Source organism: Felis catus, chromosome D2 (assembly GCF_018350175.1).
Source record: "Felis catus isolate Fca126 chromosome D2, F.catus_Fca126_mat1.0, whole genome shotgun sequence".
In the NCBI taxonomy this organism is placed as follows: Eukaryota; Metazoa; Chordata; class Mammalia; order Carnivora; family Felidae; genus Felis; species Felis catus.
Genome location: NC_058378.1, coordinates 47,203,570 through 47,347,748, shown reverse-complemented (window position 1 = coordinate 47,347,748; position 144,179 = coordinate 47,203,570). Strand labels below are relative to the sequence as shown.

General features: G+C 41.6%; 1 protein-coding gene and 2 long non-coding RNA genes across 4 annotated transcripts in view; 2 read left to right on the top strand and 1 right to left on the bottom strand.

Annotated features, from left to right (window-relative positions):
* Positions 1-30,366: 30,366 nt before the first annotated feature.
* Positions 30,367-32,600, bottom strand: LOC109492569. The gene is made up of 2 exons (XR_002146484.2): positions 32,426-32,600; positions 30,367-30,717 (listed from the first exon to the last, which is right to left on the bottom strand). It is a non-coding gene; the product is annotated as an uncharacterized LOC109492569 (long non-coding RNA).
* Positions 32,601-38,926: 6,326 nt separating this feature from the next.
* ERCC6 (ERCC excision repair 6, chromatin remodeling factor) lies at positions 38,927-117,339 on the top strand. Of its 2 annotated transcripts, none has more exons than XM_011287260.4 (21): positions 38,927-39,064; positions 43,847-44,282; positions 46,123-46,243; positions 48,785-48,896; positions 52,933-53,650; positions 71,529-71,654; positions 77,374-77,532; positions 84,167-84,302; positions 93,377-93,547; positions 93,996-94,172; positions 98,793-98,909; positions 102,934-103,029; positions 105,503-105,718; positions 106,413-106,523; positions 106,930-107,049; positions 107,478-107,572; positions 109,259-109,404; positions 109,490-110,197; positions 111,947-112,151; positions 112,738-112,816; positions 114,187-117,339. In XM_011287260.4, exons 2-21 carry the CDS (start codon positions 43,861-43,863, stop codon positions 114,604-114,606), a joined length of 4,455 nt encoding a protein of 1,484 aa, XP_011285562.2. In that variant the 5' UTR covers positions 38,927-39,064; positions 43,847-43,860; the 3' UTR covers positions 114,607-117,339. The 2 variants fall into 2 exon arrangements, 1 of the variants encoding a protein (XP_011285562.2); XR_002146483.3 differs by having other exon boundaries at positions 112,478-112,816; positions 114,187-114,256.
* A 24,012-nt stretch (positions 117,340-141,351) lies between these two features.
* The window catches only part of LOC123380830, an 8,402-nt gene continuing 5,574 nt past the window's right edge, over positions 141,352-144,179 (top strand). The window contains exon 1 of the long non-coding RNA XR_006587096.1: positions 141,352-143,970. This is a non-coding gene — a long non-coding RNA (uncharacterized LOC123380830). The remainder of the gene's footprint in view (positions 143,971-144,179) is intronic.

The window sequence follows — 144,179 nt, the reverse complement described above, 5'->3', positions numbered from 1 at the left end:
GGCCCAAGGGCATTGGGAAGTTATCTCCTATCCCTGAGATGGCTATGGGATGAGATGATAGAGACCAGGGTGTCAGGATGACAGCCGGCAGCTTTGGTACCTGTTAGTCAATCTCTCCACCTACCCAGGCACCCCAGAGAGGAGGAGAAACCTTTCCACTTCAGGAGTTCCCAGCATGTGCTCTGCAGTGGCCAAACTGCCCTGTGTCTGAGACAGGAAAAGAGCCCCTTATGGAGACAGATCTGGCTCTGATTGACCTTGGGCAAGTCACAGCCTCTCTCTGGACTCCAGCTTTTGTCTCTGTTAAGTAAGGGGTGAGAGGAAAACCCCTCCTCCGCTGCATTTCCTGGGGAAATGGGTACTGGAGAAGGGCTTTTCAGGGTGACAGAATTATTTTAAATTTTATTTGAAGGCCTTGAGTCAGCACACACTCTTCAGCTTATCACAGTGTCCCTCCGACTGATTTTGCACATTTAGATCACCTACCTGCTTGTCCAGTCATTTGAGTTTGAAACCTGGGGATGAGAAAAACAACTTTTGTTTTTCTAAGTTGCTGCTCAGGCATTTTACAGTTTGATAGCCCTACTCATACCCAGAATCTGGACATTTAAACACTTAAAAAAGTTTTTCTTAATGTCTATTTATATTTGAGATGGAGGGTGGGGAGGGCAGGTGCAGAGGGAGACAGAGACAGAATCCGAAACAAGCTCCAGGCTCTGAGCTGTCAGCACAGAGCCTGATGCAGGGCTCGAACTCATGAGCCAGGAGATCATGACCTGAGCCGAAGTTGGACACTCAACTGGCTGAGCCACCCAGGCACCCCCAGAATCTGGACATTTAGATAAGGACTTGAGTTTAGGATTTCTGACCTAAGTTCTCACATGGCTTTTCCTGGGGCACCTTTAAAAATAACCACTTAAAAATAAGAACACAATGGGGCGCCTGGGTGGCGCAGTCGGTTAAGCGTCCGACTTCAGCCAGGTCACGATCTCGCGGTCCGTGAGTTCGAGCCCCGCGTCAGGCTCTGGGCTGATGGCTCAGAGCCTGGAGCCTGTTTCCGATTCTGTGTCTCCCTCTCTCTCTGCCCCTCCCCCGTTCATGCTCTGTCTCTCTCTGTCCCAAAAATAAAATAAAACGTTGAAAAAAAATTAAAAAAAAAATAAGAACACAAAATGTTAGTGACCTCTGCCTCAACCACTTTATAAGTAAAAAGTGCTTGCTACCCTACTGTCTATCTCCTGCTCACTGGTGACCTGGGACAGAGTCTGCCCTTCCCCCATTGCTCTTTGCAGCCTCCCCTATGCTTCTGGGATCTGTAAGTAATATCTGTGACTCTACTTCCTTTGTATGGGTGTATTGAAATTGCACCTTCAATTGAGGTGATCCCATGGGTTTCACTTTCCCAGAGTGAGAGCTCAGCTGCTGGGGAGGTGGGGGGTGGAGGGGGGGGGCTACCTGCTGCCCCTGTGTGGGTGGCTTACACTTCCTCATTCAGCAGATCATAATCTGCATGTTCTCAGTTGAGTATACCAGCTCCAGCTTCCCAAAGCAGACCTCTGGCCTCTTCTGACTCTCCCATTGTGAGGCTTTTAAAGGGTCAGAGGGTTGATGGGTGAGGGGCAGGGGAGGGGAAGAAGGGTGATGGACATTGAGGAGGGCACTTATTGGAATGAGCACTGAGTAGTTGTATGTAACCAATGAATCACAAGAATCTACCCCCCAAACCAGGAGCACACTGTATACACTGTATGTTAGCCAACTTGACAATAAATTATATTAAAAATAATAACTAACTAACTAAATAAATAAATAAATACAAATAAAGGGTCAGTCTTCCAGCCTGCAGAGCAATTGTTATTTATGCATATATTGTTTGCCCTGTCTGCTTTAATGGGGGGGGGGGACGGTTTAAAGCAGATGTTTTTCTGTCTATTGGATGAAGAATTTAGAACTTAGAGGAATCTTAGAGAAAGGAAACTTTTCCAGAGACTTCAAGGTGCAGACACCTCTCCCAGCCCACTGCCCCTCATAATTCATGACTCTTCTTGAGCATGGAACCAAGTTATCTCTGAGATCATGCCCAACTCTCCAGTCCTCCGTTCACCAATGGCAGGAAACAGACTCATTTATTGAGGACTCTGTGCCAAGGGTGTTATGTGTGCTGTGTTATTTAATTTCACTCAGTCCTGGGGCAGTGCAGGTGTTCTTTTCCCTGTCTTACTGATGAGGAAGCTGGGCAGAGAGAAATCATGTCACTTACCTAAGGTCCCAACAGTAGAGCCTGGATTTAAACCACCTGTCTTGTGATTTTCATGATGCCTTCCTATTTCCTGTGCTTCACTGTGCCTCTGCTGCTCCAACTGCAAGGCAGCCACACCTGGCAGTGTAGGGGAGAGGGACAGATCAAGATCCGTGGGAGGAGGAAGGCTTGGCTGGTCCCTAAAGAAGCTCCTGGGACACTAAACTCCCTCACCCTCAAACTTCCAGTTCAGAAGGCAATCCCCTACCCCTTTGATCAGCAGCCCCAGTAACTAGGGAGCAGGCATCTCTGGGAGTTGAGGACCCCCTGCCTCAGGGAAAGGCTAGAGCCCTAGCCTTGGCAGAACTTGGGAAGGATTCCCTTCCCTGGCTGGCAGGGAGCTGTCCAGGGTGCTGGTCCCTGCTCCGTCTCTGGCCAACCAGCCTTACACAAAGGCCCTGCTCCTCTGGGCTTCCTGTGTCTGTGGCTTGCTCTTCAATAGAACTCTTGGTAAATTCCTTTCCAGAGACTTCTCTATCTGACCATAACTTGCAGGCAAAAGAGAACTTCCCGTAAAATCCTGTTGGAGAAAATGGCAACATTTTCTTCTCTCCTTTCTCAATTAGATATAGGAACTGTTGCTACAGAGTACCTATCTGCTACTCAATGTAAGTCAAATGAGGAAAGGAAAAAAAATTATTTTTTAGACACATAGAAGTACTTATAACATTCTAGACACTGTTCTAAGCATTTTACAACATTAACTCATTTAATACTCTTATCAAGCTTCATATTGCCTTTTTACAGGCAAGGACACCAAGGGACAGTAATTTACCCACAGTTGGAGAGTTCATAGGTGGTGGAGACAGGATTCAAATGCAGGCTATCTAGCTCCAGCATCCAGCTCTCAACTGCCATGCTGTCCTGATCCAGGGTGGCTGAAGATTATGAGTCAACTTACTTGAAAGTATCTAGTTCAATGCCCGATACTTAGTAGGAGCTTAATTATTATTGTTTTGTGTAGATAGAGACAGCTTGGTGATTTCCTGACTTTTCTTCTCCTTTTATCCATTGGATACAGTTGTGGCCTCTGTCTGCTAGAACATAGTCCTTTCCTCAAGCTTGACCTAGTGTCCCAGTGTTGCTTGCTGTGGACTTGGGGAGTAGTGGTGTCCATGAGGAAGGTGTGGAAGGATAGCCTTCCTGCCCCTGTGCCTGGGTGAGGTATGGCGTGTGTATTCCAGAATGGATCTTGAGGGACTTGTAATGTGGGTGCTGCTTTGGAGGAAGGCATCAGCCCATCCTGGAATCTTTTATAGAAGGTCATGGGCCAAGTTAATTCCAAGGCCACTCCATTTATTGTTTCACTGAGACATCTGGACTCAGAGACTCAAAATGACCATGTTTCTGTAGAGAAGCAGGTTGATAGTGGTGGTGGCGGTGTGTGGGCGGGGCACCTGCTTCTGATTTATTATTTCTTTGTCTCCCTGGAACCACTTAAGTGCAGGCTTAGTTCCAATGAAGCTCAGAAGCCTCTTTGGATTCCAGTACTGGGGGAGGGGTGCCGTTTACCCTTATCTTACTACTCACCCTGTGTGCTTCCTCAGGAAGGCCTCAGGGCCTCAGAATCACTTAATTAATTTAGGCTTCCTCAGTCACATATTCTCAGATTCAAAGGAACAGAGCAGTCCCTGTCAGCCTTTCCTGGAAGCCTGTGAGTCTGGTGGCTAGAAGCCAGGAGGACTACGTGCCTGCCTGCCTGCCCTTGGCTAGTGTGTCCTCAGGACTCAGACCTGTCTTGTGCACTGCACATCTGGGTTCTAACTGGGGAATAAGGGGGCTGAAGTTCCTGTACTGTGAGCAGGACTTGGAACGCCTCTCTACAGCTCTCAGAGAAAAAGCTGCCCTTACCTGCTTTCCTTCTGGCTCCTGACACTTAGGAAGTGGAAGCAGGGCCTCAAAATCACTCCGTTTCTTCTCCTTCCCGTTTTCTCATCACAATCCAATGAGTCTCTCAGGCTCATTTTCCTCCTCCATTGAGGCCATCCCTCCCCAGACCCCTAATCTTCCCTTAAACCTAATCTTCCCCCAAACTGTGGAAGTCAGTCACCTCCTAGTTTGTCCCTTGCCTCCTGACCTGGCCAATTCACCTGTGCACGGATGCCAAACTTCTTTTCTGTAAAGTTTCAGGCAGGTTCCCATGTGATTATGGACCTTGCAGGGCCCCCTGCTGCTTAGGACTGGACTCCAGCTTCTTCTTCCAGCATTGTGGCTTTCCACAATGAGTCCCCAACCTTTCATGTCTTTCTTGTCTTCCCTGACAGTCCCCTGAAACTCCTGCCTCTGCACCTTTGAAACTGCAGTTCTCTTAGCCCATGCCCAGCTTTGCCTTTCTCTTTCTCCTTCTCTTTCTTTCTTTCTTTCTTTCTTTCTTTCTTTCTTTCTTTCTTTCTTTCTTTTCCTTCCTTCCTTCCTTCCTTCCTTCCTTCCTTCCTTCCTTCCTTCCTTCCTTCCTTTCTTTCTTGAAAGAGAGCAAGAGAGAGGGAGAGGGGCAGAAAGAGAGAGAGAACCTTAAGCAGGCTCCATGCTCAGTGCACAGCCCCTTGTGGGGCTTGATTGCGTGATGGTGAGATCATGACCTGAGCAGAAATCAAGAGTCTGACACTTAACTGACTGAGCCACCCAGGTGCCTCTAGCTTTCCTTGGTTGCAATAGATGCTTCCCTGATTCCTAATATATTGTGAACACCCTCTCCTTCCCCCCACCATGACTCCTACTGCATTTTTCTACTCCTCTTCAGGAATTTTATTCCACACAGTGCTGGACCTATTCCCTCTACTCTCTGCCAGCCTGAGAGCTTCTTGAAGGCATTATCTACCGAGTGTGTCTAAAAACAAGATTTGCTTGTCATGTATTCTGCAGAGCATCAGCCACAGCACTTTGCACAGAAGTGGATATGTCAGTGGTTTTTAAATCTTTCTCTACATTTATTAAAATGAAAATTAACCATGTAAGTATACGTGAACAGAAATTGCTCATAGAGATACTCATAGAAATTAGAACATTGTGAATATTTGTTTGTGGCCCCCAATCCTGGTCCTCTCTGCCCCCCTCTCAGAAGCTATTACCATTAACTGTTTTTATGTGTATTTTCCAAGATCTTTCTAAACCCTTTTCTAGACTTATCTATGAACACCTATAAAATGCAACATAAGCAGTCTTTATGTTTAAATATGTATATTTTGACATAAAGGTTGTTATAAATGTGTCATTCTGCAGTTCTCTCCTTTTCCACTCAAGAATATTTGTCCATAAAATTTAGTCCATAAAAACTAACTCAATTTTCTTAGCTGCTGCAGAGTATTTTTTGTTATGAACATACCCCAGTGTTTACAGCTATTTCCCTATGATAGACATTTCAGTTCTTTCTTTTTTTTTTAAGTTTATTTACTTTGTGATAGAGAGAGAGGAAGGGGCAGAGAGAGAGAGAGAGAGAGAGAGAGAGAGAGAGGCCCAAGCAGGCTCCACACTGTCAGCGCAGAGCCCAACATGGGCCTCGAACTCACAAACCATGAGATCATGACCTGAGCAGAAATCAAGAGCCAGACGCTTAACCAACTGAGCCACCCAGGCACCCCCATTTAGGTTATTTCTAATGTTTAGGCATGATGATGTTGCAATGGATTTCCTTGCGTTTGGGTGGAGGTGCTTCCTCAAGAGATACACAAACACTTTGGTCGATCCCAGAAGTCTATGCACATTCTAAATTTTGAAAGAAATTTCCGAATTGCCCTCCAAAGCATCTGCAAAAATGTATCCCCCACAAGTAGTACAGAAGAGTACACAATTCCCAACACCCTAGCACATTTGTTCTTTTTTGTCTTTTTCCCTTTTGTCAATCTAATGGGAGAAAAATGGTGTTCAATATTGTTTTAGTTAGAGGATTATTTTAACTGGCTGAGTACCTTTTCTTATGTTTATTGGCCATTTGTGTTTCCTTTTTTTGTAAATCGCCTCTTACTTTCCCCATTTTTCTATTAGGTTGTTTGTTCTTTTCTTCCTGAGTTATAGGAATGTTTGTTATGTAGAATATCATTATTAAATAGAATAACTTGATTAAATAAAATATATTTCCCTTGGGCATGTCTGTTGTGGCTGAAAACTTTTGTTACTTCTTCCCTACTAGAATTGATGGTTGATACTTATTGGGAAGGATAGTTTGGGGTGGATATGAAGTTGCAACATCAGTTAAACCATTCACAGCCTCCTCCTCATCAGTGGGAGAGAGTCCAAATTTTTTAGCTAGACCTAACAGAGCTCCTGTAATCCATCTACTTCCACGGTCACCATACAATACCCAGATCTGATTCCTGATTCCATCACTTTCCACCTATCTAACTTGGAGCTCATTTACTTAAATGCTCTGGATTTAGGTTCTGTCATTTAAAAAAGCATACAATTGTCCCTTCTCTGCAAGTTTCTAACTCTCTGACCTTGTCCAAGTTACTTAACCTCCCAAACCTTACTAATACATCTATAAAATGGGTGCATGGACAAGGCCGCACAGGGTTTAGAATGAGGTTCCTTGTGAAGTAAGGTGATGCTGCTGTGAGTTATTCCCCCTCCTATCTGTCTGGATGCCTCTTACATATCCATTGTGATCAAATCAAGCCTCTTTGTCCTACTTCCCAGATAAAACTGTTTCCTCTCTCCTTTGTGCCAAGACCATGTGTCTATCACTATATTTGTCACACTGTATTATGAGGGTGTGTTCACGTGTCTGTTTCCTCTACCAGAGGATAGGGTCTGAGGTGGGTGGGTTGCGCTCGGCGCCTGGGATACAACACCCCATAGATGACTGTGCAATGGAAGAATTAGCCTGTGTGCCACTTTTGGGAAAAAAAAATAGGGCTTCCTCATTTTGCCAAAATTTTGTTGAGCTTGGAATGGACAGAGGCACACTTAGGGGAAAGCTAAAGTGTACCTGAAAAATGCCCTAGATGTACCCTGGAGAGAGCCAGGAAATAGATTTTCCTTAAGGCACACTGACACTGCAGCCTAGCCTGAAAAGCTCCCCTGATTGACTAGTTGGGTAGGCAAAAAGATATTTAAGGGAAACTACATTTTACAGTCAGGGTTGGCATGACTGGGAAAATCAGGAAGAGAGATGAAGGCTGCCAGAGATCCCTTTTGGTTTTTAGAGGCTTGTCGTGATCAGAAAAGCAAGCACTGATCAGTCAGAGTCACTCCGATTTTTAGACTTGAAAAGTGTAAGTTTGGGGCAGGGAAATCTCAGAGCCCTGAACAGAAGGAGGGCAGACGACTACTCCAGAAGGATGTTCCTTGTGGACACGGGCTGTGTCAGTATATCCCCATCACCCAGCGCACTGTCTGCATTTAGAAAGGTTCAGTGAGAATGCAAGGGGGATACTTGTTTGGGAGTGAATTGTTCTGAATGGGTATGTAGCGATCGCCTACACTGAGAACTGTGGAAACCTTCTGTGCTTGTGTAGTGTGGCCACAGGTTCAAGGTCATTCATCTTGAAGCCTCTGAAGACAGAGTCCTTTTCTGAAGGCACCCAGGTGCAGACAGCGGAGATGCATGGAGGAGGCCCATTATGGTAAGACCGCTGGCCCTTCAGGGCCTGCCTACCGCTTGCCACCCTGAGTCTCCACGTCATTGCGGATGGATGGGTCTGAGTTTCAGACATGGGCCTGGAAGGGGCAGGGACACTACAAAGTCAACCCAGTCTCTCTGACTTGTGTCTGAGTGGCCAGAAGTTTGTTCTTTCCCAGGCTGCTTGCCAGGGCCTTTTCCAGGCGTGTCTGTGATGTAAGAGAGGTCAGCAAACAGCCCCAGTGCGAGCCCTGGCCCTGTACCAGACACTGCAAAAGGCTTTTACCATTATTAGCTTTCAATATCATAAAACTCCTATGAGCTAAGTCCTCTTCTGGGCCCCATTTTATAAGTTGGCAGTGTAGGGAGTTGACTAATGTGCCAAGGTCACCCGGCCGTCTGATTCATGTCCATGGGTTTATCCATTTGGCTATGTGGCTTCCATTCTCTGGAGACCTGTGGAATTTCTCTGTGGTCTTCAAAGCACTGCTCTCCCACAAATCCTGTGTGCAGGGTCATGACTACTATCCTCCTCTGGGTATTGGGGACCATCTAGCTCCAGGCACAGAGGCTATATCTGTTTCCTCCTTCCTGAGACAGGCTTACCTCTGTCCTTATTATTTCTTGCTAGGACTATTGCAGTAGCCTCTTGATAGATTCTCCCTGCCTCTGGTGTTACTTCCAGCTCCTGACCCCCTTAACTGCTCTCACAGTCAAGTTTTTAAAACATAAATCTTCCCCACAGTAGGCACTTAATAGATATTTGTTAAACTGGTCATCCTCTTGCTTTAAATTCCCATTGCCTATGGCCAAGTTCACAAGCTAACCATGGCTTTCAGAGCCCTAAGTGTATGTCCCCAGCTCCTCCTCACGCTGCTTCTACTAGCACTCCCTGCCACATGCACATGGTGGCCTGCCCAGGACACCTGCATCTTGCCATGCCCAGTCCCACTGTTGTCCATGTTCACTTTCCCGGCAGAATGGGTTACTAACCGTGGGGGATTCTGGCCCACGTACACATACCTTTACCCTTGCATTGGCAAGATGGATTGTAGGGCTTGATTGCATGTCTTCTCCCCACCTTGGCCTATATTCAATCCATCTAACATCTCCCAAGCCCACCATGGGGCCTCACAGGAAGAAAAGCATCTGGGAATAGTTTCTGCCACACACACATATAGATGTGTATACTGACCTACTACCCAAAGTGAGGCATACTCTTGTTTCTACTATAGTTATGTGAAGTGCTGGTCACAACCCACTAACTTGGTTTTATAACCAGCAAATGGTTGGCGACTCGTGGCTTGGAAAGCTTACGCTGGCTCACTTATTCCTCACAACAACCTTATTGTGCTGGTACTATTATTTTCTTCCATTTCATATTTGATGAAAGAGAGACACCTCACACAGCTAGGAAGCAAGAGCCAGGCTTAGAACCCAGGCAGGCAGCCCTAAGAACCCATGCTCTCAACTTGCACGAATGTAGCTTTGCTGATGGATCAGGGCTCCAGGGGCTGGGCAAACGTGGTGGATAGGAGGCCACGCAGAGCCCACTGCAGGAGTGAGTTCCAGCTCCCTACACACCCTTGGGAAGTGACCAACAGGAAAGTAAGAGCTAGAGCATCACCTCCCCTCTAGGGTTGAGCTATAGCTCCGGGGTGACTCTGTCCAGAGCATTGGTTCTGCACTTCCAGGAGTGAGAGGGAAGTTAGCTTGTGCCCGAGTGAGGAGCATCAGGATCCTCTCCTCCTCTGTGGTCCATGCTCAGGGAGTGAGCCTAGGGATCAGGTAGAGAGCATGGATGCCAGGGAGGGTTGATGATGGCTAATGCTTCATATACATGAGCATTAATGACCCCCTCAGGTCTGCCACCACCGTGTCCCCAGCAGCGGGCACCATGTCTGCACACGTGGAACAAATGAATAAAAAGTCACTCTTTCTGGAGGTGTTCGCAGGGAGGAAAGTGACCAGACTTCTGACCCCTTCTTGTTGAGGGACAAAGATGTTAAAACACACCTGAAGAGCCTCCGAGGCCTGCTCTGTGGCCCAGTGCCAAGATGAGGCCCCAGAAGGAGGTCTCTGTGAGAGAGCAAGTCTGGGCTGGGAAGTTGGGAATCCCATCCCTCAAACTCCCGGTGAGGTCGTGGCAGGTTCTGGAGCTAAAAGAAAACTATATTGCAATGGAAAGAACTGGTCCCACGAGGTGTGGGCAGGTGGCAAGGGACACCTCTGATTGACCCTAACTCTAACCATACTGGCCACATGAATCCAATTCCACAGTGAGGCCTGACTCAGGGTTGTGTGAGAGGGAGAGGGGATCCCCTGCCTAGTACTGGAGCTCCAGGTGGTGACGTGGGCAGGGACACAGGGACTTTGTAGGTGCAGATGTGGTCTCCTTCTCTCCACAGGTGTGTGGGGACTAGGCAGCCAGGAGTGGCAGCTGTGGGGAGGACAGTGAGGCACTCCGATTCAGTTGAAAACATGATCAACTCTGAGTGTCAGGAAGACTAACCAGAGCATTGTTTTCTTAGGCAGTAAGATGCTAGTTTCTTAATTTAGTTTTTAGTGAAAGGAATTTTTTAAATTGTATTTTATTTTTGAAACAAAGAATGAATGGGGGAGGGGCAGAGAGAGAGGGAGACGCGGAATGTGAAGCAGGCTCCAGGCTCTGAATTGTTAGCACAGAGCTCCATCCGGGACTCGAACCCACGAACCTTGAGATTAAACCTGAGCCAAAGTTGGATGCCCAACTGACTCAGCCACCCAGGCGCCCCTCAAACTAATTCTTGATGAGAAATGCACACATCCCTTATAAGGACTGTGCCCATGTCTTGTGTCCTGTGAGGCCTGAGCAGTGTTTTGTCATCAGCAGGCTGCATGCTAACAAAGAGCGGACAGTCTGTGGGTTTGTAAATGGACAAGAGACAGGAGGACAGATACCATTTCCTCACTTGAACTTCTCAGATGCCATCTAATAGCAGATTGAATGAATGTACCTCTTGTCTGACCCCAGGTATTGAGGAAACTCCAGCCTCCTTTGTGAGTTAGTCTGCAGGGTTGATGGGCTCAGAAAGCCTCTGTTCTTCCTCTAGTGGCCAAAAAGAGAATAGCAGGCCCAGGCGTTTCTGTGAATAGCCCTCCTCAGCCATCCCTAGTGAGCCCTGGGACTCAATGAGCACTCCCAAGGGGCTCAGGAAGGGTCCAGGCTATACCCCACATGGGAGACCACTAGATAAGATCCTCTATTTGTGGTGAGAGTGAGAGATGCCCAAGTTGTCCCCTCTGCCCCTGTCCAACAGGCCCAACTTCAGACCCTTGCAGGAGGGATGGAGAGATGCACCTGTTACAAGATCAGTTCCGGGCATTTTGGAAAGAGAGAGGAAGAGAATTCATTCCTGAGCGGGGGTGGAGCATGAGTGGGCTGTCCAAGGCCAGAGGTCAGGGGATAGAGGCACACCCTGAGCAGTGCTGTCCAGGTAGAAGATGGAGACCACATCCGGAGGAAGGTGCCTCAGGTGGGAGGTCATGTGTGGGAATGGGGAGGGGATGAGATGTTGGCATGCAAAGCCCTGGGACTAGAGGGGCTGTGTGCCAAACCTCTGGGAGTCAACTAGCTTTCTGTGGCGAGTTGAAAGGAACAATATAAGAATCCCTACACAGTATTTGTTGTTGTTTTTTTAAGGGTACAGTCCCAGATATGAAATGACTCCTCCAATCAGTAGGGCATTTTTACATCTCATAGCACATAAAGCCAGATGGCCTTCTACAAGTATGATGTCACATTCCGTTCCCATTAACCATGAGGTGACTCTTTTCCCCCCAACTGCACCCAGAGTTATTACCTTAAAAAACCAACAATCTGGGGCACCTAGATGGCCCAGTAAGTTGAGCGTTCAACTCTTGATTTCGGCTCAGGGCAAGATCTCAAGTTGTGGGATCAAGCCCTGCATTGGGCTCCGGGCTGAGTGTGGAGCCTGCTTGAGAGTCTCTTCCTCCCTCTCTCTGCTCCTCTCCCCTGCTTCCTTTCAATCTTTCTTTCTCTGTCAAAAATAAAAATAAATAAAATTAAAAAGAAACCCTAACAATCTAATAGGGGAATGATGTCATCTGTTTAATTATTGCCCTCTGATGATTAGACATCAGGACCATGTCCTTCCAGTGGCCTCCAGGCCCTATGGTCTAGATCCCAGCCTTACCTCTGCAGGTGCTCTGCATGGCTGTTCCACCCAACTTGGGTCCTTTTCATGTGCTCACCCCTCTGCTTGGAAAGTAATCTGTCTGCACATTTCATTTCCTCACCTTGTGATCTGCATTTGTTAACAAAGCCTTCCCAGACCACCTTGCTTAAAATTGCACCCAACACTTATTATCCCCCTTGGTTGCTTTTATTCTCTTCCAATGTGAATCCTCATACGCATAGTTTACAGATTTTGTTTACTGTCTGTCTCCCCTCCCCGGAATAGATGCCCCCGGAGGACACATGAAAAGGGGGAAAACTGACTCGTGTTTGGTTGCAATTTCCTGAGTGGGCATCAGAGTTACCAGGAGGGCTTGTTAGAATGCAGAGTACTAGGCCCCACCAGTTTCTGAGTGGGTTTGGGAATCTGTATTTTTAACAAATTCCCAGCTTTGTTTGCCCTTGCCTGAAATTATCTTAGACCGTTCCTGAACAGGCTGCTGGTTCTGAGACTGTACTTTGAGAACCACTGGCCAGTTTGATTCCATTACTGGTCTTTGCTGCCACCGCCTGGTGACTCTTGAGAATGGCACACTCTTTCTCTCACGTGCCAACTATGCATCCATTCACTAGCTCTTGGTTTTAATGTTTACTTCATTGAAAGTATCTTCACTGGGATGAATTATTTTCTTGAAAATTCCTTGGTGATTTTATTTATTTTTTACAAAAATTTTTAAATGTTTTTATTTATTTTTGAGAGAGAGAGAGAGAGAGAGAGAGAGCAAGCAGGGGAAGGGCAGAGAGAAAGGGACACAGAGAAACCGAAGCAGGTCCAGGCTCCAAGCTGTCAGCAGAGAGCCTGTCATGGGGCTCGAACCCATGAACTGTGAGATCATGACCTGAGCTGAATTTAGATGCTTAACTTACTGAGCCACCCAGGTGCCCCAAGATTTTATTTACCCACTGGGCTTTAATAATCCATATCAAATTTCACCAGTATAACTTCTACCTCTGTGAATTTTCTTTAGGGGAGGATTAATCCATTCTTTAATCAATTAAAATTTTTATCTATGTTGTTTTACCAGTTGTATTTTGTGTTGACTATTTTTCACAAATTTATCTCTCCCCCCCCACCCGCCAGAAATTTGGCCAAAATGTGGCTGAAGTTAGAGGTACTTGGGTGGCTCAGGCGGTTAATTAAGTGTCTGGATTCACCTCAGGTTATGATCTCACAGTTTGTGAGTTTGAGCCCCACGTCAGGCTCTGTGCTGACAGCTTGGAGCCTGGAGCCTGCTTCGGATTCTATGTCTCTCTCTCTCTCTCTCTCTCTCTCTCCCTCTCCCACTTGTGCACGCTCTCTCTCTGTCTCAAAAATAAATAGCTTTTAAAAATGTGGCAAAAGTTAAATGGGCAGGGTCAAAATGTTCTGCTTTGTCTGGGTAATTTGAGAATTATAAAATGACCTCTTTCTGAGATGACTCAGGAAATCTGAAATCATCACAGTTGGAAGACCTAGTTTTGAATTTAGGATCTGCTGTTTGCTGGTGTGATTTTGGGTGGGTTATTGATATTCCATTTCCTGAGGATTTAGTAAGATGAGATCTGTCAAGCCCTTGGCACATTGTAGGTGTTTTAGGATCTGCAAAGGCCTGGGCTGTGTCTGTCTCTGCCTGGGCTGGGCTATGTTCTGATGCTTTGTTCTCCCAGAAATGGAAACAGCGTATCACCTGGAGACCAAGTGTAGTCTGAAGTTGTCACTCTTGCGTGCCCAGACATACATAGTACCATGTAACATCCAGGCATTATCTCCAGGGACAGCTCAGATTCAGAGACAATCCACACACATGGCTCTGGTCTGCAGAACTGGTCGGGGGGGGGGGTTGCTTGGCAATGGGCTGGGGTGGAGGGACTCATTGGGTTTTCCTGTAGCCCTAGTCAAGCCCCTCTAAGCAGCTGTTTCAGCAAAAAGTGGGGATTGTTCTGACCAACATCACCTTCTCTGGGGCAGAATTGTAGGCCCACAGAGACAGCTATGAGACATCTCCTTAGTTCTATTAGGACCATAAAGAAACAAGCTCTTTCCCTAATTTATTTAAGACATATATCAAAAGAGTAAGCAAGCATGTTTTTAAAAATGGATTATGTATGTCTTTATTATATGTAACACATTCAAACTGGTCTTTAAACAAAACAAGCAGGGTTTTTAAAGAAAGGAGCTTTCAAACATCTACCTGAAACAGAAGATAGGTGTCCTCCTCCCCCAGACCAGATTCGTAGACCACTTTTCTTTCAGAAATCACAGAGGTCTTGGTAGGTGTGCTTTGATGAAGGACAAAGGACACTCTACTGTCCATCTATCCCCATGAGCGGGAGGATCACTTCCCAGCTGTGCTCAACCCCAACCAAGGCATTTTCCCAGGCCTCTCAGAGCAAGGACCATATTATTTTATTTAGGCTTGGGGAAATGCTGACACTAAATGCCCAACTATTTAGTGATTGAAATTTGACTTTTGCTTGCCTAATTTCTAATTCCCTAAGTTCTTCAACTTCTGTCAGTGGGTGCATCATTTTATGAAGATATTTCAGATTGAGAATGAGGAACAGGGTCCTGTGCTACATTAAACAAAGTTAAACTTGGATTTGGAAGTCTTACTCTTACTGTTGAGATGTATTTTACTGCAGAACTTCTTGGAAACCTTAATGAACTAATCTACTGTCTTCTTCTTCTTTTTTTTTTTTTTTTGAGAGAGAGAGAGCGAGAGCGAGTGCACCAGTGAGGGAGAAGGTCAGAGGGAGAGAGAGAGAGAGAGAGAGAGAGAGAGAGAGAGAGAGAGAGAGAATCTCAAGCAGACTCCACGCTTGACACAGAGTCTGCCATGGGGCTCGATCCCACAACCCTGGGATCATGACCTGAGCCAAAATCAAGAGTTGGATGCTCAACCAACTAAGCCATCCGAGTGCCCCTAATCTAGTGTTTTCTAAACTTATTTGATCGCTAAGCCTTTCTACTTTTCTTGAGGATCATTTTAAGGGATTAAATGTTGGATAAGTGTTGGTGTGTTAAAAAAAAATGACTTGGGGATGGTTGCTCTGGGACCCTTCTGTGTTCTGAGGTTTTCAGTTTGATCCATGACCATTCATAGATCATCCCCAGCTCACACCATGGGGCTCTAGGGAGGGTCTCACACTATGGGAGAAGGTCAGAGGTTGGGCTTCAAAGGACAGATGTGCTTGATGGTCCATGAGGAATGAGTCTTCCCAAATAAGGAGCAGGACTTTATTTGTCTTTGTCTGAAAGTATCTTTTACTTTCATAAACACACCATGAGCAGAGCACTGAGTTAGGTGCTGGGGGCGAGGGTGAACGTCAATAAAAGTGTGTGATGTGTATATCTCTTCACACAGTCCCACCATTTAGTGGGGTTGGTAAGACTAGCTCTTTGTTGAATTCTGTGTTTCATGGTACTATTTATGAACTGTCTTCCCCCATCCATTCTTGTCATGGCTCGCTGGTAGACTGTATTTCTCTGCCCACCCTGAGGTGAGGTTTGGCTGATGGAACTGTGATCAGAGGCTTTCATGTGCTTGCATGATGTAGTTGAGAATCTTGTGCTTCTGTCTTCTTCCTTGAGAAAACTGTGCCCCAGTGACATTTGTCCTAGTCTGGAGCCAACCCTACCCAATCCCAGATAAGTCACAGATGCCCACCACCTGGAGGGAGAAATAAATGTTTTATGCTATAAGTTGCTGAGCTGGGCTGTTGGTAAGCAGAATGGCTGTGATGGAAGGTGCTAACCCCTCCTCTCCGTGGGTCCTTGGAAGTGTGACGGGAAGCACTATTACTTATGAACCGAGAGCCCTTGGTCTCACTTTGAATCGACTGTGGTCCAGATCCTGGCCATGCCACTCAGAAGCTGTGGGATAGGTGCTCAGATGCGGAGAGAGCGAGTTGTTCTTTGAGTACCAAGGAAGGGGCAGCTACTGTGGTGTGAGAGAATCATGGATGGTTTCCCTGAGTTGAGACTTGGTCTGCACTCTTAAGTTTCTAGTTCTGTCTGTTATGCACTTCAAAATTTATTTTCTAACAAATTCTCCGGTGATGCAGAAGCTGCTGGTCTGGGGCCACTTTAAGAATGAATACCCTAGTTTCATAATTGAAGCTTGGTCCCTGTCCCATCTGGGTTGCAGTCTGTGGGAAGGTGAAAGAGCGATGCTTCCCCTGATTCCAAGGCCCCAGTCTCTCTCTCTCTCTCTCTCTCTCTCTCTCTCTCTCTCTCTCTCTTTGGCCATTATTCTCCACGCCCCTGTTGGGCTCTTAAGAGGATGGTTCTTCCCAAAAGGGGACTGCCCATGAACCTACACAATCCTCCAATGAGAGAACACATTGGCAATTACACATCTAGTATTCCGGGGTCACTTTTACTAGATGACCAGGCATTTTGTACCTTCTGTTAATTATCTCTCCTTTTTGGTTCAACATAGTCCAGCCATTGGTGGTAGTGGGTGCAAAACTAGGAAATATTGAAGATGACTACGTTCTTCTCTATGTGAACCTCATCTTTCAGGCTTCCTGTAAGTTCTTAGTTTGGAACAGGTAGGGCCTAAAGTAGAAGGCAGTTTTAAATTGGATGACTTCAGAGATGCCTGGGTGGCTCAGTCAGTTAAGAGTCTGCCTTTGGTTCAGGTCATGATCTCACGGTTTGTGGGTTTGAGCCCCACATCGGGCTCTCTGCTGTCAGCACAGAGCCCACTTCAGATCCTCTGTCTCCGTTTCTGTCTGCCTCTCTCTCCCCCTCTCTCAAAAATAGATAAATAAACTTAAAAAATAAATTAGATAACTTCAGAAATATGATTGTTGCACTGTAATGAAATGGACTACTGGGACTTATTTTATAGCCCAGAATGTTTTGGTAAATAGTTCCATGAGCACTTGAGAAGAATGAATACTTTGCTGTGGAACATTCTATACATGTCAACTAGGCCAAGTTGGTTGAAAATGTTCAAGTTTACTGTATCTTTGCTCATTTTCTGTCTGCTCGGCTTATCAATTATTGAAGGAGGAGTATTGAAATTACTGAGTAGGGCTCAGAGCCTGGAGCCTGTTTCCGATTCTGCGTCTCCCTCTCTCTCTGCCCCTCCCCCGTTCATGCTCTGTCTCTCTCTGTCCCAAAAATAAATAAACGTTGAAAAAAAAATTAAAAAAAAAAAAAGAAATTACTGAGTAGAATGTGGATTTATCTATTTCTCAATAAAGTTCTATTGGTTTTACTCCACATATTTTCACTTCTTTATATTTATGAAATGACCTTCTCCACCCCTGACATTATTTGCTCTGAAGTCTTCTTTGTTTGATATCGATACAGCCAACTGAAGCTTTCTTTCATCTAGTGTTATCTTGGCATATGTTTTTTCTCACCTTGATCTTTAATCTATTTCTGTCTTTATATTTAAAATGCATTTCTCTTAGCATGTAGTTTTGGTATTGCTTTTTACCCAGTCTGAGAATTTCTGTCTTCTAATTGGAAGTGTAAACCATGTACGTTTCATGTGATTTTTTTATGTGGTTAAGTTCAAGTGTATCATCTTATGATTTGTTTTCTAAGTATTCTATCTTTGTTCCATTTTAACCCTTTTCATGTTTTCTTTGGATTGAATGTTTTCTAACATTCAATTTTATCTTCTCTGTTGGCCTATTAGCTCTTTGTTTTGTGACATTAGTAGTTGCTCTAGGATTTATAATATACATTTTTAAATCATCAGTTCCTTCAAGCGATACTAAACTATTTCACATAGAGTGGTGGTTTTGAATGAGAGGCATTTTGTGCTCCAGAGAACAGTTGGCAATGTCTAGAAGGTAGAAGACAGGATGCTAAAAATCCTTCAATGCACAGGATGCTAAAAATCCTTCAATGCATGTGAGGAAAATCCTCACAATGAAAAATTCCCTGGTCCAAAATGTCAATATTGGTATGATTGAGAAATTCTGACAGATAGCATAAAGAACCTCATAACAGTGTATTTACTGTCTCCCCTAGTCTTTGTACTATTGTCATACACTTTACACATGTTATGATTATTATAATACTTTATCATTTTTGTTTAAACTATGTTATCTTTTAAATCAACTTAAATAAAAGCAAAAAAAAGCATTACACACATAGCCATATAGTTACCTTTTATGACATTATTTGTTTCTCTGTATAGATCCAGATTTCTATCTGGTATTATTTTACTTCTGTTTGAAGGATACCCTTTAACATTTCCTATATTGCAGGTCTACTCATGATACATTCTTTAAGCCTTCCTATGTCAGAAAAAAGCTTTATTTCACTTTTGTTTTTGAAAGATTCTTGTGTGGGGTATAAAAATCTAGATTGATGTTTTTTTCTATCAGTACTTTAAAGATGTTCTCCACCGTGCTCCTGTTTGCATCGTTTCCAAAGGTAAATCTTTGGGTTACCTTTATTGTTGTGTCTCTGTACATAACATGTTTTTGTTTTCCTCTGACTGCATTTGAGATTCTCTCTCTCTCTCTCTTTTTTTTTTTTTTTTTTTTTTTACTTTTTTGAATAATTTGATGATAATATGTCTTGGTGTAGTTTTCTTCATATTTCTTGTGCTTGGGTTTGTCAGGCTTCATGGATCTGTGGGTTCATTGTTTTCATAAAGTTTGGAAACTTATCAGCCATTATTTTTCAAATTTTTTCTGCTCCCCCACTCTTTCAGTGACTCCAGTAACACACAGATTAGGTTGCTTAAAGTTGTCCAATAACTCAGGGCACCTGGGTGGCTCAGTCAGTTAAGCATCTAAGTTCAGTTCAGGTCATGATCTTGCAGTTCCTAAGTTTGAGTCCCACGTTGGGCTCTGTGTTGACAGTGCAGAGCCTGGACCTTTCTTCTCATTCTGTGTCTCCCTCTCTTTCTGCCCCTCCCCTGCTTGCACTCTGTCTCTCTCTCTCTCTCTCAAAAATAAATAAACATTAAAAAAATTTTTTTTTAATTTTCCTATAAGTCAATGATGCTCTTTTCATTTTTAAAGTTCATTTTTCTTTGTTTTATTTTGGGTAGCTTTTATTGTTTATAAGTTCACTAATCTCTTTTCTTTATAATTTATATTCTGCCATTAATCCTACCCATCGTATTTTTCATTTTACACATTGCAGTTTTCCTCTCAGAAATTTAACTTGGGTCTCTTTATAACATCCTTATCCTCATTACGGATCATGTTTTCCTGCTTCTTTGAATGTCTGGTGATCTTTGAATGTCAGACATTATGAGTTTGCCTCCTTGGGTGCTGAATGTGTTTTATTATTATAAATCTTCCTGAGCTTTGTCCTGGGATGTAATATAATTTACTTGGAGACAGTTTGATTCTTTAAGTTTTGATTTATGATTTGTTTGGTGGATCTGGAGTAGTACCCAGTCTCAGGTTAACTATTTGGCATTATGAGACGAGACTATTATCAGTACTTCTATCGTGAATTATGAGGTTTTCCAGTCTGCCTGGTAGGAACAGGCGCTATTCCAGCCACTGTACAAGCATAGGCATTATTTCCTCCAATCTTTTTGGATGGCTTTTTCCTCAGACCTGGGTAATTTACTTACACAAACATGCTGGTCAACACTCTGCTAAATACTCAAAGGAGACTGTAAGTCTGTAAGTCTCTGTAGTTCTCATCCTTTTCTGGTACTCTGCCCTCTAAATTTTGGCTGCTGTTGTTGTCCCAGATTCTCAGCTCCCTGTTGTCAAGAGTCTTCTGGTTCTGTTTGGGTCCCTCCTCTTTGTATTAAAGGCTGGAAATGCCCTCAAGGTGGAAAACTGAGGCAAGTTTAGGGCTCATCTCGATTGTTTGCCACTTCTTAAGAATTTCTATATTTCATTGCCTGGTGTCCAACGTATTAAAATCCATTGTTTCTTGTTATTTTGACTGGATTTTTGGCTGTTCCATTTGAGAGGGTGAATATGGTCCTTATTACTCCCTCTCAAAATCTGGTTTTGTCATGTTCTGATTTTCTCATTATTTCTGACTTCTTAGCATCAAGTATAGGATCTGGAACTGAGAAAGTGATCAATAAATGCTCACTGGATGGACAGGTGGGTGGATGGATGTTGTGTTGTGTATAGGTTAGTGAATAATTGGTTGACTAAAAGCAGAACATGGTCCAATTGAGCTGCCAGGACCAGCACAGGGTGACAAAGCTGAGAACCAAAGACTGGGAAGAGGCTAGAGAACACTGGACAGTCAATAGAGTCCAGTGTAATGTCAGAGAAAAAGCCCACTCAGACCCAGTCAAAGAGCTGGCATGGACATGAAAACTAGCCAGGTAGCACTGTGGTATTTAACAAAGGAGCAAGGCAAAGGAGCAAGGCCATGAGAGTGTAAAGTCTGTGTGAAGTTCTGATGTGATGGGACTGTTCCACAGGCACCTCTGTGCTCCCTCTCAAGGTGATAGTCAGGTTAGCATCAGCAAGAGGTATAAACCAGCTACTAATTCTCATCTTTGGCCTTGGTTCTTTTATTTATTATATTTTATTTTTTAAGTTTTATTTATTTTTTTAGTAATCTCTACACCCAACATGGGGCTCGAACTTATGACCCTGAGATCAAGAGTCATAGGCTCTTCCAACTGAGCCAGCCAGGTGCCCATGGCCTTGGCTCTTTTAAACAGATTGTATACTGGGGCTAGCTTGGGGTCTATGAGAATGCAAAGGAATCTGCATTATTTAAAAAAATAACGACTTAGGGGCACCTGGGTGGCTCAGTCGGTTAAGCATCTGACTCCTGACTTTGGCTCATGTCATGATCTCACCGTTCATGGGATCAAGCCCTGCATTGGGCTCTGCACTGACAATGCTGAGACTGCTTCAGATTCTCTCTCTCCTCTCTCTCTGCCCCTCCCTTGCTCTCACTCTCTCTCTCTCAAAATAAACACATAAACTTAAAAAAATTGAATGAAAGGCTTTAAAAAATAGCAATTTATTTCTGTTTTCTTTTTTACTTAGTATAGGGAATGCGATGTAGGACCTTGTTTAGCCAGAAGGAGTTGTATCTGTAATGTCAAATTTTAAAAGCCGTCGTACTTTGGGAAGGAGAGAGAGAGGGAGAGAGGGGTAAAAGATTTAAGCAGAAACATCTTACACAGTATTTCACACAGAAATAGATTTTCAAAAGATTAATTTATCCCCCAACTTGACTCTCTTTTGTGAATTTCCTCCCCTCTCCTGTACACACACACACACACACACACACACACACACACACACACACAGACACTCACACCACACATGTGAGTCAAGTACTTAAAGCTCATGGGTGTTGTTGTGAACGACATGTGTTGTTAAAGCTCATGTGTTGTTGTTTTCTTGTGGTTTGTTCAAGACATGGAGGAACAATAGAGATGTTTGGAAATGACTGGGCTATTTTACCTGTTGAAATAATGGTTTCAAATTGCATGCTTTTTAACAAAATGTCCAAAAGTTACTGACGTCTCTGTCAACCCAACTACTTTATAGACAGCTTATTTTATCAATCAATGGGCAATCAGGACTAATGTTTGGTCTCAGTGTCTTAATGAGGCTTAGAATGATCCTTTACTCTTTCTTTGGCAAAATTTGTTTTCTGCATCCTTGGGGAAAATTCCGGTTTTCAGGCATGATCTTTGGATTTTTATGTATTTCTGTTTTTATTTTTTTACATTAAATATGATTTATTGTCAAACTGGTTTCCATACAACACCCAGTGCTCATCCCAACAGGCGCCCTCCTCAATGCCCTTCACCCACTTTCCCATCTCCCCCACCCCCCATCAACCCTCAGTTTGTTCTCAGTATTTAAGGATCTCTTATGGTTTCAGGCATAATGCTTATAAATTCATTCCTCTTTCCATTCTCCTCTCTCATTTAAACCTTCTGGGTCATTCCACTGAAAGTTTCTTGTTATCCAATGATCACTACAATTTCTCGTAGTCCTGAGGGAAACAGTACTGTGATTGTCCTTCCTTGCATAAAATCACTGGCAATTTGGGACAGAGTGGCCCACAAGGACACAACAGGAACCTCATGAGAGGCAGACAACATAGGGCCTTTTAATAGTAAAAGGTGGACATTTGGGGCATGGCCCATAGGGGCTTTTGCAGACACCGTTCAGTTCTTGAAGCAGTACTATGAAGTGGGTGCTATAAAAACAATGGACCAGTCCCTAATTCTTGAGACACTCTCTTTCCTGGCTTTTGTGACATTTTCTCCTTCTCATTTTTTCTCCTACCTCAGTTTCTCAGTCTCCTTCGCTCGTTTGTCATGCTTGACCTGTAAATGTTGGAGGCTCTAGAGCTTGAGCCATCTTTTTTTTTTCTTAAAATTTTTATGGTTTATTATTTTTGGGAGAGAGAGAGAGAGAGAGTGAGAGAGAGAGAGAGAGCACGAGCGAAAACAGGGGAGGGGCAGAGAGAGAGGAGACACAGAATCCGAAGTAGGCTCCAGGCTCTGAGCTGTCAATATAGAGCCTGATGCAGGTCTTGAACTCACGAGCTGTGAGATCGTGACCTGAGCTGAAGTTGGATTCTCAATGGATTGAGCCACCCAGGCAGGCACTCTGATCCATCTTTTCTATTTATATATTGCTTTAGCGCCCTTGTGTTGGATCTCATGGCTTCACTTTCCATCCACCACTTGAAGACTTCCAAATTTAAGTTTCTTTCTATTTCAGACCTCTTTTCTCACCTCCAGGGAATGAGAGATTGTATCTTTGTTACTTGCTGCTGTCTCCTCAGCGCCTAGAACACAGCAGGTGCACAGTAGGCATGGTAAATAGTCACTGAATGAATAAAAGATGAGGAAATCAAGGTTCCAAGATATTAACTCTTTTCCCAGGGCACACATCAGTGACTGAGTCAGGACATCAGGCCAGTCGTGTTGTCATATGGCCTCAAAGTCTGTGCCTTTTTATATATTCAATGACTGTCATGAGGAAGCATCCCAGAAACCCCTCCACTAGTTGCATGAATGGACAGAGAGTGTGCACATGCCCAGGAAAGTGGACCAGATCTGATGTCCTTGCTAAGGATTCTGGGATCGGCCACGGGAGGTGGGGTGGTGGTGTGTGCCCAGAACGCTGTGTGCTGCAGCTGAGTCTTTTGGAATAAGCCAGGCATCTAGCCACACACAGCATGGCTGGCAGTGTGTGCAGAGGACTGGAGAGGTCAAGGTACCGGTTCAGATGCCAGCGCTGGAGTGACCTGGTGTGGTCCCTGCAGGGAGGACACTGTTCCCACAGAACCTAGCTGTGCATAGCAGAGGGGCCTGGCTGTTCTTTCAGGAGGCTTTAACCACGGAGGGACTTTCTAGGACTGATGGGAGTGTGCGGTCCACCATCAGCATGGAATCCGTCAACAGAGAAAAGGTGGATTTCAGCTTTTCAAACCGGGAAGTACCTGGGGAGTGTATGGTCAAGAGGCCATGGTCTGGCTTGCCATGCAATCATGATTCCCTGAGGAGGAGGTTTGGTATCTTGATGGCTGAGGGTGGCAGGCGAACGATACCTGTGGCACAGACTACCTTCCAAAACAGCCTGCGATTTCCAGACAGCACATGGCCCTCAGCTTCTTCCTGATTGAGTCTGGGAATAATCAGACTGCAAAGGGAGAGATGTGAAGAGATTTTCGGGCTCAAGGGAAGCAAGGCTGTGTGTGAGCAGGTGTGGGTGCACAACAGAGAGGAAGGGCTAATTCTAGGTGGAGGCCGCCCACAGGATCTGATGACAAATGGGAGTGGAGAATCGGCAGCTCGGTTAGTTAGACACAAGGCCATGACAAACCCTTTTCTCTGGGGGCTGGAAACTTCTGAAGGTCCTGCCTCATGGAGATCCTGTCCTGGCCACCGCTCTGTGACCCTCCTCTCCCCAGTCTCCCAGAAGCTGATGCTGCATCCCAGGAAATCCCGGGGGGATGATGTGTTTGGATGGAAACACTGTCTCCCTGGGAGCTCTGTGTGAATAGAAGGAAAGGGATCCCTGAGGGTAAAAGGTGCATGAACCTCCACACCTTTGATTTTCTCCACCCCAGCACCCAATCCCAAGTCTCCATAGAAACAGACCTAGGCAGCCCCAATGCAGCCCTTTTTCTATTTCTTCTACTGTGCTAGGCCGAATATACCCGAGAGCTGCCCACCACCGTGCTCTTGGGGCAGCCCCCATTTTGCTTCTTCCGAGCATGCACGGATCTGACAAGCTACAACCTTGTATTTTTCAAGTTTTATGATGTCAAAGATGACTCATTAGGTCGATGCTAGCTTTACTGATTAATCTTACTTATGCACATGTCTTAGTTCTCCCTGAAGGTTTGCCGGGAGCATTTATTTCTGCTACACTAGGAACAAAATCACAGGCAGGTCTCTGGAGCATTGCATATTGCAGACTCCATCTCTTTGGCCCCCACATTAATTTCCTTCAAATGACACCAAGGGGCCAATATGTTGCACACACACCTTTGCTTTGACGAAATTTTTGCTTTCATTTCTAATCATTTGCGTTAAAAGCTCTGGTTTGGGTTTGTTTAGACCATTTGGGCAGGGAATTGATCTCCAAACCATTTCCAAATTGCTTCCACTTTGGAATCTTGCTGAGCCTGGCATTTTCTCCCCTGGACCAAAGGCCTCAATGTCTCTATCAGTCAGAAAAAAACAAAACAAAATAAAACAAAAAAAACACAAGACGCATACCACTCTGGCTGTAATTCCCAACTCCCATCCCCAGTAAGGATTTAAAAATTACAAATTAAAGCTGTGATCCCAAGGCATTAATTGTTTGAGAGGGTTTTGCATTCTTTTCTTGAATGTTATTTTGTTAAATTTGGGATTTGCCCTGGGACCTTTGCTAATTTCTGTACGTTTGTTCCCTGGATCCCTACCTGTATCAGTTCTGTACTGACTCAGGCGGGAACAGCCAGCTACAAATAAAACACCACATCTCTTGAGTGGGAAATGTGACACAGTGTAACTTTGTGTACCATATTACCACTGGACTTCACAATAGTTTGGTGTGATAGGAGGGAGATAACCCAGAGGTGGGGGGAAATGTGAAGAAAGAAAACAGCCAAACACGGGAGAGTCTCAGTGAGGATGAGAATGAAGGGGGAGAGGAATTTCCCTGAGGGTGGAGGGTTCAGAAATGGCTCCTCTGGTCTGGAGCTCTGGAAGCCACCACTCAGCACGTGCCAGGAGCCACAGGAGCCAAGGAGCTGGGAGACAAGCCTGTTCCCAGCCCACTCCTGGGGATTCCAGTTCTGGTGGCCTGAAGGGAGCCTGGGAATCGGCCTTTAACAACTACATCCACGATGCTGATGCAAGTGTGCCTCACGCTACATTTTGGGAACCACTCTTCCAAGCTAAAGGAGTGTGCTAGACCCAGGAGGCGGAAGGAAACCCTGGCAGACAGACCCCTTTGGGACCCCACATGCCAGCTTCACATCCATCCATCTCATGAACACTAAACAGAACCACATCTGAGGCATTATTAGGCAGGGAGGATGTGGAGGTACAATGGGTTCTTTTTGTCCCTGCCTTCAGGCTGAGTAAGAAAGTAACACATTTGCAGGCCTTATAACACAGTGTGATCCATGCCCACACTAATAAAGCATCATGCTGTATTTTTAAAGCATTATTTATGGGTCATGGAAACAACTATTAATCAAGAGAAAAAACAAGTGCCATGCTTATCTCCTCTGTTTCTTAAAATCCAGACTTCCAAATACTTGAAGTGTGAGTGGCAGATAGGGATATGGTTTGGAGTGTTTGGCAGGTCCCAACGGGTGAACTGAAATGCAAGCCCTTGGGATTTGGGGGCAAAGCCCTGCCATCCTCCACAGATAACTACTCTCTTCTTGAGAGAAAGCTCTTGGCCTGTTACTGGGTCTTAGCAGAGACTGAACACTTAACCATGGGCCACCAAGTTAGCATGTGATCTGAGCACCTAGTAAGAGCCAACCAATTTCCTTGTCTTTATGATCACTACTTCTTTTGAACTTCTCAGAAGCCTGAGACATTGCACCTGTCATATCCTTTTCCCACTGTCCCATTCCAGTGCAGGACTGGTGAAATTTAAAAATTGCACTGAGTGAGCATACTAGGGACTGTCTAATCCTCTTGACCCAGTTATGGGGTCCTCATTGTCCTAAGATCCCGTTTTCAAGTCTGCTTCCTTGAACAACTCCTGAACCTGTTTTAGGTCATGATCCCTGGGAACCAGACTCTCAGGCAGAGGAAGTTTATTGGAAAGTACTCTTGGTAACCCCGCAGTATGGAAGTGAGGGAAGCAGTCAGAGGGAGGCAGTTCAGCTGGAAATGCATTTGCAAGAAAGGCAGCACTAATCCCTTCAGAGTCCTGGAGGTGGGCTGGCCCTTTGCAGATGTTTTGAACTGTGGCATAGAGGCTGCTTTCTGTGCACCTGCATGAGTCAGTCATTAGACGTTGGATAAAGTAGCTCCTGTCAGCTCAGCGGACTATTTTTGTGGAAGGACTCACAGGCCCACCTGGCGGTTATTTCCCTAATCCCCAAATGCATATCTGGGAAGCATATATTCGATGGTTGATGAAATTCCCACAGTGGTTCCTTGGCCTATGGAGTACTAAGAGCTCTTGCAAAAGGGAAGGCCAACTAGGGGTTTCTGGAACCGCTTCCCTCCCACCTCCAGGCAGGACAGTAAATCAAAAACAGTGTTGTTCCCTGAGGGAAGAGGCAAAAGGTACCGTCCCAGGGCCTCAATCTGGAGGGCTATGCCAACCCCAAAGCTCCATGTAGAATAAGCCAAGGCCCATGTTGACACTGCACCATGGTCCAGTTTTTCCCTCTGCCCAGTCTGGTTTCCTTCATTCTCTGTAAGTCTCCAACGCACAATCTCTGCTTTAGCACCTATTTCCTGCAGGACCCAACTTAGGATACCGCCCATGACCTTTTACCGAGAAAAGCAGTTTGTATAATTGCACCCATTGTAAAATCCCGTTTATGTGAGGCAGTAGAGAGGTAACAGTTAAGACTCAGCTTCTGGAGTCCAGCTGCCTGAGTTCCAATCCAGACTTGCAGCCGAGTGACCACGGGAAAATTATGCAGTTTCTCTGGGTCTCAGTGAATGTGCTGTAAAGTGGGGATAAGAGCTATACTTCTCATCGGTACATATGAATACGTAAGTACTCCTAAGTGTGGTAAGGATTAAATGTTAACATGTGTAAAGCGTTTTGCATAGTACTGACCCATGGCAAGCCTACAACTAAAATTAATTGTATTATTGTGTCAGATTGTTTACTTTCATATTGCATAGATACCCGAAGGGTGTAAATGAAAGTTGACAATGGTTGTCTGTCAGGGTTGGGATTTCTGGGTTTTTCTTACTACTTTTTGGTGGTGACTTTTCTATAATAAAGGAAACATTTTATTTTATTTTATTAAGTTCATTTATTTTGAGAGACAGAGAAAGTAGGGGAGGGGCAGAGAGAGAGGGAGGAAGAGAGCATTCCAAGCAGGCTCCACATTATCAGCATGGAGCCCAACTCAGGCTGGCTCTTACAAACCTTGTGATCATGACCTGAGCAGTAACCAAGAGTCAAGCGCTCAATGCACTGAGCCACCCAGGCGTCCCTAAAAGGAAACACTTGCAAGAGAACTGACCCCTGCTTGTACCCTGTCAGTGTGGTATACATTGGCTGGTTCCCCCCGCCACCTCCACCACAACTTGGACCTTCCATCTTCCTGGCCTCTGGTTTCTGCCTCCGCCAGGTGTTGAACTCCCCACAGGCACTACTTTTCAAATCCTTCTTCAAATATCTTGCTCTGTTGTTGTCAGGAAAATAGTGCCTGTCTGCATTAATTTCCTATCGCTGCACAAAAAATTACTGGATTTCTAGCAGCTTAAACAGCATCAACTATCAGCCACTTCTGTAGGTCAGAAGTCTGGCACAGCACGACCAAGAGAGCATGACTGTGCAGAGCATCATGGGCTGAAAATCAAGGTGTCAGTGGGATGGAGTTCTTGTCTGGAGGTGCTGGGGCAAACAACCACTTCTATGCACATTCTTATTCTTGGCAGAATTCAGTTCCTTGTGGTTGTAGGACTACAGTCCTTGTTTCCATGCTGGAAGTCAGCTGGAGGTAGCTCCCAGTTCCTAAACACCACCTGCATTCCTCAACATGTGGACTTGTCCACATGTTGGATACAGTGGTGGCAGGTTGGGAATCTCTCCAACCAAAGAAAACACTGCTTTTAAAGGGTTCAGGTGATTATATCAGGCCCATAAAGAAAATCTATCATAATGTCAGCTGTGCTGTATAACATAACCTGCTCACATGGGTAAAATCCAGTATACTCACAGCCCCGGGGACTATGCAGGGCATATCCAGCAGTGTGTTGGGGGAATCATGGGGGTCATTTTGGAATCCTAGCCTGTCACATTGTCCTTGTGTCCAGGCTCAGTCTGGGACTCCTACCTCTATAACCCCAAACTTCTGGACATAATAATGAGTGGAAAAATAAGGAAAACCAAATAAAGAACATTCTTGGGCTTCTTCAAGAGCCATGGGAGCTGGATTGGGTGTAGGGCATGTGGGGAGAGCGCTGGGGAAAGAACCGAGCGTGGCAGCCAGCTGGATAGAGGGTTTAGAGTTGGCACTACTTGCCAGGTTGATGAGCTGCTCCAGGGCCTTGGAAATGACTTCAGGAAGTGTCCTCAAACTTGAATCAGCTCTGATGAGGTGGTGGGGACAGGGAACAGAAGGAGCAGTGGGAGAGACACTCTCCAAAATTCTCTCAACCATCTTCACACTCACATGTTGGCAAGAGGAGTGGTTCTCAAAATCTCAAACTCATCTGATATGAAACACCCATTTCTTTTTCTAATGTGTATTTATTTATTTTTGAGAGAGAGAGAGAGAGAGAGAGAGAGAGAGAGAGCGCTCGAGCAAGCATGAGTTGGGGAGGGGCAGAGACAGGAGGAGAGAAAGAATCCCAAGCAGGCTCTGCATGGTCAGCACAGACCGTTGGACTTGGGGGTCCAACCTATGAACTGTGAGATCATGCCCTGAGCTGAAATGATGAGTCAGACACTTAGCCAACTGAGCCACCTAGGCACCCCCAACGCACCCATTTCTGTAACAAATATTTCTTCACACCCCCTACACACAGTGTTTAAAAAATTGGTATAATGCCCAAGCTGGGTAAAATACAAGGGAAGTAATTCGTAATAAGTTAATATTCATTTCAACATGGAAATACCCCGGCAGGCCTACACTTGGACACAAACAAATAGTAACATGCTTATACCTGTGTGTGGAATCGCCTTAAAAGTGACAGGCTGCAGGAGAACTCATGTAGGTGTTATACTTGAAATATAGAAATTAAGAGGGCTGTTGCCACTGGGGATGTGACTTTTAAAATGCTGCCAAGCAAAGACCTAGCTTACCTCACTCACATGGTGGTAGCATGTCCTCAGTAAAATTGTGCAAAAAAGGACTTTATGTTTACATGGAGCTCAGGTAGAAGCCCAGATAATTATAAATAGCTTTTTTTTTTTTAACCTACACAAATCTTTGGGAGTGTATTCGAAAGTCAAGTGGGATGGGGCGCCTGCGTGGCTCAGTCAGCTAACCATCTGGCTTCAGCTCAGGTCATGATCTCACTATTTGTGAGTTCGAGCCCCATGTCACACTCTGTGCTGACAGCTCAGAGCCTATAGCCTGCTTTGGATTGTGTGTGTGTGTGTGTGTGTGTGTGTGTGTGTGTGTCTGCCCTCCCCCCACTCACACTCTGTCCTCTCTGTCTCTGAAAAATAAATGTGAGAAAAAATTAAAAAAAAAAAGAAACTCAAGTGGGATGTAGGACAATTCTCCCTTTTATGTCCCACATGCTGAGAATGTCAGAATTCCAGATCCCTGCCCCTGAAATGCCTGTTGTGCCCCCTGCTCCCCTCCACAAGGACCAGGACATTAAGGAGTGCCCTGTGAAAGCATGTGCCAAGGACACACAGAGAATGCGCATCCTGTGTGTTACTCTGTTCTTTCTTTCTTTCTTTCTTTCTTTCTTTCTTTCTTTCTTTCTTTCTTTCTTTCTTTTTTTTTTTTGAAAGGCCAGAAAACTGGAGCAGTTTCTGCAGAATTAATTAATAAGACACACTAAAATGGGGTTTCCACCAACTTGCAAATTGCACCTTGGGTGGAGGAGCTCTCTGTGGCCTCGTTTCTGCTGGCCCTACACTTCTGCTAAAACATCTCACTCGCTGTGTGACACTTTCATTATTTACTGCTCCGAGGCTCAGAGAGCAACGCGGCCAGGCTGGTCTCCGCTCACTCATTCATTAGTTTTAATTAAACCCTCTAATTTTATTTATGCTGCCACAAACTGATTAACAATTTGCCAGCCAAGAGCAGGAAGTCTTAAAAAGCATCTTGAGGAATCTGTGGGTCTCTAAACACAGGCCTCACAGAAATGAGGTGGGTTGCGGGTAGGGGCTCTGCCAGGCGGGAGGAAGCGTGTTTTTGAAGCTTCACCACTTCCGACGACCTGAGAACAGCTGTTGGCTCTGAGATCTGTGGTCCCCAAGGGGCTGCTGCATTGAGAGTCAGCGACCATGTCTCTTTATCTGTAGCACCTGACGGTCCTTGTGGCTCAGAGAGAGGGGACAAAGCTGGGAGTGGCATCTGTGTCCCTGGAGGGAAAGGGTCAAAGTTGCAGGAGCAGCTGAGATGGAGATCTTGGGAAACGGATGGTGACCTGGCCAATTACAAAGCTATCTTGGGGGGGGGGGGGCGCGGGCGGCGCTGTGCTGAAGTTGAGGACAAAGAATAAGGAGAATTTCCTGCAGATTGAAGTTGGGCGTCAGGAGAGCTTTATGAAAGGGCTGAATTGAGCTAAATCATGGAAGACTCGTAGGATATCCATCACCACAGAGGAGAAGGACATGAGCAAAGACTCAGACATTTATTCCTCTGCTTTCCAAGGGCCAGGCACATGGCTAGCACCACATATTAGGGAGAGAAAAATGAGTGACAGAAGGTAATAGGCTGAATTGTGCAGTTTTAACTTAGCAAGGTACAAATGTGATTTTTGCTTCCCCTCTGATCACCATTACTATCAACTTTGCATTTTCAGGTTCTTTTGCTGTTCCTGAAAGTGGAGAGAAAGAGAAGGTGGTCTCTTGCCAGACAGTATTACCCAGGTCACATCTGGCCAGTATTCTAATGTGGCGTTAAAACCGTTGCGTCCTTTCGGGTAAATATGCAGGTTATTTGGGTGTTAGGATTCTCTGCCCAGGTCTTCAGAAGCAGCGGGCTGCTGGCAGAGGAAAGCACGTGGCATCCCTCCCTCCCGGCGTCCCCTCCCGGCCCCAGGTGTCTGCGCCCACCAGGCATGGCACAGGCATGTGCCTGTGCACGGAAGGGCCCCCCTTAAGGACCACCTGCTCTCAGTGGGGGAGGAGTGGTTCTCTTATTGTTTGCTCATGCCTGCATCCCCTTAGAATGTCAGCGATCTGCGCAGCCTTTGGAGTCCCCGTGGGTATGCTTGCTCTATAGGTAACAGTGCAGTGACCTGCGGGCTGCCTGTGCCTTTGTGTAAATGACAGGTCCTCTCTGCTATGGTGAGCCCTAAGAAGCACAAAATTGTGCAAACATTACCATTACCACTAATTTCAGAACATTTTCATCACTCCCAGAAGAAACCTGTACTCTAGCAATCACTCTCCAACTCCCCTTTCCCCCAGGCCTTGGCAACTACTAATTAAAATGGTTTTGGGGGCACCTCGGTGGCTCAGCTGGTTAAGCATCCGACTTTGGGTCATGATCCCATGATTCATAAGTTCGAGCCCCACATCAGGCTCTACACTGTCAGCGTGGAGCCTACTTCAGATTCTCTCTCTCTCTCTCTCTCTCTCTCTCTCTCTTTCTCTCTCTCTCTCTCTCTCTCTCTCCCTCTGTCCCCTTCCCCCCTCTCAAAAATCAATAACCATGTAAAAAAATAGTGGTTTTGATTTGCCTTTCTGAAAGGACTAATGATGTTGGGCATCTTTTCATGTGCTTCTTGGCCATTTATACATACATTTTTTGAGAAATGTGGATTCAGATGCTTTGCCCGTTTTTAATTATTTTGTTGTTGTTGTGTTGGAAGAGTTCTTTATATATTCTGGATTCTAGTGCTTTATCAGATATGATGTGCACATATTTTCTCCTATTCTGTGGGTTGTCTTTTTATTTTCTAGACAGTGAGTGTTCTTTGATGCACACAAGTTTTACATTTTGATGAAGGGCAATTGATCTAGTTTTTCTTTTGTCGCAGTGTTTTTGGTGTCATATCTAAGAATCCATTACCAAATCTAAGGTCTAAGCTTTCTTCTAAGAATTTATAATTTTTGCTCTTACCTTTAGGCCTTTACTCCATTTGAGTCAACTTCTGTCCATGGGGTGAGGTAGATTCCAATGTCATTCTTTTGCATGCCAGTATCCAGTTTCTCAGAACCATTTGTTGAAGAGACTATTCTTTCCCTATTGAATGGTCTGGGCACATGTATTGAAAATCAATTGACAGCAGATATGTGGGTTTACTTCTGGATTCCTGATTCTATTCCATTAATCTATATGGCTGTCCTTATGCCAAAATAATACTTTTAAAATGTAAGTTTATAATGTCACTTCTTTACTTAAAACCCTTCAATGGATTTGATTTGAATAAAATCGAAATTCTACTCTTTAAATTTGCTAGGTTTGTGCCTGTCTTAGCCTCTTTGCACTAATGCTTCCTGTGAAGAATCCTCTTCTACCTAATACTCAGGTAGTGATGTTTGTTTTGTCATTCAGATTGCAGCCAAAATGTCTCCTATTCGGAAACTATACCCACTAAAGAGGTATTCCAGTCACTCTCTCACACATAATCCTATTTTATTTTCCTTAATAGCATTTAGTACTTTGTATTTTTATCTGCTGAATAAATTTATTGGTTTTTTTTTCCCTCTCTGGTAGAATGGAAGTCTCAGGAGAGCACGGCCCTTGTCTGCCTTGTTCACCTCTGTGTCCCCCACAATAACAGAACACCTGGCTCAGAGAAGCCGCTCGATAAGACGCATCTCTTAGAAATGACATTACTCTAACCCATTAGTTGGTGCTCTGCTTTCCCTAGTGGCCATTTGTTGAATAGCTCTCTCTGCGAGCTGGCTGCTCAAAGGGGGCTTCACACATAACGAATAAACAAGTGCACTGCCCCACAGTATTCAGCATACTAAGATCACGTGATTCTTCTTTCTTCCGACAGATTTTATCTGGAATTAGATATCCTGTAGACACGTCCACATCCTCAGGTTATTCTTACTATTGCCAAATTCTTCTTTGCGTTATACTCTCAATTAGTTTCCACTCTTAGGAAGACTAGGTCAGCAATAACTTTTATTCTCATGTGTTCAGAGTCGTCATGATTCCCGTCAGAATCTCCTTAACGTTCAACTGCAGGCCTTAGTTACAATGCTGGTTACTGCTGATAAAATTACACGGAGCTAGGGGAGTCCGCTAAAATCAGGGCACGCTGAAATTAACCTGTACCTTTTCCTAAAGTTTGAGCAGAGCGTTGTTCATACATATCTGTTCTTTTCTTCTTCTTTCCTATTTATTTTTCATTAATTTTATCATTTTTGTTTTTAATATTTAATTGAAGTATTGTTGATATATTAGTTTCACACATACCACATAGTGATTCGACAATTATATACATTATGAAATGCTCACTACTTTAAGTGTAATTACCATCTGTCACTATACAAAGTTATTACAACATTGTTGATGGCATTCTCTATGTTGTACTTTGCATCCGTGTGACTTATTTTATTTTATTTTTTTAACTGTTTATTTTTGAGAGAGAGCGAGCCAGCAGAGAGAGAGGGCCCAAACCCACAAACCGTGAAATCATGACCAGAGCTGAAGTTGGACACTTAACCAACTGAGCCACCCAGGTGCCCCCTGTGTGACTTATTTTTTAACTGGAAGTTTGTACTTAAAATTTTTTTTAAATATTTATTTTGAGAAAGAGACAGAGCACAAGTGGGGAAAGAGCAGACAGAGGGGGAGACGCAGAATTTGAAGCAGGCTCCAGGCTCTGAGCTGTCAGCTCCCTCCCTTCTAGCGACCACCAGTTTGTTCTCTGTATTTACGAATCTATTTCTGGTTTTTCACTTGTTTGTTTTGCTTGTCTTGTTTTTTAGGTTCCACATACAAGTGAAGTAATATGGTACTTGCCTTTCTCTATTTAACTTATTTCATTTAGTGTAACACCCTCCAGGTCCATCCGTGTTGTTGCAAATGACAAGATTTCTTATTCTTTTCTTTTATAGATCAGCTCTGGAGAGTAAGGTGCTTGCTGAAGACTACTGAAATGGCCCTAAAAGGTTAGGAAAAAAGCAGTGCCCAAAATTAATCAGGGAGGGATTTGAGAAAAAGGGCAAAGATGAAGTTGGACAGAACATATGGAACAGTGAGACTAAGAGAGATAATGACACAGAATGCCATGGTGGTGGTGTGACCAAAAAAGCAGGGAAACTGTTCCTCATCTCCACTCTGTACTCCCCCACCATATATACACATGCACATAAACACACATATATACATATATATTTCAATGGAATCATATAACCATTGCTCATTGTTATATATTATTCACCTTTAAAATTATTTGCTCATTTATTCAACATATATTTAACATTATTTTTTGTAGTGTTTGGTAACATAATTCTAAATAATATGCTTTTACTGCTATTTTTAGATTTATCAATTTTGCACAGTGTTCAATGCACTTCCAGTATATTTCTATTGTTGTTTTTATTAGTTTTTCCATGTTTATGGGGGATGGGGAACAACACTGGGGCATTGACGCTACCCTGAAGTTTTGAAAAATGGGAGTCAACTTAGTCCTTCTGCTTTGTAAGCATAGGGAGAGAGTTTCTTACACTGAACACTAGATAGAAAGTAAAGGCACAATGAAAATTCTGGTCATAGTTAAATGAGTTAATATTTGTAAACCATTCAGGACAATCTGGCCCATAGTCAGGGCTGTAAAAGTGCTTGTAACATAAAATGTGTTAAAATCCAAAGTAGTAAGTGCTACAGTAGAAATATTGAAAATACCGGTTCAGGGTGTGGAGCTGCTACAAAGGCCTATTTCTGTTTAGAGGGTCAGGGGAAGCTTCGGAGAAAAGAAACTTTGGGCTGAGTTTGGAATGGGTGAGAGAATTCCAGGAAGAGAGACCCATGTGCAAAGTCACATTGACCTGAAAATAACAAGTTAGGGTAGGCTGGGAAAAAATAAACTGTCTTCCTCCTACCAAAGCCCCTGGTTCACAGATTTTGGCTATTTCTGTAGTGTAAATACTCCTACATGGCCAAGTTGGAGTTTCCAGTGTGAGGCCACTGATTCACACGTTGAGGCCCTAACCTCTAATGCTACTGTATTTAGAAGATAGAGCCTTTAGAAGGTACTTAAGGTAAATAAAGTCTTAAGAGTGGGGTGGGTTCTAATCTGATGGAGCTGGTGCCCTTATAAGAAGAGACACCAGAACTCTGTCCACCATGTGGGGACAGTGAGAAGGTAGCTGTCTGCAAGCCCAGAAGAGAGTCCTCACCAGACTTGAATTCCACTTCCCAGCCTCTAGAATGGTGTGAAAATCAGTATCTGTTGTGTAAGCCCCCTGGTGCATGGTATTTTGTTATGGCAGCCTGAGCAGACTAGGACAGTTGGGAAGAGGTGCACACAAACGGCTGTCTAGCCAGTCCAGCTGACTGCAGCACATCACAATTAGAGTAGTAAATACTTCCTTAAATCTTGAGCATAGGCATCCAGAGAGAAAAGGACAGAAAAATTAGATTGGGCAGGATAATGAAATGGCTTGGACAACATGTTAAACAGCTTGGGTTTTATCCTGTGGGGGTGAATCTGAGGCAGGGGAGAGACGTGATCAGAAGTGTCTGAAATCCCTCTGGTATTGGCATGCAAGTGTATGGGTAGGGAACAAGACTGGAGGTAGGAAACCGGTAGCAGCAGTCAAGATTGAACAGAGGGGATGGAGAAGATGGGATAGGTGTGTAATCTAAGGCGGAGGCAAAAGCAATGGAACTTGGGGACTGAGTGGATATAGGGGGAGAGGAGAGAGGTTTTGGTTGACAAAACCATTCAAGCACCTAAGCTCATAAATGAGTATTATAAGTAAGTTACTTATAATAAAACCCTTACTTCTTGTATTCTTCTGCCTAGCCCATTCAAGCTGCTAACAAATTACCACAGAATGGGTGGCTTATAAACAACAGAAATTTATTTCTCACAGTTCTGGAGGCTGGGAAGTCTGAGATCAAGGTGCTGACAGATTCAGCATCTGGTGAGAGCTGATTTCCTGGTTCACGGACATTCTTTTTTTTTTTTTTTTTTTTAATGTGTCCTTGCATGGCAGAGGGGGTGAAGGATCCCTCTGGGGCCTCTTTTATAAGGGTGCTAAATTCCATTCATAAGGGCATGAGTGAAAAGAGCAATCCTGAGTATTCAGGTGGGCACAGGAGTCACCAAAATCTGAGTTGTTGCTGCTAATGTGACCTTATTACTACTCTCAGGCCACAGAGGTCAGGAGAAACTTGGCTTAGAGAAAGCGCATAGATCCTTTCATTAACTAAACACAAATTCATCTAAAAAGCTTTACTGAATTAATAGTAGCTCTGTCTCATTACACCTTCTCCAAATTAAAGGGATACTAAAGGGATAATTACAGTTGTGTGGAGTATGACGCATATTTCAGTTTGATGCTCCAAACCTTCTCTCTGTCTCTCTCTCCCCTGCCCTGGGCTCTAAGAAGCTGATCTATACAGAATGGCATCAACAGGCTCTGTTGCCCTCTGGCTTTGACCAATGGGAGGCAGCAGCAAATGAAATAATGGAAGAGTAGTGAGTTTAGCCTATTTATTTCCCTTGTTCCCCCCCCACCGAGTGACCACGGGTTGGTGCATTTCTCTCGTCAACTGGTTTTTCTCCATTTAACCATTCTCTTCTGAACCTATGTCTTCCCATTACGCTTTTCATGCCTAGCGATGATGTATTCACTTGTTAGTTCTGCCAAAAAATAGTACCACAGACTGGGGGACTTAAACAAGAGAAATTCATTTTCTCACAGTCTGGAGGCTGAAAGTCCAAGATCGAGGGTTGGCAGGGTTGGTCTCCTCTGAGGCCTTTCTTCTTGACTTGTAGATGGCTGTCATTTCCCTGTGTCTTCACATGGTCTTTCCTCTGTGCATGTCCATGCCCCAATCTCCTCTTCCTATAAGGACACCAGTTACATTGGATTAGAGCCTACCCTAATAACCTCATTTTAGCTTAATAAAAGTTTTTTAGGGTCTTTAGAGAAACTTTCTCCTAATACAGTCACATTTGAGCTACTGGGGCTAGGATTTCAGTGGAATTTGGATGGATGCAGTCCAGCTCATAACATATAGGAATAGCTCCTGAGGTCTTGCTGGCCCCAGGGTACTGTGCAATGTTGAGTTGTTTTCCTAACCCTGTCCACACCTTTGTAAAACTTATTAATTCTCAACTATCCAGTTTGAGTGTACCATCTGCTTCCTGTCCAAATTCTGATTGATACCTATGGGCTCAGCAAAATAATGCCCATTGAAAAGAGGATCTCATTCTCAAAATGGTTGGGAACCACTATACATCTGGGAGAAACAGCTTTCATACTCAAGCATTAAAACTAGTATCTTACGAATGCCTTTCTATTCTCAATTATTGTATTCAGGAGATCACTAGAATTCTTTATTCCTTTTTTTAAAAACTGAGGTACATTTTCATATGGGACGACTTGAAGTATATGTAAATTAACCTTGCTAACGGGAGAGATATGGGGGTATTACTGAGCATTACCAAGTAGCTTCCTAGCCCCCTTTTTCTATAGCCCGACTTCAGGCTTCAAAACGAAGACCGCACTTCCCTACCCAGGACCCAAAGATCCTTCCCTAAAACAAAACAACAAAACAAAACACACACACACAAAAAACCACACAAAGATTCTTATTCCCAGAGGACTTTCTGGCTTTGGTACCCTCTCCCAGCACTGGGATCCCTGGGCTGAGATGCTGCCTTGTTTGGTACCGTTACCACTGCGGCCGGGCTACATCCTGGGCTATTCCTTAGGTAAAGATCAGTTTCCTCCCTTCCTTCTGAACCTAGGTGTGGACATTTTGTTTCTTCAAATGCTCCAAACAAAACTTCTCATTTTGGCTCAAAATTATTTTTACCGCTTTGATATCAGGACAGATTATTAAACGATTGACTCATTAATGCAATGAAGACATTCATGTAAGCCTACTGTACACCGTCCCAGCCCAAGTATGTGTGTGGGAGGTGGAGGGGCAACAGAGATATACAAGCCCTCTCCCTATTTTTGGCGTGCTAACAGCCGTGCCAGATGACTAACAGGGATCACAATGTCTACCGCGGGTGGCTATTGAAAAGTAACACTCAAGCCAGCTCCCTTCCCAAGCTTACTTTCTTTGGACTTCACGGTTAATTGCAAGCATTTACATTCTTGTGGCACACGTGTACCTTTCTCTTTCTCTCTATGGAAACATGTCTTGTGTTTCTTTTTTTTTTTTTTTTTTTTTTAATTTTTTTTTTTTCAACGTTTTATTTAGTCTTGTGTTTCTTATAATCGCCTTCCTAGAGCGGTATTTTTTTTGACCACGAGTGAAGCCCGGGCCCAAACCACACAGCCGACCGTTTGCCCAGACAACACTCAAGAACAACTCCAAGTAAAAAGTGAAGGCTATACCGCACCCTCAAATCACGTGACCTCGCCCGCTGCTCCAGGGAGCCTGGCGCATGCACAGTAGGCCCCACCCGCGCACGCTCGTCGGGTCACGCTTGGGGGCGGTGCTTACGGCGGACTGAAGACGCATGCGCAGCAGTTGGCCCCTGTCTAGTTTCCACGGCTGGTGGCGGTGGCGGCGTCTACGTTTCCGTACGGGTGGCCGCGCGGCCCTGGGGTGAGTGTTCGGATGGCCGGGCTAAATGACGGGCAGGGGATGTTTGGGCCCCGCTCGGACTCCCAGGCACTCACGGCCTCGCCTCGGCCATCTGGCCGCCTTGAAGGATCCCATCCGCGGGGGCGGCCGGGAGCTGGCCCTTGGGCCTGACGCGCGCCTTCCGTGCCGGCGCACCTGCGGCCGGAACTGACGAAGTAGCGCGCGCCCACCTGGGGCGGCGGGAGGTAGCAACCTTGGGGCCGCAGGCTAGCCGGCCAGCCACGGAACATCACTTCTGAGCTTTGTGTGGGCTCCGGCGCGTAGGGTCAGCGCGGCCCTGTTTGGAGTTTGTTACTTGAAAGAGAGGATCGGGGTAAATTCAAGTCAGGCGCTTTGGGCATTGACATAGTCAAGTGGGAGTATGTGGAGGAGGATTGAGCCGTCCACATATAAATACTGTTACATTGGTTTCCCACGTAGCATCCATCGTCATAGCTGTCATCCTTTTCCAAGCTGCCGTCACTTTTCACCCGTGTGTCTCCCATCATCTCCTTGTACTGTTTCTTCTAATCCATTATCCATACAGTAGCCCAGGTGGTCTCTTACAAACGTGAAATAGGTCATAACCATCACCCTGTTTAAAACCCTTAAAAATCATTCCATTGCTCTTGGAATAAAGTCCAAGTTAATGTTTTCCCAGGTCCTTTGTGACCCAGCCAACTCCTCCATCTTCGCTTATGCCCCACTGCATCCCCAGTTAGGCATGGTTACAATAAAATATGCATACCACAATTCAGCTCTTCCCACAGAAGCCCCAGTGCTCAAAGGGGAGGATAATGAAGATACCGTTATTCCAAGATGATTAAGGGTTGCAGAGTGTTAGAAGATATTCTGTAAGATTTACACCATGAATGGAGTCCTTATCAGCAACTTTAACTCAGTTACTCATGTAGGATAAAGTAAAAAAGTTTCACTGTGTTCCACCTTTCTTTCATTTTCCCAAATGCCCCAGCTCATCAGCCTTAGAAATTACACATTTCTTTGCAAGATGTTCACTCCACTTTTGGCCTGATTAATCCTGTTCATCCTTCAGAGACTGGCCCGAGTATCACTTTATCAGCCTCCCTTCTCACACCTACCTCTGCCCTGTCAATTAGGTTCCTCTGTTATTTTGTCCTGAAAAATCCTGTTTGTTTATAACAGTTACTATAACTACATTTGTGTATATAATTTATATATGAGCATAGATTTTGTATGTGCAAATATGTATACGTGTGTATAATTCTTAAAATGTATGTTTTCCCCAAGAGACTCTAAAGTCTATGGGGACAGAAACTAGTTAACCTAGTATGTTGCCTGGCATAATTGAAATTGTTGAATGGATGATTTATTTCACTTCTGAAACCCTTTATCTTCTGATGAGAACCTCCTGGGTTCAGCTCTCATTCCCAGCTTGCCCTTTGGTCCAGTCATTCTTCAAGTGGCTTCTTGATGTCTCCCTCTCTCCTTCCCTGTCTTCCTATTCCAGTCCCTTCCAGCTTACCCCCCCCCCCTCAGCTTGGACCCCAAGTTCAGTTACTTGAACTAGTCTCCTCCTCAGCATCTGTATCCATGCCCTTTTGTCCTCTACTACTTCTGCTCAGAAAACCCCCAACAGTGACATTTCCCCTGGGACTGTTACGTTAATTACTGAAGGAGAAAATTGTACAGCCTTGGGGATTGTTTTGGGGGGCCCTCCACACCCATCACCAGTGTTTGTTCCCCATCAGCTTTTCTCTTCTATAGGACATTTATTCCAGATTTTTATTCTTCTCCAGCCTCCATCCCAACTTTGTCCTTTGGCTCAGGAGATGCCCAAACTTCCTGCCTTGCAGGATATTTTCTCTGTGGTCCACCTCAGCTTTCCTCTTCTGCACTTACGGATTTAGATACATTAAGATCATTCTTCTGCCAGAGTTGGAGAAAGATGTTTCTTCTGTTTACGTTTATACTTGGTCTTTCCCTGCTACTGTCTCCTGTACAACCTTCTCTGTAGGTTATCTCCCTATACAGCTCCTTGCCCCTATTGCATTCTATAGTTTTTCTTGACTTAATTTCCCTCCCCCAACCCATTATTACTTTGTCATTCCAGCTGTCTCCCTTCCACAGCCAGGTTCCTTAGGGGGGGTAGGTTACCCACTTGTGGCCTCCATTTCTTGATCTACTCACCTAACTCACTGCAGTCTGGTTTTCGTCCCTATTGCTCCACTGAAACTTATTTTACTCAGATAATTAGTGACCTAATTTCCAAATCCCTTCTGGCTTCCTTACATGAACTTGCCATATCGTTTCCCATTTTTAACCATCCCTTCTTTTCTATTATTAGAAGTTTTTTCCAAACATCGTAATTTTAATTTTGTTTTTGTACTACAGTATTATTAAGATTTGTGATTGAATTAATGTCTTTTTTTTTAAACTAAAAAAGGAATGTTTGTATATGTACAAATAAGAACAGTGACAACGGAATTATTAATTCCAGCCAGTATGAAGGCCCTGGGCCAGGATCCTGCCCTCTGTGTTGAAAATGCAGGCTAGCTAATGATAGAGCACCAAGTTGATCCTTTGTTCTGAAAATAATCAGAAGGCATAAAAAAGGAAGAACTTTTTACTCTGCTGTTCACTTTTAACCTTTGCCGTGTTAGCGTCTTACCCTCTGAAAGGATTTCTGGTACCTGTCATAGTCTTAGGATTCTTTGGGCTGTTTGCTCCGCTGATACACCCACATCTCCTTCAGACCTTTCTCTTGAGCCAAGATTTGCATTTCTGACTGCGTGCTGGACATGTTACCTGTGGCTTATAAGCTCTCTACCAGCCCCTCCTTCTGCTTCTCATCTGCTTTCTTTCTGAGATTCTCATTTTTATGACTGAATTCACCAGTGACTCAGTTGTCACATTGGACTTGTTATTTTAGACTCTTCTCTGAACCTTACTTCCATTCAGCACATATGGAGTATGTTCTGTGTATCAAACTTTGGGCCAGGTGTTCAAATTTTAGCTTGTATATGTTTGGTTTTTTGTTTGTTTGTTTGTTTTTGTTTTTGTTTTTAGTTCCAGACCCAATGGATTGTCCCTTCCTCTGTATCCAGGTGGCCTGTTGTTGGTGGCTCTTCTGCAGACCTGCCCATGTTGTTGACATGTTTCTCCTCCCCTAGAAAGTGAGCTACTCTGGAGGGGATGGTGCTAAGTTCCTGGCATCTTTGTATCCGAGTGTTTGGCCACTGGAATGGTTTTATTTAATGAGAAATCAGTGGGGCTTACTGGGAGATCTTCTGGTCATTTCATATGAATAAAATTTCAGTGGTGAAAGATACCTTCCTTTATTCACAGTTAAATAAAAAGCAAGGCTGTTGGTTATTGGATTGTTTTTTGATGTATTTATTAGATAGTTACGCAATCAACATGGTGAATACATTTTCATTCAAGGAGTTCCTGAGTATGTGGAGTAAAATATAACAGCTTCTTTTATTCCTCCCTATTCCTTCTGCTTCCCCTTCCCCAATAGTTTAATATGTATCTCCAGATCACTTTGGATGCATTCCATACACACACATACAGATATACATTTTTTAACCAACATAAATGTGTTCGTCCTAGGGGAATTTTTTTTCACTTTACAAGACTTTTATATCCTTGTCACTGAAAATACTTAACGCTTATAATAAATTATTGACATGCTATAATAAACATCCTTATATACATGTGAGTACTTCTCTGGAATAAATACCTGGTCATGTGCATTTTAAATCTTGATAGATACCGTTAAATTGCTTTCCAGAAGAGCTTTAGTATATCCCTACCAGCATTGTGTGAGGGTGGATCTTCCTCGTCTGTACTGGATTATTATCAGGCCCAAACTGTTTTTGCCAACCTGATTTGCAGCAAATTGTATTGCACATTGAAATGGGGTTATTTTTGAGAGTATTTAATCTTTCTCAGATTCAGATTTGAGTGGTGCTCTTATGTCTTGTTTGTAGTTTGTGTTTATTAGAGTAAATGTTTAGCCTAAAAATTTCCAGTGTCAGAGTCATAGAGAAGCTTGTTCCTTACTTCACTAAATTTGCATATCACAGTTAATCATGCCACTGTATTGGGAATCTTTTGGGCCATAATGCAGTGAAAATGCTAACTTGGAAAGCAGCAGTCAATGACTTCAGTTGATTTGGAGAAGACACTCAGGGCGTCAGTCAAGATTTTGGTTGCCAGCTTTATTGGCTGGTTCTCCAAATGTGTTTTGTTGCTGCTACTGCATTTTTTCCTGCTGGTTTGTCGCCGTTGTCGTCGTCGTCGTCTTCTTCTTCTTCTTTTTTGGTTAATTTTTTCTTATTTATTATCAAACCTCAAGAATATGTATAGCTTGTACCCTTTTAAGAAAAGTAGTATTTGGAAACTTGAATATATCTGATTGGAGGATTATTATTTGCTCTTTTGAGAAATCAGGCTTCTTTAATTATGAATTTTTTTTTAAATTTTCCTTTTAAATGTTTATTTTTGAGAGAGAGACAGAGTGTGAGCAGGGGAGGGGCAGATAGAGAGAGACACAGAATCCGCAGCAGGCTTCAGGCTCTGAGCTGTTAGCACAGATCGCGACATGGGACTAGAACCACAAACCGTGAGATCATGAGCTGAGCCGAAGTCAGACACTCAACCAACTGAGCCACCCAGGCGCCCCCTTTAATTATAAGATTTTTAAGAAACTATATAAATATCAACTCTTTATAACCAAAAAGCTTATTACATACCTTTTTTTTTTTTTTTTCCTTTTAGATAGTCTGTAGAGGATGCAAAATGCAGGAATCCCCCACTCAAGCCAAGCTCAGGAGCAAGACTGTTTACAAAGTCAGTGTGTCAGTGATAAACAAGAAATGACAATAAAACGAGAAAATGACGGCAATGCAGAGGTGGAGGAAAGCCTCCCCTCTTGTTCCTCTGCCAGCGGACCATCCACTTCTGCCGAGGGCTGTTCATCAGAAGTTCTGAGGAGAGGGCCAGCCCTGCTGCACATCGACAGACATCAGATACAGACGGTGGAGCTGAGTGCGCAGGCTCTTGAACTGCAGGGGTTGGGTGTGGATGTGTATGACCAGGACGTGCTGGAACAGGGTGTGCTTCGGCAGGTGGACAGCGCCATTCATGAGGCCAGCCGTGCGGCCCAACTTGCTGATGCAGAGAAAGAGTATCGCTCAGTCCTGGATGACCTCACGTGAGTGTGGACCATCTTCTCTGATTGCAGAATTTGTGTTTACGTGTGACAGAGAAATTCAGATGATAGCTGTAGTATTCCAGAAATTTAGGAAATTGATAGAACCTCTAATTTGAAAGATGAGGTCAATTAGGGCAGTCTTTGGCCTTGTGTGTGAACCCTAGCCCTTTCCCTCAGGAGCAGCACTGAACATGGTAGTTAGGGTCCCAGTCCAGCCAACAATAGCCTGTGTATGCATAACGTCCTAGAGAGGAGTACTGTTCTGAGTGCCCCAAAACTCACAAGCATGTGCACAAAATGGTTCTCAGGAGAAGTGTACCTAAAGGTGTGATGTGTCCTACTCAAGACACCAGGAACACACCCACCTCCCCCTCGCATTTTTCTCTTGTCCTATAGTTTCTTTCCAGTTTCCTGTGTCTAAACCAAGTGACAGTCTTTTGGTAATTTTTCAGATTTGTATTTCTAGAAATAATGAGAAACAACTCCTTGTTTTTCCTTTCTTCTGTCCTACTTGTGACTCTGTAGGAAAGATGATGTCCTGTGGAGACTTCATTTGTGTTTTAGAGGAGAAACAGGCCCTGGACCTGGGCTAAAAGGTGGGGCAGGTGGAAGATTGAACTTCCTCCCCATTGCCAGTTTGCCCTGTCATGACCAGTTTTCTAGGCTGTGTCAGGCAAGCAGGAAGGAGGAGAGGAATGGGTGGAGGGATGGTGCAGTTTTGGATGTGGGTGGCTGGGGAGGGGAGAGGTGGGACTGTTGGCTGCCCTCAGTGGGGGAGGCTGAGGTACAGATGCTGTGGGAACTTAAAGGACATGTTTTCTGCCAGCAGCTTCTTGGTGTGTTCTTTTGGCCTCTTGAGTAGCAGGCATTCTGGATTACTTGTACTCTGACCTCCAGGTGTGAGGAGCTCGACTCCTTATAATGAACACACCTTTACATTTGACCTACTGCTTGCATAGGTGACGGCGGAGTGCTGCAGAATTACAACACAGGTTAACAGAGCGATGGTGACACGTGGTTAGACTGCCAGTAACTTGCATTGATAACATCTTTTATCCTGAAATCCACAAAGGTTACAAACAGCAAATTACCTAAGTGTCAAGATTGAATTTGTGTTTTGAAAATTGGGAGTTTACCATTCTGTGGTGTGTGTTTTAGGAGCAGCGTAACATAGGTTGATTTTTTCCCCCTTCACACTGTGAAATGTAATGCTACAGCAAGTAAGTCTTCCAATATTGTGAAAGAAAAATAATTGTCACAGATACCTGACTTGTATAAGAAAATGTATAAGCATTTCTAGTTCTTTCCCAAACTTTGGGTGACTTCCATAATGGGACTTTAAAAACCCATGTATGGCTTGTTGATAATGGGAGAGGGTGTGTGTGTTTGGGGCAAGAAGTATATGGGAGTCTCTGTACCTTCCTTTCAGTTTTGCTGTGAACCTAAAAGTGTTCTAAAAAAAATAAAATCTTAAAAAAAAACAACCAAACCATGTATACGCATTTTTTTGTCTAAAAGGGTAATTTACTGCACACTGTTTTAGCACAGTCTCTTGAATAGAGTAGACCCTTAAAATGCTTGTAGAATGAATGAAACAGCTTACAGATGGGAATGTGCTGGTTTAAATCAGCCAGATCAAAGAAAACGCTTAGCAGTTATCTTACCTTCTAACAGCCCTTCAAATTCAATATGTGGCCAAAAAGAATATGGATTCTGGTTTAGTTTCTTTTATCTTTTAGTTAATAAGTAAAAGGACATTGTTTTAGCATTTCTGTCATCTTACACTACTAAAAAAAAATGTTACCAGAGTGGAAAATAGACACTGTATCTTATTTTTCAGGTCATGTAGGACATCCCTAAGGCAAATCAATAAAATTATTGAACAACTTAGCCCTCAAGCTGCCACCAACAGAGACGTCAACAGGAAACTAGATTCTGTAAAACGACAGAAGTATAATAAGGTGAATCCAAATAACACATTTAAGTATTGCATTTTTGAAAAAGTAATCATTTCTGTTCATTTAATATTTAGGAAGTATTCGAAAAGTAGTTAAAATATGGGAAGCATGTGTCTATAATAAATTTTGAATTCCTTTTGTATGTTTAATTTTTCAGCTGTTTCCCTTTAATATCTCCTGTTAAAGAATATTTTTTAGGGGTACCTAGGTGGCTTAAGCTGATTAAGTGTCCGACTCATGGCTTGCGGGATTGAGCCCCGTGTTGGGCTCTGCACTGAGAGCTTGGAGCTTGCTTGGGATTCTCTCTCTGCCCCTCCTGCATGATCTCTCTTTTTTTTTCTCTCTCAAAATAAATAAACATTAAAAAAATATTTTTAAAAATACACATTCACACATGTTTGAGAAAGTGTTCCCTTATTGGCGTTGCGTGCTGCCTTATTTATGTTTAGGATTATGGTCTTCCTTGCTTTGCCACTTTCTTTTACCCAGCTTAGGCTCCTGTTTGGCATGCTGGCCTCTCATCCAGTCTCCTTGTGTGGTGTGAATTTCCTTTTTTTCTTCTGCTTAGCTCCTGCTTGTACTGATTGTGTATGCTGTGTTTCCTGTTGGTATAGCCATACCTCTCTCACACTCATGCTCACTGTTCTGAGAGGCCAGCATTAGGTATTGCAGTCATCACCCAGCCACACTGATGGGTCTGCATTGAGGGTTGTACAACTTCAGGCAAGGGAAGATCTGAAATTATGACATTGTTTTTATGAGGTTTGAAACAGCTTTTAGTATTTACTTGTGTTTTATGAAAATATATTGGAGTAGATAGGAATGACTAGTGTTGATCATTTGATCCAAAATGTCATCCAAAATGACTAGCAGATATTTTTGTGCTTGCAGTTGACCCACTGCAGTGAGTGAAGTTCTTACATATCTTATTTAAGCTCCACTAGTGGACGCATATAGACTCGGTTCCTCCTGCTTTCTGCTCACCAGTCCATTATCTTCACCACCCCATCTTCTCTCACCAGAATAGCAGCCCAAAGGTCAGAGCTCACAGTGGTTTCAGGTAGCCAGGGTCTCCGCTTTGGGGACATCTGGCCTCTTGTTGGAATATGCAAATTAATGTGCAGAGACCTCTAATCTTGGGCTTCTGGTGAGCTGAGGTTTCAAGGAGTAGTGAGGACCAGATGTTGGGCCATTTTAGGTACTAGTGTAACTCAATTGTATATTCCTATCTTTCTAAAGTAGTCCTTTGATGGTTAGACTATTCAGAGAGAAAGGCTGTTTGTTTTGTTTTGTTTTTTGAGAATGGCTATCTTTTGTGCGTGTGTGTGTGTGTGTGTTTAGAGAGAGAGAGAGCTGGGGAGATGGGCAGAGGGAGAGAGAGAGAGAGGGAGAATCTTAAGCAGGCTCCACGCTCACATGGAGCCCAACGCAAGGCTCTGTCCCATGACCCTGGGATCATGACCTGAGCCAAAATCAAGAGTTGGACACTCAATTGACTGGGCAAGCCAGGTACCCTGAGAAATGAGATTTTCTCATTTTTAAATGAGATTTAACCTAAAATCTGTTTAAATGAGATTAAATGAGGGAAAGACTAAAAGAAAATGAAATGCAGTTTAGTATAACGTGGCATTTATATCTAGTGTTTCTCCTTGTCCTATACTCATATTTGGTGTTTAAACATTGACCTTGAGAAGAACCAGGTACCTTAGGCCTAATTAATTGGAGAGGCCCTAAGAATGGCTGCATAGCTGAGCTCTGGTGGTGTAGAGGGAGAAAAGACAAAGAGGTGTCATGGGTGGGAGGGTAAAAGGGTATATCAAAATGTGTATTCCTTTTTTTTTTTAAATGTTTATTTTGAGAGAGAGAGTACGTGCATGAGCGGGGGGGGGGGGGGGGGGCAGAGAGAGAGAATCCCAAGCAGTCTCTGAGCTGTCCGTGCAGAGACTGACATGGGGCTTGATCCCATGAACCGCAAGATCATGACTCAGGCCAAAATCAAAAGTCAGAGGCTCAACTGACTGAGCCACCCAGGCGTCCCTATATTCCTTTTAAAATCTTGTGATTGGGTAGAATACTATAAAGGACAATCATAAATATGGTAGATTATCAAAGGGGGCTGACTGTTTCAAGTGTTTGAATGTTTGTGTTTATGTTTCTTATTCCAGAGAATATTATTGACCTCATAGCCCGTTGGTTGGTAAGGTCAGAAACAAAAGCTTAATAATTTGCCCTGTGTGTAATGGGGGAAAACCGAGTAGAGCAGCTCCACCTCCCAAGTCAGTGGAGAGCCAGTGCATGTGAACATAGACAGCTGTGCTGCCCAGCCAAGAGAGGGGGTACAGACAGGGATGCCTGCCTGATGGAAATGCTTGGAGGCCTGCTTCCTGCTAGAAAAGTGGCAGTAGCTCAAATGAGGTTCTATCTAATAATAGTAACATATGGAATTCCTGTTTTATTTTGCTCTTGATTAAGGTTTTTACATTTATCTTTGGTATTTAGCAATAAATCATTTCTGTTTTCTGTATTCAATATTTACCATTTAAGGAACAACAGTTAAAGAAGATCACGGCAAAACAAAAACGTCTCCAGGCCATCCTTGGAGGAGCAGAGGTACAAGTTGAAATAGATCATGCTGGTCTGGAGGAAGAGGATACAGGTGAGGAACAGTGTCTCCTTGTTCTTGAATTGGTGCCTGATGCCTGAAGTTGGTGGAGGGTATCTCCTCAGTCATGGCCAGGGTTCCCCAAAAATGTGTTTCTTTGCCTTAGTGTTGAAACAGAATTAGGAAAATTTTATTCTCTACTTCTGCAGAACCAAATCTGTTTTAAGTCATGTGGGGTTTTTAAAGAATGAAAGTAAATGTTTAACTGCATCTACTAGAGGCTGCTGGTGCACATAATTTATTATGTTTAATAAATTAGGGAACTTAGCCTTCTTGTGTAGTTAATTTTGTAAAGACAGCTAACATCTCGATCAAATTACATTTTTAAGCCCAACATCATCAGTCAACATTCATAGAATTGCTTTTACATATCTTTTTGGGACATGTTTGGCAGGCTTTCCAAGCATCACTTCTCGTTAATGAAAAGGCATCTTCATTCAGGTTATACTATGGCTGTAATTTTGTTTTAATTACTGCGTAGGATGAATGTCTTTTGGAAAACCTTTTGGGAAAATGCGTAAGCTCTGAAATGAAATATCTTTGTGGTCTGTGTGTATGTGTGGGTGTGTGTTTAGAAATTGTTGGTAGTGGCTCAGTCATTTAATACTTGAAATATAGATTGAAGCTTCTTAGCATTTAAGCTTTCCAAGTAAATGTCTTCTACCAGCTCCAGAAACTTATTCAATAAGACAGGGGAATTTTTATGAAGAGTTAGGGCAGTAGAAAAAAATACGAGACTGGGACACCTGGATGGCTCAGTTGGTTAAGTGTCCTGACTCTTGGTTCCAGCCTAAGTCATGATCTCATGGTTCATGAGATCAAGCCCTGTGTTGGGCTCTGAGTTGACAGTGTGGAGCCTGCTTGGGATTCTCTCTTTCCCTCTCTGCCCCTCTTGTGCTAGTGTGCACGTGCTCTCTCTCTCTCTCAACAAATAAATAAACATTGAAAAAAAAAATTAGAGACATGGACTTTTAAAAGTTCAGTCTCTGAATTCGTTGGGCTTGTAACCAAGGCTTTCTCCTGCTGAGGTTCCGTGTTCTCGTTGTTCCTGTCCGGCTGCCTAAAACCTGCCACTGCATTGTACCTTCTCTTGCTTCTTTGGTAAAACTGCCCAGGATTAATAGACTTCCCCAATTCCAAAAGCCCCTTTTCGTTCTTGTTCCGCCTGGCCTGTCTGTAGCAGCTGATACTTCTGTGCCTTCCAGGATCCCAGTCTCTACTGGTTTTCCTTTTGGCCCTCTGACCATTTCCATAGTGGTTTTTTTGTTTGTTTTGTTTTTGTTTTAGAGAGAGGGTGTGGGGTGGGAAGTATAGGGTGAGGGTGGGGGCATTAACAAGCTAATTCTAAAATTGATATAAAAATGTATTGGGCCAAGAAAAGTCGATTTAAAAAAAAAATTTTTTTTGATGTTTATTTTTGAGAGACAGAGCATGAGCGGGGAAGGGGCAGAGAGAGAGAGGGAGACACAGAATCTGAAACAGGCTCCAGGCTCTGAGCTGTCAGCACAGAGCTTGATGTAGGGCTCGAACTCATGAACTGAACCACGAGATCATGACCTGAGCTGAAGTCGGACACTCAACCAACTGAGCCACCCAGGCACCCTTCCCCCCGTTCTTTTTTTAAAGGTTATTTATTTATTTGGAGAGAGCGCGTGAACCTGGGAGAGACAGAGAGAGAGGGAAGAAAGAATCCCATGTAGGGTCTGCACCGTCAGCACAGAGCCCAATGTGGGGGCTCTATCTTACGAACTGAGAGATCATGACCTGAGCTGAAATCAGGAGTCAGATGCTCAACTGACTAAGCTACACAGGCATCCTGAGAAGAGTGTGTCTTGAAGAGGAACAGAATATCAAGGCCCGTGATTAAGGTGCAGTAAGTAAGACAGTGGGTATTTGCACAAGGAAAGACAAATAGATCAGTGGGACAGAATATAGGGTCCAGCAGACAAACCCACCCATGTGTGATTAGTTGGTTTATGATGCATGTGGCAGTACAGTGCTATGGGGAAGTGTCGTCTTTTCGGTAAGTGGTTCACATGAAGGTAAAATGAGTCTTGGCCTGCTACTCTATGTAGAAAGATCAATTCTGAAAGGATTATAAAAATATAAATGTGAGTGGTAACACAAAGTTTTTAGAGTATAGCGTAGGAAAGTATTTTCATGATTTTGGGGCAAAGACTTAACGAGACACAAAAATGCTTTTTGTAAAGAAAAAGATTTGATAAGTGACCTATATCGCAACTAAACTGTGCATCAAAAGATAGCATTAAGAGAGGGAAAAGACAAGCTGCAGAGTGGGAGAAGATATTTGCAATACATGTATAATTGAAGGACACAAATCCAGAGTGTATTAAAGGACTCTTAGGAAAGGGCTAAAGACTTGAACATTGTCTTCAAAAGAAGCTATTCAGAAGGTCAGTAAACCTATGAAGAGGTGCCCTAGTTCATCAGTTAGTAGAGAGACACAAATTACAACCACAAAGTGGTACCATTACACAACTACCAGAATAGCTAAAATGGTAAGAATTGAAACTCTCAAACACTGTTGGTAGAACTTAAAATTAATAGGACCACTTTGGAAAACCATTTGGCAGTGTCTGCTAGAGCTTAACATACCCAAAGAATTATGTATAAATGTATTTCTGAAGGAGGTGTACTGGAATATTCATAGCAACATAATTCATAGTAGCTAAAACCTGGAAACCACCCAAATGTCCATTAACAGTGGAATGGAAAAATTATAGTATACTTGTATAATATAATACTAACAGCCATGAGAATTAACAAACTGCAACGATATTCAGCAATAAGGATGACTCTCACAAGCATGTTTATAGCAAAAAAGCCAGATGTAAGAGTACAAACATTTCCATTTACATAAAGTTCAAAGCTAGGTACAGCTTGTTTGTAGCGTTAATGGTATGGTCAGTTATTATTTTAGGGGGGGTGGAGGCTGGAGGGTGCCATGAAGGCTGGTGCATCTGGGGGTAGTAGTGATTTCTGTTTCTTGATCTGGCTGTCGGTGTATGGGTATGTTTTTTTTCTGAAAATTCACTAAGCTGTACATTTAGTATTTGTGCCCTTTCTGATGTGTATTGTTCTTCACTGCAAGTTTAGTGAACACTGGTTACAAGAAATGTAGATTTTTAGAATATGGATTCTTCCTGTTCAGCCTTACTTACGTTTATATTTTGGCTGTGGGTGAAATAATTTTGCCAGAGATTAAGTTCAGCTAACGAAAGAGGGATGATATCTGGGTGACTTTATATTGCTAGGCAGAACTTCCAATTTTTATTTCTCTTTTCTGTTAGTTAACTTTGCACATTTAACACAGTGCTGTCCAGTAGACCTGTTTGCAATGCTGGAAATGCTGTCTGTGTTGTCCATTATGGTAGCCATTAGCCACATATGGCTCATTGAGCACTTGAAATACGGCAAGTGCATCTGAGGAACTGAATTTTCAACTTAAAAAGCCACATGGTGACTATTATATTGGGCAGTGCAGAGTGAATGTTTATGTTTTACCTATGTAGGTGCATGCTGATTCTTTATGTTTTCTGTTTTACTATCTCTTGAATTTAAGTCCATGTGAATGTTGGTATTTGAAGTGACATGGAAACTTCGGAGATTGCTTCCTTGGGGGCTACTCTTTAATTGATGAGGAAACACAGAGAAATGTGTATGTTGTATATGAGTAGCTCTGTCTTTAGATACACAGAGAGTGTATTTATAATGCATTATTTTAGAAAAAGTTATTGAGAAACCACCTTTTTTTTTAAAATATGAAATTTATTGTCAGATTGGTTTCCATACAACACCTTTTTGAATAGGAGTGTATTGAACATGGTATGATGAATGTTATAATAAATTTTATTCTGTTCTTTTATGTACAATATGCTTTAGTATATCCACGGTATGTTTTTTAAATGTGAGTTGTTTGTAGGTGCTGTTTATTGAATAAGTGAGTCCTTGTGTCGTACTCTTGGAAAGGTTCACACTAGTGCCCAGTGCATTGTCGTCCCTCTTTCAGAACCGGGGCCATCCTGTCTCGGCAGCATGCTCATGCCTGTCCAGGAGGCTGCTTGGGAAGAGCTCATCCGCACTGGCCAGATGACACCTTTTGGAACCCAGATCCCTCAGAAACAGGAGAAAAAGCCTAGAAAACTAATGCTCGATGAAGCATCAGGCTTTGAAAAGTATTTGGCAGATCAAGCAAAATTGTCTTTTGAAAGGAAGAAGCAAGCTTGTAATAAAAGAGCAGCTAGGAAAACTGCGGCCTCGGGCACCTCTGAGCTGAGCGCAACACTCAGTGAAAACAAACCAAGTGAGCGAAGCAAAGTTCTCTCGAAAGCAGATAAGCGCTTGAGAAAGCACATCAAGAAGCTGCAGAAAAGGGCTCTTCATTTCCAAGGGAAAGTGGGCTTGCCGAAAGGAAAGAAGCCTTTGGAGTCTGACGTGAGGCCGAAGGCAGAGGGCACCTCTGAGAGCGAAGAGTCCGAATACTTCCCCACGGAGGAGGAGCAGGAGGAGGCAGAGGGGGCTGAGCTGACCGGAGAAGGCCCTGACTCCGTGCTGAAACCTGTGCTCAAGCACCGGAAGCGGCAGAAAAAAGTCACGGTGCAGGAGATGGGGGATGACTTTTTTCCAAGTTCTGGGGAAGAAGCAGAAGCCACCTGTGGAGGAGGAGGTCGGAAAGTAGTGAGATGCCGAGATGATGGAGATGAAGATTATTATAAGCAGCGGCTAAGGTCAGTCTGCAGAGATTGTAAAGAGATTGTACTGCTTGCTTTGTCTTAGGCAGCAGGTTTATTAAATAAGGATTCTAGATTCAGTTTAATGTATTAGACCCCCGTTTATCCAAAGGTTGGACTTCCTGCATCCTTAGCCTCCTAAAGCAGCAGAACCCCCAAGTCCCCAGAGGAGCTGATACGGAATGCTTCTAATTTCTGTATCTTCGTTCAGATTTGGGACGAGTCTCAGAAGAAAAGCTTGGGGGAGGGCCAGGGCAAGATGCATGCAGAGGACTAAAGTGTGAGATGTATGCCTTTATACTCAGAGAGGTCACCTGTAACAAGGGTCAGGAGAAGACTGGCTTGTATAGTGGTGGTTTTTGTTTTCTTTTGAAGCAGGGAAATGATTGTGGAGGACTTTGCCCCAAAAAGAAGCTGAAATTTAAGCTTTGGTGTATGAAACAATAAGCTTGTTTTCTTAAATCCCTCCTTCCTTGTCTTGAGAAAGTAGTCACCTACAGAATTATAAACCCGTCATGCTGCCAGAAGTGTATTTCATGCTCACTGCATACCCTTCCTTTTCACGGTCATTTTTATGCTGGAGATTGACTTTGGCTTTTTTCCATGGCTCTCTCTGTATAAGATGCAAATGAGATAAAAGGGAAGGTGAATGTGTTCATTCAGGAAGTCAGCTGCCATATATTTTTTCTGAGCCCCGGAAAATGGTCTGTATGCTGCAGATACCAGTGTGTCCCACTGAGCACGACCCTGCCATGCCTCAGGTCTCCCACATGAGCTTACTAAGCACGAACAAGGTCCAAGGGAAAGGGGATCTGTTTGAAAGGTAAATAAAACAGCTAAATAAGATAAAAAGATCCCCTTATTTATTCATTTATTTATTTATTTATTTATTAAAAATTTTTTTTAATGTTTATTTTTGAGAGAGAAAGACAGATCCAGAGTGGGGAGGGGCAGAGAGAGAGGAAGACACAGAATCTAAAGCAGGATCCAGGCTCTGAGCTGTCAGCACAGAGCCTGATGCGGGGCTTGAGCTGTGAGATCATGACCTGACCAGAAGTTGGACACTCAACCAACTGAGCCACCCAGGCGCCCCAGCAGATTACTTTTTAAGTGTTTGCTCCTGGGATGGCTTTTTCCCAGTCTTCCACAGTTTTTTCTTCTTTTCTATGTAGGGAGGTCTAGTTTATTGTTTCTTGTAGCTTTCCACGGGCCTTTATGAATGCAGATTGTCCTGATATTTTTTCTTCTGTTACTTAGAACTGATGACCCACATCCAGATTGTCTCATACACTCCCTAACCCTTTTATCTATCTATCTATCTATCTATCTATCTATCTATCTATCTATCTATCTATCTATTTATCTTAAAAAATTTTTTGTAATGTTTATCTTTGACAGAGAGAGACAGCATGAGTGGGGGAGGGGCAGAGAATCTGTAGCAGGCTCCAGGCTCCGAGCTGTCAGCACAGAGCCTGATGTGGGGCTTGAACTTGTGGACAGTGAGATCATGACCTGAACCAAAGTCGGACGCTCAACCGACTGAGCGACCCAGGTGCCCCATTTATTTATTTTAAAGTTTGTTTTTATTTATTTTGAGAGAGTGTGCAGGGGCAGGGAGAGAGAGGCAGAGAGGGTGAGAGGGAAAGAGAGGGGAGGATCCCAAGCAGGCCCCATGTCATCAGCACAGAGCCAGGACTTGGGGCTCGAACTCCTGAACCATGAGATCATGTCCTGAGCCAAAACCAAGAGAAGGATGCTTAAACTGAGCCACACACGTGCCCCTGCCTAACCTTTTAAAAACAGAGGTGGCATAGTTTTTTTCACACAGTTTGAGGAACTGTGACCTAAATCCAGTTCTTAGAGCTGTTACACTTACTGTGGTAGACCTTAAGTAGCATCCTTGAAGAGTGGCTTACATTTGTTACTTCTCATTGCAACTTTAACTTTACTTTGCACATTTAATATCTGTAGAGGTATTTGAAGGATATCACTGGATGCTCTTGAATGCTGAGTGGTGTCAGTCTCTTTCTAACTACTGTAGAGAATTAATAAAAGTGTTAATCTCAACATATTGATTGTAAATGAAGCAATATTTTCTTCCCATTCAATATTAAATTAATTTTTAAATGTGTTAGTATCTTGATGAGAAGCAGTTTATTTTGATTGAATTTTAAATACGGGTTTAGTTTAAATTCATTGCAATGCGTTTTTCTTAATAATGTTAAGATTGTAGAACAATTATTTCCAAAGCCATTCCAAAGCCAGTTTTTTGCTAAAGTTACAGTAAAATCTCAGATGAATTTCAGAAATATCAATAACTCTAATTGCCACCAAAATACTATAGCTCTTAAAATTTTATGGCCACAGTTATTACGGCTGTTAAACTGCAGATACCACATTGAAATGTTTGTTTTGCGTCTCCTTTGATACTCTTTGGATTGGGGGATGTTAAAAGAAAATGCTTTGGACTGAGAAGCGTTATTAAGAACATTTTAGAACTGCCAGTTGCTTTTTATATTTTGTTACTTCTTGTTGCTGATCTTTGTAGACAAATTGAAATTGTAATGGTATTCCCTTGAGTGAAAAAAAAAAAAAAGACTTTAGGCTTCTGTATCTTAGCAGTGGTTTGAGGATGGATAATCAGAGTAAAGCCCCATAGAGTTTGCAACACAGAAAATGAGTTTTTCTTAATGGTTAGAGTTTAGAAATGTGTACCTAAGCTAGGTGCCCTTTTTGAACTTGTCCTGGTTATAACCCTGTTAATTATAATGGTCATTTAAACTTAGAAGTGAAAGTGGGTCACTCCTAGACATCTCATCCCTTTTCTTCTCTGAGCTGGAGGGAGCATCTGTCTGAGGTCTTCCCTTAGCTCTAGTTCAGTCCCAACCTGGTAACTTTGTGTTTAGGTGTTGCTAAGTGCGAGTTTCCTATCAAGACTTTTCTACAACGTAACCTTTTCTGGAACAGGATAATAACTGTTAGGATCCTTCTTTTCTCTGACTTCACCCCAAGACCTCAGATCAGTCTTGGAAGTGTTACCATTTTTTAAACTGCTCATGTGTCTGTCTCACATTTGTATCCTGCTTCTGTCTCTGCACTAAGTTGCATTTTGAGGCTGCCTCCTCAGTGGTGTTCCCTGATTTTCATACTTCTGGATATACCAGGAAGGATGAGCCAGTTCTTTGAAGTAAATATTCCGTCGGTTCCTACTCATGTCATTGGTATGCAGATCCTAGAAAACATCGTGATTTTTTCATTTTAATTTTGTAGCAGCAGAGTTTCTATTAGGCTGTTGCTCTTAGTTGTGAGGTTTAGCTTTTCTTAAAATACATCGCTGTTGTAGAAAGCTAGGGCCTGGGAGCTCCAGGAGCCAAATAAAGACTTAATAGGATTGACACACATGCAGTGTTTGAGTGATAGGTGTCTCTGGTGAACACTTAGGTGTTACTTACCCAGTCTGTACAGCCGGAATGGGTCAAGGGTGGCCTAGAAGACCAGACATTTCATATGTGCACCTTTCCCCTTGAGGTGTTCAAAGATCAGCAGCCCTCGTTACCTCGGTGTTTCTGATTGATTTCCAGATGAGATACGAGGCAGCTCTCATTGTGTCATCTTTGCTCTCACTGCATGAATGTGTGTGTGTGTGCTCTAGGACTGGTGCTAGGGTTTCCGGAGAGGAATTTGTCTTTTAGGGGACATGGGCACAGTTGGGCCCTAAGCAGTGTGAAGGGAATAATGAATTCAGACAGGTATTTGGGGAAGACTTTGTGGAGGAGATTCATCCCAGCGCAAGGCCTGGTCTGTTGAGTAGTTCAGATATGTTGAAAAAGACCCTAGGGTGCAGGTTATTGAAAAGGAAAATACATGCTTGCTTTGCTTTGGAGACACATTATTTCTCATTTGGATTGCCTTGGATAGTGGTGTGGTGGCTGTGGTCTGCAGAGATGTCTGGTTTCTAAGCAGTCACTGTAGGAAGGTAGGGCACAAGCCCTCACCTTACCAGACAGCTCCCATTTTAGGCAGTGGCAGTCTGTTCAGGGGGGGAGACTGAGGCCCTGTTTGGATTCTCTAGGAAAGAGTGCTACAGTCCGTTAGTGATGTCTACCATGGACACGGGGGCCTCAGAGGGAAGCGGCAGCATTCATGCCAGTTATATGCCAACCTGAGAGATAGCACAGACAACAAATGTCACCAACTCTGGCTTCCTTCTCCAGCTGCAGTGAGCACTGCTTGGGTCAGACTTGGGTTGTAGGTCAGGTTGTATCCTAAGTGAGAGGATGTCCTTCCAAGTAAGTTTTGTTTCCTGTTGACACAACTAGGGTTAGCATCTATAATTTGACTTAAACCCACACCCTGAAGCTCTTCTTTTCTATTTCTGTGTGCCAGACAGTATATAATAGTAACAGGCTTTATTTTCTTGGCAGTGAGCATTGACTGAAGCAGAGGTTCCCAGCCTACAGGCTGACTTTGCAGAATCACCTGGGTGCCCTGCCATTGGAGGTGTTGATTCAAGAAATCTAGCATGGGGCTTCAGGTCGTAATTTTTAAAAAGCTTCTCCAGGTCGTTCTGATGCACTGTCAACTTTGGGAATTACTTAATGTGTATAAGTAGGTTTTATATACTTTTCCTTTTTGAGGTGGTAGCTTTTGGCAGATTCAGTTTTTATACGTTACTTTAAAAAAATATATAATTTGTTGTCAAACTGGCTTACATACAACACCCAGTGCTCATCCCAACAGGTGCCCTCCTCAATGCCCATCACCCATTTTCCCCTCTCCCCCACCCCTCTATCCACCCTCAGTTTGTTCTCTGTATTTAAGAGTCTCTTGTGGTTTGCCTCCCTCCCTCTCTGTTTGTAACTATTTTTTTCCCCTTCCCTTCCCTCATGGACTTCTGTTAAGTTTCTCAAGATCCACATATGAGTGAAAACATATGATATCTGTCCTCTGACTGACTTATTTCACTTAGCGTAATACCTTCCAGTGCCATCCACGTTGCTGCAAATGGCCAGATTTCATTCTTTCTCATTGCCAAGTAGTATTCCATTGTATACGTAAACCACATCTTCTTTATCCATTCATCAGTTGATGGACATTTAGGCTTTTTCCATGATTTGGCTATTGTCGAAAGTGCTGAGGTGTATATGTTACTTTAAAATCCTCTTTTATGTACCCTGCACAAGTGGGTTGTGTTTATATAGGAAAGGGCTTGGAGAGGAACTTTGAGGTCAGTTCATTCAGCTAAGTGCTGTGTAAAATAGATCATCTGCTTCTTATCAGAACATATGCTTCAGAATCACCTGGAAAGCATCTTCAGGACTCAGCTTGCAGTGTCTGAGGCAGCAGGTCAGGGGCGGAAGGAGCTGAGTGCTGCGCTCGAACTTTGGGCTCCCACTAATTCTGAGGCGAGGTTGGTGGCGTTCCTCAGTATTACAGGCCCTTACTATGTTCCCGTTTAGGAAACCCTTGATGCACTTGGAAAGAATTGTTGGTTAAAGACATTGGGGTTTGAAAATGTGATGCTTTTTTCTCTACTCTAGCCCAATGTCAGCTTGGTATTACCACTGCAATAAATCTCCTCCCTACCCCGCCCCCTTTCCACCTCCACCTCAGTAAGTGAAACAAGGTAACAGACTTTTCAGTAGGCGGTCCCTGAGTCTCCTCATATATCATCCAGTGGTACTCTGGGCTAAGCTGCTGAGATCACAGCCTGAAACTGATTTGAGCTGCTACCTGCAAATGGTTTGAAGGCTTTCCACACCCCCCACCTTGAACTTTGGATGATTCCTTGTTTTTTTAAATAATGAAATTATGACAGTATTAAGATGGAAAAAAAAAAAAACACCTACTTACACCTCTTTTTTATGTCATTTGTCTACATTTCATTCTAGGCTTTGATCTTATGTATACGTACCTTTCATTTATTACAGTTATAGTAGGCTATTCAAACACTTGATCATGCCTTGTTCAAATTGATCGACTTGCCAATATGATCTGTTAAGAGGTAGAGCTGGGATTTGAAGCCAGGAGAGGGTTTTGTAAATGTCATTTTCCTTGCATTTGTGAATTGGTGGAACGTGTAATATCTAGATGTGACCACAGGGTGGCACTAAGAATCAGCACTTAGCTGCTTCCCCCTTCCTGTAATGGAAACCAAACCAAAAACTTAAACCAGTTGGATGGGGACTTGGGGTGATTGTAGGGAGTCTAGAAGACTTGACAGGTATGGTGTGGATGGGGATAGAATTTGCCTCACGGTCTTGTGTAACCTGCATCTGTAGTCATGCCTGTTGATGTAACTTTTTTTTTTAATGTTTATTTTGTTTTTGAGAGAGAGAGAGAGACAGAGACAGTGCAAGTGGGGGAGGGGCAGAGAGAGAGGGAGACAGAATCCGAAGTAGGCCCCAGGCTCTGAGCTGTCAACACAGAGCCCAACACGGGGCTTGAACTCGTGAACCGTGAGATCATGAACTGAGCTGAAGTCGGGCGCTTAAACAACTGAACCACCCAGGCACCCCTGTAACTGGCTTTTAATAAATACAAATATTTATTTAAATAAATATATTTATTTAAATCTTTAAACCTTAAAGATTTTTCTTTTCTGCCCCATTTTTTTTACCTTGTTTTGTATGACTAACTTTGAGTTAGAAAAGGCTAATGACTCCATATATTATGTAAATCTTACAGATTACCTTCTAACACTGCAAGGCTTAATCATCTGGGTAAACAGTATCTCTGTTGTCCTTCCCCTTAAGCACTGGAGCTACTGGGGCCAGAGGCGATTTGGATCCTGGTTTGGAGGGTTTGGCTGTATCCTTGCATAGTTCTAGAGGAGAAAGGCTGTCAGCATTTTCAGGTGCTTAGAGGGGTCAAGCCAAGTAGGATAAATGTTGGAGAAGTCTCTTGGATTTGGAAATTTGGAGGCCTTGATGGCTTGAGCAAGGGTGGCATGTGGGGGTTGGAAGAAAGGTTCTATGAGAACAACTATAGGTAGCATCACCTAACGCTTACTACTTAGGCAGTGCTTTGTGTCAGATAGGTTCTTTGGTTTAATCCTCACAAACCCTAGGAGATAGGAACCTGAGCCCAGAAAGCTGATATAATTTGTCCAAGACAGCAGTAAATGGAGAAGGCTGGAGAAGAGAAAGGGATCCGAGGAGGATTGGGTCAGGTGGGAGTGATCTATCAGCTTGGTTCGTGTGATGGACTGGGAGGAGTGTTGCCTCAGCAACAGGTTTCTGCCTTCACTTGATGGGGACCAGTTCCACACTATTTGCGGGTCCCATTCCATGCCTGAAATGCTGCTGAAGGCTGTGCCTCCTAGAACCCTCTCCTAGCTGCTCTGTCTCCATTTTATTATCCCTACAGAGCCTCTGTGTCTTGTTTTGCCTAGAGCTGGCTCCCTTTGCACTGGGATTTTCTCATTTATTCTTCAATTGGATCTTTGTTTGCACTGGATGATGATTTAGCACTTTCAGGAAGGTCACATGTAGGAAAGGCCAAATTACATTGTAGAGCTTATAACTTTTTGTAAAAAGCATTTGATCTCCAAATCATTTGATGTCTAAGATCTGAATTTTTAAGTTTAATCTAGATTTATTCAAGAAACCTAAACATAATGATTTGAAGATTGTTCTTACTACCATCAGTTTCTAGGAGTTAATGTCTCAAGAAATAATCCTGTGTTCTTCCCCCCCCCCCCCCCCCCCCAGGATTCTATATTTTAGACAGAAGGAAAAGTTACTCCCTTAAAGAGTTTTCTTAGAATCTTGGCTTCTTTGAAATGACAAAGCTAAGACACAAATGAAGACTAATTCTGCTTCGTGCTCTGCACACACCTCTCATTCCCAGTTTTAGTGCATAATTGTCTGCATCAGTCTTAATTTACTCGGTGAGATCTGGACTCCTAACTGAGGGTATTTCATCTGCTCAGATGTGCCAATTAAGTCCACCCAGATAGACCATAAAAAGGCAGATAAGAAAAGTAAAACACTGAGTATCTCAATTTAGCAAATTAGACTAATCTGTAAGGGATTCTTAGCTGTCTGAAATAGAAAACCTATTGCACTACAGAAATGCAAACTATATTAAATACCCAGCTTGGTGCCTTGAATATATTTTTAAAAATCAAATTGTACTCATTGTGCTTCTGTTGTAGATTTCTTTCATGGATATTGCAGTAAGTGCAGAATGAGCCAGAGATTGAAATTTCACCCTGTATTGAGAATGATTTAACAATATGGTGTGTGACTTTTCCCTCACAGTGCAGGTCTGAAGTGCTCCAGGCTTGGTGGCTCTTGCAGTGTAAAAATGAAGGCAGAGCAGTTAGGTCCCTTGTGAATTTCAAGCAGCTCAATATATGACTTCCTTGGAGTTTTGGAGCAGGCATGTTCATTTTCTTCCTATACGGTCTGAAGCTACTAATGTTTGACAGTTCCTATTGATAGGTATATTTTGCCTTTTTTGGGGGTTGGTATAGGCAGTTCATTGGTTTGTCTGTTTATTAAATATGTTTTATGTGTTTGCTGAGTCTAGATTATTTGTAGTCAAAAGAATTGCTAAGCTGATTTTACTGTTGAAAAAGTTGGCAACTGTGCAGTGAAGAGGGAGTTTTGACTCACTTTGTGCAATATTGAGGTAGGGAAGGACATCTTTTGAGACATCTGTGAATTGAACTTTTAGAACTTGGTTTGCTCTTGTACAGTTGTTTTCATTGTGTAGCCAGTAAAGAAGCGATTATTGACTCTTTGGCTTGCACTATGAGAAAAGAGGTGGTTTTAGGGAGTTTGGGAAATACGTTTGAGAGACAAGATTATGTAACAAGAGTAGACTCTAGAGGTTGATTATCTGAGTTTGAATCTTCATGTTGGTGATCTTGGCCAGGCTACTTAATCTGTCCCTATTTTTCTTTAACTGTGAAAAAGATGAAATATAGTATCTGCCTCACAGGGTTTGCAAGGAGTAAATAAATTAATACAGGTAAATTGCTTAAAACAGTGCCCGGCACACGGTGAGCATCAGTAACTATTAGTTGTTGTCATTCCTTAGTATTTGTTTTCTGACTCTGAGTTTAAAAAATATATACATAATATGGATGTTTGTATGTGCAGTTTGAAAACACAACTGGTCCAGAGCTAGCCGTTGTTACTCAAGGAGGTGATATGTGACATAGGGGTTAGAAATCACAGGCCATGGAGTCCAGTGCCAGAGTCTCACCTAGTAACCATGAGATTCTGTACATCTTTTCATCTGTAAAATGAGGGTCATAGCAGTACTTTGTTCACAGATGGTATGAGGATTACAAAGGATAATATGTCTAAGATATTAGGCTTATGTCAGGCAGTCAATAAATATTAGCTGCTCTTATTTGCATGCCCACCAGGTAAAACATTTACTACAAAGATTTCATCAAGTTGGTAAGAGGTCTGTGAGAATCATGAAGAGCCTATAAATAATGGTATCTATGAAAAGGTGTCTAAAGTAAAAGGCAGTTTAACAATTGGTATTAGTATGCATAGCCAGATCATTAGCTATTATATACTTAGCTTTGTTGATATTAGGCTTCTTTTCCCTTTTATACATTTTTTATTAATATGATAAGGTACACTTAGTGATAAAAAAGTCGTACAAATATAAACACATTGTCAGTAGTTGTTTTGGGAGAAATAAAAAAATATTTCTCCTTTGAATGCACTAGGGGGCACTAGACCTCTGCCCAGGGGGCATTCTTCAAACTTCACAGCCTGCTCCTTGCTTCTGAGTGTGGATAGGTGAGGATTACACTTTGCTTCCTCACAGGTTTCTCTGTTCTAAGGTCCGTGTTCCAGATCATTCTTTTGTGCCTTGTAAGGCTTGATTTCCACACTCCTTGCTGTGCTAGATATGCAGGACATTGTTCCCTAAGTGGACTGTGATAATCTTAATCTTTGCTGATGGTATGGGTGGAATAGCGTGATGGCCTTCTAGACTAAGGAGCTACACCTAATTCCTGCCTGCCCAAGATTACAGTAGGTGCTTTAACAGTTATTTTGTATTCATATATAACCTGCAATTAACAAAAATTTCCCAGTTTTACTTTTTTTGTGTGTAATCTACCAATAATTAATTGCAAGATAGCATCTGATATGCATGTAGTATATAAAAAAAGTAGTTTCCCAAGGGTGTAGTACATATGTTACCATTTAGTGCTGTGTGAAACTTTTATTTGATTCATTTTGTGGCAGAGGAGACAAATGCAGTGGTGTTAAATGATGCTTCTAAAGTTCACACCTCTCCTTGCCAGTTAGAGACCTGAAATGCAGCTCTCTGCCCACATCCGGTTTTCACTTCTCAGTGGGTATCTTAAATCTGTGTTTTTTACTGGGTTCTCCGTTAGGGGCTGCCACCGAAGTCTGAGGAACTGTAGGAGTTAGAAAACCTCCCCAGTGAATAACATACTTCATTTTATTTGGTTGCAGCTGTGATTATTACATATGTAGATTAAAGAAAAAGATGGTGGGACCATCAAAAACATTACTTCCTTTCTAGTATTGTCATTGTAGTTTAGGGCTAGTTAAATTTTTTGTTTTCCTCTCTCAGAAGATGAATTCTTTCATTAAAAAGTTGAATCTTTTGCCCACCCTTTTCCACCTGGTCCTAGGGAAGCTTGGATGCAAACTTGGGGCTTCTGATTCTTCCCAAGATCTGGTGTGCAGAAACCAGTGTTGTTACAAAGTGAATCCACTGGAAAACCCAAAACACAATTCAGGACTTGAAAATAACTTACAAAATTTTTATTAATAAAGGAGTTTCCTTTCCTTTCTTGTCCTTTTTTTTTTTTTCCCTCCTTATACAATCAAGAATTTCTCTGACTTTGTCCTTGTCATGCCTCATTCTTTGTAGTGGACCTTACTCATGTTTACCCAGTGGATGTATCTAGGAGTAGTTCTTTAACATCATACATGTAGAAAGAGCAGGAATGCAGCAGGAGGTAGGCTGTAAATGAGATAGAACAGGACACTTCCTAGAGTGCTTGGGTGGCTCCATTAGTTAAGTGTCTGACTTTGGCTCAGGTCATGACCCCACATCGGGCTCTGTGCTGCCAGCTTCGGATTCTGTGTCTCCCTCTCTCTCTGCCCCTCCCCTGCTTTCTCTCTCTCTCTCTCTGTCTCTCTCTCTTTCTCTCTCTCTCTCCCTCTTCCCCCCCCCCAAATAAACATTAAAAAAATTTAAAAGGAACAGGACTTTTTTTTTTTTTTTCTGAGAGAGAGAAAGAGGGCACAAAGTGAGTAAGGGGCAGAGAGAGGGAGGAAAAGAGAATCCCATGAAGGGCAGAGAGAGCAGCAGGGCTCACCCGAAGCAGAGTTCGTGTTTACCCAAAGCGGGGCTTGAGCTCACCTGATGCAGGACTTGAACTCATGAATTGTGAGATCATGACCTGAGCCAAAGTCAGATGCTTAACCGACAGAGCCACCCAGGCACCCAGAATAGGACAATTCTTAAACTCATTCTTGAATGACCCATTTTGACCATTTTCAGGCCATGCTTCTGTCTGTGATGTCTTCCTTATTTCCAGCCCAATTCTGAACCTCATTCATTCATTCATTCATTCATTCATTCATTCATTCAGCATTTACTGAGTATTTGTGTTTAGGTGAGCATTACACTGGTCTCTAGGAGTATGACTAAAACAGTCTGTGGCCTCAGGTGTCTCCCAGTCTAATGGGGAAGATTAGATACGATTTTCAAGTGGTGCTGAAACACCAGGTGTGTCCAAGGTGCTATGGGGTTGAGAAGGCACCTGGAGGGCAGGACACCTAACTCTGATCGAAGAAGGCGTCTCTGGAGGCACGGCTTGGGCAGAGGTCTCAATGGTCCATGTGGGGTGGGGATATATGTGTTTGGGGGGAGCCTGGGGACAGTACAGGAATGCAGATAGCACAGATATGAGGAAACTGCAAGGTATGGCATAATGGCAGTTAGCTGTGTTTTTCCACTTATATATTTTAAACATTCTTGGTGTTCAGGAAATTCTTTGAAAATAAATAACCTTAAATGGTGGCAACTAGCTCTCAGGTGTATTCTTAGGGTTCTGTTGACAAGGTGCCCTAGCAACTGGAGGAAGTGTTGTTCCTGGTGTAGTTCAACTGGTTAGCTGTGCCTTGTTGCCAGGAGCCTGGCCCTGGGTCCGAATTGCTTCTGACAGATCATTATTGTGGTATCAGCCCCAGGCCCCACAGCCTGGGCCAGGTTCTCATTCTTGCATGAATGTAGCAAAGCCAGGGAGCATTTTCTCTGCCTGCATCTGATTGGAATTGTAAGTTTATGTTTATTACTGGGTTCTTTTCTAAGTGGCTGCCAGTGGAGTCGCTAGCAGGCTGACTGTGGCAGTCCCGCAAAGAGTTGGAAACCCTGCCAGGGAACACCAGGCCCACTTGCTTTTATGTGGCTGCAGCTGTGACTATTACATGTGCGGAATGTTTTTAAATGCGAGGATAAAAAACATGGAAAAGTTATTTCTTTTCCGAAAATGTAAATATTGGACTATTTACTGCCCCCTTCCACCTTTAAAATCCATTATCTGCCTTACTTATTGAAACACAGAATTTAGACGTTTTGGGACCATATCTGATTTTTAAGATTTTAAATCACTGGAGCCCAGATCTTAATCTTGACCCATCCCCAACCAATTTAAGTCATTCTGTATCAATTTTTTTGTTACTGTCATATAAAAGGCAGCCATACTTCATGACAGTTTACTGTTTACAAATCTGTTACAGAATTTTTAAATTGAAGTATTCCAGCAGGTATCTTCTGATGGGTAAGTGTGTTTACTCATGTTGAGCATGGTACTCATAATTTCTGAGCATCCATTTGATTAATAAACATGGTTTTTGTTCACACATACTTGTTGAATTCTGTTAATAAACACTGGTGGTGCATTACCTTATCACAGATGGATTATATTGGGTTATATATTGCCTCCACTTCCTCCTCTGTACGTGAACATAGTAACAGCTCTGAGGATTGTGTTTGTGTGAGGATTTCAGTAAGCAGATATGATTACATGTAATAGTGTAGTTATTTGTTAAGCACTTACATTCTAGGCTCATGCTAAGTGCTTTACATGTGACACCTCATTTAATCCTCCCTAAATCTAGGGAAGTAGATGCCATTGTTCTCCCCGTCTCCTACTTGAGGAAACTTAGGTGCTGAAGAAGTGAAGTTACTTGCTGAGGGTTAAAGAACTAATAAATAGCAGTCAGGATTTGATTCTAGACCATCCGGGTGCAGACTTCTGTGTTTTGGCCTGTGGTTATTCTGTGTGTTAAACCCAGTTTATTCATAGCACAGAGATCCCTTTACACCTGCTGGCCAGACAGGTCGCCCGGCCTGCCAGGTTGCAGGACAGGCAGGTTGAGAGCAACTTTAAGACTCTTGATAGCATCTAGGATGGGAAAGGCATCAGGTGAATGTGATACTCCTCCACCACCCCCCTCCCCCCCCCCCCCCCCCCCCCGCCCCCAGTCTGCCATGTGGTCCTTCTTGTCCATCAGCACTAGGTGCTGCACTGTTTCAGTGGGCACTGGTTAGATGGTCAGAGGTCTGTTCTGGCTCCAAGCCCCATGAGGAATTACTGCTTTGTATAACAGAAGGATCGCTTAGATTGAGCCGCATATGCATGTGGTTTTATAACTCTGGTATTTTCTGTCTTTAATATGTGTGGATGACTCTGCTGGGGCGATTTGTCTTCACAATGGTACAAATACTTGTAGGCAATAATGATTTTTCCCTACCATCTTTAGTCATCCTTTAGCCAAACTGAATAAATGTTTGGCTCTTCTCATCTTTATGAAGCGGAAGGTACTGGAATGCAATAATTTCTGTGGTGGCTAATGTGGTTTCCTAGGTGCTGTGTGCTGTGGAGACATGATGCCTGTACATTTTAGGAGGGAGGAGAAGGAGGAAGCTGAACCCTGTTGACACAGAGTGATGCAGTGGGAAGCTTAACAGCCCCAAAGATTTACTGGCTGAGTTGAAGGAAATAGCTGTTATCTATCAGTGGAGTTAAATATGTGATACTCTTGTATGTAAAATATTCAATGACCTTATGCCAAACTTGTGAAACCAGTATCTTCTGGTGTTTTTTTTTTTCTTCCTGTAAAATTATCTTTGTGTAATTGCAAAGTAGAGTATTTTTAAGTGGATATAATTTTTGTGATTCTTATGAGTTATCTTTGTGTAATTGCAAAATGGAGTACTTTTAAGTGAGTATGGTAATTTCTGTGATTCTTATCAGTTTTGTATTATTCATAAATTTACTAAATAGAAGTATCTTTTGTTTTGCAGATGTTTGTTTTTGAGTTCTGATGGTAAGGAATTTGGATACTGAGGAATAGCTCATGTGAAATTGCTTGCTTGCTAAATTTCACATAGTAGGTAGCAAGAATCCAAATATATACACAGGGAAATGTATGTACATTATTTTGATTTCTTTTTTTTTTTTAAGTTTATTTCTTTATTTTGAGAGAGGGAGAGGGTGTGCATGTGCACTTGCGCAAGTCGGGGAGGAGCAGAGAGAGAGCGAGAGAGAGAGAGAAGGAGAGCGGGAATCCCAAGCAGGTTCCACACTGTCAACACAGAGCCTGATGCTGAGCTCGAACTCAAACTGTGAGATCATGACCCAACCTGAAACCAAGAGTTGGATGCTCAACTGACTGAGCCACCCAGGCACCACCCCTCATTTTGGTTTCTAAGTTCCAATAGTGGGTATACTGATCTACCAGGGTTTTTTATTTAGACTTGGCACTATTGACATTTGAGACCAGGTCACATTTTGTTATGGAGGACTGTCTTGTACATTGCAGAATGTTTAGTAGCGCACCTGGCCTCTACCTGCCAGATGCTAGTAGTATATCTCACTCCTCACAGCGGTTGTAATGACCAGATATGTCTCTAGACATTGTCAAATTAACTTGGGGTGGGGGGGGAGGATGGCCAGATTGCCCCTGGTTGAGATCCAGTGCTGTATACCATTGCACTTAACTAAATTTGTAGATAATCGGAAACTCAGAAGAAGATCAAAGCCGATTATAGCCACTAAGGCATACTTCATTTCGTCAGTTGCATGGAGATAATTTTGAAGGAAGAAAAAAAGAGAGGAAAAGATTGCCTTTAGAAGTTAGAGCACAAAAAGGTCATTACAATTTTTGTATAAAAAGACTATCTTACATTAAACTTCATGGCTATATGACTGTTATTAGGCTCGGCTATAAGCTGCCTCTTAAATTTGCTGTTCTTTTCTGGAAATTACCAACAGTGCTTATTTGTTGGTACTCGTAGTGCCCTGAAGGAGTTTCAGATCATCAGCTAGTTCTTCCTTATTGATCACAGTTAAACCTCAGGTAGCCCCTTTGTTACTTGAAGAGTTAACATCCTCAACAAAGCAAGAATTTATCAGAGGATGTACTTGAAGGTCCTCCAGCAGCTACCTGGATGGGATTGCCTGTCACTCATGTATTTGGCCTCCTGTGCTAATTAATACGGAACACAACATTGATTTAAGTGGACAGGGGCGCCTGGGTGGCGCAGTCGGTTAAGCGTCCGACTTCAGCCAGGTCACGATCTCGCGGTCTGCGAGTTCGAGCCCCGCGTCAGGCTCTGGGCTGATGGCTCAGAGCCTGGAGCCTGTTTCCGATTCTGTGTCTCCCTCTCTCTCTGCCCCTCCCCCGTTCATACTCTGTCTCTCTCTGTCCCAAAAACAAATAAACGTTGAAAAAACAAAAAATTTAAGTGGACAGTATGTGTGATATTATTTCCACTTTCTCATTTACATTTCCTCACGTATTCTCTTAGCATTCTTCCATAATCGATGGCGGATAAATGTCTTCTTATATATGTTACTGTTCTCATTCCCTTCCTGTGAGCTTTTGACTTTGAAGGCATTTATCTATATTGCTTTATCCTATTCCCACCATTTTGTGAAATTCACATTGCGAGCTGCATGCATGCTGAGCAAGGTCATCCATTTATTTTGAGAGTGAGTAGAGTGTGAGGCTTTTGACGTTTGTATGTATATTTTTTAATTCATGACACCAATATTCATCATAGTTATTTGGATACAGAATTAGTCTGGTGAAATGGCTGCACTTTCTCAATAGTCTTGATGTTAAGACTTTCAGATCTTTAGGGGCGCCTGGGTGGCTCAGTTGGTTGAGCATCCAACTCTTTTTTTTTTTTTTTTTTTTTTAATTTTTCTAATGTTTATTTTTGAGAGAGGGACAAACACAGAACCTGAAGCAGGCTCCAGACTCTGAGCTGTCAGCACAGAGCCCCATGTGGAACTTGAACCCATGAGACGTGAGATAATGACCTGAACCGAAGTCAGCTGCTCAACCTACTGAGCCACCCAGGCTCCCCTAAGCATCCAACTCTTGATTTCAGCTTAGGTTGTGATCTCATGAAGCATGAGATCGAGCTGAGCGTTGGGCTCTGCGCTGACAGTGTGGAGCCTGCTTGGATTTTCTCTCTGCCCCTGCCCTGTGTGTGCGTGTGTTCTCTCTCTCTCCCTCTCTCAAAATAAACACTTAAAAAAAAGACTTTCAGATCTTTTGACATTTTTTCGTTACACATACATGGCATCACCCTTCTGAAATATAAATACTCATCTTATTTTTTTAACTTTATTTTTTATTTTTTAGAATTTACATCCAAATTAGTTAACACCTAGTGAAACAATGATTTCAGGAGTAGATTCCTTAATGCCCCTTACCCATTTAGCCCATCCCCCTACCCACAACCCCTCCAGCAACCCTCAGTTTGTTCTCCATATTTATGAGTCTCTTCTATTTGTTCCTCTCCCTGGTTTTATATTATTTTTGTTTCCCTTCCCTTATGTTTATCTGTTTTGTCTCTTAAAGTCCTCATATGAGTGAAGTCATATGATATTTGTCTTTCTCTGACTGGCTAATTTCAGTTAGCATAATACCCTCCAGTTCCACCCACGTAGTTGCAAATGGCAAGATTTCATTCTTTTTGATTGCCGAGTAATACTCCATTGCGTATATATACCACATCTTCTTCATCCATTCATCCATCGATGGACATTTGGGCTCTTTCCATACTTTGGCTATTGCTGATAGTGCTGCTATAAACATGGGGGTGCATGTGCCCCTTTGAAACAGCACACCTGTATCCCTTGGATAAATGCCTAGTAGTGCAATTGCTGGGTCGTAGGGTAGTTCTATTTTTAGTTTTTGAGTAACAATTCATCTTATTTTATATCTTAAAAGCATCTTATTACTAAATTTATAACTTAGATTTTATTTAGTGGAAACATTTTTTCTAAGTTAATTGTCAGTCCTTTGATATTGCTGATGCCCCCTCATATGTTAATCTGATATATAGCAGTTTTGACCAAAAATCTGCTTTATGTTCAAGACACTATGCTGTTTTATGCTATGACTATCATACCTTTGGCACAGAAATAGTAATTATAAATGAAATCTATTTTTTGTTATACTGTCATTTTGGAGATTAAGTTATATTGAAATTTTCACTGAGTCTTTTCTAGAATTAAGTTCATATATCTTAGGAACTAGCATAGAAATTTCCCTTTAGGGTATGCCAGGAGAGGAACAAGTAGTTTTGATAATGAAATGGGACCTTCCAGAAATATTTCTAAAGCAGCTATAATAATTCAAATAAGAATTGAATTGAGAAAGAAGGAAAAGAGAATTTTTTTTTTTTTTTTTTGAGTATCAGTGTTTTGGATAATGATGGTAGTAGAAAGCTAAAAGACCATTCTAATTTTCTTCTTTTTCTTGTGCATTATCTAGAACTATATTCTAATCATGCAACCAAAATAATGGAAATATGATTTTTATTTTCATGGTAGGAGATGGAATAAGCTGAGGCTGCGGGACAAAGAGAAGTGTCTGAAGCTTGAAGGCGATTCTGAGGAGAGCGATGCCGAGTTTGACGATTTTAAAATCCCGGGTTTTCTGTTCAAAAAACTTTTTAAGTATGTGCTGTGTGTTCTTTCCTTTATGTCTGTCATCAAGCCATTGTGTACAAATTAATATTTCAGGAATTACACAGTAGTTACCTGTGGACCCTTAAGGTACTTGCAACAATGTATTGCAGATACGGATACCATCAAATGAAATTTTAGCCACGTGCTGCTCATTAAAAGTAGATGATAATAAATTGACTAATGTTCACATTGGGCATGTTTGTAAGCTGCTGAGTCTATGTGGACCTGTCTCTGCAGCCTAGAAGCAACACATTTAAAAGCCATCTCCATCAGATTATTTTTTTGCTCTTAGTAAATTTAAGGGACCAAATCTCTAATTTCTTAAGTCAGATTAAGTAAGAAGAGATGTATATTAAAATCAATATTGGGGTGTGTATTTTTTTTTGTTTGTTTTGTTTTTGTTTTTGTTTTTTTACTTCTGTGTAGAAATAAAAAACTATTGAGAGTAGTATCTAAGTGTTTTATATTGTACCTAAGGGTAGAATACTTCTGAGCTGACCAAATGTGCATCTAAATATTTTATGCAGATGTTGTTCTAATGTCAAAAGAGAAAGTATAGGCAAACACCTTTAGCATTAAGTTGCTATGTGAGACTATGTTTCATGTGTGAAGTGGCCAAGTGTTCCAGATAACTGGGAGCTGTGTGATAGATGCGTGCCTGTAGCCTACCTGGCCTGGGCCAGTCTCTTATGATGAATGTAAATACTGAGGCACATTTTCAGTCTCATCACTCCTGGGATTTACTTAACAAGATAATTTAGGAAGGCTTCTTCAATGCATAGAGGAAGTTAAACCATTAAATAGCTTTCTGTCTAGTAGCATCACTTGGTAGTTGGGTGCAGGATGTGAACTTAATTTCTTTGAGACAGTTATGTTTAATCTCCTTCATAGATTCACCTGTCAACCGTGCAAGATCTCTATTGAAAATAGTCTCTATTGAAAACTTGTGCAAGATCTCTATTGAAAAATAACATGCTTTTTATCTTTTCTCTCAGAGGTCTTATAGTTTCAGTTTTTATCTCTATGAGGAGAGGGTGGGCAGAAGGAGTTGGGAGTAGTTACTTTATCCCACTAATGTATAGGAAAGCTGAAATCCTGAAAATGTGAAGTGTCTTGGTTGGGTTGTCCTAACTGGACAGAAGAAGACGTATGTGGAAATTCAGGCCAGAATCTCCCTAGTAATTTTTGCAGATGAATCATTTTATAGCCCAGAGAGGTGGCTTCTTTGTTTATTGCTTCTCCCACATGAAAATTAACTATGGAAGGGTTCATAAAGACAGCATTTATTGACAACTCTCTTTTTGTCGGCTCTAAAGTGATTGCTTCTTAAGGAACAGACCAAATAGTATTAGTGTTGTACAAGCAAAAGGAATACCCAGATTATAAATTAAATTGATTTAGCAAATAAGGATGCTTCTACACATGTAGTAAGTGAGTTGGCAGATATGCTCAAGAGTCAAGTTGAGTGCATTTTTGTGAAAGTGTGAGATTTTCTGTTAAGGAAATTTCACAGTGGAACCAAACTTTGATTACTAGGAGCATATAGGATTCAGGGTATTGACTATTAACCCTATAGTAGTTAATGTAAGTACGTTTGCTTGTTTGTTTTAGTCTTTTTAAGAAAAAAAATTGTTTATGTTTGTTTATTTTTGACAGAGAGAGCAAGTGGGGTAGGGGCAGAGAGATTGGAGAGAGAGAGAACCCCAAGCAGGCTCTGCACCGTTAGCACAGAGCCTGATGTGGGGGCTTGATCTCACGAACCGTGAGATCATGACCTGAGCCGAAACCAAGAGTCGGGTGCTTAACTGACTGAGCCACCCAGACGCCCCTGTTTTAATTAGTCTTAATTGCACATTTCTGGAAAGTATTTTGTGTTCATTTCTCAAAAACAGGTTTTTAAATATTTCATAAGTGTTATTAAACTTCTGTTCCTTTTCTTCTGCTGTGTGAGAAAAATTAATAGGATTGATGTGTCTCCATTTTTCTTTGGTGATTAAGTTTTAGCCAGGCCAGTTTAATTTTAAGCTGTAGATATATTTTTGCTGTATTTACCGCCCTCTGTGGAATTAAATTAACAGGGTATAGTTGTACACAAGGGAGTCAGAAGGTACAATTATCTATTTAAGTGCTATTTTCTGCAAGATCGTGTTTAACTTTTAAAATTCTGTTTTGAAAATTTGCCCAGCAAATGCATTCATCTGTATAATGTAGCAATCAAATGACAAACTTCAGTCTTCTGACCTGACTTTTAGCCACACTAGCAAATGCAGTCTTGGGTTAGTGTGACAGTGCCAAGAAAAACCAATTATTTGTGGTTATTTGGTGATACTTCAGTCTCATGGGGGAAGCACAGTATAGTCATTTTTTACTATTTTATAATAGCCTGTAAAAAATCTTTAACTTTTTCTGAAGGGGTAATTTTTATATGCTTTTTAAAGGTTCTGAAAACGGAATTGTGTTAACTTGCTTTCATTTGAAGTGTGTAACTGTTTACAGTTTTTATTAGGAAACGAAAGCAGCAGAACCTTAGTCTGTCAGTGGTGCTGCCGAAACCAGAACCCAGGGCCCCTGACGCCTCAGCCAGCATATGCGGGTGCAGTCTGAGAGCCTTTGTAGAAAGTCGTGATACGACTTACAGGGCCACCTAATGGAGACTTTTCCTTAAACCATTTCTTTAGTGTTATTCGTTTTATAAACACATAATCATATGCTATTCAGGTACCCTTGGAGATTACATTTGGAGGTGAGGAAACACCGGGCACGCTATTACTGCCTCTCCTGGGTCACATAGGATGCAGCTGTCTTAATGCCCTCCCAGACTCCCTTTGGGATACCATGCCGGTTGCCACTTTTTATTCCTTTGATGACTTCTCAAGTGCTCCTCTAGATTTTTCCTGCCTTAAGTTGATTGGCCCCAAACGAAGAGAGGTGTTGCACCCTTATTGGAGGGAGGCCATGTAGTTTAAAAGTGAAACACTAGAATGATCATTGGGAGATTGAGGTCCCTGCTCTGCCTGGAGGAGCTGGTCTCATAGTTGTTCTGCACCTCAGAAAAAGGAGGTTTGTCAGTATTTAGTGATTCCGATCATACATCAGTTTTTTGGGGGAGTTTTTTGAACTACATCTTTTTTTTTTTTTGTATTTTAAGAGAGAGAGAGCCAGAGAAGGGGAGAGAGAGAAGACCAAGCAGGCTCCCTGCTCAGCACAGAGCCCGACATGGGGCTTGACCCCACAGCCATGAGATCATGACCTGAGCTGAAATGAAGAGTTGGAAGCTTAACCAACTGAGGCACCCCAGCACCCCTGAACCACATCTTTATCCACAGCTGAAATTGGTCCAGTGTAACTGGTTCACAGCAGCTTTTAGCCTAGATCAGTGTTTCTCATCCTGAGCACAACTGACATTTTGGGCAGAATAATTCTTTGTTGTAAGAATTATTCTGTGCATTGTAGGATGTTGAACAGCATCTCTGGACTCAACCCACTAGATGACAATTATGCTTTACTAATTTTAACAGCCAAAAATGACTCCAGGGATTACCAAATGTCCCCTAGGTAACCAAATAACTCCCCATTGAGAACTGTTGGTCAAGATTATCTCCTAAGTGGAGTCACTTTGGAAGGAGAGGTTCTGGATTTCAGTTCTGGCTTGCTCCTTTTTTTCCCCAGCGGTTTGACTTTTGGCAAGTTATTTAACCTCTGTGCTTTCATTTCCTAACTATAAAATGGGTTGATCATCTTTATGCAGGATGGTTGTGGGGCTGTATCCAAACCACCTGGCCAGCTGCCTCCCCAGCAGTTGGCTTCTAAAGGAGTTGGTAGCCATCATTCTCTGTACGTACCGTGTGTTAATAGAACTTGTCCTTCTCCCTGGATCTAAAGTTCTTTTATCCATACTAGACTTTACTATGTTTTGATTTTTAATCCTCTTCTTCAGGGGACATAATCAGTGTATATATTAACAGACTTAATGAGCAGCAGCATTCTTATTCAAAGTTTTCCTAATACGATAGTAACGGCAACAGCTAAAGTTACACTTTTGGAATTGATTTGCAAACTATTGGGGGGAAATTATGACATATAATTGAGAAGAGATCAGGTAAGTGTGGCTCAGCAAGGACTGGAGTTCACAGAGAGATTCTAGGTAGACAGATCACATACTAGACTAAACATTGACCCAGTAAACCAACAAGAAAACCACCTGTATTGTTTCTTTCTTAAGTTTATTTATTTATTTTGAGAGAGAGAGAGCGAGAGAGCATGTGCATGTGCGCAAAAGCATGGCAGGGGCAGAGAGAGAAGGACAGAGAATCCTAAGCAGGCTCTTTGCTGACAGTGCAGAGCCTGACATGGGGATTGATCTCACCAACCACTGGGAGATCATGACCTGAACCAAAATCAAGAATCAGACGCTTAACCAGTGGCCACCCAGCTGCCCCCAAACTGTGATGGGGTGGAGCACTCATCAGCCTTGGTATTTTCTTTGGGGAAAAAAAAAGAAAAAACTGTAGATTTTATTGTCCTGTAAGTGTTTTTTGCCTTAGATTTTTTTTTTTTTTAAACTTGGTAATTTTCATACCATTCCATGATACTGTCTTTCCTTCACTCTCAGAAATGCCTCTTGCATTATTCCTTTTTTTAAGCTTCATTTTTAGATTATAAATTATGCCTTTAGTGGAGAAAGGAAAATACCAACTTTTTTTTTTTTTTTTTTTAGAGAGGAACATATTATTTCTTTTTTGTTTTATACTCCTTATTTAAAATTTTAATAGCTCTGGGGGCGCCTGGGCAGCTCAGTCGGTTAAGCATCTGACTTCGGCTCAGGTCATGATCTCGTGGTCGTGGGTTTGAGCCCCGCGTCAGGCTCTGTGCTGACAGCTCAGAGTCTGGACCCTGCTTTGGATTCTGTGTCTCCTTCTCTCTGCTCCTCCCCCACTCACACTCTTTCTCCCTCAAAAATAAATAAACATTAAAAAAATTAAAATTTTAATAGCTCTGATCTTTTTGTATTTATGATAAACTCTCTGAATCAAATTCTGCTTTAAAATATTAAAAAGATTTTTTTGTATTGTCTTTAAACTGTTCTTTTTTTGCATCTGCTAATAATATGACAGAATCATCTGTCATGTACTAATTTTGTGAGCAGCCCTTTTATTCAGACTTGTTTATGGCCTCAAAATTCAATTAAAATTTTCCTATAAAAAGATAATGTAATTGTCAAGTGACTTTTCAACAGTACATGCTGTAAATTGTGGTGTTCTGTCTTGCTTTTTGATGCTGCTGAGATAGAAAACGTAAATGTTAATGCCTCTTTTTCATAGACAAATTATTGGAACTTTATACAACTAAAGATATGTGAGATTTTTTTCCAGAAAGATATTGAATAAAAGACAATAAATTTTTGCTTGTTTACTAAGCTATTTCTAATGTTGAAAAAGAAATGAAATAGTCCCTAATTACCTCATCTATCAGTTTAATTAGAAATGTGTTAATGTGTTCTATAAAGAAAAATTTGTGATTTTATGCCTAGGTAATCAAAAATGTATGACCTTATAAATATAATACTCATGTAAAACACACATCCGGCATGTTTCTCTGACTGGTACTAGAACCTAGTCAAATGATTAATTCATGAGTACTTTCTGTTATGATCTGTATTATCCACCATTTGCCATTTTCTCTTTCTTGTTGGTGTTTGTTGTTGTAGGTACCAGCAGACAGGTGTTAGGTGGCTGTGGGAATTGCACTGCCAGCAGGCAGGAGGAATTCTGGGAGATGAAATGGGATTGGGCAAGACCATCCAGATAATTGCCTTCTTGGCAGGTCTGAGCTACAGCAAGATCAGGACTCGTGGTTCAAATTACAGGCAAGTGCTCCTCTGCAGACTGTCAGTCTGTGGAGCTCAATTAATATTTCATCAGATGTATTGCTGTGGAGGAGGGTCTTGTGAATTATTGATGACATTTCAATTACAATATTCCTTTAATTCTTTTAGTGGGGGACATCAAAGGAAAATTTTTACGAGACAATGGAGCTGTAGGGCAGGAGAAATTAAACATGTAACACTTTTAATGAATTCCAGGCATTGATGCTTCATTTTGCAGATGAGCCCCACTAGATATTTTGGGTCAATACAGTGTCTAAGGTTAGCTTCTACAAATGGATTGTTTACAAACTCAATTATGTTAATATCGATAGTTTACACAATATGGAATTTTAAATTGGGCATAATACCTTTAGTTCCATTTATTAAATTTTACATTAAAATATTTTGTTCTGGCAGGAGACCAGGTGAGCATTACAGTAAGTGCAAAGTCTATTCATGGGGAAGGTTGGAGCTTTGGAGAAGCCATTCTGCCGAATTTCTTTTATAATCAGTATGCTCGATAGCATTTATAGATAGTGCTTTTTTTTTTTTTTTTACATGAAATTACTTGTCTGCTCACTCTGCTTTCTTCTCCCTCTCCTAATCTTCAAGATTTTTATATCAACTCTAAAGCCAAAGCCTAAATGACTGCCTAAAATGATAGAAAATTATGTTTAGATTGCAATCTTTATTTTCTTTAGGAATTGAAATGAACTATTAAAGCTTTGGTATTCTGAAAGAATAAGCATTTAAACTATCAGTTCAGTGTGTTGGGATTGAAGTATTTTATCTTGAAATACAGTGAGCATTTATTTCCGTATTGAAGCTATAAATTGGCTCTGTGTAAATCAGTATTGGTAAAACTATTAGTAGGTAAATCGTGTGGGGTATTTATTCTTGAACCCAAATAATCTGAGAGCTCCTTGTATTTGAATAGGTTTATCTAATGGGTAACAATAGCAAGATATCTACCAAATGGTTATGTTGTAGAAACCTCAGACGTTTACTAAATAGGGTTTGGAGATACCTTTAACATAGTGTCAATGTGCTTGAAGTCAGCAACTGCAGAAAGTTACTGTCCTGCACTCTGGTTTATCCCCAGAGAAATGTTTAGTAGGGAGCCAAATGCAAACCATAAACTATTGAGTAAAGAACTTTTTTTTTTTTTAATCTTCAGTAGTGCTTTATTTTTCTTCGTTACCCTTCCATTAATTTAACAGATCAGCCTTCTCATGAGTGTTACTTAAAGTTTTAGAATATTTTAGGAATATTTATATGACATAAGAAAGGGAAAAAACATTTGGAGATTTAAAAATACTAAGTATTTTGTTATTACATGGAGGTTATACCGAAGCAGAGGTTTTGCTTCCAATATTAGAATTCTATTACATATTTTGCTTGGAAAGGTGGAAAGATTCCAGCCCGAGGGAAAAGTCATAGTTGAAAATGAACAGTTAGTGTGTTTTCTTCTCTATGAGTGTCAGTTTAGCATTTTAAAAAGTGCTTTCTGTGTTCTAAATAAGCGCTTTGATTGGCTTGGCTCTGCATGTCTACATGGGTGTTTTTTTGTTTGTTTGTTTCTTTCTTTTTGGATAACTGGAATGCCCCAAGCTGCCCCTGATGGTTTCTAAGACTGTCTTTCTTTCCTTAAATGATATCTGGGATTTTCTTATTTCCCATCTCTTATCTTTCCTTCCCTTTCTATTATCATGAAACTTGTGTAGAGTCTGATATGCTGGGCCTAGGAAAACTCAGGTCATCCCTGCAGTGTAGTTTTGATCTAAAAATTAAAACTTGCTCTCTGGAGTGGTGGCAGTCTGACGAGGAGGGAAATCAGGGTTAACGGTGAGCAGCAGCTGTAATCACTTAACCATCAATGCCCATATCCTCTGTTTCATAATGAAATAGTGTGGCATGCTGGACTGTAGCCCAGATTGTCTTTATTAAAATAGTATTGGTAGAAGTGGCTTCCCAGGATGCAGTTGTGTATCACCCAAACCACCGGGCCCTTTATGGATAGAGGTGTACTGGGGAGCTTGGTCCCCTCCACTTCCATGTGCCAGACCAAATTGTATCACATTTTCCTCACAAGTTTATAACATGTCCACCTCTGTAACTAGATGAACTTGGAGTTCTTCTTTGTGCTTATGTCCTAAAGAAAAATAGACAAATGGTCACGTGAAGTTCTGCATGAGCTGACATTGCTTCCTTGGCTATTTACATTTTCTCTGAACCCCTGCAAGCCGTAGACTTGGGGCCCTGACCTGAGATGGTCTTCGTGTTGCAATTTTATGGTCCATGATCATTAAAACAGTGTAAATCTCTGGGATGCCAAGAAGAAACTTGATGGTAAAGAAGTTCTTTTGGTTTTGTTTTTTAATGTATTTTGCATGTGTGTTTGGTTTTAAAAGAGGGAGTAGCTTATTACATGCATTTGTAAAAATCTATCCCAGATCATCATGTATACATACTACCTTCTCTTCCTGGGGCTGTTCCTGTTATAATGATAGGCCCCCTGAATTTCATGATGGAGAGAAAATAAATTACTTACCTTTCAAACTTCAGTTAATAGAGTCTTGGATATCATTTAGTAATTTTCTGGTTACCAATAAGTGGCCTGAAAAAATTAATGAACTTCCAAAGGTAAATATTTTACTTTGTAATTCCTGGTAAGTTCTAACCAATGTATAGCAGATTTCCATCCTGCAGGTTGAAGTATTTGACTGTTGGAGCTATTGCCTTGCCCTAAACTCATTAGATAATCAATGATAATCAAAGATGAAAGAAATTTTAGCCAGTTTGGTAATTGATGCTAATCATTCTAGTACATTTAGCCTTTTCTTATGCTCATCTCACTGGTATTGAGGATTGGAAAAGGGTGATTCAGTTGATGTGACTGTTAATGGATTTGATTGACCCTTCTGTGGTTCAGGAACAATCTAGGTCTGTTCCTAGATTTCCACTCAATGTGAAAATCTTCATAGTCTTCTAATAGAGGGAAAATGGCAGAAATTAAAGGGTATAGTAATGCCAGATAGATGATTAGCTAGAATAAAATATTGGCCTTAAATGACAAAGTGTGAGTCATCAATGTAGCCGTTTGCAGAAAGCATGTGATAAAAAGAAAAAAATGCTGTATAACTGAATACAGTGTGTATGTATATTCATGATTACTTGAAAGTGAGTTTGTGAATATTTTAAAGAGGTTTTGGTTGGTTGTTTCCTAATCCCTGCTAAGTGCATATTGATGATAACTCTTGTTCCCCTTGGAGGATGTAAAGAAGCTGGTGCATTTAATCCTTTTAGAAAGGAATGTAGCCATGGAAGAGGCCAGAGCAAAGTCATGCCCTCCCCAGGGAGCTTGAGGTCCTGCATGGGACCTGCCCTTAGTGAGGAGCAGATTCTGGCTTGGGAATTCAGTGAGAAGTGTCAGTCTGTTGTAGCCTCTGACTTCTTGAGACCTTAATATGGAGCAGAGGGGCAGAGACAGTGACTGTAGCTGAAGGGTGGGAGGATTTAGAAGTGGGTGGAGGCACTTTGTCACATTGGAATATAAGGGTAAGCCTCATTTTGGTTATGGCCTGTTTTCTATTAGGTATTTTTGAGTTGTGCAGAAGATTATTTTTAATACATCAAGCACTGTGTGATTTATTCTGAGTAACCTACAAAAAATTTTTTTTAAGCTCAGGAATTATTTACTGAGCTGTAGCAAGAAAATAAAAATTACGTGATTCCCTAACTCAGAAATCATCTCTTTTAACATTTCAGTATATTTTCTAACAACGTTTAAGAAAACGTTTTCATTTAAAAAGGCCAATATACATTGTCTCCTGTGGTCTGGGCATTGAGATCATTTGAAGAAGAGGCCATTCCTACCCTCAAGGAGCTTAGGAAAGATCTAATACACATTTACGATAAGAGTGATATGTGTCACGGTAGGGTTAGTATGGGGTCCTGTCTAGTGTGGATATACCACAGAAGGATCCTTAACCTATCTGGAGGGAAAGAGGAAGACCCTGGAGAAGCTCAAGAGCTAAAGCACAAGTAGATGGCAGTTAAGAGGGTAAGAGGGGACAAGGGGAAGGTTGAGAGATCAGAGGAGTATGTATTTTGTAGAAACTGAAGACAGCACTGGCAGGTGGAGTGCTGAACCACAGAGGCAGATGTTGGGATGGGGGCAGTGAGAGAGGTGAGGCTGAAGAGGTGAGCAGAGGTCAGATCCTTGTGGTCTCATAGGCCAGCTTAAGGTGTGTAGATTATTCAAGCGCAGTGGGCAAACACTGAAGGCTTTCAAGCAAAGGGATGAGACATTCAGATTTTGCCTTTCTGAAATGACTGTGCTAAAAAGTGTAGTAACCTGGGTAAGAGGTGATAGTGGCCAGAACTGGAGCATTAACAGTGTAGATGGAGAGAAGGGTGCCTTTCAGAGGGATTTAGGAGGTAGACATGGCATGAAGTCAGCATAGGTTGGGTATGGTAGAGAACAAGAGGGACAGATCAGTGAGGAAGCATGCATTTCTAATTCGGATACCTGGACAGTGGGTGACAGTTCTTTCCATTGGGTTTGGAAACATGGGAGGAGGGCGAGGTAGAGAAGAATGATGTGTGGTGCTGTGGGGACATCTAAGTCAGCCAGCAATTAGACATTCAAGAATATGGTACTTTGCAGTTCAGGAAAGAGATCTGAGGTGGGGACCTAGATTTGAGGGCATCAGTGTAAAGGGAGAAATTACAACTATGGGAATTAATGAGGTAGCTTGGGGAAAGCATATGCAGTGTGCATCTAGCATCAGATATTCAGCATCCTTTTGGGGCAGAAAAAGGTGGGGGAGGGGGAGAGTGGCAGTGACTCTGCCCCAGAATGAGTGAGAGGTAAGGACAGGCAAAGGGATTGGTCAGACAAAAAAGGGATGCTTTTTCCACTGTAACAGGGGGAAAGGGCAGGATGGTACACATGCAGTGAGTTACCTGTGGTGTGCAGTGTATCAGGATATTTTTCCTGCCAGTAAGGGAAACCTTATGTCGAGTCGATGTTCACAGTACGTGTAGTATACCTAAGAACCTATGGAGGAGGTGGGCAGTGGACACAGTATGATCAGCAGCTCAGTGATGTGATCAGGGACCCAGGGACTTCAGTTTTCTCCTATGGCCAGTTCTTAGTCATCAGGTCTCCTTGCACTGTAACCCAACTGCCCATCAGCCATTGGTAAGAGCACCCAAAAGAGCAAACTCTGCCCCAGCCTAGAATGGAAGTCCATCCTTACCCTGAGTGAACCAGGCTTGCCAGGCCCTGAGTGGAAGAGTGAGCATCGCCAGGGGGTACTGTGTGCTGACTGCTGTGCGTGAACCAGGGTTCCTGCTTTTCCCCTCTCGACTCAGCCAGGCAGTCGTCAGTCCCATCAAGTACATGTGTGGGAAGGAAGAGAGGATACCTAACAAAATGGTGGTTCTGTTAGGAAGGAGAGAGGAGAGATGGATGTTGAGATAGGGGCCACCAGGACCAATCTACCGGCTCTCCGTGTGTAAGTGAGATGGGATGATTCCATAATTTGGTTTTTTAAAAGACTTCTTATGAGTATTATTCCAGCTTTTTAAATATTCTTCAAAAATGATTTTAATGGTTACATGATATTCAATCTTATTTAACAAGCTTGTAATATTTGCTATCTGGCCCTGTTGTGAGCATTTTACAGGTGTTAACTGATTTAATCTTTATATAACCCTATATGATCAGTACTATTATTATTCCCATTTTAAGATGTGAAAGCTGAGGTTCAAAGAGGTTAAGTTGATGTGCCCAGGATCTTGCACTTTATGTGTGCAAGAGCACACATATGTGTGCAGAGCTGGAGTCCAGACCCACTGGCTTGTGCTGAATTAAAGAAATGGGATGGTTTGTCCAGTCGTTGTCTTTATGGACGTTTAGGTAGCACTCACTTTTTCCACAATGTAAATATGCTACGGTGCGTATCCTGGTACATAAATGTTTCTTCAGGATTGCTGGGTCAGTGGGTGACTGTCGTTAAGCCTCTTGCCACGTAGTGCTCTGTTGCTCTGTGAGAACAGTGCAGCTGTGCTCGTGGCATGGGCTTTCCAGTGGAAGCGGTCACTGTGGTGCCCTCCAGAGGAGCGAGCGGCACCACGCAGTGAAGGCAGGCTGTGGTGGGCAAAGACTGGCTCTAGGCCTTGCCGCGTCTGCTGGTAGCCATGTTGCCTCAGGCGTGCCGGCCTCCAGAGCCCCGGAACACTGCAGCATTCCTGTCCTCCTTACTTTCTAGGGCTGTGCAGTTGATTGAAATTGTGTGAGTGAAAACTCTTCATAGGCTGTAAAGCTTCAAACAGAAGATTCTCTTTGGTTTGAAGAAACCTGTAATATTTTCCCTTATCTGGAGAAGAGGAAAGGATTTTTGTTATGTAATTTTTGTTCAATTTCCATTTACTTTACTCTAGATTTCACTTACTGGGTTTTAACCTCAATAGCTTTTTCTTTAAAGAAAAAATAAATTTCCATAGCTAGGCTCTTCTTTTTTAAACTGTTAGCTTTCTACTTGTTTCCTTTTTTGTTTTTTAGTGCTTAATCACCCATATGCTGTCATTCATGGTTGTGTTTTCTTCTTGGATGTTTTGGGTGCAGGTTCAAGGGGTTGGGTCCAACTATAATTGTCTGTCCAACGACAGTGATGCATCAGTGGGTGAAGGAATTTCACACGTGGTGGCCTCCGTTCAGAGTGGCAATTCTGCATGAAACTGGCTCTTACACTCACAAAAAGGTAACACTATAATACTTCAGTACCTTATGGTTTGCTTGGTTTTAAAGTCTTCCATTTTACATATTTGTTTTCCCTCTGATGCCTATATTTCTCACATGTATGTTCGTATTTCTTTTCTGCATTAATCTTATTGTCACTGATTTAATTTAGATCTCTGTATTTTCAAAACAATTAGGAATGTAAGCTTTATCATTCTAACAGTTCATAGTGGTGTTGAGACATGTTTGTTGTCCAGCAAAATACAACTGGTCACAGACAGGGCACCACAAGCCTACTAGCATGAGTGGGACCGTACATCGGGGCTTACATAACAGTCAGCCAGCTGGATTTGGGGCATTAGTGGCCTTACACAGTTTAAGGAAAGAGTAATAGAACACCTCATTGGTAAATGCATTTAACGTGCTTTTAAATATATTCTTAGTGACGAAAGAACAATCTTCCTTTTTGCGAATTTCCTAATTTGTTTTGTTGCTTTTTAGTTAAGTTGCTTTTTTGGTCTCTGAATTCTTAGTCATCATGTAAGCATAACCACTGGATTTTGAAAGTTGAATTTCTACACTTATTTGTAGTTTTAGTCACATTAAAAAGGAAGTTTACCTGTGCTCCAATGGGTAGCATAGAGAGGTTGTATTATACTTTTAAATTCTCATCTCTGACCATCCAGACTCTGCCTAAATGAATAATTACCCTTCTTTGCTGTGGGTTTGCAGGTTACATTATTGACAGGAAGTGGCGGTTTGTTACGAGTTCTTTCTTTCCCAAGTCTTTGGGGCTCTTGAGTGAGCTCTTGTGTTCCCCCCACAAGAGCAGCGTACCTGAAAGAGCTGCTGAATGTTTGCTTCACTGAGGTGGATGCATGTGAGCCACTAAACTCCACTTTCCGCGGGTTCACCCAGTACTCCTTTCCTCCCAGAGTCCCATTTTGTTCATGATCGTGAGTAAGTGGAACTTTTGATAGAAGTGAATAAGGACTGTTTATAATTTGGTAGCTCAAGGTTGGTGAGATGGAATCTTGGTTATAGTAGCTGCTGTTAAAATCAGTCGACTTTGCCCTGAATTTTAAGTGATGGTAACAAGCTGAATTAAAATAATTAATGAAGTAGGGTTAATGCTGTGATCAAAACAAAACAAAACAAAAATCCAGTGATTTTTAACAGCATGAAAATAACAGTTCAGATTGTTCTTTTTAGTCAAACTAAATTGTAACTATCTTTCCATCAACCCTGTAAAACATTTTTGATGCCTTTTTTCACTTGTCTGTCTGTTGATGTTTCTTAATGTTTTATGTTGCAAACTCTTGCAGCAGGATTCATTAGTTGATGCTTCTCTTTAAGAGGTACACTTTTCATATGTTCCCCTTCAACCTTTTCTTTTCTTTTGGGATACTGAAGGGCATTTATTCACTTTCACCGTATATCGTGGCTTACCTGCATTTCCTCTTTTATTTTAAACTGAAGAACTGTCTTCATGTAAGTGTAAGGTCTCTGTTGGTGCGACTTGCTTCCTTGTTTGGAGGGCAGAACTTTAAAGAATAGATATTTCACTTTTGTTTACAGTGGTTTCATCTTCTGAGGTCGTTTTGCACACACAGACACCTGCATACATATGAATGTTCATAATTTTTTCAGTGCTTTACCATTTACCAAGGACCTTAATCTGAAGTTTCTTATTTAACTTTTGAGGAAAAGCTGTAGACTTGTGTTTTTCCTCTGACCCTTAATTAACTCTACCATTTCTTTTCCATTATGAAGTATTCCAGATCTCTAAAGATGTAAGTTGTTATGCAAAAGATAAAAAAGATGTTCATTTGCATCTTACAGACTAGTCTTGACTTAGAAACACAATCAGTTTATTACTCATTATTGTTAGTATCAGTTTGTTATTTGTGATGAGGACACATTGAAAATACTTTAAATCCTTTGCACAGACCTTGTTACTAACACTTCCTGAGATCAGAACTCCAGCTGTTGGATTCAAACACCAAAGTGACATTTGATACCTTTGCCCCTTCCTTTTATATTTATGTGTGAAGATCTTTGTCACCACCCCATGCATTCCTGTTGGCTTACAGATAATGTGTTACATTGCAGTACAGTTTATGTTTTTTAGTCATATTTCAAATATTCTGTCATTGCTAGTCTGACGTCTAACCCAGCATGTAATGCCTAACTTACTTTCTGTCCTTATCAGCTGAGATTCTTTTTCTCCATGGTGGGGCTTTCTGTGTCCAGTAGCTGTCCTATCTAAATGTGATAATGGTGCTCTGGCATAGGGACATTCAGTGATAGAGAAAATACAGAAGAGAAATTCTCTTTAGAAAATTTAAAAGTAATAATTCAAGAATTGTTCTCCTTATTCAAGTAGATTGTCTTGATTTTCCTAATGATTTGTTGTAGCTGATATGGTATAAAAATTTAAAAACTAGAAAAAAATTTCATTTAGAGAACAGACATCAAATGATCAAACCATTTCTGAATGGAACACATCTATCATTCTTCTTCCTTACATTGCCTTGTAGCTTCCCACCTCTCTCACCATGTGACCCTATATTATCTTTGTTACTATTGTATTTGATTGACAGCATAATTTAGAATTATCAAGTGCAAACCCAGGAGCCATGCAAAAATATATGTGGCTAATATTTCAGCCAAACAATCAAATCGGATAAAGACATTTTCAGTCTTCTGAATCATCTTTAATGGTCAATTGAAATCTCATCTAATAGGAATCTAAGATTTTCCATTTCTCATTATGTTTCATGATCCCTTTTTTCTAACATAGAGAAACTTGATATGAGTCAATTAGCATACATTTGTTGAATAACTATAAACATGATATTGTATGTATTTGATGCTGTTAGGGCTCCAAAAAATGGATGTGATGTTTTTAACTGACCTTGAAAAGCTAACCATTTTCTTGGGGAAAGAAAATATATGAAAAGATAATAAAAGAAGGCAGTTTTGTGATACTTCTCACATAATTCACAGTGGGTGGTGGCGTCTTTAGCACTGTTATGAAGTTTAATTATTAAGGACCCTTTTTTCAATTTGTTGGAAGATACATAATGAGAAATTTCATGCTTATATTCTGAAACAGTTGTCACTTTGTCTCTCCTACCTTTTCCTGCTATGTAGGATATAGTAATTAAGTGGAATATTTTCGATAATTCAAAGAGTTTAATCTCACTTTGACAAACTTGTGGCACTTAGAGGCAGAAGAGTGGGAAATGCAACAATAGCTTAAAGGCTCCAAAGCATACATTTTGTCATTACCAGACTAGGGTTTCAATCTTGGATTTGCCGTTTGATAGCTTTGTGACCTTGGGCAAGTCATTTAGCTTCTCTGAACCTAGTTTGATGTCCTGAAAAATGAGTATTTTTTGGTAATTTTGTGAAGAGTTATTGGGGTAATAGATGTACACAAAAGCTTAGTGTTGTCCTTGGCATGTAACTCAGTTAATTCTTACTGTTAAAAACAAAGAATGTTGTAGACTCCTTCTCAGTAGTCAAGAAAAGATGCTCTGATGTTTCTGACTGATTGAGTATAAATACATTCTAGATAGAAGGTTCACACTTGCTTTATCAAACACGTTCGTGGGCATTCACTTCTAGACCTTTTTTTCTCACATCCAGATACGTTTGGCCCCAAATGGAAACAATGAAATAGCATGTTGAAATTCTTTTTGCAAAATGCAAGTTACGATTAAAGAACAAACCACAGGAAAACGTGGCTGTTTGATGAAACTGCCATCATGTGTTCTTTAAAAAAAGGCCTGTTTTCTGGAATGCTAGGAGTCAAAAGACTTGGCTTTTTAACGAGCTGGAAGGGAGTCAAGTAGAGACATAACAGATAAAAGTAGAAAAGGACCACATGGTCCCTCAAGCATCCTAAATATTTCAGACCCATTCCAAGTACACAAATTATAACACAAAGTGATGTAATTCCTATTAACTTTAGAGACAGTGTATACACCTGATACAAGAAATGATAGATGCTATGCTTGTTCTGTGAAGTATATTGTAAAATTATGTTGCTGGAGCCCTTTTTTCTTCATTGTCAGCACAAATCCTTGTTTATTAAAGATTTAGCTTGAAGGAAATTTTAATTAATTACAGGTGCAGTAAATCCTGCCCGGGAAGCTGCCGTGCTGTGTTTACCGTGAATGGCCTTCATGTGCCTGTGCTCCACTCCGCTCTCCCCGCTGCCTGACAGTGTGATTTATGGCTGTTGTTTTCTACCAGTCCACTGTTTGCCCTCTAGGAGGGATTGGTCTCCTGAGCCTCCATAATAACAGCAGCACTTCCACAGACATCTTTTAATGACAACAGCACTGCATTCAGTAAGTCAGGCTAATTGCAGATGTACCCTATTAATTGCAAAAACTAGGAGAGGTTACATATTTTACAAGCTTTTAATTTGAAACCGCCCGAGATGATTTGTCTTAAGTGTTTGGATAGAGACGTCCATAATATTCAACAATTCACCATTATTGAAACTCCAGTCTAGGCAGTTATAGAATTCTGAGATTGAATCAGGTGAAAACAAATAATCTTAGATGGTGTTTTTACCCAGTGGCTGTTAAGTGGAGGTTATATTTTCAATAGGGATATTTTTTTAAAAAGATTCTTACTCTTTTTATAAAAGTGTCCTTTTGATTCTTAATCACTGTCATATATCTTCTGAATATGGTAGAAATTCTGTATTTCTATAGCTTAACATTACAGAACTTTCCAAATAAACTTTGATCCTTATACCTGCAAAAGAAGCTGAACATGGTTCCACTGGTGTGTATTTGACGGGCTTGGCATCTCATTTGTTTAACTCTGTTGAAGTGATGTCCAGAATCCAGTTTGGAGCAGTATTCCTGGGGGGTTAATGGAATGACCATCCTGAATCTAACAGGAGTTTCAGGGTCATGAGCAAGTAGGCCTACATTTGCGGGGTTTGGCTACAATGCAGTGGATGTTTTATAAACGTGAGTGGTAATTTGACTTGTGCTGTTTTTGAAGCCCCAAACATTTGTACTTGTTTTCACCCGCCTCTTCTCTCTATGTATACACAGAGCTCCAGGTCTAGAGGAGAAATTAAGCACTCACCTTCTGCATTTCAGTTTGCTATCTTCCTGGGTCCTACCTGCTTCATGACTTTGAGCAGCCACTGCTCTCCTGGAGGGGAAAATGGGGGTAGAGTTGTGGTAGCTGCCTGTCCACAGTCTCAGGGGAAAATATAGATGCAGAGGAATTATTAACATCTACTCGGGCTTCAAAAAATCGCAGGACTGACGGGATGAGGTGTTTGAGGTAGAGTAGTGCTTCTTTGGACAGCCTGCTTTTCTTCATGGGCGCTACTGGTAGCTGTGGTGGGGCCAGTGGCATTGGAATAGCAGCGTCGTAAGGGCAAAGTGGAGGGAGGTGAGTCCCAGGAGAACCTATATGTGTGTTTGTAAAGCTGTGAGCCCTGAGGTTTTTACTGTACATTCATCATAAGGTACAAAGTTGGGAAATGGTTAATCACGTGTGGTCTTCAGTGTAGTACTGTGCAGGCATTGAAAATTGGGAATAGGGGGATGGCAGAGTAGTAGTCATAATAATAATAATAATAATAATGATAATAATGATAATGATAATACAGATCTCCCGTCGAACCTTTAACATACCAGATATCCTAATTATCCTCTAAGGCAGTTTTATTAACTTGGAAGTTTTGAGTGTGTTATGACATGAGAAGGTCATTTCTCCCACTTTATATTTCTCTTTCAAAATTCTTCGGCTCCTGTTGTACCCTTTTATACTCTATTGAATTGAAAAATATTCCAATCCTAGTTTATTAACGTAATATTAAAGTCATTTTTGAAGATGTTGAGTTTTACAAAATTTGTATAATTGTGATGACATGAGTTATTACATCAGGTTTCCTAATATTTCGCTCTTGTATTCCTGTGATGAGCCTTATTAGATTAATATACTACTAGATTTTATTTATAAAGTAATGGATCTCTAGTAGGGAGTGCACACACGTGTGTGTTGTGTCTATTAGTTTTGAAAACAAGGTTTTACTAGTCTTACAGTAATGAATTGAAATGCATCCTGTCTTTTCCTGCTTTTTGGAACAGTTTAAACAACAGGATGGATTCTTACTTTACTCATGAAACCCTTTGGGTCTGGTTGACTTTTGGTGAGAAGAGCATACCATCTTTTTCAAGTTCTTCAGTAATTGGTCTGATCGGTTTGTCTCATTTTTCTTGGGTCCATTTTGGTACTTTATGTTTTTAATAGTCATCTTCTGTCAAAGTGTTCAGGGTTTTGGCATTAGCTCACCAGTGGTGTTGGTGAGAATACATATTTGTGTATTGTCTACATCTGGGTTGTATTCCTTTGACATTTCTCATGCGGTGCATCTGAGTCTGCTTTCTGGGCTGAGTTTACAGAGGTTTGTCTGGTCTTTTCAGTGAGCTGTTTCGATTTTTACTTTTTTAGTTCTACCAGGGTTTTTATTTTTATTTTTTTAATGTCCACTAATTTTTGTTTTTATCGTGTTCTCTCATTTTCCTTTTTTAGCAGACTGCATTGACTGCTTAGTTTGATTTCTGCCTCAGTGGCACGTAAAGAACGAGTATTCTCTGTGTGGTCAAAAGCTCTGCGGATAGCTATTACAAGGAGCTCATGGAGAGTGCACATCAGAACATTTGTATCTTAATTTTTGACCTTTTGTTTTCTTTAATCTTACTTTCTCTCTTCTGACCTGTCAAAAACTCTGGGAGGCTGTGGTCGGTTGTCCTGCAGGCTGTGGATGTACTGTTTCGTCAGTGCAGCTCTGAGTGCTTGTGCTCGTGGGTTGTTGTAGGGCTTTTTGGTAGACAGGTGCCTGGCCATGCCTGGCTCCTCTTCCTTGGTGTGTTGTCTCCTTTAAAATATCAAATGCCCCTCTTTTTTCTGGTCTGTTCCTTTTGTCTGATATTTGTATTTCTAGATCTGCCCTGTTTCTGTTTGCATTTCTTGGGTAATTCCCATATTTTCAACTTTCAGTGCCAGTCTAGTTTGGGTCTAAGGGTTTGGCTGTGTGTACCCACCCATTGGAAAGTCTCGCTGCTAATGACCTGCTATCGTTGTGGAGACCCCTGGTACATTTAGTCTGAAACCAGCTATTGTATTTTTTGTGTTCTATTTTCCAGACTTTTTTCCCCTATTTTCTCTTACCTTTCCCCCTTGATAATTCTACAGTCTGTTTCTTTTCTTGTATTTGTGTTGAAGTAGCAACTGTGGATCAGTAGGTGGGCTTGTTTTTTACAAATGTAAATCCAACCTATTTTTCTTTCACAATTAAGAACCACACAGTGTGTGTCACCTGTGCCCCTTTCTGTCCTTAGACAGGGTGGCATTTTTAGTACACTTTTATTTTCTCCGGTACACACTCTAGGTTTTGTTAAACCAAACAGGAATTACAGTGACACTTAAAAATATGCCCCTTTTTGTGTTTTAGATTTATTCTGAACAGTTTCATTAGCATTTAAAACAATGCTTTCATATTCACCTGCTGTTTTAATATAGGTTTCCCCACTACCCAAAAGTAGAGCGTTCCCATAAAACCTTTCATACACTGAAGTGGCATGAAGTGAAGAAGCCCTTGCCATTAATTTATATGGAAAAACGAGCATCCCCAGACCGCAAAAATAACCTCTCTAAGGCTTTTCTGATACTTTACGACACATCTTGCTAACATGCACAAAACAAGTCAAGATACAGCACCAAACGCATATGGACCCACTTCCAAGCACGGCAGCTTACTGCCAAGATGCTGAGTGTAGTTCCTGGAGAAGGAGCCTGGTGGCGCCACTCTAGTTGCCGGGGTGCATAATGCTTCTAGAATGGCTCCCTGCTAAACAAACACTGAACACTAATTTTGCTTTTCACCTTTTCTCATAAAAGCAAAATCCTCTTTGGATTTCTGTTGGTTGGCAAAAAAAGATACTAATATAGGTCTTTCCTAAAAGTGAAGTGGCTAGTTTGAAGCAGAGGATACCTGTCATTTATATTGAGAACTGGTATATATATATTACATGTAATTTTCCGTTAAATTTTTTTTTCTTTTACAGTTAAGTATGAGGCAGCATTGCCTAATATTTAGTTAATACTAGCTTTGGAGTTGGCTGCCTTTATACTTTCAAATCGTGACTCCTCCACTTACCAGCTGTGTGACCTGGTCTGTTACTGGTTTCCTCATCTGTAAAACAGGGGTTAGTAATAGGACCTCTGTCCTTTTTCATAGAGTTGCTGCAAGTGCTCTGTGTGTGATGAGCATTTCGGTTCAGGGAGCTCTGCTGTCGCCGTTCTGCAGAGTGCTGTGTGTTCTAGACACACTTTCTTCTGCCCTTGGAAAGGTACCATGTTCTTTGGTGCAGTCACCTCTCACTGGCTGGATATATAACATACCCTACCTAATCTGTCTCTAGCTTGTTTTCTGTTTCTGCCTGTCTAAAGGTGAATTTATTGTTTCTCTCAGGCATGACTGCTAGTCTGGATCAATGCAGAATTCCGGGGTCAAAGCCTTCCCCCTACAATTATGGAAAGATTGTCCCTTTGCTACCTTAAAAAAAAAATCATTGCTTTTATGTCCTTTTCTACTCTCTTCTCTCGGATTTCATGTTTTATACTGGTAGAGCTCCTGGATTTGTCTTGTCTCCTTGGTTTTTCTCTCATTTTCTTTTTCTGGTTTTAAAATAATCACTTCCCATCTCCTTGTTGATTTAAATTTAACAAGGATTGACACGGAAGGATATTTTAGAAAAATAAAAATTGGGTAAGTGTTTACATATTATAACTTTTTCTAGTCTTCTTTTGAGGCTCCCCCGCTTAATAGTAGATATGGTAGTCTGTGTGTACCACTTACAGATTAATGAAACATAAAGTAAACTTCCAGTGCTAATAATGTATAACTGTGTATATTATGTTTGTATACATTTTTTAAAAGTGCAATAGATTATATCATGATTGAAAGGTTGCCACTTAAAGAGTAACACTCATTTAACTTATTTAAATGAGCTTATTTAAAACTGGCTTTTCCATTTTATATTTTAGGAGAAACTAATTCGAGATATTGCTCATTGTCATGGCATTTTGATCACTTCTTACTCCTACATTCGGCTGATGCAAGATGACATTAGCAGGCATGACTGGCACTATGTGATATTGGATGAGGGGCACAAAATTCGAAATCCAAATGCTGCTGTCACCCTTGCTTGCAAACAGGTATGACCTTTTATAACTGGGGGATTTCCAGGTGAAAAATAGTGTTTAATTGAGAGTAACACACTTAGGGGCTTTGCATAAAGGATTTGAAATACACATTTTGCTTTAATGCAGAAAATTCTTTATTCTTGCCCATTATCATATTTTTAAAAATTCTAATTGTTCACATTACTAAATGTCTCTTTTAGGGGTCATTTGTTAAGATGTAACCAAACCTGACTCTGATCTGTAGTATTCAGCTTGAACAATAAGAAAAATTCTTCCCTATTTATTTACATGTAATTGAAGAATTAAAATTGCATGAAGTGTCTATGTTTTGGAGATGACTAAAATGATATGTAAAAGTGTTACAATTTAACAGGATTGCATGGGAGTATTTTGGGGTTGGGATGGTAGTCATCCCTTGGAAAGTGAATTTAATAAAAAAGTGTTTTCTTTCCCGAAATAGTTCCGCACCCCTCATCGCATCATCTTGTCCGGCTCACCGATGCAAAATAACCTCCGGGAGCTGTGGTCGCTCTTTGACTTCATCTTCCCAGGAAAGTTAGGCACGTTGCCTGTGTTCATGGAGCAGTTCTCGGTTCCTATCACCATGGGGGGATATTCAAATGCCTCCCCAGTACAGGTAATGTATTGGGCAGGTAATACTTCAGGCATTTTAATATTTAAATGTGCCTACTAAGTACTATACTTTGTAGCCAAGTCATTCATAATATAAGGGAAATGACCAAGTTTATAAACCAGTATCTGCCAAAAATCACAAAATCATTTGTGCTTGATAGCATATATTTTTCCAGATGAGTTTTAAAAACTCATGTAAAGTATTCAGGAGCAGTCAGAATTATGAAACAAGGATGAATCCGTTCTGGACAGTATATAATTTAGTACATCTTACAAGGTAGTGTAAAAGCTTAGAAAAGGGGAAGCCAGGGATGATTGAGTTGTTCAGAGAGGACTTAATGCAACACTCAAGTGACCCTTAACATGATTCTGGGAAAACAGGCTAAGAAAAGTGAGAGCATTCTATTTATTTATTTATTTATTTATTTATTTATTTATTTATTTATTTAATATAATTTATTGGCAAGTTGGCTAACATAGAGTGTATACAGTGTGCTCTTGGTTTTGGGGGTAGATTCCTGTGTTTATCACTTACATACAACAACCAGTGCTCATCCCAATAAGTGCCTTCGTCAGTGCCCATCACCCATTTTCCCCTCTCCCCTGCTTCCCCCCCCCCCCCCCCCCCCCCCGCCAATCAACCCTCAATTTGTTCTCTGTATTTAAGAGTTTCGTATGGTTTGCCTCCCTCTAAGAAGAGCGAGGGCATTCTAGATTAGGGCAGCAATATGAATGCAGCCACGTTATATGGCCACGGGCAGTGAAGAGACATGCCTGATTGCACTGGAGATGCTTGTGAGATATATCACAGGGAAGGTGCGGATGCCAGAAATGGGGGCCTTGAAAGGGATGCAGGCAGAGGTGCTCAGGCAGCAAAGAGCCACAGAAGGTATCCAAGTAGGAGGCTGAAAGGAGGTTGCTCTCGGAGAGTCACCCAGGCTGCAGATGGTTGTGGGAGGGAGGCTGGCTTTGAGGGACCCTCAGGAATCGTTAGGAGTGAGGATGATGAGGACCTGGGCCTGGACTTGGGCAGTGGTTCTTAGGAGGAAGGTGAAGAGCAAAAGCTCTAAGTGGCATCTTTGTAGGCAGAAGAAATAAGACGTGGGGGCCGACAAGATAAAGGAAATGGAGCGGACGTGGTGAGCTTGCTGCAGCAGACCCTGAGGTTTTAGGTCTGGGTGACTGGGAAAAGGGAGTTGCTCCGAGAGGAACGTCAGGAGGCTGACCTGAGGGCAGTTTGTGGCACTTGGAGGCAGGCTTCGGCCTCAGTGAGGAGCAGGGTCTCTGCACAGACCTCCTGCGGGACTTGTACCTGCCAGGTCATGACTGACCCAGAAATAAAGCCATCCACCAAAAGAGACATTTACGTGTTTTAAAATATTTAGAGAAAGAATTTTAACCCTTTAAAATTAGAGGATTATTAAAACCATTTTAATACCTTTTACATTTTGAGATGGAATGACTTATAACTAACTTTTATAAGAGTCTTCTTCCTCCACTGAGTTCTTGTTGTCCATCATTTATACCATTCTCTTAACAAATTTTTACTTTGAAATAATTTCAAACTTAACAGAAAGTTGCAAGAATTGTAAAAAGAACTGTTACACTCTTCACTAGATTCACCACTTGTTAGCATTTGCTGACATTTTGCCACCTTTGTTAGGTCTTTCCTTCTCTCTTCCCCATCTCTCTGTACATGTGCATGCAAATTTATACGGATTTGTGTGAATCATCTGAGAGCAAGTTGCAGACATTATGCCCTTTTCCTCCAGATCCTTCAGGGTGTATTTCCTAAGAACATAGCCACAGTAAAAACATCAAAATCAGAAGGAAATTCAACACTGGTATAATTCTGAGGTGTAGTCATTCACATGTTGCCAGTTGTTCCAGTACTTTCCCTGCTTAGTCCTCCTTTAATCTGCAACAGTTCCTCTGTTTTTGTTGTGCCTTTCATGACTTTGATAATTTTAAAGACTATAGGCCTGTTGTTTTGTAGAAAGTGCCTCACTTTGGGTTTGTCTCACATTCTCTGTGACTTGCGTTTCTCAATTCTTCACATGTGGAGGCTCATGCTGTTGGCCTGTCCCTTCATTGGTGGTGGTTGTAGTTGGTGGTGGTGGGTAAGGTGGGTATTTACCAGATCTCTAAACTCTTTGAAGTTAACCACTTCCTTCGGAATTAATAAATCACTTATGGGGAGAGACTTTGAGACCTGTAAACATGGTCTTGTTTCTTCTTTGAAGGCCTTGTTTCAGAAGTTTGTGTACTTCTCTTTTTTTCTCTTTCTTGGTTATGAGGTCCTTGGGAGCAGAGGTGTTGTTTTTACATTTGCTTTTATACGTCCATGGTTGCCATCAATTACTGAATCCCAAGAAGATAGTCTGTCAGCAGATAATTTATTGTGTCAGGCTGGGGCTAAAATGATGAGAAGTGGCTGGCAACCAGAACCTTACCTTGAATAGTATCCACTCCAGTGGTGGGTGCGCAGTGGGAACGTGATAAACAGATGATCGTAGTGCAGGGTAATGAGGACTGTGATCAGGGGAGATAATGCAATATCAGAGCTTGTGGGAGTCAAGAAAGGCTCCCTGGGAGAGAGAGGATTATGCTAGGCTGAGGAAGGTGAGGGAGAAGAACATTAACTGCCAAGAATATGGACTGCTTCTTGGATTTGCATGTTAATAAGCTTGTGCGGGGATTTTAGAACTGAAAAGAACCTCCTCATTTCTTGCTCAAGGTTATTGAGACTCAGTGGTTTGGTGACTGGCATAAGGTCACTCAGCTCTGGAACAGGCAGAACTGGGGAGTGATAATCACTCCACCTTGACAGGAGTAGGAAGGAAGCACGGGCGTGCTCAGCTAGGTCTCCATTTTCCATGGTACTAGAGAGTTGGGAGGGATAGTTAAGAGAAATACAGTTGGATCCCCACCATGTATGTTTATTCACGGAGAGACAGAGAGGCAGATGGGGAGTAAATATAGAATCAGCTTTATTGCATGAAGCACAGGATAGCCTAGGAAAGTTGCACTGAGAACATGGCTTGATATCCAGGCTAAAATTGGGTTTCTTGGTGTTCCTTGCTCTCTCATCTCCACCCCATTCCAGAGCTTTAGATCTTTCTTTGAAGAGAGTTGGGTATGAAAAACAGACCCATCCCCAGCCACTCTGAGGTCTGACCCCTGTGAGTTCACCACAGTAGGCCAGGAGCAGAGAGGGGTGGGGGAAGGAGAATTCTCCAGAGGGGTGGACAGACAGAAGAAAGAGTGGGAATGAGTAGCCAGGCGACCCACCAGCCCGGCCCTGGTTTTCCTGAATCATCATCCACTCACCCATGCTTCTGGAGATCAGAAATGTGGGTAGAGGTGGGGATGTGGGGACAGTTTCCTTAACATAATGTATATATTTTTAGGAAGAATTTAAACCGTGCACTTGCTTCCTTGGTGGGACTATAATGTCATGTTAAATTTTGAAATTTATCATCTCTGTATTACAAACAATAATATGTTCCTGATCATCATCTTCAGGGTAATTTTTATCAGTGTCTGAATGATACATTTATGAGGTTACCTATAATTAAAAGTTGTTTATTGAACTTGTTTGTTTATTGTCTACTATTCCAAGTAAATCCTGTTTTTATATTTATATATGCCCATACACACAAGATACACACACATACATGCACATAACATGTCTACAGACTCGAGTAAGGTGTTCTTAGGGTCTTTTAAAATGTTTTTTACATGTCACTTTTTCACATGAGTTTTTCTGTATGTATTACACAGTCATACTCTTTTTATTGCCCTTCATTTTGCAGCTAACTCTGTTAAATTTAAACTTTGTTTGGAATTTTTCTTGTTTCATTAAATAGTCCTCCTTACTAGGTTGTTAAGCCTATGTAGATTTTTCCAGGTATCAATAATTTATTGAATTCGTTGTTTGCCTGTAAGTGAATTGCAGAGGGAGTGTTTCCTGAGCTGTGGGTCTTTGTTTTTTACATACAGTTAATACCCATCTCATGTGGCTGTGCTCCATTACAGAACCATATGCTCTGTCTTAGGCTAGAGTGACCTTTTATTTCTGGGATCATAGGGCTTTTCTTGAACTTACTCTCCTAAGTCCCCAGTGGGCAGTAATCTCAGCTTATTATCTGGTTGCTCCCATTGCTGCAGCTTTCCCCCAGAGTTAGCTTTTGATCTTCAGTCTTGCAGGGCAGCAGTTTCTTTGTAGCTTTTGGAGAATGCAAGATTATAAACAGAGATTCATTTGAAAGCTGTTTTTTCCCTAGAGGGTAGTCGAGAACCAAACCAATCTCTACTTTAAAGTCTAACTATATAATAATTAAAGCAAAGTATGGAGGAGAAATAGGGCACAGAATTACCAGTTCTTTTTTGTAAATTTGATTAGTAAGTTTTTTTTACTGATGAGATCTTATGAAATCTGCCACCTAATGGAATATATGGAGCTTATCCTAATTTTTCCAAACCATTTTCCAGCCATTTCCAGCCCCTTTTGTACAACCAGAGGTCATTAAAAAATTTTGTTTTAAACATTGGAATCAGTTGAGAGGTAAGAACAAATGTATTTCTTAAACATAAGTAATTTTACCTTTTTCTCTTATTAAAGGTTAAAACTGCTTATAAATGTGCATGTGTCTTACGAGATACCATAAATCCATACCTACTGCGGAGAATGAAGTCAGATGTCAAAATGAGCCTTTCTTTGCCAGATAAAAATGAACAGGTCTGTAAATCCAGGAGTTACCAAAACATTTCTGAAGCGTGGGTGTACCTGTCTGTTTACTTTTCATGTGCAAAGTTGGCGAGGCTAACAGGTGTGGTCGCTGGTGCTGCTGGGCTGCTGCTTTATGTTTGTATACATCTGTATGTGACAGGTGAGCCTGCTGTGTCATCTGCCCTTGGCGGGACTCTTCCTCTGTCCACAGGCTTTGCTCTTTTGCTTATTAACACACATATTCCTGCAGCTGCACTTGTAAACTTCTCTATTTTCCTCAAGCCCCAACTCATTCTTGCCACAAATCATAGTAGGTGCCAGTCACATTCCTGGGAGATAGCAATCAACAGAGCAAACGCTCACTCTCATGAAACTCACACTCATTCTTGAGGAGGGGAGATAGTCATAGGTAAATATGTCACATGGCAGGCAGCAGTAGTGTGGAGGAAAAAATGAGCAGGGTGAGGGAGATGGGGTGAGTAAGGGCGAGGATTTGGGAAAGGGGGCTTCTTGTAAGGGATGGTTAGAGGTCTCCTGTCTGGTAAACAGACATTTAACAGAGGCCTAAAGAAGGTGAAGGAGTGAATCATGGAGTTTTTGGAAGAAGAGCATTTTAGGTAGGTGGAAGTGGAAGGGTCTTCAAGGAAGGCATTGTGGCCTGAGGGCAGGAAGAAGGATGACAGTGGTCAGAGGGAGAAGTCAGATGGCTGGCCAGATCAACAGGGCCTGCTGGTCACGCTGAAGACTGGATTTTACTGTGAGGGAGGAGGTGGTTCACAGGGAGATACTGAGCCAAGGAATGATGTCATCTGACTTAGGTTGTAAAAGGGGCATCCTTTTTTTTTTTTTTTTTTTTTTTTTTTAATATATGAAATTTATTGTCAAATTGGTTTCCATACAACACCCAGTGCTCATCCCAAAAGGTGCCCTCCTCAATACTCATCACCCACCCACCCCTCCCTCCCACCCCCCATCAACCCTCAGTTTGTTCTCAGTTTTTAACAGTCTCTTATGCTTTGGCTCTCTCCCACTCTAACCTCTTTTTTTTTTTTTTTTTTCCTTCCCCTCCCCCATGGGTTTCTGTTAAGTTTCTCAGGATCCACATAAGAGTGAAACCATATGGTATCTGTCTTTCTCTGTATGGCTTATTTCACTTAGCATCACACTCTCCAGTTCCATCCACGTTGCTACAAAAGGCCATATTTCATTTTTTCTCATTGCCACGTAGTATTCCATTGTGTATATAAACCACAATTTCTTTATTCATTCATCAGTTGATGGACATTTAGGCTCTTTCCATAATTTGGCTATTGTTGAGAGTGCTGCTATAAACATTGGGGTACAAGTGCAAGGGGCATCCTTTTAAAGGCCATCCTGGTGGTCTGTTATCTCCACCAATGACTACACCTTTTGAAAGTAAGTACAATATAGATTCTCAGTGTTGAAAATATAAAAGATCTTGGAGATCTGTCACCAAGGCTTTTCTATCCCTGCCTCTTCCCTTCCCCCAGACTTATTTCCAAACTCAGCCCTTGATCTTAGCATTCCCCTTGCAGGTCTCTCTTTCCCACCAGTGTCTCAGGCCACAATGCTCTGTTCTTTGTCTAATTCCAAATCCACCAGTTGCTGTGCTGTTTTATTTGTCCTTTTTCATGCTTTTGCTTCTTTGCTCTATATCCTCCTAAATTAATGCAGCCAGTGTCTGTCTCGTTTCCCACCATTGATTGGCACTCTCCTCAGTATTGCATAGTGTTGCTGGATTAGTTTTTCCAAGGCTCATCTTCCTGCCAGTTATCTTCAATGTCCCTCTTCCCATCAAGAATACCTGATTTAGCTTATTTGCACCAATTTATTTTTGCTGTGGAGTCCCAGAATGTGTCTTTTTTATATTCCATGTAGTAGCCAAGGCAAATCACTTCTTGTTTTCCAAACATGAGCCACTTGTCTTTCCATGTGCTTGGATGTTCCCTCTGCCTGGAGGTTTTCCACCCCACTGCATCCATCCATCCCACACTCCAGCAAACCTACACACAGGAGTTTTAAGATCCCACGAGGCTCTTGACTAGAATTCCTTGAGGTTGGGACTTTGTCTTACCCATCTTAAAATGCCACGTAACACCTAAAACAGTGATTTGCGTACATGAAGCATCTGGTGAATAATTTGTTCAGTTAACTTTGTAATTAACAGGAAATGCTTTTCCCTGTTGCCTTTGTATTCAAAGGACTGAAATATGAGTTTAAGAAATCAGGAATTACATATACTCAGGTTCATATTTTAGGAAGATTACTCAGGCAGCATATGAACGCATTGGAGGAGAAGGAAAATGGAGGCACAGGGATGAGTTAGGCGGTCCTTATAGAGTCTGAGGGGAAAGATGAGTCTGAACCAAGGAGGGGTTTCCTGTGTAGTTGATGGGATGGATCTTCTTGCAGAGGCTTCAAAGGACAGAACATGGAGGAGACAGCTGACGAGTTTAATTCGGGTCGTTTGAAGCACCCGCGAAATATCTGCCTGCTTAAAAGGCAATTATAAATGAGTCTTGGGTTCTGAGGAGAGTTCTAGGCTGGGATGTAGTTGTGACCTCTGGGCAGGGAAGAGGTGAAAGTTACAAGCAGGGATGAGTTTGCCTGAGGCCCATGCACAGAACGAGAAGAGAAAAGCTGCAGTGTTGTGGACAGGGTATCAGGAGGGACTAGCCAGGAGGATAGGAGGCCTACGTAGAAAGGCAGGAGGTAGGTTAGGGGAAATGGATCATGAGGTCTAGGGTCCCTGTGTGGCCGGCTGCCAGGAAGTTATTAGTGACCTCATCCACGGCAGTTTCCTGGTGGATGTGCTCCAGGCTTGTGCTGGGTCCAGGAGAGGATGTGGGGATGGTGATTGTACATAATCCATTCAGGGAGTTTTCCCCCTCAGATTTTGGAAAGTGTAAGGTGGTGGAGCACTGTCCTAAGGAAGAGGAGAGGGTTTTCAGATCCAGTGTGAAGGTCAAAGGGTTGCCCTGATCGCAAATAGGAAGCTGTTCTGAGGATAAAGGAAAACCAGGTGAGGTGGATAAAGTAGATGAATTTTAGGAAGTGAAAGTCAGGGAATCACGACTGATAGCTTCAGTTTCTATTTTTGATGTTTTGTCCGTTTGATTGCTTTTAAGTAGAGGTTGAGACAAAGGTGGGCAACAAAGGTGGGTAGGTGGGAGGCTTGGGGAGAATGAGGAGTGTTGTCACAGTTGTTCTAGGTTTACAGAAGGTGCTGAGCGGGGAGTGCATAGAGACTTCCCCTGGAGACCAGGAGCAAGAGTGGCAGGACACTGCCCCGATGGGTAGTGTTCTTCAGCAGTGCTCAGTACTTTACCAGAAAGGATTAGAGAAGGCAGGTGGTTGAGTCAGTCTTCATTTGAAAGTTTACAAGGCAGACATAGTGGGTGGCAAAGGGGTAGCTGAAGGAGAATGTCTTGTTTTAATGACTAAGGAATAGTGTCAAGCCGTGAGGTGGCGGCAGTGGACGTGGAGAAAGGAGGATTGAGAGGCAGAAAATCAAGGAATGTTCTGGCATGGAGTAACAGGCACAGTTGGGTGGGGAGGGTGGGCGAGTCTGGTAAACTTACGGACCTGTGCTTCCATCTCCAGGAAAGGGAACAAGTCAGGCGAGGGTAGGGTCCCTGGTCAGGTCTGCGGAAGTGAAGGTGGGAGCGGGGCACAGGTGGTGACATGGTCTGAACTCTTGGAGGCTAGGATGCAGGAGGCTCTGTGCACCTGTCCCTGAACTTTGTTGTGGAGAGGAAGCCAGTCTTCAGGGACTGTTGGGAGAGTGGGTAGCAATCTGGAGGTGGATGGATGACAGACATGGAGGGGCTGATGTAAAGGGGTGACTGTGTTTTTGCTCAGCTTGAGATGTGGCACAATTTTGGCTTTTTAAAATAAGAGGTACATTGTTAAAATTGTATGTGTTGTGCTTTTTTAATTGGAAAATTTTGTTGATATTTTAATTATTTTCATAGTTTTTAAAAAAAAATTCTCTTTTTTTTCTCCCCTATAGGTCCTATTTTGCCGTCTTACAGAGGAGCAACTTAAAGTCTACCAAAATTTTATTGATTCCAAAGAAGTTTACAGAATTCTTAATGGAGATATGCAGGTCAGCTAAATAATGGAAAGTAGAGAAATGAATTGTGGAGCAGGGAAGCAGGGGAGGAAAGGAAACTAGGACTAGTCAAGGATTCATGGTTACCTCTTAGAAACATTCAGGTGTGCACCGTCACTTAATTCAAAGCCCTTCCAGAAGTAAGAGAACATACAGTTCCATTTGAGCATGCTTCCTTTTGCCTGTATTGCAGCACGGTTACACTTGAGCCCCACGTCTCGTGGTCCAGAAGAGTAGTGCTAGACACAGGGTCTGTAGTGGTGAGTCCTGCAGGGATGTCTGGTCCTTTGCAGAAAGCAGGGAAGTGGCCCTGGACTGCTGGGGTTAGCAGGTGCATGAAGGAAGAATTAGGATTATAAATGTTTGTGTGAGTGATAACATTTTAGTTACTGGCAGTACTCAGCAGTAGATGGGGGTAAAGGTTTATTCAATAAGCATAGTGGCTTTATAATCAGCATTTAGTTTGAAGCTCCATATAAACTGTTCAATTTCATTGTGCTTCAGTGTCCTAAAGTGTGAATTGTGTTTTGTTTATTTGACACATAAAACTTCCTTAGTCTTTGGTCTGTCCTCATGGGAGGTACAGCTGAGTGGCAAGCACCTTACTCTCCGAAACACACTTCCCTGCTCATACACAGAGGTTGACAAAGAGATGAGAATGGGTGACGGGCTGCCCGTGTCCTGTACTGTCCAGTCTGCGTGCTGTTTCTTCCAGATGAAGTCATTTCAGTTCTTTCAGCCATGGCGCACAGTTTCTTACTTCATCTGTCTTTGGCATCTATGGGAGGTTCTTCAATCATTCACATTTATTCATCTCTCCAAAATCGTCCCTTAACTTAGCTTCGTGTGCCTCTGAATTGGGAAGCCGTAGGTGGTCTAGATTAGCACCAACCCGTAGATACACAATGCCAGCTGCATATGGGATTTTAAATTGTCCTAGTCACATTAAAAAAGGTAAAAGGAAGTGAAATCAATTTTGATAATGAATTTTATTTAACCTGATGTATGTATCTAAAATGTCATTTTAATACATAATCAAACATTTTAAATTATTAATGAAATATTCTACCTTTTTTAAAACTACATCTTTAAAATTGGATATTTTACATTTGCAGCACATCTCAGTTTGGACTACCATGCTTTATTATTTTTTTAATTAATTTATTTTTGAGAGAGATAGTGCAAATCAGGAAGGGGCAGAAAGAGAGAGAGGATCCCAAGCAGGCTCTGCACTGCCAGCACAGAGCCCGATGTGGGACTTGAACCCATGAAACCGCAAGATCCTGACCTGAGCTGAAACCAAGAGTTGAATGCTCAACCCACTGAGCCACCCAGGTGCCCCTGGACTAGCCACTCTGTGTGTGCATAGTAGCCCTCTGTGGCTTGTGACCACTGTATTGGAAGCGCAGATCTAGAGGCAGACGGGGAGTTACAGATGACTCTTTGGAGGAATTTTGACAATGTTCCTGATTTGTTCAGATTTTTTTATTGTTTATTTTGTTTAACTGTTGTTTGCTAGTTAAAACTACCATTGTTGACTTCACTTATGGTTCATCTTTTTCTACTTGAGCTTTTATACTCCTGAGCTTGATTTGAGTCATACTCAGAAAGCTGTGAAGGATGCCCTTCTGCTGGGAGCCTGGAGGGCAGGCACTCCTGGTCTCTTCTTACGCCCTTCTGCTGAATGAACCACCCTCATGTCTTTCCCATTTGCATATTTTCCAGGCAGACACGTTTTCTGATATTCTAATATAAAAGTAAATGGAACTTGGGGTGCCTGGGTGGCTCAGTCGGTTAAGCGTCTAAACTTTGGCTCAGGTCACGAGCTCGTGGTTCGTGGGTTTGAGCCCCGTGTCGGGCTCTGTGCTGACAGTTCAGAGCCTGGACCCCGCTTCAGATTCTGTGTTTCCTTCTCTCTCTGCCCCTCCCCTGTTCGTACTCTGTGTCTCTCTCTCTCTCAAAACTAAATAAACATTAAAAAAAAAAAAGTTAAAAGTAAATGGAACTTCAACCTCTGACTCATGTTCAACTGCAGAACTTTCAGTGAGGTGTACTTAGTAATATTTAAATGCATTTGTTCAGTCACCTGCCTGATTTCTCCAAATTTAGATGGGCATTTTTTTATTCACATAAAAGATGAGTCAGTTTTTATATGCTGTGAACTGCATACCTTTTTTTCTAGTGAGAGAAAATAAATCATCAGTAAATTAAATATGACCAGTAGATGTTCAGTCCAATAGGATGTTTTTGTTTCTAGAGAACTTACTTACCTTAGCAAGATAGAAGATGAATGAAGGTTGATTTCTTCCAGCTCCTAATATGCTGTGGATGTGGAGGAAGCTAAGAAGCTAGTGAAGAATTCCTTTTTAATCTGTGTTACATACTGAATATCATCCTTCCCTCCCTTTCCAAGCGAATGTTATTTAAGTGGGATAATTCAAATGCACGTAATTCTTTTATACCATAGATTTTCTCTGGACTTGTAGCCTTAAGAAAAATCTGCAACCACCCTGATCTCTTTTCTGGAGGCCCCAAGAATCTCAGAGGTATTCCAGATGAGGAACTAGAAGAAGATCAGTTTGGATACTGGAAACGTTCTGGGAAAATGATAGTAGTTGAGTCCTTGTTGAAAATATGGCACAAACAAGGTCAACGAGTATTGCTATTTTCGCAGTCAAGACAAGTGAGTATACAGACCTCATACAAGAAACAACAATTCTTTAAGACTTAACAACCAGTAATTTTAAAAATGAGATGTAATTTAAAATAATGATTTTAAAAGCAAATTCACCCCCTGATACTAAGGTGGAAAGCCTACAGATCTCTTTGGGAGCTTGGATCTTTCTCTAGAGTTGGTGCCTAGAAGTTAGCTTTTTAAAAAGGTTTACCAAAGGGGCACCTGGGTGGCTTAGTCAATTGAGTGTCTGACTTCGGCTCAGGTCATGATCTCGTGATCCGTGAGTTCAAGCCCCACGTCAGGCTCTGTGCTGACAGCTCCGAGCCTGGAGCCTGCTTCAGATTCTGTCTCCCCCTCTCTCTTTGCCCCTCCCCCACTCATGCTCGGTCTCTCTCTGTCAAAAAATAAACATTAAAAAATTAAAAAAAAAAGTGTACCATGTGATTCTAGGGTGTGGGTAGGTTTGGGTCTGAACTCAAATAGATGTCCTGCTCTTTACAAAACTGAGAAGAATTAATAGTAGAGAAATGCCAAAAATACTCTTGTAGTAAGTATTATATTTATCTGCCTCAGAGCAAGAAGCCCCTTTTAATTTAAGCCTGTTGGGGAAGGTTTGACTGTTTAGAGAAATGCGAGAGTACTCACTGCAAGTGTATTTTTGATTTTTAAACTCTTTTCCCCTCCCCCCTCTCCTAAACAGATGTTGGACATACTTGAAGTATTCCTTAGAGCCCAAAAGTATTCTTACCTCAAGATGGATGGTACCACTGCAATAGCTTCAAGACAACCACTGATTACAAGATACAACGAGGTAACCAGTGTATATAACAGTGAAACCAAGTAGTGCTACTCCGTGCAGAGGAAGGAAGGAGAATAGCTTCACTCACCTGAGCCATGCGTACATGGGGAATAGGCAGTGGGTAGGGAGAGACTTACTGCTTTAAACTCTGTGCATTTCTGTATTTTGTGTATGTTTGTGTGTCTAAACAAAGAATGTGTATTCCTTCTTGAAAAGCCAACTCTGAGATATTTCTAATATAATTGATACTAAAAGTAGGAGTTGTGGGATGAGATCTTGACTGACCCACGGTCTCCAGGACATAACCCATTTTTCGTATTGGGAAGAGGTTTCCATGTGTAGAGTATGTAAAGACAGAGGTGAAGAGCTGTAACTAGTCTTAAATGAGCATGCTAAATGTTGCACATCTTACCTCTAGGACACATCTATATTCGTGTTTCTTCTGACCACTCGGGTGGGTGGCATAGGAGTCAACCTGACGGGGGCAAACAGAGTCATCATCTATGATCCCGACTGGAACCCAAGTACAGACACACAGGTAAGGGAGTGTATTAGTGGCATACAGGTGAGTGGCCAGCACTTGGGAGTGTCCTTCGGCGCCCCTGTCAGCTTCTGCATGGAGCTGACATCTTGGTTGTTGCCCAGTCTTCAGCGTGGAGGAAGATACCGTCTGGCCTCACAGACAGGAAGAGTCTCCAGCAGTTTATCTGTAACATTCATCGCTACACCTGGGGTACAGAGAGAGAGTGCAAAGTTACACACATTGTTTTTCAGGTGGAGATGGCTCCGTCTGCCTTTGTCACCTGCCTATTTATCTTCCTTAATAGGCCTTATATATATTTTAGCATCAGTAGCCAAAATTTTTAGCTTTGGCAGGGGAAGGAAGCAACCGGCTGTCTCTCTTTTCTTTCGGTAAGTGCTTGTCATTGGGAAGGGTGCTTGTTACCATGCATCTCTCTGCCGCAGGCCCGGGAGCGAGCCTGGAGGATCGGCCAGAAGAAGCAAGTGACGGTGTATAGGCTGCTGACTGCAGGCACCATCGAAGAAAAGATTTACCACCGGTCAGTACAGATGGCTGCTCGCTCCTTGACTGGAGACTGCTCTCCCTGCTGCGGCGTGTGCAGGATATAGATCTAGAAGTATACCTCCAGGGCTTGGAGCTGGGAATTTTTTTTATGCATTGCTTTAAGAGTCTTTTCATCTTAGAGCACTAGTTGCTGTAACTTAAAGGATATGTGGGGGTTTTGGGGGTTTTTTTGTGGTTGTTGTTTTGGTTTTGTATTTTTTCTTATTAAAGTAAACTCAGATGGCTTATTTTGAGTTTTTAGAAAACGTCTTTGGGGTGCCTGGCTGGCTGTCAGTAGAGCATGCGACTCTTGATCTCGGGTTCATGGGTTCAAGCCCCACTTTGGGGATGGAGTTTACTTAATATTAAAAAAAAAAAAAAGTAAAAGTCTTTGAACCTGAATGTCTTCGTACCTTATTAAACATCAAGGACTGCTTATGTGTAAACTTCATGTTAACTGTTATTTAAGAGAAACGTACCTATCTACTATAGTGTACCATCTTTTTTTCAAAAATTTTAAGAAGTGACAGAGTTGAAATACATACTGAAATTTTCACATAACATGCAGGTGTGATCAGCGTGGGGTAGCCTGGTTCAGATGCCCCTGAGAGACAGGTTGACCAGGATACCTGTTTCTTTTTCCATCTCTCTCTACAATGAGTAGGGGTTTGGGCAAAGGTCGCTTTAGCAGTGGGGTGGAGATACTGCCACCTTCTCCCCCCTCCTCTGCTGAAGACTTCATTCTCAAACTGCACCCTAGCTCTTAAAGCAAGGCTCCCTGCTTTCTACCCTGCACTGGGTTACTGCCAGATAGGTATGTGTTCTTCAAGTCCTTATTCTTTTTTTTTTTTTTTTTGTAATTTTTTTAATGTTTATTTTTGAGAGAGAGAGAGAGAGAGAGACAGAGTGTGACTGGGGGATAGGCAGAGAGAGAGGGAGACACAGAATCTGAAGCAGGCTCCAGGCTCCAGGCTCCGAGCTGTCAGCACAGAGCCCAATGTGGGGCTCGAGCTCATGAACCGTGAGATCATGACCTGAACTGAAGTTGGACACTTAACTGACTGAGCTACCCAGGCGCCCCCTCAAGTCCTTATTCTGAGAGGGCTGGAGATGAGCTGAGTCCCGTGAGGGAGAGCTTCCTTTTAGAGAGACATGTTGTAGCCTGGGTGATAGAGGCAGGACTGCTTTGTGGGGACGTCTGGGCAGGGGTGATGATGGTGTGGAGCTTCAGCATAGAGTGAATCAGCAGGCAGAAGTGGGTGAGATGGCTTCAAGTACAAAGCTCAGTTAAGAGAGTTTCCTGAATGCCATCATGGAAGGGTCCTGAAGAGGGCAGGGCAGGGGACCTGCCAGGAAGCTGACTCCTTCCAGCTCAGAGAGGCTGTGAATCACATGATTACATGTAGAAAAGTGTTGTCTGACATGTGATGAATCTTGGAGGTTGAAAAAGCTCACTGGGTATAAATAATACGACATTCTTTGTATTTCAGATTCTATAAAACGTGGGAGACCATCCAATGTTTTATGTACTTTCTGAATTGTAATTTTCCAAGGCAAGAAGTTTGGGTATTATTTAGACATTTGTTCAGCTGCAGTTATCATATCAGTCATAGTTTTATAATTAGGGTTTTGAGGCACGGCTAAGCATTGTTTTATACGAGTTTAATTTTTATCTTTTTAGACAAATTTTCAAGCAGTTTTTGACAAATAGAGTGCTGAAAGATCCGAAGCAAAGGCGATTTTTCAAGTCCAACGATCTTTATGAGCTGTTCACTCTGACAAGCCCCGATGTATCCCAGAGCACTGAAACAAGTGCTATTTTTGCAGGTATTACATAAAATAACTTAACTTAGAGTAATAAATCGCGGCAGAATTATGTAGTGTAACTTGAGTGTGCTTTTCCCCTTTATAGGAACTGGTTCAGATGTTCAGACTCCCAAACGCCTTTTAAAAAGAAAACTTCTGCCAGCCTTTGGAACAGACCCTAATGTTTCAATATGCAAAAAGTGCCCTGATTCTAATGCATCTGCAAATGATGCCACATCATCTGAAGAGAAGTCTACAGCGACAGGAGCTGAAGTAAATGCAGTAACATCTGATCAAGTAACATCTGATCCTTTGAAAGATGCCCCTCGAACGCCTAGAGATCTGACTGGTGGTGATGGGCCTGGAGAAGAGGCGAGTGCAGTGTCTAGACCAGAGGAGTCATCAGTGATGAGTGGACATGGGGAATGTTCAGATTCTCCAGGAATCAGCAAAATGGATGGACTGTCTAGTGAAGAAAGCATCCATGAAAAACAAGGTCTTTCTGACAAAAGAGAAAGCTGCCAGGCTCCAACAGACCCTCTTCGGGAGAATAAGCAAACAGAAAATAATTTTTATAAGCACAAGTCTAAAACAAAACATAGTGCACCAGAAGAAGAGACCCTGGAGCACCGTCGCAGGCTGAAGCAAAAGCTTAAGAACTCTAAGCATCGCAGAGATGCCAAGTTTGAAGGAACTCGAATTCCACACCTAGTGAAGAAAAGGCGGTACCAGAAGCAAGACAGTGAAAATGAGAATGAGACCAGCCAGCAGAGCAATGACGATTATGTCTTGGAAAAGCTTTTCAAAAAGTCAGGTAATCTTTTTGCTGAATGTGCCACAGGTGTGCTAGGAACAGAAGATGGGTAGGCTCTTTGTAGCAGTGGCAGCCTTTACTCACAGGGCCAAATGGGCTCTCAGCTGAAAGTAGTTTTTCTTCTAAAATTCAGATTTGGAATATAGTGACATTTTGAAAATCTTATTCACCTCTCTTTTCTGAAGACCTCAAAGAAATTGAACCTTTGGGGAACAACAGTACTTGACTTACAACCACATACAGGAGGGGTGCAGTGCTTTAAGTAGATTTGTGTGACCTGAACACTAATAGGAAGTTTCTGGACATGCTGTATTTATGTCATTTTCCAGCACAGGAGATTAAAGTAACCGTCATAGGGGAGAGGCAGGGACGTGGCCAGAGGCAGGCACTCTGGAAGTGGGAAAGCTGATCACTAATATCGAGGGAGAACAATCAGGAAAGCAGATTCCACAGTTGCTCAGGACCAGGGAGGACAGGCAGTCCTGCACAGCGTAGTCATCCCTGGGAATGTTGTCTTGTTCAGGCCTCTGCAGTCATCGCGTTCACAGTGTGATGGCCCGAGTGACCAGAGTTCACCGTTTGTGGGTCTCAATTCGGGAGGGCAGGTTTCTGTATGGCATTTCAGAAGGAAACCCTCTGGGCCTCCTACCTTCTATTTCTTTTCCATTTACTGGTCTGTTTTCCTAGGAAATGATCTCTTTTGTTTAGTTTTCACGTTTATTTGCATAGAGGCATTGAAAATGTTATTGTAATTTTTTAGAAACTTGCTTCTGTTTCAAGACAGTTGCTCCCTTGTCATTTCTAATTTTGTAGATTTCTGCCACACTTTTTTTTCGGTCAGGTTAAGCTAGTGGTTTGTGATTTTTTTTTTTTAAATCAGCATTTTGATTTATTAATTAGGTCTATCGTTCTCTACCTCATTAATTTTTGCTTTTATCTTTATTATTTTCTTCCCCGTGCTTCCTTTATTTATTTATTTTATTTTATTTTATTTATTTTTTTTTTTTGCGTTTTGGTGAGTTTTTTTGGCTTAATTTTTATAAGACCGACTTAGAAATTTGTTAATTCATTTGGGGCGCCTGGGTGGCTCAGTCAGTTAAGTGTGTGACTCTTGATTTTGGCTCAGGTCATGATCTTACAATTGTGAGATCAAGCCCTGAGTCGGGCTCCATGCTGGGTGTAGAGCCTGCTTAAGATTCTCTCTCTCCCTGTCCCTCTGCCCCCCCCACCTCGTCTGTGCATGTAGGGGACAAGCCCAAGGGTACTCTCTCTCTAACTCAAAAAGAGAAAAATGCTTTTTTAAAATAAAAAAAGAAATTAATTCATTTTTATTCTTTCATTTTTATTGATACATAAATATTTAAGGCTATGAATTTACCACTGATAACTTCATTAAATTCTGCTGATAAGTGGCATTTTCATGATCATTAGTTTTTAGAAACTCTGTAATTCTGGCTTATATTTTTACATTTTTCCCTTCAGTAAAGAATTAATAGATGGTTTTAAAAGTTTCCAGGTAGCAGATATGTTGAGGGTCGTTAGTAATCCCCACATACCTTGTAGGGTGGTGATGAAGGTGACTAGCAACAGCATTTATAAAGTTCCTGGGTCGTGATAGTCAACTTGGCAAATGGCAGCTAAAAATGTTCATTGTTTTTCCTCCACCCACAACAAGACTAGCCAATATAGAAGAAAACATATTGTGTACAAACCGGAATAACACATTACTGTTTCCTTTGTTCTTGCTAGTTGGTGTGCACAGTGTCATGAAACACGATGCCATCATAGATGGGGCCAATCCAGATTATGTGCTGGTGGAGGCAGAGGCCAACCGAGTGGCCCAGGATGCCCTGAAAGCGCTGAGGCTCTCTCGTCAACGGTGTCTGGGAGCAGTGTCCGGTGTTCCCACCTGGACAGGCCATCGGGGGGTTTCTGGTGCACCAGCAGGAATAAAGTAAGAGATTGCTGCTCTCCCATGCATGTGAGCTGGCCAAACCGCCTAGGCCAGGAATAAAGCCAGGGCAGGCGTGGTAGAAAGTCTTGCAGGGAGGGGTTGGGTCAACCGGATTTGCATGACTTGGGGAAAAACATTTATAGTCTTACATTCTTCCTCACACTGCCTCCTGCCTTCCAAAGCTGAGTTTTCAGGGAAGGCGGCATGATCTGTTTTGCTCAAGAGATGTTGTTAAAAATAAGAGATACAGAATAATAACTAAAGTAAGATGATTAGCCAGTGTTCAGCAATCAGTAACTACTATGCTGTTCGGTTCATTTGTTCAGAATAATCTTTCTACCTGGAATTTGTGGGTAGTTGCCATCACTTGTTGAACAAGATACTGAGTGGTTCTTACTTGAGATGCAGCTGTGACTTCCCAGGAGAGCAACGTAGAAAGACTGAAGGGGATGAGCCTCATGGTTATGAAAGAGTAACCATGAAGAAGAAAATTTTCCAGCAAAAGATTAAGTTTTGAAAGGGCATTTTCATCTCTAAGTCCACAAGAGCAAACATTTCATCTACTGTGGCTCTTTTCCTTATTTAGGAGTAGATTTGGTCAGAAAAGGAATTCCAACTTCTCTCTGCAGCATCCTTCTTCAACATCTTCAAAGGAGAAATGCCAGGTAATATGATAGCCTGTCTGCTTTTCGTGTGTGAGTCTTAATTGATAGAACTGCTGTGAAAATTTAACCTGATTCAGATGTGAAGAAAATCGCCGGCATAATGGCCCCCGGTATCTGTGTTGTATGCTCTGATTAATGAAGCACCTTCATGTGAAACTGAAAGGACCAGCCAACTTTGTAAAAGACAGTCTTTAACCCAAATCTACAGCAGAATCTCTGTTTTGCCCTCAGAAAGTTAACACAGGGATAGAGGATGTGGGAGTTGCTGCCCCTGCAGCCTGCTCCATTCGGTGGTGACGTACCAGTTCTGGAGAGCCCTACCCTCTAACGTGAAGGTTGAGAAAACCGCCTGGGATGTTGTTTGTAATTTACTAGCCACTAGAACCTTGTGCCCATCTCTCTCTGTCCTGTAAGCGCCAGATGCCCTGAGTGCTTCACTGAGTAAAGACTGGACCAGACTCTTATCATTCAGTGCTCTCTTTGGTCTTTGCTAGTTAAGGGTTATGTTACTGATAAAAGTTGAAAACTCCCCAAGTTCAGACTCCTGTTTCAAACTTAAAAAAAAAATTTTTTTTAACGTTTATTTTTGAGAGAGAGGTACAGCATGAGTGGGGGAGGCACAGAGAGAGAGGGAGACACAGAATCCGAAGCAGGCTCAAGGCTCTGAGCTGTCACCACCAAGCCCGATGCGGGGCACGAACTCACAAACTGTGAGATCATGACCTGAACTGAAGTTGGGTTGATGCTCAACCAACTGAGCCACCTAGGCACCCCTCAGACTCCTATTTTAGATTACTATGAACACATGTAGAACAGAGAACGTTTCTTTGACTTTCCATGTTCTGTTCTTTTAGCAATAGGGATGTGAAAAAGGTTAGATTTGTGTTGTTGCTCTAGGGAAACTCACATGAAGTGTAAAGTGGGAAAGAGTCAAAAGATTGAAAAGTGAAGAGAAGGAAGTGCAGCTCTACGATTGTTCTTAGCCCACGGTGCCTGGATCAGGGTGGGCTCGCGAGGAAGGGCAGGAAAAGTCTGCACAACCCGCACCTCCTAGAGCCGGCTTTCCCACCCAAGGGAGGCTGCAACCCCACCCCCTGCCCATCCCCCTCCTCTCACCACACAGAAAGGGATGGAGTGAAGAGTGTAGTTTGGGGGAATTGGGTTTTTAAAAAAATGGTATATAATGGTGGGTGGGTTTCAGTGCTTGACATGCGCCCTGCCCCTTTTTGTTCGATGCCATCTCATTCTTTCCTGTCAGCCTCACTACCCTGGGCTCTAGTATTTGCTTATAGCTCCTCAGTGTTTTGGGGGAAGTAGTAGGAGCGTGAATTAGAAGCTGGCATATCACTGCAGTGGTCTTCTTTGTCCAGGACGGCGTCACGAGAAAGGATGGAAAGGATAATGCTTCTGAGCACTTCAGTGGAAAAGTGGAAGATGCAGAGTCTTCACCCGGGGCCCTCCCTTCGTCTTCACTGTTGGCTAAAATGAGAGCTAGGAACCACCTGATTCTGCCAGAGCGACTGGAAAGTGACAGTGCGCACCAAGAGGCATCTGCTCCGCCATCTGCCACCACGGAACACGATGATCTGCTGGTGGAAATGAGAAACTTCATTGCGTTTCAGGCCCGTGTTGATGGCCAGGCCAGCACTCGGGAGATCCTGCAGGAGTTCGAGTGCAAGTTATCAGCCTCACAGTCTTGTGTCTTTCGAGAACTATTGAGAAATCTGTGCACTTTTCATAGGACTTCTAGTGGTGAAGGAATTTGGAAACTCAAGCCAGAATACTGCTGACATTACTTTCTAACTTTCGATTGACTTTTCCTAATGGAAATTTCTGGTTATTAATCCTATAACTAATAATCATGTTTGTCAACAGAAGTTGGCTGCATTTGATGTTTACTTTGAATGATATCTACCTCATAATTTAAAATTTCAAGGAAGAAGACATTCATCTCCAAAACTTAAAAGTTTTAAAAATACTTGGGTTGATGTTTTCATTTTGGCACTATGAATTATGTTATAAAATCAGGGACCTGATAGTTAATCTTTGGATCGCATTTGTTCCTCTACCCAAAAGATGCTGTCGGGGAGCACATTACTGCTCGTTTCGATGTTTGTAGACCAGAAATCTCAAGAATTCTTTCGTTGGTGCTAAAAACATGTCTTATATTCATTCAGACCTGTTCAATAAATTAGTTCATCAATATCTGGTAACAGATACTTATTTTGGAGGCATAGGTTTTAAACATTTAAACTTACTTGTTACCCATAAAAAATGAGATTTGGTGTCTTATGAATATATCTGTCTCATAGTCTTCCTTTTAAGGTACTGTTAAATCAGCAGGCATTTTCATTAGTAAAGCATGAAATAGCTTGGTAATAAATAAGACCTATACTTGCAAAAGGTTGTAGTGTTACTAAGCTTATGTTGGCTTTACTTTAAGCCAAGTGCATCTTCTTCCCCCCTACGGGGACTGTCTTTTAGGAATATAAAATGTGTTATCTTAAAAAAATACACAAAACTTTAAGCAGAAGCAGAAGTAAGTACAAATGAAACCACCAACATACACGTGCACACAAATGTCACTCCAGACCACAGCCGATATACCGTGATTACTGTGTAGTGACCACCCTGGCGGCCTGCTCCCTCTGTTCACATGCCGAGCGGTAACTTGGAGCATTTTTTATTTTATTTGTTGTTTGCTTTCTGAGGATGCTGATTACTTTGTGTTAGGCACCGTCGTTCCCCTTGTGTGTTATCTTCTGTCCAGCGGTTTTCATCTGTCTTTGTGCTTTGCATTTGCTGTGACTCTCCTGCTCCAGAGGTTTGCTTTGTAGCTGTTTCCTGGCTGTTGTGATGGTGTTGTTCTGATCCTCTGTTTTCTTAGCCTTGATTTTCTCGTTTCCTGCCCTTTGTTTTATCATCTCAGCTCTGAAATCTTGTTTTAAGTTCATTGTATTGCTTGCATTTCTTCTAGAGCGGTCACAGTGCAGTTTGTTTCTTGGATTTGTTTTCTCTGACCTGCTATATTTCCTGTCTGCTTTTTCTGTATCATGCTTGCCTTCCTCCTATGCCATTTCTTTACATCTTGCTTCTGCTGCAAGAGAGCCGCTCTGCCCATATCTGTATGTTCTTCCCTGTGACGCAGAGGGAAGGGAAAGGACTTGGGTTGGGGGTCCGGGAGAGCCTCTGCTGGGCACCACACAGCCCTGGTTGGAGGATTTGCATTTTACCTCTCTGGTCTGAGGTTCTGTTTGATAGCCTGGGCCCAGGCATCCCTACCCGTAGACAGGAGATGGCAGAGAGTCATTCCCGCTAGGATTTTCTGCTTTTTAAAAAAAAATTCTGTCTTATTCATCTTGTTCTGTTTTTAGAGTGATTTATATGTTAGAGGAAGAAGATGCTATTATTTTCTTTAGTCTGCTGTCTTTATCCAGAAGTCATAGATGGGATTTTTAAGCAGCTCAATAAATCCTGAACTTGAGAATTTGGCTCAGAAGGGAGTTAAAACTCCCTGGGAAGTTCTGGGAAGAACTGGGAAGTTCTTTTTTTTAATTTAATTTTGTAATAATCAGCCTATAAGAAAACTACTTCCCCCTTGTTCTTTGATTGAATTTAGTTCATTCTATCTTTCTTGTCTGAGATCTGAACTCTGCTGAGCAAGAGAAGTTGCACCCTTCTTGTCAAGTAGAAAATGCTATCAAAAGGGATGATGCAGTCAAAGCAGGGTGGTCCTCACTCCAGTTCTTGTCTCAGCACTACCACTGGCATGCTGGGACCTCGGGCAGGTCGCTGCTCTGCCTGTGTCTCAGTGTGACATCTATGAACACTGTCACCATGCCTCCCAGGTGGACAGGCTTAGAGGACGATGCTCTAAGTGTCATGATTTTAATCATAGTAACTTATTCATTTAGATAAAATCTACTTTTTGCAACTTTAAAGGCTTTGTACAATGTAGATAGATTTAATGTATTTAACATGTTATATTGGTATCAAGCTATAAAATTTTCTGAAATTTTAAAACTTCCTTAATTTATACATGAATATACTATCACTGTGTAAAAAATTTCAGGCAATACTTTGTCTCCTCACTGTTCTTGCTCCTGTCCCAGAGATAAGTACTGTATGTCGTGTGTATTCTTCCAGGCTGTGTCCCAGGCATTTATAAATACCCATGGCAGAGACTGCTGCTCTCATGTGCATTTTCCCCTTTTCCTTTACTGACAAGATTTCCTGAGTTTTACCTGGGTACGTGACTACTCAGCTGCAGACTTGACTTCCCGGCCTCCCTTATAGTTAAGTGTGGCCCTGTGACTGGGCAATGGGATATGAGCAGAACTTCCAGATCGGGCCCTTAAATAAGGGACTGGTGTACACTCTTCTTGCCGAGATGTCCAGGGGACCTTAAGCAGTGACATGGGATCGACATAGGTCGTGTGTTGAGGCTGGAAAAGCTGGCCTGCCAGCCTTGAACTGCTTTCTTTTTACCCGTTCCTTAAGAATAAAATAAATTCCTGATTTAACCACTGCCTTTTACAGTCTGTTTATTACAGCCTCCAGTTTTGTTTTGGATATGTGATCTATGTAGATTATGTCATCCTTTTTGCAGCTAGCTTTTCATTGGACATTATATGCAAGATATCTTTTCATCCCTACAATTATGGCTTTACCTTCATGGAACTGCTGGTTTAAAACCTAGATTTTTTACAGGGTGCCTGGGTGGCTCAGTCAGTCGGGTGATCCCAAGGTCGTGGGATTGAGTTCCGGATTGGGTTCTGCACTGAGCATGGAGCCTGCTTAAGATTCGGGGAGCCTGGGTGGCTCAGTCAGTTAGGCATCCGACTTCGGCCTAGGTCATGATCTCGCAGTTCGTGAGTTCAAGCCCCGCATCGGGCTCTGTGCTGACAGCTCAGAGCCTGGAGCCTGCTTCAGATTCTGTGTCTTCCTCTCTCTCTGCCCCTCCTCTGCTTGTGCTCTATCTCCGAAAAATAAATAATTATTAAAAAAAAAAAAGATTCTCACTCTCTACCTCTGCCCCTCTCCCTGACCTACACTCTCTCTCAAAATTTTTTTAAAAATTACATAGATTTTAATTTTAATGGATATAGTGAAACTGCTTCCTTCCGTTTATACTCCATCCATGAAAGGACCCCATTCTCCACACCCTTGCCAACAGTAGGTAGCATCAATCTTGGGAGGTTTGTTTTGTTTTTAACAAGTCTTGTTTTTGAAAATACCTTGTTTGAGCTTGAATTTCCCTGAAAACCAAAGATTTCCATGTTTTTTGGCCATTTGTAGATTCTCTTGAGTGTTGCTTGTTCATACCATGTTTGTCTAGTTTTACAATTGGTTATTAATCTTTCAGGGTCCCTCCCCCCAAAGAAAAATAAAGAGGCAATTGCCCCAACTATTATTGAACTTTTTCATTCTTCGTTCTTTTCTCTGTTCATTCTTTTCTCCACCGATTTGAAATGCCAGGTTTATCATATGCTAAATTGTCTTTTCAAGGAGAATGGATCTAGATGTCTATTCTACCAACCACACTCTTCACTGTCATTTGATTTTGTACTATGTTTTGCTTTCTATAGGCAAGTTCCTAGTCCTCCCTGCCTCTGCCCCCGTTGCCATCTTGTATATTTCCTGTTCCAGGTGAGTCTTAGAATCAGTTTATAATGTCACTAAGATTGTATTGTTCTTTTGATTGGGATTGCATTAGTTTATTGACTTGAGGATAATAGACTTCTTCAAATTAATACAAATTTTCCCATTAGGATCATGATAGGTTTCATTTTGTTAATTAAAGTTTTTTATATTCTTGGATAAAATTTTAATAACTTTCTTCATAAAGATCTTGTCACTTTTCATATTAGGCTTATTCCTAGGTATTATATAGATTTTTAGTTTTCGTTGGAGATCTTTCTTACATAAAAATTTGGAGAATCAGAACATTCGTGTATCTACTTTCCTTATGATACCATTTATCATACAGAAGTTTTAAATTTAAGTGTAGTCAAATTCAGTCTTTACATATTTTTCCTTATTTGAGGATCCCTTTCCTAATCTGATGTCATTATTCCATTCTCATAAATTGTCTTGTAAATTCCATATGGATAGTTATTTTTCCTAACACGTTTAAAAAAAATAGCTTATCCTTTCCTGATTTGTGAGGCTATCGCTATGATTATATCCAATTTTCATGTAACTATGGGAATATTTCTGGGCTTCTGTTAAATTGGTCCACCTATCTAACTTTGCCAATAACCCACTGTTTTAATCATTGTAGCTTTATAATTGGTTATTGTATATGATAGAATGATTTCCCTCATCTTCCAAAAATGCCTTAGTTCCTAGTTCCATATTTTAAATAGGGCATTTTTAATACATATTTATTATGAAGACATAATTCCACCGGGTCTTTCACTTACAATAAGATCATATACATCTTACATTTATTTCTAATTATCCTATAGTTTTGGTTGCTACAGTAAATTAGAAAGACATTTTCTAGTTGATAAGAATACTGTTGATTTTATATATTGGTGTGTATGTAGCAACCCTGCTAAACTATTTTACTAATTAGTCTATAAATTGTCGTGTATGTAACAATCGTGTCAACTGCAAATAATGACAATTGTGTTTCTTTCATTCCAATTCTTACATATTTTAAATATTTCCAATACGATAACCTGATAATGTAGGTGACAACCATTGGCATCTTTGTCTTATTCCTGACATCAAAGACAAACTTCTAAAGTTTTACCATTAAATATGCAATTGCTGTTATTTTCTAGCACATGGTCTTTATCAGGTTAAGAAAATGCTCTTTCCAGTCCTAAATCCAGTGCTGAATTTTATTAAATGCTTTTTCTGCATCTACTGATCTGTTAGTTTTTCTCCTTTAAATATCTCTCTTAGTGTCATAAAGTACAGTCAAGTTTTCCAGCATTAAAATATCTTTTAGACTTCCAGATTGACAGTGTTAGGGAGTCCGTGGACCTGCTATCCAGAAAGCAACTATAACTGGACAAAATACCAAGAGAGCCCCCCTCCCCTGCCAGATCAATTAATGTTTCTGGAAATAGTCCTAAGGACATACTGCAAGTGAAGATACAGTCAAGAAAATCAACTAAATCTTGGTAAGAACAGCAAGAGTCTGTGACTCTTGAGCCACAACCCATTTCTTCCCTGCCTTTTCCCACCTCACTGTGATGACAGATGCTGTAACCCAGGTGGATTTAGCCACGAAGACAGGGCTCCCTTCGTCTGTTCCCAAAGGGTACAGTATCTCACTGGGAGGAGTATGTGACCAGCATTTCTCATTCCCTCCAGCTCCAAGTTGCAGGGATTAAGTTCATGGAGTTAAAAAGTACAATAACAGGAGTGCCTGGGTGGCTCAGTCAGTTAAGCATCCGACTTTGGCTCAGGTCATGATCTCACAGTTCGTGGGTTCAAGCCCTGCATTGGGCTCTGTGCTGACAGCTCAGAGCCAGGAGCCTGCTTCAGATTCTGTCTCTCCCTCTTTCTGCCCCTACTCGGCTGGTGCTCTGTCTCTCAAAAATAAATGGTAAAAAAAATTTAGAAAGTATAATAACATTTAAAAATTTAGATGGGCTTAGCAGATTTGAAAGGGAAGAAGGGTCAACCAACTTACAGATAGATTGATAGAAATGATGCTATTCAAAGAGCAGAGAAGAATAAGAATGATGAAAAATGTACAAAGCCTCAGAAAAATGTAATATGCCACTAGGTACACCAATGTGTGCATAATGGTAGTACCAGAAGGAGAAGAGAAAAAGAAAAAATATTCAAAGAAATATGGCTGAAAACTTCCCAAGTTTATTGAAAAACATCCATGAAGCTCAAGGAACTCCAAGCAGGGTAAGCACAAAGGGACCTACAGGCACATCATAGTAAACATGCTGAAATCAAAGACAGAACATCTTGGAAGTAGCAAGTGAAAGATGACGCATTATTTACACGGGAACTTCAGTAAGATGACCAATTTCTCAGAAGAAACAATAGAGGTCAAAAAGCAGGGACAACACTCAAAGTGCTCAAAGAAATAAAACTATCAATCAGGAATCCTAGATCCAGCAAAAATATTATTCAAAAATGAAATACATACTTTTCCAAATAAAAACAGGAAGTTTGTTGCTAGCAGTCCTGCCTAGCAAGAAATACTAAAGGAAGTTCTTCCAACTGAAAGCAAGTGATTTCAGATAGAAATGCAAGTCCACATAAACAGCCCCAGTAAAAGTAATCGTGTCATTATAAAAGACACTATAAATGCATATTTTTTCTCCTTTCTTTCCTAAACTGATTCAAAAAGCAATTGTATAAAATAGTATGTGTGTACTGTATTGTTGAGCCTATAACATGCAGAAATGTAATATAGGTGCAACCCTTTGCCAATAACAACACAAAGGAGGTGGGTGGGAGTAGAGCTGTAATGGGCTAATGAAATGGCGACAGGTGACAAAATAATAATTATAACAGTGTACTGTTGGGTTTGTAACATTAATAAATCTGTATAACTGTAATACAAAAAAGAGGAAAAGGCAATAGAGATATAGAGGAATAATGTTTCTACACATCATTGGAATTAAACTAGAAAAACAATCTTTAACAGATTCTGTTAACTGGTATATGGTAAACCCTAGAGCAACTGCTAAGAAAATAACTAAAAAAATAGTGAAAAATCATTAATGAAATTAAAATACTACATTACAAAAGAATTCAATGCAAAAGAAAAGAGTAAAGGAGGACAGATGAATGGATAAACAAAATATAGCATGCCCATGACATGGAATATTACTCTGCCATGAAAAAGAATGAAGGCCCGATACATATTATCACATGGATGAACCTCAAATATATTACGCTAAGTGACAGAAGCCAGACAGAAAAGACTATATATTGTATGATTCTGTTTACATGAAATGTCCAGAATAGACAAATCCATAGAGCTAGATGTAGATTGGAAGTTACCAGAGGCTGGGAGTAGGGGAGTGGATGTGGAATGACTGCTTAATACGTACGCAGTATTCTTTGGGAGGTGAGTAGGATGTTTTGGAACTAAACAGAGTTGGTGGCTGCACAACACTGTGAATGTACTAAAGGTCACTGAATTTTAAGTGAAAGCACTTAAAATATTTCCAGGTGTTCAATATTGCTTTCAGTCAATATGGTAAGTTACATTTTTTTCTGCAAAATCATGCATTTTATCTAAGTTTTCAAAGCTGTTCCTTTGTGGGTATCATCTCTTTGTCATTGGTGTTCTGCATTTCATTCTAGTTTGTGTGGATTTACTTTGATCGTATATGGATTTTGTGCTTCCTGAATTTGAAGATTTGTGTCTTTCAATAATTCTGGAAAACTGGAGGCATTATTTCTTTGAATATGCATCTCCCAGTTTTCTCTATTCCCGTCCTTGTGGAACCCTTTCTTTCTAGTTTTCTATTTCAGCCATCCATGCATTTTTAGTTTTTTATTTTGTAACTCCATTTTTAGTTTTAAAACTAAAATTTTTATTTCTAAAGCTGCTCCCCACCCCAAACCTTCCTGAGTTTGTTTCACACTATCTTTCTCTTTGAATTTTTCTTTTATGGTTTTAATTTTAAGCAGTTGTTTTAAAGACTGCATCCAATTACCGCAAGGGCTGAAGTTTTTGGTATTTGTCCTGTTCTGTGTTGTGTCTGTTGGGTCTTCCCCACAGTGGATTGTTTTGTGTGGTTTCTAACGTTGGATGCAAATTCTCTTCAGAGGGATGGTTATCTGTGGGTGTAAACCATGCCTCTCCAATGTGGTTTTGCATTTGTTGATGTCCCATGATATTATCAGCCTGAGACCAATTTTTGTGTTAATTTCTTGGCTTGAAGCTTCCTGGATGACATGGTAGTGTGTAAATTTGAACTCTAACCCATGTGAGCCTATAGTTATAAATTCTCAGAGAGTGGGTGTAGGGGTGAGGTATGAGGAGAGGAAAACACCCCCAGGAAGAATTCAGGCTCAAAGAGAAACACTTCTTTGTTCCAGGAGGAGCCCATTGTTTTTCTGAGGATTGTGGCTATAAGTGGGGGTCCTGCTCTGACTCCCTTGTCTCTTATCCATGTTTTGGTGGTAAATCCAAATTTCTAGATTTCAGGAACAGCACTTTTTTTTTAAAGTTTATTTATTCACTAAGAGTGCGCGAGTGAAGGAGAGACAGAGAAAGAGGGAATGAGAGAGAATCCTAAGCAGGCTCCACGCTGTCAGTGACACTGATAGCGTGGAGCCCAACGCAGGGCTCAAACCATGAAATTGTGACCTGAGCCGAAACAAGAGGTGGACGCTCAACGGGCTGGGCCCCCCAGGTGCCCCCAGAAATAGCACTTTACACTGTACATGCACTACTCTATATTCTTCAGGTTCATTTTCATTTGTAGGCTCTGACATTTTACTTTGTGAAGAGCTCAGCTTTTACATTATAGAATGTTTCTTATTTACAAAGACCTTTAGATGATCCTATGTGTTATATTGCTGAAACTATGGTATTTTCTGATTAGTCATGTTGGTAAAAAGGGTTTACAATAGTGCTTGGCACAAAAAATAAGAGCTTAGCTGTTATTATTTTGTTATTGTTGCTACTGTTGAATTATCTTTATAGTTCTAAGATTTTGACGGCTGATTCTCTTATATATTCTAGGTCTTTCAAATATCATCTATAAATAATGACAGAATTTTCTCTTGCTTTTCAATACTATTACCTCTTATTTTTTTCTTACTTAGTTTCTCAAGCCCAGTGATAGCCAAGATTGGTGATAAGGGTGGCCACTTCCCATATTTTAAGAGTATTTGTGCTGTTTCTGGTCGATACTTCTTTTTTTTTTAATGTTTATTTTTATTTATTTTGAGAAAGAGAGAGCACGAGTGAGGGAGGGAGAGAGCGGGGAAGAGAGAATCCCAAGCAGGCTCTGTGCTACGTGGAACCCAACACATGCCTTGATCCCATGAACCGTGAGATCATGATCTGAACCAGAATCAAGAATTGGATACTTAACTGACTGAGCCACCCAGGTGCCCCTCTGGTTGATACTTTTTAATGCGTTAAAAACTTTTATTCCTATTCCTAGCTTACAAATTATTTTTATTAAGAATGAATGTTTAATTTTTCATTTGCATTTTCTGCATTTACTGTGATGACAAGACTTTTCCTTAATTTGCTACAGAAATTAGTATAGTAGATCTAGTTTTTGTTGAATCAATTTATTCAATCAATTCTGGGATATTCTCAATACTGGGTTGGAGGTGGGGGTTCCCTATCGGGTCATGATAATAGTTTGCTTTTAAATATATTGCTGGTTTCAGTTGGCTAATACTTTATTTGATTTTTAACCCTTTAGTTCATAAGGGAATTTGCTCTACAGGTTTTTTTCTCATTTTTTGATGTGCTCTCTGTGTGTGTACGTGTGTGTACATGTGTGTGTGTGCGCGCATGTGTGTGTGTGAAGGTTATATTACTCTTGGACAATGAATCGGGACACTTCTCACCTTGTTCTAAGAAGATTTCATACAACATGGGAATTTATATGAACATTTGATGGAATGCTTGTAAAACTCTTTGGGTTTGGTCCTTTTGGGTGAATGTTTCTGCTTGATCCTTCCATTCATTAAATTGATCTTTAGCAATGTTAATTCTGTTAGTCTGTCTATGCCCTGCTGTGTGTCTTCTAATTTCACAAAATACTGCTCATTTCTGAAATTTGTCATTGGTCCTTCTTTCCTAATATCTTATTCCTTTGTCACGGATGCATTAGGCTCTTTTATCCCTCCAGTGTGTTAATTATCTTTAATATCTCCTTTCATTGCCTCTAGTCAGTTCCTTTCCTTGAACTCCAGTGCTGCAGTTCATTGTTTTGGTACTAATTTTTATGGTGCTGGTTTTCCTCTTTGATGATTGATTCTTAGTTAATGTTTGCATCGATATCTCTGAGCTCCTCTGTCGGTCTGTCTACAGATGCTCATGTTTATCCTAACCTGTCTTGAGCACTGTGGAGGGAACCGGGCTCTGCTGCTAGGGAGGGAGTTCCAAAGCAAGTCTCAGGTGCGTGCGGGCCCCCTTTCTCCTGACTGCTTCCAGCAGAGGGCATGGCAAAGCCCCTCTGTTCAAGTACCTGCCTGCAAGGCCACAGTAGGGGTGGGCGAAGGTCGGAGGGAGAGGGCCCAACCTCTGCCTCATCCTAACAAAATGACCTGCTGCTGCCTGCAGAACCGCTGACTGTGGGCTCAGCACCCAGCCACTCCCACACTGGCAGCCGCCACCTGCTCTCATCCCATTGTGTCTGCCCTTCAGGGATGCTTCATAATTTCTGATTCACAGTGGGCCCTCCTTTATTCATCTTCCAACACTTATTGATATATCTATATATCTCATACAACTATATATAACTATTTTTATATGTGTATATATATTTTGTCTGGAAGGGGTGTCAAATATTTATGCTCAGTCTACCATTTCATTCAGTCTCCATGTAATGACTCCGATTTAACTTCTTTAACCTAAATGTATTAACATTTAATTCATGGGAGTAATTTTAGAACATATTTTTTATCTGAATCTTAATTTACTGCCCAAGTGGGAATGGTTCTTTCAGAAGTTGAATTTCACTTTCCCATTCAGTGTCCTCTGTTGTTAAATCTCTGGGAGCTTCATTTATGCAGTGAGGGAAGGGAAGGTAACCTCCTGATGATCCAGTCACACCAAGGGGACATTTTATACCTCCATTGGCACAAGTGTCTGAAGTGAATGCAAACTAACTATCTACAGGAGAAGAATGTCAACTAACATTTTTAGTCTGTTGGACATGTTTTAATCCTCAAATTAATGCCTGGAATATAATTTTGAAATTGTTTTCCCTGGAATATAAAAATTTCATTTTGCTAAGCAAGTAACCTGAGAGCAAATGGAAAATACTTTTCACTAACTATAGGAATGAAATTTGGGAGGTGAAGAATCTAACAGGACCATAATCAGTTCATCCCCACAGAAGAGGCTCTTTGCAGTTCTACGACCACCTGCCCCCTGGTAAGACCAACCCAGCAAGAGTGTGGGAGACCTGTGCCCCCAAACCTATGTATTGCATCTGTGTATTGTAGATTTCAGATCTAAAAACCTTTGTTCTGCCTATTTCCTTTACCTGTTTTGTGGATTTCAGATTTGAAAAAAGTCGAAAACCAGCTTCGATTTAGATTATGGCTTTGGATAGAGTCTGAATTTAAGACAAACACATCTTTACATCTGACTGATGCATCTCATTAGTATTGTCACTGTCAATAACTTCTTCTAAGCTGCTTGTTAGAACACGCTGCTTCTTTGGAGGAGAAGAAAGGACAGCGCCTTAGCTTGAATCTTGGTTTGAGAAACTGTGTATCTGAATATTGGCCACCTCCATTTATCATTTTCTTTTCCACAATGAATTTGGTGCTTTCAAGCTTGTAGGCACTGTACAAAGAAATCTACAAACATTTTTTGTTTTTCACGACAGGGTAGACCAGACCACTCCCACTCAACATGGGGACCCTCAGGGAGGAGGCCCAGAGAGGAGGGTGGTTCACATTCTCTGGTAACCTTGACCTTAGGGCTCTAACTGTAATTTGGAAAACAGTGATACGGCTTCTGAAAACTAGGCGTTTAACTCTCCAGCCTTGGCGGGGGGTCGGGGCGGTGGGGGAGGTGGTGGGCGGTGTGAGGTGGGGAGGTGGGGGGGTGGGAGTTAGACCTTTGTAACTGTGGCTGTCCACTTTAGTTTTTGGGAGAGGCCGACACCTCCAGGGCAGGGGTCTTGTTTGTATACAAACACCAGGGGTGGGAGAAGATGGTCAGCAAGGGACAGAGGTGCCTCAGGTTTCCCTTGCTCCCAGGAGACGGTCCTGGCTTATCTCACAAGGTAAAGTTTTACTTTAAATTTGAAACACCATCTCTCCCCGCTTTCATTTGTTTCTTCCTCGTTCTTTCACATTTCTGCCTCCTCTCCGTTTGGTTTTTAGTGGGTCATAACCAGTAATCGCAATAACCAAAGCTCCATTTTTAAACCCATGATATCAGGAAAATGGCTTTGTAAAGCTGTGCTGTAGTCGGTACAGGCTGCTGGTGCTGTGGATGGAACTCAGCCCCGAGGGCGCTCAGGGTTGGAAAATCTGTGCCCTGGGTGGCACCTGGGGTGCACAGAATGTCCCCCTGGGAGAGTGGCTGCAGAGACCCTGGGAACTGTGGGACCACACATTTCACTGTTAAGAAATCAGGATGCAGAATTGTGCACCATATAAGATGAGTTTGTATCCAGGTAAAAGGCAGAGGAACAGGGAAAGATGTAAACAGCTGTTCTGCCTTTAAGAGGACAAAGTGGGTTTAAAGTTCTTTTTCATTTGTCGAACTTTAATAATAGGTCACATTTTAGAATAATTTTAATTTGCATTAAAAAGGAGTCTCCCTCCATTTAATAACCACACTTTGGAACCTCAAACATTCTGAGATATCAAGGCAAGAATGTGATATATATAATTTTAATGTTTATTATTTTGAGAGAGAGAAACAGAGTGTGAGCGGAGGAGGAGCAGAGAGAAGGGGAGACACAGAACCCAAAGCAGGCTCCCAAGCTGTCAGCATAGAGCCCAGTATGGAGTTCGAACCTATGGACGATGGACCATAAGATCATGACGTGAGCCGAAGTTGGAGGCTTAATTGACCGAGCCACCCAGGTGCCCCAGGAAGGTGGTATCTTAATAGTGTTTCCAGCTGCTTCTCTCTGCCTCCACCCAGGTAACTCTCTGCCTTACTGCTCACCTGTTCTTCAGAGATTTCAGCCCCGACTCTCAAGCTTCTCACTCCTGGGGATAAATCTTCATTTGTATGGTACTTTCCCTACCCCCTGCATTTCCCCTTTTTCTAAGTAGATTCTTACTAGTTTTCAATGAAGTACCTTTTAAGTTATGTTCTTTCATGAAGGCAGAATATTTTGCCGAGCTTTTGCAAATGTGAAGATTATGCAAAATTTGTTTCAGATCTGTTTCTTAGAGAACTAAATGTGACAAAGGAATCCACCATCTCAATTCCTTTTCACTTCCTCTCTCCGAGGTAACTAGATTCCTAATGTTGGCATATGTTAACCCTCTAAAATTGACCTGTGTTCTTCCAGGCATATTTTTATTTATTGACTATATGCCTAGCCATACACTAAATGGAATTTTTTTGTTCATTTTTTTTGTTGTTGTTATTTCTTTTAAGAAGGAGGGAGAACGTGAGTAAGAGAGGGGCAGAGAGAGAGGGAGAAAGAATCCCAAGCAGGCCCTGGTGCTGTCAGCACAGAGCCCAACGCAGGGCTCTAACCCACGAAACTGAGATCATGACTTGAGCCGAAGTCAGATGCTTGACCCACTGAGCCACCCAGGCACCCTCTGAGTGATTTTTAAAAATTTTTTACTTATTTTTGAGAGAGAGCGAGAGAGAGCACATGAGCCAGGGAAGGGCAGAGAGGGAGAGAGAATCCTAAACAGGCTCTGTGCTGTCAGCACGGAGCCTAATGTGGGGTTCGACCCCACAAACCATGAGATCATGACCTGAGGCAAAAACAAGAGTCTGATGCTTAACTGACTGAGCCACCCAGGAGCCCCTAAAATATATTTTAAATGGATAGTGAAATTGTATCTCGTTTTATTTTCATTTCTCTGATTACTAGGAACGTTGAGCATCTTTTTATTTGCTCAAGAGAGTGTTCATGTTCCTTTTCTGTGAATTGGCTATTTATCTCATTTGCTTATTTATATTACTCTTTTCTTACTGATTTTAGGACTGACTTACATAGTCTAGACATCAGTCTTTCTATCTGTATGTTGCAAAAGCTGCTTTTGAGTAGATTGTGTTTTTACTTTGTGCAAGGTATCTCTTATCAGAGAAGTTTTCAGCTGTTAGTCTTTTTATTTAGGGTTTGAGCCTATGTTTATTAAATCATTCCCTCTCCCCAATGTCATAAAGATCATCTGTATTTTCTTTTTTTTTTTTTTTACATTTTTTTAATGTTTACTTATTTTTGAGAGAGAGAGAGAGAGAGAGAGAGAGAGAAAGCATGAGTCGGGGAGGAGCAGAGAGAGAGGGAGACACAGAATCCGAAGCAGGCCCCAGGCTCTGAGCTGTCAGCACAGAGCCCGACACGGGGCTCAAACTCACCAGGTGTGAGATGATGACCTGACACTTAACCGACTGAGCCACGTAGGTGCCCTCCCTGTATTTTCTTTTTTTAAATTTTTTAAAGTTTATTCACTTATTTTGACAGAGAGAGAGAGAGAGAGAGAGAGAGCAAGTGGAGAAGGGGCAGAGACAGAGAGAGGGAGAGAGAAAGAGAATCCCAAGCAGTCTCCACACCACTGGTGCAGAGCCTAATGTGGGGCTCAAACTCACGAACTGTGAGATCATGACCTGAGCCAAAGAAGTTGGATGCTTAACCGACTGAGCAACCCAGATGCCCCAGATCATCTGTATTTTCATTTAAAGTTTTAAAGTTTTTTTGTATTTAGGTATTCAATCTGTGTGGAGTTTGTTTTTGTGGATGATGTGAGACAGGAACCTGATTCTTTTTCCATATGGATAGCTGATTGACCCAGAATAATTTATTTATTTCTTCTCCTCAGATAATTTTACCTCTGTCAGATAACAGGTTTTACATACACACACATACAATATATGTGTACATGATATTATATATATATTTATACATATATAAAATATATAAATATATTATATATAAATATATATAAATTATATATATAAATTATATATGTATATATATAAATATATATAAATATATATAAATATATATATATAAAATCTCATGGTTTCAATTTCTGTAGCATTGTGGTAAGACTTGATATGTGAAGTAGAAGGTCTATCATCTCTATCTTTAGAACAGACTTGGCTTTTCATGTTGTTGTTTTTTTTCCTCCCATTGGAATTTTAAGATCAGCTCTTTGGGTTCTATGAAAAATCCTGTTTGGATTTAAGTTAGAATTGCATGGAATTTATAGATTATTTTAGTGAGAATTGCTGTATTTATGATTTGAATAGTCCATTAATCACGGTATGCTCTCCATTTATGTAGGTCTTTTATAGCCTACTGTAAGGTTTTGTACTTTTAACAATAAAAGTTCATACACATATTTTGTTAGATTTAGCCAAACGTATCTATAGATTTTATTGCTTATTGGGATTAATACCTTTTAGAAATGTACATTTTCTCATTATTTGTTGATGTATTTATCAGCTGTTGATTGAATCCTCTGATTAGGTCTATTAGTTTTATCTGTAGGGTCTCTTGCTTTTTCCTCTGCAGAAAATTCTTATTCCTTGTTTTAAAGGTAATGATTTCAAGGTTTCACTATTATGTATGATATTTGCTTTAGGTTCTGGTAGCTGGCCTTTGTCAGACTAAGGAAATTTCCTTCTCTGATTTTACTAAGAATGGTAATCACAAAAGGGTTTTTGAATATTATCAAATCCTCTTTCTACATCTGTTGAGGTGATTGTGGTTTTATTTCTTGCTTTGATCTTTTCATGTGATGAAGCACACTGCTCTGATGTCTAAGGTGAAACCATCACTGTATTCCTGTGATAAATCCCGCTTTGCTACTATGTTTGAATATACTGTTAGGTACCATTTGCCACTATTTTATGTAGGGTAGTTGCATGTGTGTTCATAAACGAATCCAGAGTATGACTCTCCTTTTGTGCACTATTCTTGTTTAGAATACATGTTGGTTAGGATAGTTTTCTTGCTTTTTCAACTCTTTGGAGTAATATGTGTAAGATTATCTGTTCCTAGAAATTTTGAAAGAACCCACCTGCTTTACTGTATATGTCTGTATTTGTGTGAAGAGTTTCAACTATTGATTCTACTTAAATAGGTACGAATCTATTCTGCATTTTCATTCCTTTTGTGTTACTTTATTGTTATAGTTCTGTAGAAAATATATCATTTTATCCAGGTTTTCAAATTTATTGGCATAAACTTAACTCATCTGATTTTCAAATGGTTATTTCAATTTTGACTGTACCTGTAATTGTGGTCCTTTGTGTTTCTGAGATTGTTTTTGTGTTTCTCCTTCCTTAATCTCACTATTGTGCTAGAGGTTTGTCTCTTTTATTAGTCTCTTCAAAGAACCAGCTTTTAGGTTTTGTCATTCTATTATTTCTTCGATTACTATGTTATTAACTTTCTAATGGACCTCAGGTGCTCAGAATTGGATAAGCGAGAATTCTTGGCTCAGGATGCTCATCATTATCCTGCCATGGCCTGTTTTATTGTGTTTATGTATGTAATAATAATCAGGCTGGAGCCCACTGCTCAACATTAGAGAGAGGACAACCCCAGTAGTTCACATCTACCCATTTATTCCTCCCGCCTTCTCTCAGCTTTCTCCTCCAACTGAGTACTACTATTCCAGACCATGTGCTTTTCATTTTCTTGCTTCCGTATTTGTGTATATTTCTAAAAGAACATTGTTTATTTTGGGGTGCTCTTAATGTAATAAAAAGGGAATATTGCGGTACGTGATATTCTGGGATTTATTTTTTATGTTTATTTATTTATTTTGAGAGAGAGAGAGATAGAGAATGTGGGGAAGGGCAGGGACAGAGAGAGAGAGAATCCCAAGCAGGCTGCATGCTCAGTGGGGAGCCTGACGTGAGACTTGATCCTACCACTGCAAGACCATGACCTGAGCCAATATCAAGAGTTGGATGCTCAACTGACTGAGCCACCCAGGCACCCCTCTGGGACTTTTTTTTTTAATGTTTATTTTTTATTTTTGAGAGAAAGAAAGTGTGAGCAGGAGAGGGGCAGAAAGAGACAGGGACAGAGGATCCAAAGTGGGCTCTTCACTGACAGCAGATAGCCCAACATGGGGCTCGATCCCACGAACCACAAGATCATGACCTGAGCCAAAGTCTGATGCTTCACCCACTGAGCTGCCCAGGTGCCCCGGGACTTGTTTTTTTAAAGTCAATATTATCAATATTATACTACTGTGTCTCATCCATTGTTGCTGCATGTAGCTGTACTTCTTCAATTTTCACCATTGTATGACATGCCATTTGGTGAATAATTTATTCACTTATTGGAAGGCATTCAGTTATTTCCAGGTTTTTAAAATTATAAATACAGTACCTATCAATATTCTGATATATGCTTCCTGGTATTACATGAGTAGGGCTGTCTCTTGGACATATTTTACTGGACAATAGCCAGTAATGCAATTGTATGAATTGCTCCAAAAATCATCCCTTCAAGCAAAGTATAAGAAATCCTATTAACTCATATCCTTTCCAACAGTTGATGCTATTGACGTCTTAGATTTTGTGGATGAAATGAGTATAAAATCTCCTAATCTTAATTTGATTTTCCCTTGATCATTGACTCACAAATGATAGGGAACATTTCCTAATATGTGTTTTCTTTCTTCTTCATTTATTTCTCCTGTTCATTTTTATTGGGTTGTTTGTCCTTCTCATTGATTTGTAGGAGTTCTTCATATTCTTAATACTAATCTAGTGTAGGCTGTGCATGTTACAAATATTCTCTCCCAGTTAGCTTGTCTTTGCTCTTTTTTTAAGGTGTTTATTGATAAACATAAATTCTTAGTTGGATACAGTCAAATTTATCAAACTTTTATTTTAATGCTGGTACCTGCTATCTCCTGTTTAAAAGATCTTTTCCTACAGCAAATTCAGAAAGATGTTTACTTACATTTTCTACAAAAAAATTTAGTTTGCCATTTAAGTACTTAATGCACCTCGGAATTAATTTTTATGCATGGTGTGAAGTAGAGGTCCAATTTCATTTATTTCCCCAAATGAACTTGTTTTTAAAAACCATTTTCTTCTTTCTATGCTTTTGGAGTTTTGGCTTTTATTCTTTTAATAACACTTTGAGTTGGATTCTTGCTTCATGAGTCTTCAATCTTCCTTGTATTTTAGTGCATGCAGTTAAAGCTATAAATTTCCCTCTAAGTGCTACTTTAGGTGGATCCTAAAGTTTCTAAGCTTATATGGTCATCATTGTTTGGTTCTAATTTCTTATTTCCAGTATTATTTCTTCTTCACCTCATAAGCTATTTAAAGTGTTGAATTTTCAAATGCATTTGCAAGGTTGACTGTCATTGATTTTTTTTTTTTTAAGATTTATTTATTTTGAGAGAGAGAGAGGGAAAGCGTGAGTGGAGGAGAAGCAGAGAGAGGGAGAGAAGAATCCCAAGCAGGTTCTGCACGAATAGTAGGGCCCAAACCCACAAACTATGAGACCATGACCTGAGCTGAAGTCAGATGCTCAACCAACTGAGCCACCCAGGCACCCCTGTTATTGATCTCTAATGTTATTTTACTGTGGTTGGAGACCATGATCTGCATGGTATTGATTTTTTTTGTATTTGTTGAGGTTCAGTTTTGTTGTGTAGATGCTGATTGTTGGGTATACTGTAACTGTTTGTCAGATAAAACCTGTAAACTGTGTTGTTTAAATGTTCTGTGTCCTTACTAATATTTTTTTCCCTCTACTTTATCAATTACAGAGTGGGGGGTTACAAAATTCTATTATGATGTGGAGTTTCCAATTTCTTTTTATAAATGTATTGATTTTTTCTTTGTTTTATAACTGTTGTTAGAAATGTATAAATTTGGATTTTTTATATCTTTATGTTGAATTGTTCTCATTATCATCATGTATGAGTTTTTTACTCTAATAATGCTTTTTGTCATGTCTATTTGTCCAATATAAGTATGGCTACAGTTGCTCTCTTTTGAATAATATTTTCCTCCTATATTTTCTCACCTTTTTACATTCATCTGTTTTTGTGTGTGTCATAGTGTTTAGCTGCATCTCTTACAAAATAGCATATAGCTGGGTTAAAAAAAATCCCATCTGAAATTGTTGTATTTTAATGGGAAAATATAGTCAGTTTATAACTGAGGTTACTAATAAATCTGTATTTACTTCTTTTTTTGTATTTATTATTATCATGCTTAGTTTCAATCCTCAACTTCATTTTTTGTGTCCTGTCCTCTATGAATTAACCGAATTTTTGTTATTCCCTTTAACTTTTATTTACTTGTTATATAGTTTATCCCTATTCTTTAAAAGTTGAATATGCTTTTTAAAAAATCAGCATTTTTTATAATTTTTCTGAAAAATAAAAGAGCCACAGGACCTTGAACTGTTTTTGTATCTCTCCCCCTAACTTGCATGCTCATTGTCTTGCTTTTTGGTCTGTCTTGTTTCCAATGATGCCCACTGATCATAGTGTTACTTTGTACAGCTTAAGCTCACTTAGATGTACCTGCAGATCACTCAATTCTTTGTTCATTATTGCTGTGAGCATCTCACTCCTTACTTCTAGGTCCAGTGTTTTTGCTTCAGAAATACATTTCTAAATAGTTACCACACTGAGTGAGTAAATGAGTGACTGTAATGGCATGTTCTACTTGAATGAAAAATTACTTTATTTCCCCTCATTCTGGAACTATTATTCTACACCAGGGTATGGAATGCTAGGTTAATAGGTATGTGCTTCCGGTGTGCTGAAGATTTCCTTCTCTTGTCTTATGGCTTCTTCTATTGCTCTTTCGACACCTGCTGTCAGTCAGATAGATGGTCATTGCCTTGCAAGGTCATTGGTCTTTCCTCTCTGGTTGCTCTGTAGACTTTCTTTTTGTTTTTGCCTTTTAAATGATTCTTAGTGAGGTATAGCCATGGGTTCATTTTTCATTTTTCCTGCTCATGACTGTTTCTGCTTCCTCAGTCTGAGGATTCACTTTTTTTTTTTTAATAATTTCTTAAAGTGACCAACCTCTCAAAGATCGCCTCTCCTCCCTTCCCCACATGCCTTCCTTCCTGAATGCCTATTGATATGTGTCAGTTCTACTCATCCTAGTGTATAGTTCTTGAACTCCTCAAAGAGTTCCATCTTTTCTTTTTTTTTTTTTTTCAACGTTTATTTATTTTTGGGACAGAGAGAGACAGAGCATGAACGGGCGAGGGGCAGAGAGAGAGGGAGACACAGAATCGGAAACAGGCTCCAGGCTCTGAGCCATCAGCCCAGAGCCTGACGCGGGGCTCGAACTCACGGACTGCAAGATCGTGACCTGGCTGAAGTCGGACACTTAACTGACTGCGCCACCCAGGCGCCCCTCCATCTTTTCTTTTACTGTGATGCATGCTGGGTGATTTCCTCAGAGCTGCTCCTCTCACTCATTCTCCACCCACAGGCATTTAACTCACTTTTAAACCTATTGCATTTTGAATTTCTGTGACTTACATCTTTAAATATTTTATTTCATTTCCTTTTTGTTAGCTAATATTTCAAAGTTTCTTGTTCTTACAGGACTTCTAATTTCTTTTTTTTTAATTTTTTAAATGTTTATCCATTTTTGAGAGAGAGAGAGACAGACAGACAGACAGAACATGAGTGGGGGAGGGGCAGAGAGAGAGGAAGACACAGCATCTGATGCAGGCTCCAGGCTCTGAGCTGTTAGCAGAGGTTGACGTGGGGCTCAAACCCACAAATCATGAGATCATGACCTGAGCCAAGGTCGGACGCTTAACTGACTGAGCCACCCGGGTGCCCCTCTAATTTCTTTAATCATTTAAAACAGTCTCTCTTTAAGCTGGAAAAGGAATAGCAAATAAAACCCTAAACGAGCAGATGATGGAAAATAAAGATTGGAGCAGAAACCAGTGCTATTGAAACAAACAAACAAAAGAACAGAACAGATAAATAAAACCAGGAGCTGGTTCTCTGAAAGAATTAAAAAAAAAATTGATAAACCCCTAGCCAGTTTGATCAAAAAGAAAAAGGAAAGGACCCAAATAAATGAAATCAAGAATGAAAGAGGAGAGATCACAACCAACACTGTAGAAATACCAACAATGATAAGAGAATATTATGAGCAATTATACTCCAATAAATTGGGCAATCTGGAAGAAATGGACAAATTCCTAAAGACATATAAACTATTAAAACTGAAACTTAAGAAATGGAAAATTTGAACAGACCCATAACCAGTAAAGAAGTCGAATTAGCAATCAAAAATCTCCCCCAAACAAGAGTCCAGGGCCAGATGGCTTTCCAGGGGAATTCTACCAAACATTTAAAGAAGAGTTAACACCGATTCTTTTGAAGCTGTTCCAAAAAATAGAAATGGAAGGAAAAATTCCAAATTCTTTCTATGAAGCCAGCATTACCTTGATTCTAAAACCAGACAAAGGCCCACTAAAAAGAACTACAGACCAGTTTCTCTGATGAACATGGATGCAACAATCCTCAAGAAGATAATAGCAAACCAGATCCAACGATACATTAAAAGAATTATTCACCACAACCAAGTGGGATTTATACCTGGGATGCAGGGCTGGTTCAATATCTGCAAAACAATCATGTGATACATCACATCAATAAAAGAAAGGACAAGAATCACATGATCCTCTCAATAGATGCAGAGAAAGCATTTGACAAAATACAGCTTCCTTTCTTGATAAAAACCATCAGGAAAGTAGGGATAGAAGAATCATATCTCAAGATCATAAAAGCCATATATGAAAGACCCACCACTAATATCATCCTCAATGGGGAAAAACCGAGAGCTTTCCCCCTAAGGTCAGGAACCAGACAGGGATGTTCACTCTCACCACTGTTATTCAATATAGTATTGGAAGTCTTAGCCTCAGCAATAAGACAACACAAAGGAGTAAAAAGCATCCAAATCAGCAAGGAGGAGGTCAAACTTTCACTCTTCGCAGATGACATAATACTCTATATGGAAAACCCAAAAGATTCCACCAAAAACTGCTAGAACTGATCCATAAATTCTGCAAAGTCACAGGATATAAAATCAATGTGCAGAAATTGGATGCATTCCTATATACCCAACAATGAAGTGACAGAAAGAGAAATCAAGGAATTGATCCCATTTACAATTGTATACCAAAAACCATAAAATACCTAGGAATAAACCTAACCAAAGAAGTGAAAAATCTATACACTGAAAACTATACAAAGCTTATGAAAGAAATTGATGACAACACACAAAAAAGGAAAAATATTTCATGCTCATGGATTGGAAGAACTAATATTGTTAAAATGTCAATACTACCCAAAGCAATCTATATATTCAATTCAATTCCTATCAAAATAACACCAGCATTCTTCACAGAGCTAGAACAAATAATCCTAAAATTTGTATGGAACCAGAAAAGACCCTGAATAGCCAAAGCAATCTTGAAAAAGAAAACCAAAGCTGACGGCATCACAATCCTGACTTCAAGATGTATTACAAACCTGTAATCATCAAGACAGTATGGTACTGGCACGAAAACAGGCACTCAGATCACTGGAACAGAATAGAGAACCCAGAAATGGACCCACAAACATATGGCCAACTAATTTTTAACAAAGCAGGAAAGAATATCCAGTGGAATAAAGACAGTCTCTTCAACAAATGGTGCTGGGAAAAGTGGACAGCAACATGCAGAAGAATGAACCTGGACCACTTTCTTACACCATACACAAAAATAAACTCAAAATAGATGAAACACCTAAATGTAAGATAGGAAGCCATCAAAATCCTAGAGGAGAAATAAAGCAACAACCTCTTTGACCTCTGCTGCAGCAACTTCTTACCAACATGTCTCCAGAGGCAAGGGAAACAAAAGGAAAAACAAACTATTGGGACTTACTTCATCAAGATAAAAAGCTTCTGCACAGTGAAGGAAACAGTCATCAAAACTAAAAGGCAACCGACGGAATGAATGGGAGAAGATATTTGCAAATGACATATCAGATATAGAGTTATTATCCAAAATCTATAAAGAACTTATCAAACTCAACACCCAAAAAACAAATAACTGGTGAATAAGTGGGCAAAAGACATGAATAGACACTTTTCCAAAGAAGACATCCAGATGTCATCATCAGGGAAATACAAATCAAAACCACAATGAGATACCAACTCACACCAGTCAGAATGGCTAACATTAACAACTCAGGCAAGAAGAGACGTTGGCAAGGATGTGGAGAAAGAGGATCTCTTTTGCACTGTTGGTGAGAATGCAAACTGGTGTGGCCATTCTGGAGAACAGTATGGAGGTTCCTCAAAAAATTAAAAATAGAACTACCCTACAACACAGTAATTGCACCACTAGGTATTTATCCAAGGGATATAGGTATGCTGTTTCAAAGGGAGACATGCACCCCAGTGTTTATAGCAGGACTATTGGAAATAGCCAAAGCATAGAAAGAGTCCAAATTTCCGTTGGCAGATGAATGGATAAAGAAGATGTGGTATGTATGTACAATGGAGTATTACTTGGCAATCAAAAAGAATGAAATCTTGCTATTTGCAACGATGTGGATGGAACTAGAGTATATTATGCTAAGCGAAGTTAGTCAAAGAAAGCCAAATATATTACTTCACTCATATGAAGAATTTAAGATACAAAACAGATGGACATAAGGGAAAGGAAGCAAACATAATATAAAAACAAGGAAGGGGGACAAACATGAGACTCTTAAATACAGAGAGCAAACTGAGAGTTGCTGGAGGGGTTGTGTGTGGGGAGATGGGCTAAATGGGTAAGGAGCATTAAGGAAAACACTTGTTGGGATGAGCACTGGGTGTTATACCTGGGGGATGAATCACTGGAATCTACTCCTGAAATCATTATTACACTATATGCTAACTAACTTGGATGTAAATTTAAAAAAAGAAAGAAAAAGAAAATAGTCTCTCTTTAGAAACCTTTTCATGTTGTCCTCACTCAAAATTGGTGGGAGAGGGGAGGCTAATCCTCTTGTTTGATATCCCTGCTAATTTTTACTCATCGTGTCTCCTTTCCCTGTGTATTTTGGAATTTTTAAATTGACACCTTCTACAAAGCAGGGATTTCATTTGTTTGTTTTGAATGTAGGAATCTTTGGGCTGGGAAATTATTCCTAAGGACTGGTTTTGCCTTGTTTTCTCTAGCATGCCTGAGGTCTCACCCAGTCATGACCAATTCTCATGTTCATTTTTCGGTTTAGGAATTACCACGGTTCCCTGACTGTGTACATGGGGACTGCAAGCCCATGTGTGATGTAAGCTTAGGTTTTCACTTTGCCTTGGGAGACTCCTCTGTCTTCCCCTGACTTCAGAGCCCCGTGCATGTTACCAGCTACTCTGACCTCTTTTATGCTGCTGGGCGGGATTTTATTTGTTCCCCTTTGACTGTAGTGCCCCCCGCCACTGCGAATCCCAGCTTTGTGCAGTGGTTTTAGTTCCAGCTTTCTGGCTTGAGTGGGCACAATGAGTTTTCTACTGTCTCTTTGTGGGATGTTAAAGCATAGGGGTAATTATCTCTGGTAAGCAATAGAAATGTACCAAATACAGGTAGGAATCTTTTTAAATATTAAATCACTGGTGAAATGAAATGTACACTCTAATGAGGGGACAGTCCCACAGGAAGGTCACCCATAGAGTTGTGGGCACATGTCTTCATCCTAGGATGCGTCCTTGGAGGAGGAAGAGGGATGTGTGGGTGGGATCGTGGGGAGACCATCTATAGCTGCACTTTACAATATGTAACCACCAGGCAGATGTGGCCAGTGTCAGCTGAGATGTGCTTCAAACTTAAAAGATTTCAAAGACTTAGTGTGAGAAAGAATGTAAATATGGAAATAATGTAAGAATAATGTAAAACATTTCAGTACATTTTTATATGGATTATGTGTTGAAATAATGTTTTCATGTATTGGGGTAAAGAAAACATCATTTAACTAAGTTAGCCTCCTTTCACATTTTAAAAATGTGGCTACTAGAAAATGTCTAATTTAATCTGTGGCTCAGATGATATTTTCGAGAGCCTTACTAGTCAAAGTGAAGTCCTTGGGCCAACAGCATCAGCATCACCTGGGAGCTTGTTAGAAGTGCAGGACCTCAGGCCTCAGAACCTGTATTTTAACAAGATCTCTGTGATTTGTGTGCATGTTAGAGATCAGTGGTTCTGAAACTTGAGTGGGTATCACTATGTCCTAGAGGGCTCCTTAAATCAGAGTGCTGGGCCCCACCACCAGAGTTCCTGATTCGGTAGGTTTAGGCTGGGCCCAGAATCTGCATTTCTAATAAGATAATAGGTTGTGCTGAGGCTTCTGCCTGAGGACCTCACTTTGAGAGCCACCTATTCTATATATATTCTGGAAGATAATAGCCAGATATATCCCTGGAACTTAGGTTAGAGCAAAGTTCTGGGGATTAGTTGTTCCAAGAGTGGGATATTGTCTTCTTTCCTTTCCTTCATACCAGGCCCTCCCTCTGACAGCCATCCCCAAATCCCTACTCTTTCAAATGGATTGGAGCAAAAAAATACTTTGAAGGTGGATATGAAAGTTACAGGAATGTGAAAAAGGTTTTCCTTCTCTCAGAGATGGGAAAGAGCTTCCGAGCCTCCATTCACCACCATTCACCACCACCATTCACCACCATTCACCACCACCATTCACCACTATTCACCAGCCACCATCCCCCTCTACTCATCATCCCCCTCTACTCACCATCCACCATCCACTTTCACTCACTGTCCACCTCCACTCACCACCCACCATTCACCATCCACCTACACTTACCGTCCACCTCCATCCACCATCCACTACCCACCTCCATTCACCATCCGCCATCCACTATCTGTCTCCATCCACCATCCACTATCCACCTGCACTCTCCGCCACCACTCACCTCCATTCACTTCCACTTACAATCCGTCATCCACTTCCACTCACCATTCTCCATTCATCATTAATGTCCCTTCACTCTCAGTCCTTACAGCCTGTATGTAGGTTTTCTTCTCAACAGAAGGATGAAGAAGCTGAGGCTACAGGAGGTGAGCGACTCACTCAGTGTTGGGGCAGAGTGGGTGTGTTTCTTTCCCTCTTTTTAGAGCCTTCTTTCAACAGCACCATTGAACATGGGTGCAGCAACTTCTCCCCATGCTGTCACTTCCAGTGCCTTGTTCAGTGATGATGCAGAGGTTGCTGTTCCAAAGACAGAGCTGATTCCTGGGTACACAACACACCCAGGCACTTGGGTCATCAAACACTTTGAGATCGTAAAGATGACTGGAAGTCTGCATTCTTGGCTTTCAAAGGTGGTTACTCATGCCCAGAGAAGTTAAGAAACATTCTTCAAAGCAATGTAACAACTTAGAAAATGAACCAGAGACATTCAGTTAGAAAGTGTGGTTGAGGTCACAGCGCTCTCACCTCCTTCCTGAAGCCATGGTGTAGACCCACAAGGGCATGAGAACAGAAGAGGAAAGAGTAGATGAGAAATACCAAAAATATTTTCTTCTTCTTTTTTAATGTTTATTTATTTTTGAGGGAGACAGAGCATGAGCAGGGGAGGGGCCGACACACACACACACACACACACACACACACACACACACACACACACAGAATCTGAAGCAGGCTCCAGGTTCTGAGCTGTCAGCACAAAGCCCAGTGCAGGGCTTGACCTCACAAACCATGAGATCACGATCTGAGCTGAAGTTGGATGCTTAACCAACTAAGCCACCCAGGCACCCCCAAAACTGTTTTTAAAAGGTGACACAGATGAGGGAGGGTAAGTAATTTGTCAGAATAAAGTTGAAGGGGGAGGAAGACAGTATGCTGAGGATGGCCAGAAAGGCTCAAGGGCCTGCTGGAGACTGAATGCAGAGGAATCTCCTCCAAATCAGGAAATGCCAGATCCCTTCTGCTACCCAAGCAGTGCAGGAATGTTGACCTTCTGCAGAAATGAACTGGAGGACCTGTGGGCTTTGGGCATCAAACATAGCAGAAACTGGGGGTACAGAGATGTCAGCAAGATAGAAATCAGGTGGACGTCTGTAGAACTGGCGAGAGCCAAGCCACTTTCTCCAACCTGGGCCCAGAGTCCCAGTGGCCAGAATTCATCCCCTAGACAAGAAATTGGCAGAATCCTCTGGAAAAGCTGAATGACCAAGATAAAAGACCTCACTCTTCATGTCCTTCAGGATGGAGGGGCTGCAAATAGTGGGGGCCCCTCCTGGAAGACCATCACCCAGCCAGCTCTGTCCTTGCACATGGAGCTTCCACTTTTGATACCTCTTTCTGCTGCAGTAAGAACAGGCAAGTAAAGATCCAACATTTGAGGACAGCGTGTATACCTGTGTACTCCCACCCCGATGAAGGCATACAATGCTTTTGTTTAATTACCAGCTTTAGAGTCGTGTTTGACTTTTAAAACATATACATATATTGCTTTGTTAAAAAAGAAAAGTTAAAGAAAGACAAAAGAGCCCCATTGCTCTGAGGGGTTCTTTCATCTCCAAACACACATGGACTCCCTCGAGTGAGTGGTCCCGATACAGCTTCAGCATCCATGTCATACACCCATGGGACCCCGTCAAAGTGAGCTGGGTGTGCATGGAGGATGGAGAAGGGACGTGGTGTCTGCAGCCCTACCTCCTGCGGCACCCGGGCTGGGTCTCATGACCTTGTCCGGGCTAGTGGTGAAGGCTGTGGGGGAAACCCAGGGCCCAGGGGCTTGTTGATTTGGTTATATAAATGAGGGCTGACTGTGCATGGAGAAGCCAAGAGAACCCCCAAGACTGAACTGAAGGTATCCCTATGGTCGCTTGGTTTTCTCATCAACAGGCCCTTTCTGCCTGCAGTGAGTAGGGCCTCGCTGGGCTCTCTGGGAGAGCTGAGAGGCTGAGTGTGTTTCCCTTCCTCAGGAGCTTGAAGTGAGGTAGTCAGATGAGGGATAAGATGGAGAGGAAGGGGCCCAGGCTGATTTCTGGTGTCCCTGTTGTACAGCACACTATGGCTGGGTGAGGGGGATCAGTGAGGGTTTCCTTACAGAAGAGTGTGGTCTAGAAACAGCTGTGAGAGGAGCAAGCCAGTAGGGCAGTTATCACAGTGTGAGCAGGGCCTTTTGGGGGGAGGGGTGTCGCCCTCCAGTGATAGGTGGGGAGGCTGCTTGCTTCTCTGTACCGGTCTCAGTTGAGCTGGAGGGAGTGCGTCTGGAAGCGGACAACCAGCCTCGGCCTGTCCAAATACATTTCCCTGGGGCTCTCAGGTTGCTCATAGATTGTCGGCCCAGAGGCAGGTGGGTTCCCACTGAGGTTTCTGGTGGGAAACCATTTCTGAGGGAATGCTCTCGCTCTTGGGTTGACTTGGGAGGCCTGTGGGGAGATAAGCCATGGACGGTTTCCTACTTAAGGAGACAGGATAGGTAGGCATCTTCAGCAGCAGGAATCCAGGAGGTGCAGGGTGGGTGCTCTGTGTTTCTGGGGTCAATTTAACAAGTCCCCAAATGCACCTTTCCTTCCTTATCCACCCCCCCACTTCCTCTCTTTCATTTGGTCATGTTTATTGAGTGTTGACTGTATGTACCATTTTTTTAAAAAGTTTATTTATTTATTTTGAAAGAGTGAGTGGGGGAAGGGAAGAGAGAGAGAGGCAGAGAGAGTAGATCTCAAGCAGACTCCACACCACCAGCGCAGACCTTGATGTGGGGCTCCAACTCACAAAACCATGAGATCATGATCTGAGCTGAAAGCAAGGGTCCGATGGTTAGGCGACTGAGTCATTCAGGTGCCCCGACCGTATGTGCCATTAATCCATCCTCAGGGGAAAAGAGGGTAAAGACTCTGTCCTCAGAGACCCTAATCCTAGGGGAGACAGGCTCTCAATGAACCATCAAGAGGCAGGCTGTACCAATGCCCTGGTGAGAGTCTCAAGAGAAAGGCGGCAGATGGATTGCAACACGGATTCCGAGGGAGCTGGTGTGGGAGACGCCATTGTACTCATTCATTCCACAGTCCTCTATCAGGCAGCATCCCTGGACAAGTTCCTGCCATCTGGGCTGGCCCTGAGATATGCATAGATGCTACTAGGCAAAAAAGGGAAGGTATTCTAGGAAGGGGACAGGGAAAACTGTGCAGGAACATGAGTGGGGTGGTGGGTTGGAAGTAATTGTAGAAGGCCTGGAATGAGAACAGACTGGACTTTATTCCATAGGTAATAAGGAGACCTATGCTCACTGGAGGAACTCTGGAAGTTATATAAAGTATAAAGAAGAACCAGTAAGAATATCCATAATCATACTTCTCATGGGCAACTTTAACAATTTCTAGATGTGTTCATGTCCAATCTTTTTCTTTCTCGTGACTATTTTATAGCAGACTTTATTTTACAAATATGTTTTTCATTTGATGTTTTCACTAAATTATTTTCCCATGTTAAAAATTCTTCTGGTCACATAATAGTGTATCATGTAGATGTGTCATAGTTA

What these genes read in the sequence shown, in the direction of transcription:
- ERCC6 (XM_011287260.4), top strand. Translation starts at nt 43,861, where the DNA reads ATGCAAAATGCAGGAATCCCCCACTCAAGCCAAGCTCAGGAGCAAGAC. An exon ending in TATTTTCGCAGTCAAGACAA is followed by an intron (nt 105,719 to 106,412) that starts GTGAGTATACAG and finishes TCTCCTAAACAG; the next exon opens with ATGTTGGACATACTTGAAGT. An exon ending in AAAGCTTTTCAAAAAGTCAG is followed by an intron (nt 110,198 to 111,946) that starts GTAATCTTTTTG and finishes TGTTCTTGCTAG; the next exon opens with TTGGTGTGCACAGTGTCATG.